Source organism: Diadema setosum, chromosome 14, assembly GCF_964275005.1.
Source record: "Diadema setosum chromosome 14, eeDiaSeto1, whole genome shotgun sequence".
Taxonomy (NCBI): domain Eukaryota; kingdom Metazoa; phylum Echinodermata; class Echinoidea; order Diadematoida; family Diadematidae; genus Diadema; species Diadema setosum.
Genome location: NC_092698.1, coordinates 9,584,052 through 9,704,251, shown reverse-complemented (window position 1 = coordinate 9,704,251; position 120,200 = coordinate 9,584,052). Strand labels below are relative to the sequence as shown.

At 37.8% G+C, this 120,200-nt stretch overlaps 4 protein-coding genes across 4 annotated transcripts; 3 read left to right on the top strand and 1 right to left on the bottom strand.

The window, feature by feature from the left end:
* Positions 1-12,755: 12,755 nt before the first annotated feature.
* On the bottom strand, positions 12,756-37,372 carry LOC140237972 (uncharacterized). Its single transcript, XM_072317902.1, has 10 exons — positions 37,229-37,372; positions 35,020-35,066; positions 33,846-33,872; positions 32,004-32,024; positions 22,522-23,013; positions 21,853-21,973; positions 20,898-20,987; positions 15,964-15,996; positions 14,347-14,493; positions 12,756-13,908 (listed from the first exon to the last, which is right to left on the bottom strand). Exons 1-10 carry the CDS (start codon positions 37,299-37,301, stop codon positions 13,619-13,621), a joined length of 1,341 nt encoding a protein of 446 aa, XP_072174003.1. The 5' UTR covers positions 37,302-37,372; the 3' UTR covers positions 12,756-13,618.
* A 6,737-nt stretch (positions 37,373-44,109) lies between these two features.
* LOC140237915 (solute carrier family 49 member 4-like) lies at positions 44,110-68,179 on the top strand. Its single transcript, XM_072317846.1, has 12 exons — positions 44,110-44,639; positions 45,783-45,893; positions 48,977-49,067; positions 54,645-54,860; positions 56,634-56,680; positions 57,522-57,584; positions 60,838-60,967; positions 61,450-61,555; positions 63,157-63,224; positions 64,011-64,129; positions 66,555-66,737; positions 67,926-68,179. The coding sequence occupies exons 1-12, from the start codon at positions 44,294-44,296 to the stop codon at positions 68,105-68,107; spliced, it is 1,662 nt and encodes a 553-aa protein (XP_072173947.1). The 5' UTR covers positions 44,110-44,293; the 3' UTR covers positions 68,108-68,179.
* An 8,956-nt stretch (positions 68,180-77,135) lies between these two features.
* On the top strand, positions 77,136-92,337 carry LOC140237912 (solute carrier family 49 member 4-like). Its single transcript, XM_072317844.1, is given in 11 exon segments — positions 77,136-77,475; positions 81,132-81,242; positions 83,481-83,571; positions 84,696-84,930; positions 86,347-86,416; positions 87,306-87,435; positions 88,595-88,703; positions 89,433-89,500; positions 90,399-90,517; positions 91,537-91,719; positions 92,183-92,337. Coding segments are annotated over 11 exon segments (1,611 nt in total).
* Positions 92,338-99,478: 7,141 nt separating this feature from the next.
* Positions 99,479-110,667, top strand: LOC140237743 (solute carrier family 49 member 4 homolog). The gene is given in 11 exon segments (XM_072317670.1): positions 99,479-99,849; positions 100,587-100,697; positions 101,054-101,144; positions 101,574-101,810; positions 103,631-103,722; positions 104,638-104,767; positions 105,407-105,515; positions 107,288-107,355; positions 108,006-108,124; positions 108,412-108,594; positions 110,246-110,667. Coding segments are annotated over 11 exon segments (1,686 nt in total). The 5' UTR covers position 99,479; the 3' UTR covers positions 110,422-110,667.
* The last annotated feature ends 9,533 nt before the right edge of the window (positions 110,668-120,200 follow it).

Genomic DNA, 120,200 nt, shown 5'->3' with positions numbered 1-120,200 from the left:
GTAAAACATGATTATGCTATAAGTTAGACTTTGATGCGATTGGTGATATGTGGCACATATTAAAATACATACATGTACAATTTTATAGTAAATCATTGTGCATTTATATAGTCATTGAGCTCCTCGTTAAAACCACATGATACAATCTACTTATCGCTAATTTTGTGTCTTTTGTGCTATGAAATCAACTCATGGGCATTGAAATAAAGTCGAGTTGCAATATTGATTGCAACTTTCTTGCAACTTCTTTCAACATCCACTCAGTATTATTCGTTACTGTCTAAAATGATCTTTAGCAAGTTTAGTGTGTTTGTGGGTGAACATGTGTGTGTGTGCGCGCGTTTGCGTTTCTGTGTGTGTTACCAACCTTTGATAGGTGTTTCATTAAAGGCCGTGTCACACCTTTCCGGGCAAGCCTTGCGTGCGACTTACGAAGAACAATTTTTACTACCCGGAGGTCCTCGCAGATGACCCGCACATGACAGTACCTAGCACGTATCTCACCCGTAGTCGCCTGGAGGCGCGCACGCAAATAAAATTGAATTGAATTGAATTGAATTGAATTGAATTGAATCTTTTTTACCCGCAGCCATGTTTAGGCCCTGTAACACCTTTCCGGGCAAGCGATGCGGGCTTGTTGCGTATAGGGACTTTCCAGCATACCGGACAATTTCTGAGGGCGGACAAGGATTTGAGCGAGGCAGTGCATGTGTCTTACTTGCTGGACGCGTTCTACTTAAATTTTTGTACTTGCGGGTATAATGTGTGACCTGTGTGCCAGGCGGGTGGGGGCTGACAACTCAGTGAAGGAATTCCTCTAAAGGAGTGACAGAAGTCCTACAGAATGTCATTATCTTGGCTGCATACGGGGACTTCGAAGTACCTGCGTTGGAGTTGCCTGCGAGGTGCTGCCGCAAAGGGCCTCCTACTGGCGTTCTACGTGGACCTCTCCGGGCACCCCCGCGACTCTCCCGGACACTATTTTGGTCATGCTCAAAACTTGGCTGCGGTTAAATCGGACTTGCGTGCACACCTCCGGGCAACTACAGGCGAGATACGCGCTATTTACTGTCAGGTGCGGACCAACTGCGGAGAGCTCTGGGTAGCAAATTTGTTTCCCCGCAAGTCAAGCCGCAAAACTTCCCCAGATACGGTATGACAAGGCCTTGAGCATGCTCAAAACTTGTTCCGAGTGAGTCGTGGCGGTTCGCTCGCAGAGGTGCAGTAGGAGACCCTTACTGGCAGCACCTTGCAGGCAGCTCCAACGCAGGTACTTCTCAGTACCCGTAAGTCGCTCGTAACAGAAAACGGATCGGTTTCAAAGCTCTCACGCAAGTCACACAGAATACACGCAAGTAGAAGGTAAGGATAAGTGCGAAACTCGCAAACATTCTTGTCCGCCCGCAAAAATTCTCCTGCGTGCTAGAAAATCTCTCCTCGCAACAAGCCCGAGTAGCTTGCCCGGAAAGGTGTGACACGGCCTTAAAGGACAAGTCCACCTTCATATTCATGTGGATTGAGTGAATGCAGCAATATTAGTAGAACACATCAGTGAAAGTTTGGGGAAAATCGGACAATCCGTTCAAAAGTGATGAATTTTTGAAATATCTGCGCAGTCACTGCTGGATGAGAAGACTGCTACAGTGTATGATATCACATGCATGCGTAGAACGATATAAGGAAATCATAAAGAAAATTTCACAAAATGTTATTTTTTTTTTTTTGGGGGGGGGGGGGGAAGTGGACATTTCCTTGACTTGTCACTGATGTTTGTTAAGGATGATAATTTATTCCCCCTGCCATACAAGGGCAAGTCAATTGTTCTTTTATTATGCAAGAAAAGTGAAAATATCCCAGGGAGAAGTAAATGTACACATATGGGATTTTCCATCAAGGAACAAGGTGATCAGTAGACTGTCGATAAGACATTATAAGACATAGTGTTGTGGTGAGCCTGGTGAGCACTTCTGAACATGCATGATCATGGCCCAGAGCTATGTAAAAGGCTATTGACAGGATATCATTGAATGAGGGCTACATACGTTGCTAAGAGGTGGAGCATGCAGATGTTATCATATTCATTATTTTGTAGCTAGATAGTGTTATACAATATTTTTCATAGAACACTGTGCTGCGCTCTCTCGTTACTATGAAATAGAAAAATTTCTTTCCTGAGATAAGTAGACACGAGCATTCATGTATTCATTGGTCACTCCTTGAGTGGGAGATACCCTGTCAATAAGAAACAAAAACCCAAAGAGAAATGTGGATTGAGTGAAACAGCAACATAAGTAGAACACATCTGATTCAGTAAAAGTTTGAGGACGATCGATGCAAAAGTCATGAATTTTTAAAGTTTTGGTGTTGAAACCGCTGGATGAGGAGACTACTAGATGTTATGGCGTCATGTGTGGACAAAAAGTACAGACAAAATATAAAGAGAATTCCACAAAAATTCATTTCTCACGGAAATTGCACAGTCCATCAACTTAATACTTCCTGCTTTCTGAAAGCGGCTAGTCAAGTGCTCTTTCATTATGCTAGAAAAGCTAATTACTACTGTTGCTGCTTTCACTAAATCCACATTCCTCTTTGGGTTTTGGTTTCAAATAACGCATAAAGACCTTCATCTTGGCGTCGAGACAATAAACGGCCATGTTTGTACATAATAACTATTGTACATCACTGAGTGCTGTGAGGTTCTTCACAAGTGTCATGTAATGTGGCAGCTGAGCGTGAAAGGTACGCCAGTGTGCTGTGAGATTGCAGCATTGCAGAAAACCATCCAGTTACATTTTCCTCTCTATATATGGCATGACGTCTCGATATTTTGAGGGAAGTTGGTACTCGTATGTGAGAAGTTATACCTAATGATGGCTTGCACGTTTTAGTTTTCTATCCCTTAGGACAGAAATAAAAGGGACCATAAGATATTTGTTATGATAACATGATACAATATATTCTGATGGATCAAAAGAATTGGTGAACACACTTGGTTTTGCGCGGGAAGGTCGATATTGAAAGCTCATAGCAAGGCCTTCATAAAATCAGGCCGATTTTCCACCTTATCTTACCTTCTCCCTCTGTCGAGGTTTTACCTGGTCGATGATCTCCATTTTGCTTCTTGTCTTAGAGGTCAGCAATGAGTTCTTCAGGGTCAGTCCTTGGTCCTCAATACAAATAGTTACAAGAATTGTAAGTCTTTTGATTCTTCCGAGATTGACTAACATTAAATAGGCAAAGATAATGTCTCCTCTGCGTACACTGGCGTATGACTTTTCATGGAAGGTGTCTATGATTTTGATGTCGGGTCTTGCGGGGTTTTTGTTTGTTTGTTTGTTTTGTTTTGTTTTGTTTCGTTTTTTTTTTTTTTTTTTTTTTTTTTTTTTTGCTCTTCAAGATATGATAACAATTATGGCGGCTGGCATTATGGATTGTTATTAGTTACAAGGTACGTATGCGTACTTTGTGGTTTGCGTCATTTTTGTGTGACTTTATTCTGTGAATTTGAGATGTGAGATTACTCTTTCTGTTTATATCGCCATGAAATACGCGCGTCCAGCACAGGCAGTGTGGAGAAGAGTCGTCCAAAGGTGTGGTAATATCGAAATTACATTGTCATGCCATTAATGTACAATGTATGTACTATTATATAGATGATGACTGACGGGGAAGGGAACATACTGAATGTTCCACCCGAAGGGTTTGAAATGCTATTGAGGGAGGTTATAAGTCCCGAGACGAAGTCGAGGGACTTATAGTCTCCCGAAATAGCATCTCAAACCCTGAGGGTCGAACATTTGGTGTGTTCCCGACAACAAAAGTCATCATCTGTTATATTATATGGGTTAGTCAAATACCATCATTATCAATTGATTTCACGCTCTGAAAGTGGCGCATCAAACCGTACACCGATCACGTGACTGTGTTTAGCCAATCACTAACCGGTATTTGACTAACCATTTAATATAACGGTATGGTGTACCATGGCGGCATGTTTTAGATTGCTGTACAAGTTGACTGCACTTTTGTGCACTTTGTCAAAGAAACTAGTATACACAGTGTGGTAGTTTAATCATCTAACTATTGTACTGACATGCCATCTGTGTGGAGCAACTTCAAGACACTTGTTTCGCCAAGAATCGTCTCTTTAGTGTGATGATCAGTGTTGTGAACTGTAAATAATTGATCTGACAAGAGGAGGTTACACTGGTTCAGGACGACTGTTTCCATAATATTGAACACAAAAAAAAGTTTGTTGGTCTTCGTGAAAGATTGCTTTTATGTCTAGACATTTGCGCTCATTTCAAGGTTCGTATGATGTCAAGGTTGTCTATGTCGATGTAAGACGAAATGGATTAATCGTCATGCTGAAATCTGGAAACCCTAAAGGAGAAATCTAGTCCTGATAAACCTAGTTTGAAAAGAAAAAGTAAAGCACAACAGTGCAACTTTGATTAAAATTGGCGTAAAAGTAAAAAAAGTTATGGAGTTTCCAAGATTCGCTAATTTTTGTACAACAGTACAGAATATTTAATATGAATATGTAAATGAGTGAGGTCATGATTTCATCATCTCTTAAATTTTCCATTGATCGTGTTCCGAAAAATTGCAAAAGCTAATTTTTTCTAGTCTAGAAGTACAAAACATAACAAAATGTTATTTCTGGTTTGATAACTTCAAAATATGGTCAGTCAGATATATCAATATTTGAGACTAAAGCATGATCGCATTTTATCAAAAAACGGAAAATTTCATTATTTTTTTTCTACATAATGTAGACCCTACTGTATGGCAAATGGAGAGCTGCGGATGACATTATCAAGTCGCATTTGTATATTCATATTGACTGTTCAAGACCCGTTTCCTGAAAATTAGCGAAACTTCATAATATAGCTTCCTTAATTTTCATCCGATTAAAGATCAAGCTTTCACTGTTGTCACCCGTAAGATTTAACTCTCTCTCTCTCTCTCTCTCTTTTCTCTCTCTCTCCCTTTCTAACTTTGATTTGTTCCTGATTTCTCCTTTAATGTCGAGACATTAGTACCACTTCAGGTTCATGCGATTGTAACGCTGGAGGTGAAATGGCTGTCTGTGTAAAAGCTGGCGAAAGGTGCCAGTAACCCTTACCTCGAGGAGCTGGGGCGACATTTTGAGGGAAGTCGCCTTCAGAGTCGGCCAAGCGAAGGTATTCCTCCGTCAAGATCTTCTCCACTCTCTCGGCATCCTTCCTATAAAGGATTGTCAGCGCCTATGGTGATGTCTGGTTCAAGAATGAGGAGTTAGCGATGGGCAGATCCATACATAATGTCAACTGCCCGTCTTAAAACATCAACAAAATGATTTGCATCCCTCAATCATCATTTGGTACAAGTATCTTTACCTCTGAAAATCCAATATCTATGCTCCATCCCATTTGTATGAATCGTTATCTAACCCGAAGGTGAATAGAGTGGTCATATGGACATGTGTTTTGCTAATGATATTCTTTGTCTGCGACTAGAGGTGAATAGAAAAAAAAAAAAACTGACATCACCCATATGTTGGTGTCTATACGAGCTCGTCTCTCCGGATAAGTGTTTATCCAAACTTTCATTATTGATGGCAATATTGTGATCTAGCAAAAATATACGGATAAAAGTATATAACTCCGTTGCCTGTGCTTGTGCATTACAGTTGCATTTTTGAGCTCCTTTGGTTAGGTTCTTATCATGGCTCCGTACGTAGTTCGTCGAGGAAGAAGCGAAGATATTGACGACATACTCCGACTCATAAACTGTCGCGCACGCTTTGTCGGGGAACTTCCACCGACCATCACGGCAGAAGGTAAACATGGGTCATTGAGCGAGGGTACGGGATAATTGATATGAACGATTTAAACTGAAATCCAGTTGGTGCCATATAGAGAGAAAGGGGTGATGAAAATGATACGCAAACGGCCAATTCTAGAATTTACTAGATTAACACCCTCCAACAATTTCCACTCGGGTGTTAATTGTCTCAGCTGGGGACTTTTGAAGTCGATCTGCCCTCTAATTCGTGTTACTTATATCATAGTGTATGTAAATGTTTTGTGTTGTTGGAAATTAAAAGAAAAAAAAACAGAGATTCAAAGCAAAAGTCGGAAAAGTCTCATTTCTCCTTCTCCTTTACGAGCTAGATCTTTTGAGAGATGCCTTCAGCGCAGAGGACGCTTCGCTGAAACTTTATGTTGGTGAATACTGGCCTCTCAGCGCTGTCAAAGAGGTTGGAGGACATGGATCGGTAGTCGGCTTCGCTGCAGTGCACGACTTCTACGACATCGTGAAGGGCCGCGTGTGGTTTGTGTGCGGCATTTGCGTTGACGAAAAGCATAGAGGTAGTGTACACAATTCATAGTGCAATTTTATATTACGTATGTGTTCAAATTGTCTCACATGAATCAAATGGAATCATGCAAACACAATTGCTGAAGATACACTTTAGTCTAGGAATTTCGGGGGGGGGGGGGTAGTATGGATAGTATTTGTAGAATTGATGAAATAAAGCGATCCGAAGCATACTTTTCGTGAAAAATTCAGAAATCATAATTCTTAAAAGTGTACTAGAATAATAGAGGGAACCGAGCGATGGGAGGGTGGGAAGATACCCCTCCCGTATTCGAGTGAGCTTTTTCATTTCAAAACTGAAATTCAACGATCTGGCGCACACTTTTGTTGGAATTTGTGGAAATTTGTCAGTCAGAGAAGACTTTAGTGTAGCAAGTCTGTGGAAGAAGACAACAGAGGATAATGTGGGTCGGGGAGGGGGGTACTTAGTTCAGTTCAGTTCAGTTTTATTCACCATCAATTTGGGAGCATAGAATAAAAAGATACACAAAGATACTTAACTATATACAAAGTAAACATAAACAAAACAAAAGCGATTAAACTTGATAGTGGGAACTCCAGGAGAAGCAGTGCTTATAGATAGGGGCCCCCAGTAATGCTTAAATATCAATATACACGTTAAACAAACAAACAAACAAAAGAATCAATATACATTTGACACATGACAGTCATGACAGTCATACACATGGATTTAGGGCTAATGTTGTGCGTACCTTTGGTTGTCGCAGTGAATTTCTCTGACTGGTATCTTACAAGTGAACAGAGCTATATATTTAATACGAATAAATCATTAAAAACATTTCGTAATAATTCAGCGTGAAGCTTATACATAAAAACTAGAGAATCAAATGGTATTGAATCAGTTATAGGTAACACAAAGCTGAGAAAACAGGTTTCTCGTGTGGGCATAAATACAAGAATTAGTTATAGCTCTGAATATCTTTTTTTTTTTTTTTTTTGGAGTATTTCTATTTTTCCAAGTTGACTTTTGTATATATGACTCCAAATGATATTAATAATTCAAATGTGGCATTATAATACTATTATACAATATTTTAAATACGGTTTGAGGTTAAATGTGCTTCAATCTTCTAAGAACACTAAGGCTTTTTGATATCTTGAGTGGAATGGCACTGATGTGAGGCCTCCAGGAAAGATATTCGTTTAATACAACACCAAGACATTTTATATTACCCACCATTGACACAGCATGGCCTCTGGTTACAGGTTACAGGGTCATGTCAATAAAATATGCAAATTCTTAATTCCCACGTAAGAAGTGGCATGAGAATTTGATATACAGATATATATGATACAGAATAGTTTATAAAACAAGTGGTGTGTTGTCTTCAATTTTTAAAAGATTGGTTCCAGCCCTCAAATGATTTCCCAAATCGTAGAATATGATTCCTTACTTTTTGCCCGATTATACGTGAATTCCTATCGATTTCTCTGTGCTTTGTGAACTTGTATTGAAAATAATTCTAACAAGATTTGGATTTACACTTTGAATAGAAAATAGAAAAAGGCAAACCTTCATTGAAATCTGACCTAAGATAAAGAAGCATAGCTTTGATTTAATCACAATGATTTTCTTCATCTTTATATTCACTGCCAATGTTACAGAGATTCGAATTCCTCTACCTCTTTCAGCAATTTCCGATTCAGGCGTTGCTAATTTGTTACATTCATGTGAATGACAAGATTAATACTTGATAGATGAATATGGTACTCAATTTTTGCACGTGAGATCTTTGCTTCGGATTTTGTTCTTCTTTTGTTTTTGTGTCAGAAAGGCTTATTATCCGAGTTCGAGACGATAAGGCATATACTTTTATTTTTCTGTCTTTTAGGACAAAATCTCGGGACGTTACTGATGAAAGCAATCGCAAAGGTAAGAACAGAGAGCCCAAAAGTCAACGAAATACTTTTATCACAGGTAAATAACGCCATCTGCAAGTTTTCAGTGTCATGGCAATTCTAAAACCAACAATCATGACAATTCACAGTGACAATTATAATTGTAACGTATAAGATTCCCTCTAATCTTGAGCGCAATGTTGGTTGTGAGGAAATGGGAACTCTTCCTCTTTCCATTGATACCTAATTATGCTGACAAACGTCACGTATGACTGAGCACATGAAGTATAAAGACAACAATGACAAATTGCATGTTTTCCAATTTTGCGTGTTATTGTGAATTAAGGAACAATGCATGTCTCAATGCATGAATAAGATCTGTCAATGGAGGTGGCTGAATCATCAAGCCAGCCTGCATGACTGCAGGTTGGTGTTTAATATAGGGGTTCTTCTAACCATTTATGGTTCATAACCGTCAACATGACCACGTTGTGGATAACTTGGTCCTTCCCATAAAGGCTAAATTATCATCCATTTTCTCTCTTCATATTCAAGACATGGTTTGTCGCTGCGAGCTACGTGTTGAATATGACCAGAGAAAAATGGACTGTGGGGGTTTGCCTCTGTGGGAATGACCAAGTTATCGGACAGGTGGCCCTGTTAAAGGTTATGAAGCATGAAATGTTAGAAGAAGCCATAAACTCAAATAACCTGCATTCCCACAGGCTGGCCTATTTGGTCACTTTCATTGACAGATCTCCTCCATGCAGTGAGACATGCATTGTTCCTTCACAATAACATGCAAACTTGAAAAAAAAAAAGCAATTTTTTATTCTTGTTTTAAAGTTCAGGTGCTCAGTCATGCATGAGATTTGTCATCATTATTAGGTACCAATGGAAAGAAGAAGAGTTCCCCTTTCCTCACAGCCGACATTGTGCTCTCCATAGCTGACAATTAGGAAATAGAATCCCTTAAAAATTTGGATTGCCTTTTTATATATATATATATATATATATACGCAATAACCCTGAAAATATTGCATTGTATCATCGTGATTTGAGCTTTTTTATGAGCATTTTTTTTCCTGACTAGAATTGAAGTTTATATCGAATCAGTGTTGAATAGTTTATAGACTCATTTTTCCTTGTTCAAATTATTATTTTTTTTTATTATGAAGTCCATGTCGTCTTTTACAGTGTGTGTGTTTTTTTTTTTTGTTGTTTTTTTGTGTGTGTGATGTGTGTTCATTACGACTGGTCAAGAAATATTTTCCGAAAAAAAAAGAAAAATGTATTCTTCTGTGATATAATCCTATCATTATGTGTGGAGATGAAGAGAAGTTTTTGGATATGATGGGTACGTGAATTCAGACATTTTATGAATGAAACGGTCGCGTTAATGGGAAAAGGTATTTCAAAATTAAAGATTCGTGCATACCAATTGGCCTCCCTATTAACTGGAAAGAACACATTAAATGTTCACAGTGTGGTCACACAATAGTCCAATATGTGAAAACGCTCGAATTTAACAGTGTGGAGATGATTTCACACTGTGGTTTGGTTTTCACAGAGCGTTCACACGGTAATGATCTGTGTCACAATGTGAAACGATAATTCACAGTGTGTTCACACTGTTAAAACGCTGGAATTTAACAGTGTCAAGAGATTTTACACTGTGTTTCTCAAACTGTGGGACACTGTGTTCTTTCCAGCAGGGCTAGAAATCTGCAAATGCTTGGCAACGCCCCTGGGGAAGAAAAAGATAGAAGAAAAAGTGGTGAAAAAAAAAAAAACCGCACAGCCAGAACAGAACAAGATAATTTTGCCACTTTTGCAGGACTCTGTCGAAGCAGGTTGCCAAGCTATAGACGGGCATGTTGACGGTTGGAACATTGGCGCCAAGAGATTCTACTCAAGAATCGGAGTTACGAACCTCACGGAGATTGCCCGGTGGGAAGCTCAAAAATTTGACCGACAGGCCATGGAAAAATTCATCACCTCGAATATCATGGATGATTAGTGACTGAACTACTCTCTTTCTCGTAACAAAAGTCATTCATCTCGCCTACAGTTAAGCTTTCCTCCTTTTTATTTCTTCTTCTTTTTCAATTTCCACAATCTCGTCGTTTACAAGCATACTTTGTAAGTTGGTGTAAAGGGAAGTGATTATAGATATTTTGGAAGAAAATGGCGGTGTTGTATGTTTAAATGATTGAATTATTCCGTTCTTCTAATAAAAATGAAATTGTCCGACATAATTATTGATCAGTTTATGTTATCTTCGTGGTCATTCTAAAGATAGCGGTGATATATCCAACATTTAGGTATTTTCGTTTCTCCTCCCCAATGTCAAACTCATTGAGAGAAGTCAAGGATGTAAGACATGAAGTCAACACAAAACAGATGGATCCTGTCAATTGATTTACATTTTAGGATTTTAATTTACGTTTCATCAAATATTGGGTAATGAGCAAATCCATGCTTATGTCAGTTTACTTTTCTATAACTTTATAGTGAAAAGCAAATATCATAGTTTTGAAACACCAGCCTTCCTATAGTAGACGTACGCGTGTATAAATCAAGTATTCTTGTGGTTGTTGTTGTTGTTGTTGTTGTTGTTTTTTTTTTTTTTGGGGGGGGGGTATAATATAGTCATTATGAAAATCACTGTTATAGTCAAACCAGAATACACTTTTCCTTTCTTCACATTGCCACGTTCATAACTAAGCAAAAAGAAATAAATGGATGAAAACAAAAATCAAATCATGATCAAATATCAATGATTGGGGAATATCTGATAAGATATAATATGTATGTATAATCATCAAGTATGTATGTAAGAGCGGAATCGCTATCCTGGCAGTTTAGTTAGTAGCTCAACTCATTATAGCGGACGATTTCATTTATAAGCATCTTGTCAAGCAGTGAAATTCAATATGAAATTGGTTGTAATATTATGATAATTACTGGAAATGTTCTTTCATTGATTTTTTAGGGGCTTACGAGAAGATTTTATGAACAAAGTAGAATTAAATGACACAGACCTTTGGGATGTCAGTTTAAATGCTTTACAGTTAGGCAACGATTCATTTTTTTTTTTTAATCAGTGGGGGGGGGGGGTGTTATATCTGTTATACATATCTAGTGGATTTATAAAAAGACACATACATTGCCAAATATGAATCATTGGGGAATATCTGATCAGATGTATGTAGTACTATATGTTTGTATGTATCTGGTTGTTTAGTTATCAGCTCAACCTATTATCAAATATCCTACAGCTGACAATTTCATCGATACACATCTTGTCAGTATAAGTGACATTCAATATGAAAATGATTGCAATATTATAATTACTTGAAATGTTCTTTTATTGATTTTCTGTTCGGGGCGTATGAGAAGATTAAGAACAAATTATAAAGAAATGCCACAAAACTTTGGGAAGTCAGTTTAATGATATACTTTGCAGTTAGACAACAATTTTTCTTTCAATGGGATGTTTTTCTGTAATGCATATGCGGTGTTTTGGTTATTTTTCATACTTCAAGGATTTCACTCTACTTTATTTGTTTACATCTTGCTTTGATTGTTCATACAATATACATTGGGGTTTCCCGTGGGTTTGTTGTAACAAACGCTAACTGCGACAACATAATTTTTGTAATTTAAAGTTGAAATGGAATGACTTGGTGGTGACTGAAGCGTAGTTACACAATGAAATATAACACGAGATCCAATCAATTTTCCCGTCGAGTCACAGACCACAGTTATCATGGTACAGTCACAGGTTATAAGTATGTTTCAGTACACAGTATTTTCCTCTATAGGGCATACAATGTTGAACTGTTTTTGTATAATTATTATTAAATTTGTTTTAATTACATTACCGTTGAAACAGAAAATAAACTAACGGGCTGAAAGATCTGTTGACGTTCAGATGGCACCATTGAGGGTTGACAAGTAGCGAATTGATTTCCCACTGTAAACATAATTATCTTCAACTTAAGTGATATGGTTGATAATGTATAACACAATTATTGTATTACATGGATACGAACAATTTGATAGTAAATCATGGTGTAATGAGCTCCTGGATATGCTGCCATAATACAATCTACTTATCGTTCATTTCGTGTCTATTGTGCCAGTCTTAGTATTTTTAGTCTTCGATAGCCTAAAATCATCTAATGCAAACTCAGTTGTGTGTGTGTGTTTGTGTGAGTGTGTGTGTGAGTGTGTGCGTATTCACGCTCTTTGGCAAAAAATGTCAGGCACTGGAGTAGTGCTGAACCAGAAAACTATGTACGACGGACGATTCATAGGGACGTGCTACAGTATATAGAATAAAATGTTAACAACCACAACGAATATGTTTTCACCGAGCATTTATATCAATCACAATATATTAAAGCACTCTTTATTCCCAGGTGATTACATCGTTTAACAGAAAGGAGAAGAACAGATAATACTGCAGACTGAAAGACGACAGTTAAGTATTAAAGAGATTTATTTAGTTTCTTCCCTTTTTCGCCATCGTTACACAATAGCACAAGTTATGAATCATTACATTCAAAACAATTAGATGCATATTGAAATTGCTTTACATCGTATAAAAAGAATAAATACAATATTGTACGAAGAGAAAATGAATCTGTACTAAATGAAATACAAGAGGAAATTGACACATTCTTTTGTACTGATTAAAATTGATTAAAAAATAAATAGAAAACTACTCACATTTTTTTTTTTAGATTTACACATTGAATGAGGGTTTTTGTTAGTGCAATATAACAATATCCATTACTGTATAAGAAAACACAGTATTATACTGATTCAGCAGAACCACGTAACTGCCTTCAAATTCAAATATGGCGTATCGGGTGGTATGCTTTGATTTTCTTTTTTTTTTTTTTACATTTCATATTTCTATAAGTCTGCTTTTACCAATCCATTACAAATATCCACAAATCTTATCAGATATTGGAAGGATGTAATGATCTATTCAACAGCAGCTGAGACCTGTTATTGTGTAGATTTAAAACTGATAGCTTAAATCTTTCGTTGAGTTACTTTAAACTGTATTTTGATGATGCGATTGTATGGATAGAGTTCTACTCTTATCCTACTAATAATGTATCAAAATGATGACTCTACTGCTGTTATGTTGTTATGCTGTTATGCCTACTCCACGAGTTGTGATCTACGACATGCTGAACTCATTTCTGATTCTCCTTTGCCGTTATGATTTTTAGCTCCATGAATCCCTATAACTGTTTAACAGCCGACAATTTACTGTAGTTAACCACGCCTCTTGTGATATCGGAAAATAAATGAGGGAACAGCTAAAGGGAATAATTATCTACAATTCAACAGTAATCTTTTGAATTCTTTACATGTGCCCAGTTGAGGATGATTTCGCGTCTGGTTTTTTCACGGAGGAGTTTAGATCCTCGACAAGTTCGTTCAAAAGCTCCTCGGCATCTTCATTCTCCCTGGCGTTGTCTGCTTCGGCTTTAGAGACGTCTTTAGATATGACTGTGTGTGGAATGGCGGGTCGCCTCGGCTGGGGAGCAGGTACATTGGCATGTGGTTTGGTCTCCCCTTGAACGGCTTCTTCAAGGTCATCTTTGTAAGCACCAAAGAGGTTGTCCTCCTCAGTATTCTCCTTCTTCGCCAGAGCTGACCAGACATTGAGCAATGAAGATTACAATCGTTAATGTAACAATGAATTCAAAACCTTGTCAATATTTTTAACCGTCCATCTACATTAGACATTATACTAACAGTTTTTTTTTGTGTGTGTGTTTTTATTTTTGTGGTTTTTTTTTTTTTTCACAGGAGAATCAGAGTTCCTCTCATATAACATCACGTCTCGATATTTTGAGGGAGATTGGTGCCGGTATGTAGGAAGTTATAACTTATGATGGATTTCCCGTTTTAATTTTCTATCCCTTAGGACAGAAATAAAAGGGACCATAAGATGCTTGTTATGATAGAATGATGTCCTCATGACTTAAAAGGATGAACACACTTAGTTTTGAGCGAGGAGGTCGACATTGAAAGCTAAAAGCAAGGCTTTCATATATAAAATCAGGTGGACTTTTCCCCCAATCATACCTTCTCCCTCTGTCGGGGTTTTCCCTGGTCGATGATCTCCGTTTTGCTGTTTGTCTTTGAGGTCAGCAATGAGTTCTTCCAGCGTCAGTCCTTGGTCTTCGAAGTCCTCCATATCGGCTATCAGTCTGTTCTCGGCCAGGTCGAGAGCTATAGGTCCAGGGCATACAAGTAGTCAAAATAATTGTTAAACCTTTGGATTTGTCCAAGAATGGCTTTACATTGTTGCAAAGATAAAGTCTCCTCTGGGTGTGACTTATTATAGAGTGTTTTCTCTGATGTTGAAGGGATTGTACAGTTTTGGTTTAGATAGGGCTGCACGTTTCCAACTTTTTTTTTTTTAAGGGGCGAATCCACGACTTCCGTGGGTGCCTGCGCCCCTTCTATTTTTTTCTTTTTATTTCTTTTATTCTAGCAAAAATCAAAGGGGGCGCGCGCCTAGTGCGTTCCCCCTGGATCCGCCACTGTTGTGTGTGTGTGTGTGTGTGTGTGTGTTTATGAGATAATGAGAAATATGAAAGAACATGTATTTCTTAGTGGAATTCACATTCTATTTGATGAAAATTTGTCTTAAATGGCTGAGATATCCAATAAAGTGAACCTTACAAATCCTGCGACAGGCCAATACTTTTATGACGATCTGTTTGTTTACGTTGTTTTTGGATATCTCAGTCATTTCAAAGTCGATTTTCATCAAATTAATTTTAAATTCCCCTGAGGATTGTACGCTCCTTAGCATTTCATCGAATGGTTTCTCACGTTAAAAAGGGATTTGTTTTTATTTTCACCAAGACAGGATAACCGTTATGGTGGCTCTTATTGTTGGTTGTCATTAGTTACCAGGTACGCTTTCATCATTTGTTTTTGACGTTTATTGTATACAAAGACAAGACATTTAAGATAACAGTTAATTCTTTCTGTTTGTATCACCATGAAATTCCCGCGTCCAGCACTGGCAAAATGCAGAAAAAGTTGTCTAAAGGTGTGTGAATATCGAAATTACACTGTCATGTCATTAATGTACAATTTATGTACAATGACGGCATGATGTACTATGACGACATGTAGTAGATTGCTGTACAAGTTGACTGCCCTTTTGTGCACTTTGTCAAAGAAACTAGTATACACAGTGTGATAGTTTAATCATCTAAACTATTGTACTGACATGCCATCTGTGTGGAGCAACTTCAAGACACTTGTTTAGTCAAGAATTGTCTGTGTAGTGTGATGATCAGTGTGACAAGATGAGGTTACACAGGTTCAGATTCAGGACGACTGTTTCATAATGTTGAACAACAAAAAAAGTTTGTTGGCCTTCGTGAAAGATAGGTATAGTTGCATGAAATGTCAAAATGAAAAGTGCATGCAACGCAGGGAAAGTGGAATGAATGGTAATACACGCAAACAACAGAAACTAATGATAGGAAAGCAATGCAGACCTATTTGAGGGCAATATTATAGCGATTGTATATGGTATATTATTTTTTATTCATGCCGAACAGTTTGAGGTGGGTTAAAGAACGTTCAAGAATTTCTTATCCCAAATGACAGGTGGAAGCTTGAGTACACCCTTTTCCTGAGAGACTCAAAACTGTACTTTGATGGAAACATTGTACTGACCTTCTTTCTTCTTTGCTTCAATTGCTTCCAGTACTAGATATTGAAAAGAAATGAAAGCGATATTTGTAGAAATTATAGTTTTAGAAATATTTTCACTGCGCCTTATACAAGGGTATGGGTATTTCATTTTTTTCCCAATTTTAACTTATTCATTTCATATGTACTTCTCATTTATGAATCAGGGGGGCATTTCATGAAGGAACTTGTCGGATAAAATATCTGACAAGTCAATTATATCCGACAAGTTTTGAGAAATTCTTTAGTTCTCTGAACTTGTCGGATATAATTGACTTGTCGGACATTTTATCCGACAAGTTCCTTCATGAAATGCCCCCCTGAAATAACAAGTTCTTTCACCTTGTAGACAATGTATCTACGACCAACGGCGTAAATCCATACTGAGGAGTGGGGGGGGGGGATGGTCACCATCACCACGATTACAAGCCCATAACCGGACCGCCGCAGCCTTTTTTTTTTTGGGGTGGGGGGGGGTGGGGGGGGGGGGGGTGGGGGGGGGTGGGGGGGGGGAGAAGCTTTGTGCCCCCCTCCCCCCCCCCCACACACACACACACACTCTTTACAGGGATCGGATGCCCCACTCTTTTGCATGAAATATAAAGTGGGAGAAAAGTGGCAGCAACAACATAAAGACTTTTTGTTCTTGTTGCTTTTTTTTTTTTTTTTTGCTTGTCAGACGACTTTCGGCGGAAAATCAGACCTTAAAAGTATGATTTTTTTTTGTTGAAATATCTGTGAGAGGGAGCGGAACGACCGAACGGGGGAAGGGTGTGTATGGGGGGAGGGGGGTATCCCTCTCCCACACGAGGAAGATTTTGCATTTTCAGACCTGAAATTCAGCGATCTGGTGCTCACTTGTGGTGAAAATTTTGTTTTCTTTTCTTTAAAAAAAGAATAAGAAAATGAAATATTCACAATATATTATTGAATGACAAAATCGTGGTATTTCAGCTCTTGCTGTGCGACATCACTGTGAAGGTCTACTAAATAATGGGGCCTATCATCGGCGTAGACAGGATTTGATCTTAGGAGGAGCGGTTATGTGAGGGAACGAATCAAGCGAGGGGGAGGGTATGGTAGGGGGGTTTCCCCCTCCTACGGTGAAATCTCTTTGCGTTGAAAATTTTGACATTTTTCAGTCCAAAAACTGCCGTTTGTAGCTATATTCTTCGCTTTGGAAATTAAGGGGGGCACACCAGGCGCAACTGCTGTCAATCACTGGCAGCAACATCAGGAGAATGGCATAGCGATTAAATGCGAGCGAGTGTAGCGAGCGAGCATGAAAATTTTAACATTTTACAGTCTAAAAACTGCCGTTTGTAGCTATACTTTTACGCTTTGGAAATTAAGGGGGGCCGCATCAGGCGCAACTGCTGGCAATTACTGGCAGCAACATCAGGAGAACGGCATAGCAGTTAAATGCGAGCGAGCGGGGCGAGCGAGCTTGAAAATTTTGACATTTTACAGTCCAAAGACTGCCGTTTGTGGCTGTATTTTTTCGCTTTGGAAATTAAGGGGGCACACCGGGCGCAACTGCCGGTAATCGGGCAGCAACATCAGAATGGCATAACGATTAAATGCGAGCGAGCGAAGCGAGTGAGCTTGAAAATTTTGATATTTTACAGTCCCACATGTCCTTTGTGGCTGTACTAGTATTTTTTCGCTTTGGAAATTAAGGGGGGGGGGGCGCACCGGGCGAAAACTGCTGGCAATTACTGGCAGCAACATCAGGAGAATGGCATAATGATTAAATGCGAGCGAGCGAAGCGAGCGAGCTTCAAAATTTTGACATTTTCCAGTCCAAAAACTACCGTTTGTAGCTATATTTTTCGCTTTGGAAATTAAGGGGGCGCACCGGGCGAAAACTGCTGGCAATTACTGGCAGCAACATCAGGAGAATGGAATAATAATTAAATGCGAGCGAGCGAAGCGAGCGAGCTTCAAAAATTTGACATTTTACAGTCCCCAAACTGCCGTTTGTAGCTATATTTTTCGCTTTGGAAATTAAGGGGGGCGCACCGGCTCACAATCACTGGCAGCAACATCAGGAGAATGGCATAGCGATTAAATGCGAGCGAGCTTGAAAATTTTGACATTTTACAGTCTAAAAACTGCCGTTTGTAGCTATACTTTTTCGCTTTGGAAATTTAGGGGGCACACCGAGTGCAACTGCCGGCAATTACTGGCAGCAACATCAGGAGAATGGCATAGCGATTAAATGCGAGCGAGTGTAGCGAGCGAGCATGAAAATTTTAACATTTTACAGTCTAAAAACTGCCGTTTGTAGCTATACTTTTACGCTTTGGAAATTAAGGGGGGCCGCATCAGGCGCAACTGCTGGCAATTACTGGCAGCAACATCAGGAGAACGGCATAGCAGTTAAATGCGAGCGAGCGGGGCGAGCGAGCTTGAAAATTTTGACATTTTACAGTCCAAAGACTGCCGTTTGTGGCTGTATTTTTTCGCTTTGGAAATTAAGGGGGCACACCGGGCGCAACTGCCGGTAATCGGGCAGCAACATCAGAATGGCATAACGATTAAATGCGAGCGAGCGAAGCGAGTGAGCTTGAAAATTTTGATATTTTACAGTCCCACATGTCCTTTGTGGCTGTACTAGTATTTTTTCGCTTTGGAAATTAAGGGGGGGGGGCGCACCGGGCGAAAACTGCTGGCAATTACTGGCAGCAACATCAGGAGAATGGCATAATGATTAAATGCGAGCGAGCGAAGCGAGCGAGCTTCAAAATTTTGACATTTTCCAGTCCAAAAACTACCGTTTGTAGCTATATTTTTCGCTTTGGAAATTAAGGGGGCGCACCGGGCGAAAACTGCTGGCAATTACTGGCAGCAACATCAGGAGAATGGAATAATAATTAAATGCGAGCGAGCGAAGCGAGCGAGCTTCAAAAATTTGACATTTTACAGTCCCCAAACTGCCGTTTGTAGCTATATTTTTCGCTTTGGAAATTAAGGGGGGCGCACCGGCTCACAATCACTGGCAGCAACATCAGGAGAATGGCATAGCGATTAAATGCGAGCGAGCTTGAAAATTTTGACATTTTACAGTCTAAAAACTGCCGTTTGTAGCTATACTTTTTCGCTTTGGAAATTAAGGGGGCACACCGGGCGCAACTGCCGGCAATTACTGGCAGCAACATCAGGAGAATGGCATACTGATTAAATGCTAGCGAGCGAAGCGAGTGAGCTTGAAAATTTTGACATTTTCCAGTCCTAAAAACTGTCGTTTGTAGCTATATTTTCGCTTTGGAAATTAAGGGGGGCGCACCGGGTGCACCTGCTGTCAATCACTGGCAGCAACATCAGGAAAATGGCATAGCGGTTAAATGCGAGCGAGCGGAGCGAGCGAGCTTTAAAATTTTAACATTTTACACTCCAAAAACTGCCGTTCGTATAGCTATATTTTTCGCTTTTGTTTGTCCCACTTTTATTTGAGAACCATCCCCCCCCCCCATCGACGCCTTAGGTTGCTTTTGTTAAGTGAAAGATCTGCTGCACACTCTTTGATAAATTAGGGAATTACGTCTATGTCAAAAGTGTACAAAGTTTATCCCTTATCCTGTATAGCGGACCTTTTGCATGTTCATGATTGCAATACAACGATCTGGTGCATAGTTCTGGCGATATTTGGACAATTTTCCATTAAGAAAGTTCGAGATTTGTCCTCATCTCGGGAATTGCTTGGGGGATAAATGATTTGTCTGTCTAAACACTTCCTTTGGGGCAAATGCCCCTTTGCCCCCCATAGATTCGACGTCCCTGGGCCCCGTCTTATAAAGCCTTCAAATCAATCACAAGTCTCCAAATCAATCGCAACTTGCATTGCAGCTCACAAGAAACTTGTGATTGATTTCTATCACAAGTCTTTATAAGACAGGCCCCAGATCTTCCCTTGGTATGCCCATAGATGTATCCTGACTGAGTCATCAGTCACTGTCGTTTCTTAGGAATGATTCAGGAAATGGAGGGGATTCAATTATGGCGATAAAGTTTTTGTTATTGTTTGTTTGTATGTTTTCGTACATATTTTACAGATGGTCCCCAGTTACTCGCGTCATTAGCATGTTTACATGTAGACCTATACTATTTGACGTTGTCAACGCCTGAGCCATACCTTACAGTGTATGTCGATGTTACTTTCTTCGCGAGCGAGCGAAGCGAGAGAGCGCTTGAGAAAATAAATACATTTCCTACAAGATAGAATACTGTTCAGCTCTGTTACCTGTCTGAAGGCCGGCGTACTTAACGTCATGCAATATGCCAAAATTGATACAATCACATTTCTGCTTCCTCCATTTTTTCCCCTCAAAATTCAGGGGGGGATGATTGTACAGGCCATCCCCCCCTCCTCCATTTCAGGGGGGATATATCCCCCCATCCCCCCCCCCCGGGATTTACGCCCATGTCTACGACATCCGTCATTAACTGGTTAACAATTGATAATATAAGGTCAATAAATCCAAACCCACATTCGTGTTGCTCTTTTATGTTGTCAGATACATTGATTTCCTGAAATCTACATTCGTGACTTTAAAGAAAACAGATACGAATTGACGGCAATCACAGCACTTCTTTCCAAGCGATTTGCACTCAAATATACTCATAGGTCATTGTTTGGGGCCATACTTCTGGAATAACGATCCTTTCACCCTTTGATTCCCTGCTATATTACATGCCATATTATTATAACGAATAAGTCATTATTTGGTACGAAGAATACATTATTTTCCTTTCATATTTACTCTTGAAAAAAAATAAAAAGGACAAAAAAGGGAAGGACTGATAACAATGATAGTTGGATAGACAGGAAGCTTACAATCCCAGAACTTTCATTTCGATTAGGGGGACTGAGAGCAAGGAGAGCTAGAGAGAGAGAGAAGGGGGTATTTCTTACTTACCATCCTTTCTGATGAGTTCGTCGTCGGTGAACGGTCGATCTTGGAAAACTCCTTCTTCAGCTGGCAACTGCGAATCTTGTTTACTCAGATCTACACGATAATTAAATTTGTATAAAGGTTCCAAACACAGATAATATCTAAACGTAGCTTCAATAACAAACAAAAAGTTAAAGAGAGGATTGAGAGAAAGAGGAAGATAAAAAACGATAGAAAGATCAAAAGATGGAAAAATAAAGAGATATAAAGATTACGATATAGTTTGGCAGCATAGTAAATAGAGATTTGGTATCCAGCTGTTTTCTTTATACTCGCTATTCTATTCTAGAGGCATTTTGCTCTTTACAGGTTGGGTTACCTATCCCTTTTCATTTCAATTACTGATGAAATCAGATTCGAGGATTTTTAATTCTGTAAATTTTTGTATACTGTAGGCATAAGTTAACTTCAGAACATCAAGGGAAAAAATGGATGAATGATTTGTTAGATCACTTTAGTTGTTTCATTAACGTTTTTTTTTCTTTTTTAGTCATGAATGGAACGTATTGAGCAGATATATCACGATTTTAGACTGGAAGCATAAATACCTTTCATCAATGAAACAAACAAACAAGTAAAAACCGGGAAATTTCATGATTTTATGTACATACTCTATGACAGATTGTGAGGGGATGACATCATAAATTCGCTATTGCATATTCAACTCATGTTGACTATTCAAGAATTATTTCGTGAAAATTAGGGAAACTCCGCAATATCTTTGTTCCCTCGGATTTTCATCAAACCTTTACTGTTGCCACTAGTTAGATTTTACTCTATTCTAAAGGTTAGCTTTTATTTGTTCCGAATTTCCCCTTTAACAAACTTAATGTCGAGACAGTAGTACCCAGTTTAGGTTCATGTGAGTGAAACGCTCGAGGGGTCATGGTGTAAAAGTGATAGGGGCCAACAAACATACCTTGAGGAGCTGGAGCGACGTTTTGAGGAAAGTCGTCTTCAGAGTCGGCCAAGCGAAGGTATTCCTCCGTCAAGATCTTCTCCACTCTCTCGGCATCCTTCCTATAAAGGATTGTCAGCGCCTATGATGATGCCAAATTCAAGAGGGGTAAGAATAAGCGGTGATTATGGACAGATATATCAGATTTCCTGTCTTAAAACATCGAGAAGAACTTGTACAATTTTCCTGAGAACCATAAACTCGTAATGCAATTCTTAATTTGATCATCATTTCAAAAGGCACGGCAATCATAAAATTGGCTATAAAACCGTTATAAGAATGACGTGGATGAAATCCTTTTCAGATGTGGGAAAAACGAAATCAATAATCTTGCTATTAATCTTCCATCTGACATTTCTTGCAATAAACATGATAAACGTCTTGCACGTCTGGAAATGTTGATTACAAGAAAATGATTATTCATATGATGTATATTCTTTCACTTGTTATTACATATTCATGAATCAACCTTCTATGAATTAGTTATCAATATTTTGTTGCTCCCCATACATGCCATATGGACAACAACAACAACAACAACAAACAAACAAACAAACAAGCAATTAGACAATCCAGCAATCAAACTGCGTGGATTTCTATCTGAACGTATTTCTTACTCATAAATCGTACCTGGACAATGAGTTCCTCAAGGTACAGGTCGTCGTTCTCGGGCCGATAAGGGACAAAGTCACTTGTCATCTCCTCCTCCTCAGCCGCCTCCTCCTCTTCCACCTCCTCCTCTTCTTCCTCATCAGTTTCGCCAGGGACTTCTTCTTCCTCTTCTCCGTTTACCTCATCATTGTTGCTCTCTGTGCCACTCTCCTCTACCTTCTCTCCCTGGTCCTGGTCTTGTTTTGTCGGTGCTACATTCTCATGACTTGGGGCAGTTTCGTCATCTGCGGGACGTTCGACATCATCTTTTGAAGCAGACTCTGGCTTCCGAGCTGTTTCGGATGGCTGTGTCTTCTCTGGCGCTACTGCCTCTGAGGGCGCTTTTATCACTGCAGGCTTAGGGTCTTTGGGCAGCTCGTCGTCCTCGTCACCAATGTCGGCTGCCTGTGGTTCGACGTCCTCGTCAACATTTGCGTCATCTGCAGGGATCTCGGGTTCAAGTAGTTCCAGCTAATAGGGAAGCCAGAATGCAGGAAAAAAAAATCAGTTGTATATACTCGTCTTGCGTTTCGATAACCAGAATCATGCTTCTTCAAGGGGTTGTGTTAAAACTTGTGAACCCTCGTATTTGTCACTATTGCGGAAACTACAAACGTATTTGATACTGAAACTGCATATCTTATAGGTGTCAATACCAGTGATAGAGAGGGGAATTAAAACACCATTCATTTTGGTAATTCATATGAGAGTCATGTGATGCAGTCACTGGTCACAGCATCGCTTTTTATGTTAAAGTATGTATGCCAACTAGGGGTTGTGCTCTTTTTCCATTACCTAGAAACTAAATGTGATATTCAAATTCGTTTACTATCGAGTAACTCCTATTTGAAAAGGCACCACTGAAGCCAGATTAAACTGTTGAACCCCAGCTCTCTGAGAAGGACATATTTAGAGTCTTGTCGCCTTGCAAATTTAGTATTCAAATAAAAATATAGTTTGTCAGACTTCAATCATGAAACAAAAAAGAAAAATGCTACAACAATGTTCAGTGATGGTCAGAAAGGAAGGCCACAAAATAAATGGACTTTTAAGAAATTATGGCAATTAAAGAGTAGTTTAGTTTGCAAAAGTTTAGCATTAAAAAAAATAATGTCAGTTTGATATCCCTGCATGTTACATAAAACAGAAACTGACTCTTTTTAAAAACTTCTCTTAGAATAAGACCGTTCAGATGTCAAGCACTCGATATGTCATCCTCCATGTATATCAACTTTTTATTTTTCACCAAATCACTTTATTTCGTAGTTAGCCATTGTTAGCAGTGTTTAATAATTTATCAGGGTTATGTGGTGACGGGTCACACACACACCATTAATCATGATATTTTACTTGATAAATTACATCATTACGGAGTGCGTGGGAAGGCCTTGGAGTGGTTCAGGAGCTACCTCATGAACAGGAAGCAATATGTCTCTTTGAATGGGTATAATTCACAAATGTTAAATATCAAATGTGGGGTCCCACAGGGAAGTTTATTAGGTCCGCTTTTGTTTCTCGTTTATATAAATGATTTTTGTAGGTCATCAGATGTTCTTTCCTTTATTCTCTTTGCGGATGACTCAAATTTATTTTTTTCGCACAATAATCCTCTTACTCTTGTAAATACAATAAACTCTGAATTAGAAAATGTCGCCCAATGGATAAAGGCAAATAAATTATCTCTCAATCTTCAAAAAACAAAATATATGTTTTTTAGCAACTCTACAGAGAAACCACCTGTTGACGTTGTTTTTGATGGGACTCCACTGGAAATTGTTTCCCATATTAAATTTCTGGGAATAACGGTTGATAATAAGCTTTCATGGAAATTCCATATTGATAGTATATGTAAAATTATTTCAAGAAATATTGGTATAATCAACAAGGTTAAATTTTGTCTTCCTTTGTCGTCCCTTATTACATTATATTCATCTCTCATATTGCCGTACTTAAATTATGGTATTCTTGCTTGGGGAAATACATATCAAACATTCTTAGATAAATTACTTTTATTACAAAAGAAGTCACTCCGTATTATTTGTCATACTGCATTTCTGTCTCATACCGACCCGTTATTTTTTGAAAACAAAATATTGAAAATCAAGGATTTGTATCTGTATAACCTAGGACAATTTATGTTTAATTATGATAAAAAAAATCTTCCAAATATATTTGAAACAATGTTTCCAAGAAATCAGTCCGTTCACAATTACCCAACAAGGCGTTCGAATGAGTTTCATTTGCCCTTTTTCAGAACTCTGCTGGCTCAGAACACCTTTATCTACGATGGGCCAAAGTTTTGGAACTCACTTCCTAATGATATTGTAACAGCACGAACTTTGAATTCTTTCAAGAATAAATTGAAATTATTTTTATTGAAATCTTATAACATATTACCGGACTAGGTTTGTTTCATTAGCTCAATTAAGTTATCACTTATCTTATATATATATATATATATATATGAAGAGTTTGTTCGCAAAAGCCGATAAGTCCATTTTTGAAGATTTTGAAGTACTTTCTCTGTCATAAAGTACAAAATAATACCTTTTAAATGATATATTGGTCACTACATACAAAGGTACATTTTTGAAGTTATGGTCAAAAGAAGCCAAATTTTTTTTACTATTCTCTTTATTTTTCTTGACCTTTAATCGCAAATATCTCCATTTGGCAAATATGGACTTATCGGTTTTTGCGAACAAACTCTTCATATATATATATATGCATTAATCATTACACATCAACTATTTTCTATCATGAGAGTAAAATAATCTGTCGAATGTAAGTTCTCCTTAAATATGACAGTCATCGAACAATGCATCATTGTGTCTATTCTTTGTTTTCTTTGTTTTAATATGTCCGCTCTTTTGTAGTTTTTCGGGTATATGTACCCAATCCGTATATTCACAATATCATTCAAGGGTGCGTCTTATTACTCCTATACATCCTGGAAATCTGTTTGCTTGTGTCCACGATGGCGTGTGTTGCAGTTTCATTTTCTTTTGTTTCCCTTTTCTCTTTTTTTTTTCGTTCTTTCCTGTTTTTTCATTTCATGTCAGTTGACATTGGTTTCTTTGATTTTGTTTCATATATTTGTTTGTAGTTTCATGAAGCCATTATTTGCTTTTTATGTATTTCTGAGGGTCCCATATCGTACAAGCTTGGCTTTTTAATGGGACCCTCCATTTCCATTCCCATCCGTGTAATATGCATATGTATATACCTTATAAATGCAATTATGTCGTTAATCATCATCACATGTATCTTGTTGATGTACGTTTATCGAAATTACTACAAATTTGTTTTGTTTATGCATTGAACATAATTTCTCCTTATTTAATGGAAATGAAAATAAAGTTGAACTTGAACTTGAACTTGAACTTGAACACACACACACACACACACACACACACACACACACACACACACACACGCATGCACGAAAAAGAATGGCAGATAAGATGTATCAAAGTAGAATTTAAAAAAAAAAACGACTTAGAAACATTATGCAAGAATGGGGTGCAAATAGGAACCATACTGGTGTAGTACTAAAGAAATTGGAACCACTGGCGTAGCCAAGGGGGGGGGGGGGGGGCGATGGGGGCGGTCGCCCCCCCCCCCCCCCCCCCCTAAGATTTGGACCGGGGATTTGGGAGGCGGAAAAAAAATGCGTGTATACTGTATACATGCACATGAAGCGGGTCTCCTTTGCAACCTTTCATCAAATAAGATATTTTTTTTGAATATTTCACTCAAAGTGTGCACCAGATCGTTGAATTTCAATTCAAAATATGCAAAATCTCTCGTGCTTGGGAGGGGGTATCCCCCTCCCAAACCCTCCCCCTCTGTGCCTCTTTCCCTAGCTTAGTACACTTTTTAGATTTACAAAAAAAAAAAAATATGAATAATTCTGAGTGCACAAGACTTATCACTTATATTCCGAAAACTCAAGGTTCCCTCATGTATAAGGGGAATTTCCCCTTTTAATCGACCCTTTCCTCCCTCAGCCCCCCCCCCCCCATCAGTTGTTTGTTTTGTTGTTTTTTTGTGATTTCCGAAATGTTGATTCCATCAAATATGCGTATACGAGGTATCTCAATTTCAACCTCAAAAAGGCAAAAGCTCCATCGGAAGGGAAGGGTGGAGATAACACTCGCCTACGCCTTCTCCCTGCTCGCCCGCCCCTCCCCCCCCCCTTCCGCCATGCATAGAAGTAGACTGTGGCTATACCCAGATCGCTTTATTTCAATTCTAAAAACGCAAAAGCTCCGCGAGCGGGAGGGGGAATCCCCCTTCCCCTAAGCTCTACCTCACTAGACTTTATACATAGACACAGATGGTGCACATTCGGAATAAGAGCTAAATTCCGTGATTTTAACACTTCGATGAAAAAGTATTGCACCAAAAATTTGCACCAGATCGCTGAATTTCAGGTCTGAAAACGCAAAATCACCTTCGTGTGGGAGGGGATATGCCCCTATCTACACCCTCGTGTGCATGCTTTTTCTGTTTGATTGCTGAACTGCAGACAGCGTTCATGATATTCAGTGTAAGAATTAATACAAGAAGATTGTTTAAATGATATACCATTTTATAGGCAAATTGTTCAATAATAATCTACACTAAAATATACTGCAACCTTAAACAAGTGGGACTGTTTCAACTCGTTAAAACACGCAAAAACATGCATCAAATTGCACCATTTGCAACATCAAAATGCAAAAAGTTTTCACCGTGGGAGGGGGGACACCCCCCTCCCACACCATCCCCTCCCCCTTCGCTCGCTCCGCTCGCTCGGGTTCAGTCGCGTTCATGATATTCAGTGAAAAGAATTAACACAAGTACCATTAATATAGGCAAATTGTTCAATGATAATCTACATCAAAATATACTGCTACCTTAAACAAGTGGGACTGTTTCTCGTCGATAAAACGGGCAAAAACATGCATCAAATTGCACCATTTACAACATCAAAATGCAAAAAGTTCTTACCGTGGGAGGGGGGACACCCCCTCCCACACCCTCCCCTCCCCCCTCGCTCGCTCCGCTCGCTCGGGTTCAGTCGCATTTATGATATTCAGTGAAAAGAATTAACACAAGAAGTGTATTTAAATTGTACCATTTTATAGGCAAATCGTTCAATAATAATCTACATCAAAATATACTGCTACCTTAAACAAGTGGGACTGTTTCTCGTCGATAAAACGCGCAAAAACATGCATCAAATTGCACCATTTACAACATCAAAATGCAAAAAGTTCTTACCGCGGGAGGGGGGCCACCCCCCTCCCACACCCTCCCCTCCCCCGTCGCTCGCTCCGCTCGCTCGGGTTCAGTCGCGTTCATGATATTCAGTGAAAAGAATCAATATAAGAAGTGTGTTTAAATTATACCATTTTATAGGCAAATTGTTCAATAATAATCTACATCAAAATATACTGCTACCTTAAACAAGGGGGACTGTTTCTCGTCGATAAAACGAGCAAAAACATGCATCAAATTGCACCATTTGCAACATCAAAATGCAAAAAGTTCTTACCGTGATAGGGGGGACACCCCCCTCCCACACCCTCCCCCACCCTCCCCTCCCCCGTCGCTCGCTCCGCTCGCTCGGGTTCAGTCGCGTTCATGATATTCAGTGAAAAGAATTAATACAAGAAGTGTATATAAATTATACCATTTTATAGGCAAATTGTTCAATAATAACCTACACTAAAATATACTGCTACCTTAAACAAGTGGGACTGTTTCACGTCGATAAAACGCGCAAAAACATGCATCGAATTGCACCATTTACAACATCAAAATGCAAAAAGTTCTTACCGTGGGAGGGGGACACCCCCCTCCCACACCATCCCCCCCCCCCCCTCGCTCGCTCCGCTCGCTCGGGCTCGGTCGCTTCGCTCCCTCGCAGACTAACCGCCCGCCCCCCCCCCCCCCCAAGATCAAATCCTGGCTACGCCGTTGATTGGAACATGTTTATAAAATCTTTGGTGTTTAACAAGATAGCCCGAGTGAGTTCTAAGATTGTTCGTAACTCGCAAATTTCCCACTTCCGCTGTGAGAAAAAAAGGGAACAATCTATCAACAGAACGTAATTCTTCTACAATTATATCTAAAACATTCCAAGATTGAAAATCACTACGGACATGATGATGAAACACACACCTGCAAATAAGGCTACGTTTTAGAATATTAGGTTGATAGAGAAATAGGTATTTGATCTGAGTGCTTCGTTAAGACAAATAATTATTTTGAACCTCAAAACAAGAGATGATATGCAGTCACACTCTCCCGTCGAATGTCTGATTTCCGATGTGTTACTACATGGCTTGTAAAAATGCACTTTATTTTTGTACAAAACCTTGAAGAATGTTTTAACGTCGTTTTCATACACGACACACAAAAGAGTGTACTTGCTCACTCCTTCATCACATGGATTCAGCGATAATATTTACATCATACTGATTTTATTGCTTTAACATGAGGGAAATTTCCCACCTTGATGAAACCATGCTCGATGTGAGAAAAAAAAGTTTATAGTTTGATTTACATGTATCTCTGTAACTACCTTTAAATTTTGTTTCGAATCGGAAATTTCGTCCAAAGTAGCAGACTTGATTGCTGCTAAAAATGATCAAATATACGTTCTTTGTTGAAAAGTCTCTCGAAAAGACATCTGTATTCTGTAATCAAGTACCATAATTGGGGCATCTAAGTGACAGAAACTAGTACCTTTAGTTTATGTAAACATTCTGTCTACTTCCTCTCTGCTAATAAACCTGCCTCATCTTGTATGTTTAGGGATGTTTTTGACTGACCAACCATCCAGTGTCTGGTGTGTCTGGATCTGGGCCTTCACGACAAGTGTTTGCCATCAAACACTGACGCAGGCTTTTCGTGTATAGACTGAGCATGCATGCTCTAATCGCATTCTGTTTCGTTAATCAGTTACATATTACTTTTTACTTTAAAACCATTCGGACAGGACAATCATTCGGGTTCCCGAACGTGCTTATTTCCCTTTTGTCACATAATATTTCGTATTCTGTCTATATCTATAATTACTGTTATCATTGCTTTTTAGTGGACCTCTCAGTTCTCTTTTCCCCCTCTAAACATAACTTAGTATTTTGCCGGTATGTATGTAGATCTTACTTTGTTAAGTATCGTTTATCTTTCGCACATTCTAATGTATGTGATTATGCGTATGATATAATTCCTGATTCATTCTGTGTTATGTTTTGTTGGAAGAGAATGGGAAAGAAAAATAAATAAATTGAATTGAATTGCTATAGTCATTGTTGTTATGTGAGATGAAAGGAATTACTATGGTGAATCATGGTAATAATGTCAACTTGAAGTAACGTGTATTCTACTTTATGTAAAGGCCTTGCGATTAGACCGTTTATATCGGCCATTTTAGTACGGACACTTCGGCTTCCCTAGAAGCCCCTCATCCTCAAGTTTAATGATGACGAAAATATGGCAGTGATGATGTGAGAAATCAAAATGAGAAATGACGGCATTTCTGATTTAGAAATGATATAGAATTTACACAAAAATGAAAGCAGCAGCAGCAACCATAGAATAATAAAATCGTCCTCACATCATGTTGTCCAGTTTGATTTTATATTAAATGTGAGGTCATAAAATGGTAGTTTGAAGCATAGTTTCAGGGGCATATCCAGGAATTCCGTAAAGGAGAGGCGCCTTTGCAAAATTAAGGGGAGGCGCACCCCCCCCCCCCATTTTTCTTTTTATTTCTTTTGTTTTAACCAAAATTAAAGAGGGGCGCGCGCCCGGTGCGCCCCCCTCTGGGTCCGCCACTGAGTTTAATCTCCACTCAAGATCTCCGATTCAAAACGCCTTGTAAACCAAATTAGCTTATCAGACCATGCTCTCTAAGGGCTCACAGGCGACAGATGCAACAAAGTTCTTTTTTTTTTTCACTTGTCAATGAACAATAACTTATCGAAATGAGCACTTCATTCCCTCCGATCTAATTAAGGTTTTTTTCGTCATAACATTGTAGTATTTGGAGCTATTGACGTGTTCCTTATAAAGCCAGCCAATGGGCTCTTGTATTTCAGTTTCGTATTTTATTATCTTCGCCAGACTTCCAGCAAATAAACAGGCTGAAGGGTAACTTACTGTTTAAAAACTGAGTGTTCTTATTTGATTAAGATCTATAGCGTCCAGACGCCCACGTTTTGCATTTAGTCTGCCATTATGATGCATTTTGGAAAGATACGCACTGATTAATCACTTGATGACGTTTGAATTGATTGCGGTAAATATCTCCAAAAATACGCACCCAACTCCCTAACATTTAGAGACGATAATACGCATTGGTTTAAAGTATCAGATTTTCGACCTTCATTGACGAGAGGCCGTTATCTCGTCTCAGGTTAATTTCTAACACAGTGACGAAATAGTGTTTGCTGGACGTGTTAAATAGCACTCTTTGTTGACGGAGACGGCCTATCCAGTTGGTGAGGGAACATGAGTTGGTGTGTTTAAACTTTGTGTCGAGTCCCTGTTCATTTATCCCAATGACCTAAAGAGGCTTACATTATATAGATGATGACTGGCGGGGGAGGGAACATACCGAATGTTCCACCCGAAGGGTTTGAAATGCTATTGAGGGAGGTTATAAGTCCCGAAACGAAGTCGAGAGACTTATAGCCTCCCGAAATAGCATTTCAAACCCTGAGGGTTGAACGTTTTGTACGTGTTCCCGACAACAAAAGTCATCATCTGTTATAGTATGGGTTAGTCAAATACCATCATCTATTATGGGTTGAATTTTCAGTGGAAGCCATGTTCGCAACGTCAACCACCAGCACAACGCACTCGATCGCTCGCGCAGAGCCAAATTCACTGTGCGCAGGTCCTTCAAATCACACTTTCGTGTCATATTGTACGCATTACGATAATCGGTCATCTGCTTTTTCACATTGTATGGAATAGGCAAATTTATCCTATCGATTGCGTAAAAAATATGATCGTTCAGTCGTTTGGTATCGTTTGTCATTTGTTACGTGAAAATGTTTTCCCATGGGAGAACATTACAAAAATGTTCTGCCCATGGGCGAACATAACCAATGTGCCTCCATCACGTGACTGTGTTTAGCCAATCACTAACCGGTATATGACTAACCCATTTAATAATGATGCATGATGTACGACAAAGAGGTACATGTTGACATTAGACGCAGACAAATTTCTCGAGCTATTATATGATAGAGACGAGGATGAATCACTTCGTGTCATCAAAACAATATTTATCAACTGAGTATCAAACAGACTTGTTTACTCTTATATCGTCGATGAGGAGATATTTCTGAAACGGTGGAATAGTTAAACACACACATGTAATTTGGAATTTTTAACCATAATCTTAGATAAAAAGATAAAAGAGTTAAACAAAACAGCCAAGAAAATCCTGAACTTACGTCCGCTTCTAAATCCTCAAGCTGTAGAGGGAGATAAAGAAGAGAGAAATACAGAGAAATAAAATTTCTTTCAGAAACAAACAACCCAACAATATATCTTGTAGTGGCATCGTTTATAATGCGGATTCAACAGAGGGAGAGAATGAAACAAAAGAACCATTTCGGGATTCATGATTTTCAACGATTATTTATCTAATATACGGCATTTATTCAGACGAGTAATAACAATATAGAATGATTATTTTGATAACGAGTCGCCACCGCCAAATCTCTAAAATAATAAAACGGCTCCGTCAGGTCGGTTATGAATGACCTCATAGTGTCTTGACTGCTAATGATTTGGCTCAGGCAATCATTAAAAAAAAAAAAAAAAAAAAAAAAAAAAAAAAAAAAAACGAAGGTAACTTTTACTTTAGTTATCCGTCCTCCTATTGCCTATTTTATTTTGTTTTTTTTTTGTCCCATGAAAACTGCAGGGATCTGGTACAGAATAGTCGATACTATGCAGGCTGGAAACTTCGATTTCGAAAAGGAAAATGGAACTCGCCTCTTCATAATCTTACTATATATCGTGAATTTATTATATTGGGGAAACTCCGCTCCGTGATCATGTTAACTTCAGAAAGTGGAGTAGAGTGAAACAATTTGCCAAAAAAAAAAGAAGAAATAAGAGCGTTTACAAATTTTTCAGTGTGATACTTAGCGAAACAGTGAGAATGGTAACAACTACACTGTGTGCAACTTAGAACTCTTCCATATACTTAAAGACAGGACGAAAATCATTCCTTTTGTGAAAAGAAAACAGTGACGTGTAAACCACTCCTTTACAAAGTTATCTTTGCTGAACATAACGCTCTAAAACAATTTGCTGCGCTGGGACATAACATCTTCTTGAAATCATGACAAAAAAAAGAGAGAAAATGATAATGATAATTCAATGCTAACGCTCTGTCACAGTTTGTCCTCTGGAGAATAACGAGACATTGAAATGATCATCTCATCTACTTCGGTAAAAACTTGGTGAAATGTGAAATTTCGTCATTCTCTTAACTCCTCGTGTCTACCTGTAACGAGCCTTCAACTGTTCTGATTGTTTTTGATTGATCATTTTTTGATCTGGTATAATATTGTATAAACTGATTGCTAGTTGTCGCTATAAGAGAGTTTTAAGAACAGTTTATATTATCGTGTAAAGTTAATAGTGATTATTCATCGCGGCATCGGAAAAAAAAACAACCCACCGGTTGATTTTTAAGAAGGACAGCAAGTCATGTGCTCGAAGCAAGAATGTCCATTTTCATTATATTTTTCTTACAGCGTAAGATAGTCCACCATCTCCTGGCTACATCTAATGCTTGGGATTGTGAATTTAATCATAAGTTATGTTTTCCTATGTTGTAGAATTATCTTTTTCGTTAAACTTTCTCCAGTTTTTCCCCATTTTCGTGCATGAAATTGTGCTTGAAAGTAGCAGCTTTAATACTTCAAAACAATCATGAATAGAATCTGCCAAATGAATATGAAATGTTCCAGGGTTATTTGATCAATTTCTCCACAGCAGTTGCTTATAAAGCTTTCTGTCAATCTTTCGTCCCGCCCACAATGAGGATTGTGTCAATGTTTTCGTGATAGTAACCACATTTCTCAGAGGTCGAACTGATCTTGTTCTCATCATAAAAGGTAAGGAGCAAATCATCTCAAAGCTCAAAATCCCGTCTTTAAACACGTAACTAAATAAAATTATCAATTATTGTGATGAAAGGGCATAATGGAAAGGAAATAGACGTAATAGATTTTTTTTTTGAATAGTAAAAATCCAAGAGTGCGTGTATTTGTTCTTACCTTCTCTTTAAGGATATCCAAATCTCCCTTTAAGGGTACAAAGAAGAATGGGAAAGAAGAGTCACACACACGCACAAAGTTAATTTTAGCCATAAAAAAAAGTCACTGCTTTCTACCATATGCATACGCATACTTAATCATACTACGTTTGTTATATGCATTCCCCGTTCCCTCTACCGGTATTATCAAATTACCTGCATCTGCATGGTCTGAACTTTTATCCTTTCCGTTTGTCTTTCACAAACACTGATTATTCTGAGCTTATAGCCAAACAAGCTTGCTTTTATGTAGGTCACGTCATATACTTCTCATTATACAAACTGATTTCGATTTTAACCAGTTATCCTTATAATTATTGTATATATGAGGTATGCATTTTTCAAGGTACAAGAACTTGTGTTATTACTACTCTTGATGCAATAACGAGAAGTATGAAATAGATTTAAATTTGAAACTTGAGAAACTTGCTTCTCCAGCAAGGGTAAAACCAATCATATTATAGTTAATGCAAAATGAATAGTCGCTTGCGTTTGTAGGCTCAAGTGTTAAAAATTTATCGCTGCATTTATTGCAAGAATATTATACATTATGTTGTTGGGATGCTATATGAGTTGCACTTTCAAATGAGCTGTTCATCGAATTGACATTGGAATATGCATAAACACATAAAGGCAAGAAATAAGGATATTATAGTCATGAATAGATTAAACAAAAGATTTCAAACTTACATTGATATAGATAACTTTATAAATGGATCTTTGAACCTCATGGCATAAACGGCTCCATCCGTGCTTAATTGATTGTGATTATTACGTTTGTTATGTAAGCTCGACTAAAATGCCACTGAGAAACTGTTTTGATCACAATTCGTTCAACTCACTGTATGTTTGCCTTTTCCTCCAGTAATATTATGGTTTCCAGAACCTGATAAAATGTCTGAATCATAAATCCGATATCATAATATATGTTTTTGTTTTGTTAGGATGTAAAGGTAATTACATTTGATGCTTTATTTCTTTTTTTAGTATCATTCTTCATGTTGTTGATGTGTATGAAAATGTGCGTTACCAGGACATTTATTGTTTTAATGGAAGAAACACAAGGTATCCGTTACCTTTGTCAAAAATATCCTGCGTACGATAATATAAAACAAAACAAAAATAAGTATACATACCCTGGTAATGTGTGATGTCTTTTCTTTCGCACCATTGGGATGAACACCTGTCGTAATTATACACGCAACAATAACAACAGCAAAGTATTCATCAGCTCATGTACATATTCTGATTTAACGACTAATTTTTCAACACACACACACAAAAAAAAAAAGAAGAAGATGTATTTCAACAGAATATTGAATTCTTGATGTCAAGATTAAAAGGTGTAATACGTATGACCCCCTACTTAGGGATAAACACCCACTTGGTTTAACAGAAACGGAATCATTGCTGGAAAAAATGTCCTTGATTATAATTATAGTTGAACTTACTGAACTTACTGAAGCGCCGCATCCGTCTTGGTAGTGTACCAATGTAGTGCGGTTAGGGTAAGGGGGCTATTCGCCCTTAATAACCCATTGATAATCTTAATTCTGTTTTGAAGCCATTTATTGACGTTGCATGAAATGCTGCTGGGGGGAGATTGTTCCAGTCTTGAATTACCCTTTGACTGAACGAATACTTCCTCGCATCTACTCTCATGTGTTGCTTCTGGATTTTGAGTTGGTGTCCTCTTGTGCTCTGATGTGTTGCAAGTTGGAAGATTTCTGTTGGGTTGATTCTATCTATCTCATTGAATATTCTGTAGGTTTGGATTAAGTCTGCTCTCCTGTGTCTATCTTCTAGTGTAGTAAGGTGGAGTTTCTGGAGTCTTTCTTCATACGGAAGGTGTCTTATGCTTGGAATGAGTTTGGTGGTTCTTCTCTGCACTCCTTCCAACAGTTATAGTTAGTTATAGTTAACTATGCCAGCATCCATATAAAATTATTCCTTTATCATATTGAATCCATGATATGTCAACCATCGAAAATATGTCATGACAACAAATTCCAGGCTGCATACTGGTATAATTCAGGGATAACATTGTAATGCAGGCATTATGTGTAAAATAATCACAACACATGATAACGAGAATCAAACACATTTTTTTTTTCATTTCATTTATCATTACGCGAGTGAGTGAACATTGAGTCTTTTAAATAAACATGAATTTGGCGTCAGTTTCACACTATATAAATTAAACATATTATTCAATCTGTACAAAGCGATGAAATGCAAAATAAGGATAGCCTGATACGCCTTATTACAATATCATTAGAATTAAACAAAATGAAGATGATGATACACAATTAAAAAAAAAAAAATTTGAACATGACATGAATTTGCCAATTCTATTCTTTAGATAAAACAATTAAGTCAGCATCACCTACAGGAGTATATTCGTACAACAAAAATTATGTAAGTTATATATATAAGTCAGCTGTAAAGTCGTTTGTTTCTTACTCAGTCTCACAGTGTGTGTGATATTCAGTCTACGATGATGTGTTAATCACTGTTGATTGTAAGGTTCAGGTATAGCTTTGAAAATTTTCCAAGCATTTTTCTTACCGTTTTCTAAACAGCTTCATTGTTTTGAAAGGAAAGTGGTTGTAATCACAATTCTATTCTATCAAGAATGTAGCTTTTTTTTGTTCCTTTTTGTAGAAGTCATCCGTTTTAAATATAGGCCTATTATACATGAACCCGATTCAATCGATTACCTTTGCTTTCTTAAGATTACTTGTAGATTAATTTTGAAATAGTACTGCTGCCTTGATTTCATTCTTGGTTCCAGGGCACCTCCCTCATCGGATAATCATTTATTATCTTATTTCTATCCAATCAGTTAATTGGGGAAAATGACTTTCCGTTAAAGACATAAAAACTAAAAACTTGAGAAGAGTATAATCTAAAGTAGGGGTCTGTCCGAGGGAAGGAATAACTGCTTCTTTATTCACTTGATTGCTCATTTCGAGCCGGGCCCTAATGTCTTCTGTGGAGTGAAGTGAAATATTTCCTTCAAGCGTGCTAAAAGGTTATACCGCATTCAACCAATCAGAATCTTTATACACGACATTGTCTTACTCTTACTCATAGGGAGGTATGTATATTAGAAGTTGGCTAAAAGAATCCTCTTCCTTAAATATTGATAAAATCCAACTCCAATGCAGATGGACACGGAACCGTTCTTCAAAATAACACAAGTGGACTATCTTTAGGGACCTATGATCTTGTGCGTTCACGTATACACAATTGCCCATAGACATCAGTCACCTGATTAATATTTCAGTAATTTCATAAATTATAAACATGATTAATAAACAGGACGTATATAGGCCCACTTACCTTCGACTGGGGCGCCAAGAACCCCGTCAACAATCGTCAAGACGATAACGGTAGCCAACAGTTTTCTCAACATCTTGAAATCGAAACTACGAAAGATCGAGCGTCGACTGAAGAAAGAATTAGGACCACAACACCCGGCAGTGACTATTGTGACGGGTGGATATGAAATGGCAACCCCACGTTTTCTCTGTGTCTTAAATAGTTTGTAATGTTTGGTTCTCGAGAACAGTCCAAAGTCTTTCACGTTATGTTGACTTAGACTAATCGTATAACAGGGAAGTATTGAAGAACGCAAAGGCATTTGGGCAAGTTCTTGTTGTTTCAGAGTGACACTCTATTGGTTTATTCGCTCCTCATAACCCCTCCCACCCCTCTTTCGTTCTGCTCCATCTACCCCCCCCCCCCCCATCTCTCCCTTTCTTTGTGTGTTTGTGGCTGTATTCCGGCCCACCACTATCATGACGTAAAGTTTGTCACGGCTGTTTGCTGACACCAAACAATGAAGTACAGTGGTGAGTACACGCAGCTTGCTTGCTTGCAACGCATACCATCATCGTTTAGTCATGAAGAGCTAGCAAAAACTTCTATATTAGCTTTTGGTTTCAAAAATTGAAGTCAGTCCTTTTTACCCTTTTTAAAATTTAATTTGACAGTTATTTATCAATATCTATCGTGATGAACAAAGAATTATCCGAAACCATGAAAGCAATGTTTGGTTGCAATTACTTGTGCAGTCTTCGTTCACCCTGTAGCCATTACATTGATAGTTTAATGTTGCTTATTTTATCATAACATTCACAATAATGATTATGATAATATACAGGCAAAAAATACATTATTTTCGCCAGCCCTATATTCCTCAGGATGTTCATAGAAGTGGCTACAAGGGTATACCTGGTGACGCTTTCTTTGTAAATGCACTAAAAAGAAATAGACTTTTATTTACCCGTTATCGCTTTCGTTTTGTCGTTGTTTGTGTTGTTCTTTGTATTATATCAGCGAGGTTAGCAGGTGCATGCTTGAGTGGAGTGAACAAAGACCGCGATAAATTACGATATCGCATGTATATTAATCAAGTTATAATGTTATGTGCCAAAATATTCATCATGAGACAAACATGATAATGAAAAGATGACATGAAAGTGAAATTTGGTTACTGCGCCATCGAATTTGCCAGCTCAACCAGAATCCACCTGCAACTCTCCTTCTAAAAAAACAGCAATAATAATAATAATAATAATAATAATAATAATAATTATTATCCTCCAGAGCAGAGTATACTGTATGTTAGATTTTAGCTTGACTCAGACATGTCAGAAGGGAATTCCGAACCAGATGTGTAACAGTTAGTTTGAAGAAAAAGAGTAAAATTTCACAAGTACAACAATGAAAATTTGATGAAAATATTATAAAAGTAAATTATTGTAGTTTGTGTGTATTGCAAAGATTTGCTAATTTCTCCAGTACAGATCTGGAAATTGAATATGCAAATGAATGATCAAATTATGTCCTCACCTCACAATTTTCCACTGATTGTGTAAAAGAAAAGAATAGCAAGAATTAAATTCATTTGCTCTAAAAGTGTAGAAGAATGAAATTGTTACTGTCTGAAAAAAAAAATTGTGACGATCAGTGGAAAAAAAATGATCAAAATGATCAGTTAGATGATCATATACAGGGATTTGAGACTGGAGCATACTTGGAAACATAAAGACTTTATGTGTACAAACTATATTATACAAGTTATGAGGCAATGACATCAGGGTTAACTTGCTATTTGAATAGTCATATTACCTTTCTTCACTGCTGTGCTTCTTATTTTTATAACTCTTTCTTTCCAGACTAACTACTTTTAACTGGTCTGAAATTCCCCATCAAAGATTTCGTTCATCATTATCAGCACACACACGCCCACGCACATAAGGACATACACACACACACACACGCACACACACACACACACACATACACACACTTGCCTACACCAACCACATACAGACATACATACATACATACATACATACATACATACATACATACATACATACATACATACATATACGTACATACATACATACAACACCCACGTACAAATCAACAAAAATGTGACCCATAAAAGTTTTGCGTGAACCATGCAGGAAGAACACGGGCAAGTCTCAATCTTGTCTGCTGCCACCTAGAGTGATCCACGGTACAGCCGTCACCACAACTTCTGTGATGACGATCAACCCTGATGGACTCATTTTGTGCTATTGATATTCTCTTGTGGAAAAAAAAAATGAAAAGAAAGTCGACGATATAAGCCTACATAGACCGACATCTTCTATTGCTGCTACATGGCCGGCGCCACATGTATCAATTTTCGTGACTATAGGGTAAAAGGTTGGCCTATTACTGCTGTCACAAGCGTTTTGGGATGCTGCGTTCATGCACATTGCCCCCCTCCCCCCCCCCCCCCAAAAAAAAGGGGTCAGATTTCGGTCATTTATCGACCGATTGTGATTGAACTTGTTGTGTTGGTGTCTCATCACATATTTCATAAGAATGTAAAGTCAAATAAAATAAACCTATTGTTGTTTTATCTTATTTATTTATTTGATTATGCAAAGATGTTAATTTTCCTCGAAATTCTGAATGTTTCAATTTTTGTTACGGCGTCAGGTCAGAATCTTTTTTGTTTGTTTTGATCTTTTTTTTTTGCTTGTAAATTAAAGAGGTAATGTTTAGTGTACGTTATCACAGTACATAGGCCTAATTGAAAAGTGGAACGGTCCTTGTGCCAATTAGCATGAAATGAATAATCATTTGCAACACGAAAGTTCAATGTTATAGTTTCTTCTTTTCTTTCCTGAAACAACTCAACGCGAGTAAGCATCTTTCAGTACATGTATAACCAATGCACTGCCATGAGGGCATGGGATCAACTATACCATCATTGCGGAGCTCATTATATTGATAATAATGACGTACTCTCTAGCAATCAACAGTTCGTGTAGCGGATTCGAATCCCACCCGAGTATAGTAGGCCTATTCCCATGAATTGTATCCTTCCTATTTTTTATCATAACTATAAATAATACTCAAAACATTTGGTGGGTATATGTAAGTTGATGAAAAACAAATTGCCATCAGGGTTATATGTTCATACTTTTTTTAAATTATAGAAAAGTAGAATAATCAAAATGATTTCCCTTCGACGTTATACCAGTTTGACATTTTGATCATGGATGATGGAGCGAAGATTATAGGCCTATAAGAAGACGCCCATTAGTTCACCCTCCCTCCCTGCCTGCCCCCTTCCTTTGCTGTTCGCGGGGCAGTCTCGGAAAATAAGCCATTTCGTAGTTCGACTTTGCGCATAATGAGAAGGATAGAAAAAAGAAAGAAAGAAAATTTGCCATAACAGGCATTTTGGTTTAGATGTAAATTTAGATTGAGATAAACAATTGTGATGTGATGATTATGCCTATTCATGTTTGATCCTTATTACAATGCTTGCCAGTACATCAACCTGATATTACCAAGTGTTCATTAATTACTGCTTATTTGACAGTAAAAATAGAAATAGTTTGTTATCACATTATACAATGCCTATATGAAATGATGCTTCCCCGATTGTTGATTATTGATGTCTTTGGTTACCGCAGATCCATTCTTTGTTTGAACATGAATATCATTATATTTGTACTTCGGGCAACATACATGATGTCTCTTGATTGCAGTAAACGGAATTTATATAGGTACCTAATACGAGCCTACCAGCCTACAGCCTAAAGGAGAAGAAAAAGAAGAAGTTCCGAAGAAGAAGAAGACGACGACGAAAGAAATGTCATTTTCCGAAATGTGCACTATGAGATAATTACAAATGGCTTAAGGTATGCAACATCCTTCTGAATTTTAAGGCCCTAATTCATTGGAAATGGACCTTCCCGGATGGCATTCTCGTTATATCTATCTACCAGTTACCCGTCCGTTATTCTATTACCATCCACATCAGCACTCAATTACAAACGTTTTCTTTATTGTTCTCTATGAGGATTACCATCATCTAAAAAGTCTTCATAATTGTGTTATCTCACTCTCGGGCCTATGCAGAACACTGTAAATCTGTGATAGGCCTACCAAAATCCAATTGACCGTAAACCTGAAACGACTGGTAAATAGACTACTTAGTATGCGCGATCCCATAAAGAGAAGAAAAGGTACGGTAAACGATCAACACTGACGATCAGCTGACTAGTAGGGCCTATTACTCGTAATATAATAGCGACTGAGGTTGTAATAGCGTGCGTGGTAGTGGAGTGAAGCTGTCTGCTGGGCATTTATCTCAAGCTGTGGGCTGTGCTAGCTACCGATGGCCGATCTTGTGCTGCCAAAGAAAAGCCTGACTTTGTGTGTTACTCATGACTTCAAGCACACGCTACTGGTCATACATGTTTGGTAAGTGGCGAATCTGTCTGTAAATAAAGTGGCCTACATTGTAACTGCGACCAGCCCCCGGCACAACGCCCCGCGCTCCATTTCCGACAGTAGACTTAATACTGTGTACAAGGAGCGCCCCGGGGTTAAAAGTGGCCATGCCTGGCTTGGAGGTGCCGGGTGTTTCGTATTACTCTTTATGTGCCATGGTGGAAACACCCTGTGACACCAAAGTTGGTACAAAGTTGTCATGCTTTGGAAAAACATTCTGTTTTTCAAATCCATGTAACTTTTATAGACAAGTTGTAGAGAAAATACCAAGCTTTGTTTTGATGTAAATTGTATGACAAATCTGTTAAATTGCTTTTCTTTCAACTAACCAGGAACTACATTTGTCATTTGTAAAAAGGCATGACTTTTGCACCCAAAATAGTGACAGAAACTTAGAATTTACATGTACACTCAAATTCAGACCACACCGCTTGCTAGTCAATCACCACATAAAATAGCAAGCTACAATTGACAATGTCTATATAACGTAAGAGGAACGAAATCGCAAGAAACGCTTTCATTTACATTGTACTGTGGCATTTGGCAAGTTGATCGATCGGTTTGGGCGGGTTTGTACGTTTGAGTAGAATATGCGAAGTTGGCACACCGTCGACTGAGTCAGCCGTACGAACGTGGCACATAAAGAGATAAAGCTGTTCATAAGTGCCCATGCCATGTTGTTTGTAAAGTCCTTCGTAGAGTTCATATTAAAGTTATGAACAACTAGGGCTGTTGTTAGTTAAAGTTGAACAAGTTGTTCGATCGTAACTTTGTGAGAGGTTTGGGTTGCTTTTAAAAATTGAAGGTTGTTCATGAAGTCGTTCGTATTATATATCATAGTGCTCAACAAAATGGCAGCATGTATACATGTACATTGTAGATTCTACGTAGGCTAGAGTGAGGAGAGTCTTCCTCCCCAGAGAGGACCCATTGCAGGCTGAAGACGAAAAAAAAAAAAAAAATCAGGAAAGCGTAACGATTTACAAGTGGGAGAGGTCAACACCTAGTGGACATGCCGAGAGGAGATCTCCAGCCAAAGGGCCCAAGGACACAGCAGAGAATCAAATCTTTGCCTGTCCTTCACCAAGTATTGCTTTGATGTTCTATAGATGCTGGTGGCACATTACTCCGTCAAACTGCACGAGCTCACAGAGTGAGCATGTGTCTAGCAACAGTTTCCCGCTGCTTACCCAGAGTGACACTGGCCCTTTTTCGTCAACAAAGTGCTCAGCGGTGACCGTTTGATGTTGAACTGTAATTCTAATGATGAAATAAATGAAATTGTAGTTAACTTTTGTAGGATTTTCTACAGTCATCCACTGAAGTGACAAAATGCACAAAAACTTCATCGCCCCAAACTCATTACAAAGCTTCAGATTTCAGGATAGCTACTAGGTAGTTTATCTCACTACACGTTAAAGATGATTTAAACAAGGAAATTAACACAAAGAGCTCTATCTTACCTTTCAAGGAAATGGAAAGTAAATATCTCAGTGACTGGGAGCAACTAGCACTGTAGCAAACATTGACAGCAGGAAAAACAAGCTCAACAAATTTGTTGATTTATACACTTAATTTGCTTAAGAGCAGACTATTTGTTTACAATGTATGAACAGCATGCAATACTTGTTTGTTAAATCAAGTTGCACCATAGCTTACGGGCAGCTATTAAGAAACACGATTTTCATCTTGCACATAGCTTAGGAGCAACAACTGCACCAACTTGTGACTGCATGAATGTAAGAGTGACTCTGTTCGAACCCCCCCCCCCATTGCCATGTACCATGTATTCTGTTACTCTAAATAGTATTGTTTGAGATGAGGATAGGAGTGCTACGTATAAGAAACTACGAAATGAGATATTACAGAGCATGCCATTGTAAGAGGAATCCAAAGGTATATGATGAAAGTCGGTTTTGAAATGGCTGAGATATCCAAAAGTGAAAGTAAAACAAAGCAATCCTAAGAAAAGGTGGGTCCCACCTTTTATTTACATAATTTGTACATGTAAATTGCTTTGTTTTGGATATCTCGGCCATTTCAAAACGAATCTTTATTAAATAAACTTTACATCCTCTTGGGATTTACATACTCTCTCATATTTCGTAAGAAATTTCGTATTATCTCACCAAAAAATGTTAGGAGCCTGAAGCCAGGTCTCATCAAAAACTATACCATCCCTTTAACCTTTCAAACTTCTCTCTCTCTCTGGTCATTGATGTCTCTCTGTAGACTCTTAATGTGTTATATTGTTTAGTAGGCATGCCTGCCGCACAAGCTATTCTTTTGGTGCCACGCCTCCTTCAATGTACATATTGTAAATGTCATTGTCATTTAATAATAGTTCTATGTAATGATTTGGTATTGAAGGAAATAAATGTTACTTTGACCTTTGAACTTTAGAATAGAGTGGACTTTGTCTTCAACTGGATTGAAGTGCAGCTCCGATCCCACGATACAAATCAGAACTCTCTCCGGCATGTGCCAGTCTTCTATTTTGTCTGTGACCACTGCTTCTGCTCAGTCTCTAGTGTTGGATTGAAGTCAAATGTTTGACATTTGCCAACTGACTGAGCACTGAAGGTTGCAGTCCCAATGGTCGGAAAGCACAATGGGGGCCCAAACGAGGAAGAGAATGAACCCTTGTTGTCAGGCCAACCTGACGTGCTTATGGCAGATGCCTCCATGGAAATCGCATCCCATGCCCAGTTAGACTCAATTAGGAGCACTCAGTGCCTCTCCGTTAATGGGAATGCGAGATTGAGTGAAGATGGTGCACAAAGGGAGGATGACGAGCGGACACAGATCCTCACAACCAGTACCGGCAGCCACAAGGAGTATGTGGTATACCCAGACCGGTGGTACATTCTGGCACTCTTCTCCATGATGGCACTGGCCAACTCAAGTGGCTGGAACACGTGGGGCCCCATACAAGACACTGGTAAGACTTGATGCCCTAAACTGAACAATTTGTGTATGATCATATTGGCATATTACATCGACTTCAACACATGAATTTAATTTGTGTGATTTTTTTTTTTCCGTGAAGAATTCAACTTGAGAGGTACTTGTATCTGCCAAGATCTGTGAGTTCAGATACTGAATTGCATATTATGTGTTACATTGTTACACTCAGAATTCATTTCATGTACAACTAGAGAAGCACTCTGAGGTCCGAATTCTCAAAGGTGGAATAACTGTATTACACCGCTTATTCCACCGATTTATTACGCCTCTTATGCAAATCAGGCCCTCGTGACGTAAAATGATGCGATTTATTCCCTGGAATCTATTCTCAAAGGTGGAATAACTTATTCCCCGGAATAACTATTCCGTGGAATAGTTATTCCAGCTTTGAGAATTCGGGCCTGAGAGCGCAGCCCTCTGCCAAGCAGCTCATTTCCACCACTGATCTTGTTCTTCCATAGATCAGTGATTTCCATCTACACATGTACAGTATTGCATGCTGGAAATTGCCCACTTTCCCAATATAGAAGCCGTTTGTTACGTCGTCAACTTCCAGCTGTGCGGCGTGCCTCGCCCTAGCAGAAACAAGAGCACACACTTTAGTGCACGTATGCAAACCTTGAAAAAAATATATGCAGCTTGAACTCCCAAGTTCATTGACCCTACCTGCCAAAATATTGAAAATCATTCATAAAATCTGTCAAAATTCCCTTGTGTCATTCTTAAATTTTCCTGTAAGTTTCATTTAAATCCGTTACAAAACTTTTTGAGTTATTTTGCACACAGCCTAACCAGCAAATAAATGCCGATGAAAACATGACCTCCTCCCTTGGTGGAGGTTAATATCAAGGCTTGTATAGAGTGATGTGAAAATCGTTAATATTTCTAATTATGAATAAAGAAGCATTTTGATGCCAGCCCAAGGGGCTCTTTAAAAGTCAATCAATCCATACATGTCCAGAGTAAATAGCTACAAAGAATTGATGACACTTCTTCAGTATCTATCTTTGTACTTCATGTCAGGGAATATAAATGATATCAGAATTACAGCTGTATGTAGTCAGATTTTGCAGCATGGCAACTTATTCATTTTCATCACTGTGTCAATTATCTGCAGCAAAAGCAGTGTTTTCCTGGAGTGATAGTAACTTTGCCCTCCTTGCCAACTGGGGAGCCATTACATTCCTTTCCTCTGCTCCTATGTTCTCTTGGCTCCTTCATACCAAAGGTAAGTAGAATAAGTGCATTTCTGTAATTTCATGTTTTTTTTTCTGTTATTGTTTGGTATTGGAACTTTGGTTGATTTAATTTCATGAAGCAGCTTCTTCTCTATCATAATTGGTTTGCAATCAATACACCATTACGATAGCACCAAATTCTTCCATTGTGGGAGTGCGGTGGTAGGCCTATAGGGGATAAGAACAAGGATTTTTCGATGTGAATCATGCAGCCTTGTTAGTCCAGTAGGAAACCTTCACTAATGATTGCACACTGAGGACACATGATCAATCGGATATCCTGCTATTATTAGAATTTGACAAATTGCAGAGCTCATTTATAGTGGCAGTAAATCGTAACCTGTGTAGTGATAAGAATTTCTTATCAGGAAGACCTCTTTTATGGTACATGTATGTTTTAAGATGCAGTTTACCTTTGGAAGCAGTGATTTAAAAATGTTTGAGAATGAGATACACGTATCACATTTGATGCATATACACTGTATGTGTAGGTCAGTTGTATCACAAAACATCCTACCATGTAAAAATTGCACATTAAAGCCTATTAAGGAGATATTATTTTTCTCAATAGACCATAACTGTAGACGGTTTAGTCTACACAATTTTTATTATAACTATCATTTACATTTTGTATATTTGACAATACTTAAGTTACACTGATTCAAAGTTTTACATGGTTGTTTCTATCCCTAACACACATTTTAGAACTATCGTACTTTGAGGCACTAAAGTTGGGTTTTTGGTTCATCTGCAAATAGTAAGAATATTCTCAGGTATATACAATGTAGTGTCATTCTAAAGTTTGTGAGAGATTTTCCCTCAAGAGTCACGTCCATGATAACCAGGGAGACTTTGGGGGGGTTGCAGCCATTTTTGGGTAGACCTGTGAAAAGCATTGAAAAGAAGAATTGAGAAAAAAAAAAAAAACATGTTAACAAAGTGACTGATGGTGCAATATTTGCCCTACAGGTACAAGTGTAATTTATATTTATGCCTCCGCCACGAAGTGGTGCCGGAGGCATTATGTTTTCGGGTTGTCCGTCCGTCCGTACGTACGTCCGTACGTACGTCTGTACGTCCGTACGTCCGTACGTCCGTACGTCCGTCCGCTTTCGTTTACGCGATAACTTGAGTAATATTTACTGGAATTTTACCAAACTTGGTCCAAGTATGAAGTATGATGGGGCAACGATTTGATAAGATTTTGGGTGAAATCGGCTAAAGGTCAAAGGTCAAAGGTCAAGGTCAAATCATGAAATTGTATCCGTTTACGCGATAACTCAAGACTGTATGGAGCAAATTTCACCAAACTTTGTTGGAGGATGATGTATGATGGGACAATTACTTGATTAGTTTTTCAGTGAAATCGGACAGAGGTCAAAGGTCAAAGATCAAGGTCAAATCCTAAAATTTATCTGTTTATGTGATAACTCAAAACTGGATGAAGCAGCTTTCACCAAACTTGGTCCAAGGATGATGTATGATGGGAAAATTAGTTGAGTAGATTCTAGTGACATTGACAAGAGGTCAAAGGTCAAAAGGTCAAGGTCAAATGCTAAAAATGTTGCTATTTCCCCCATATCTATGCAATGCCCGCAGTTATTTTCTTGAAACTTAGTGTAGACATGTACTACTGCGTAAGGATTCTCCAGAGAGAGTTTCCTGTCATAAGGTCAAAGGTCAAAAGGTCAAAGGTTAGGTGAAAATGTTGCAATATCACTTTTCTCGCAAATCGTTCAATGTATCTTCATGGAACATGGTACATATGCAGGTACTGACTGGCAGGGATTATCTAGGGAATTTAGGGGTCATGGGTCAATAGTCAGGGGTTCAAAGGTCAAGGTCAACTCCTCAAAATGTTACTACTGTATTTCCCTCATACATGTATACTAGTATATGCAATGATTGCATTATTAGTTTTAAAAGTGTTTAATATATGTACATGTATTACTTGATGGAGATTCTCTTGGAAATTTCCAGCCAGAAGGTCAAAGGTCAAAGGTTAAGGGTCAAAGGTCAGGTTTAAATGAAAAAAAAAAAATATTTTGTACTGTAATTACACTCTTTCTTCATACCTTGAAAATTATACTCAATGCATAAACTTATAATAAGGTCGGTCAGAAGTCAAGTAAAAATTTTCAATTCCCCAAATATGTGTACCTGCACTCTTTAATAGAAAATTATAGCAAACCCAGTTCGTGGAAAGTGAACATTCAAGATATTTCTGACAAACCTGTTATTTCGATATTATGCCAGTTATGTGAAACTGTCATCACACATTGTCAAGACATTGTACTATACACCTATTGGGAGAATCATGCATTATGGCGGAGGCATCAGTCGCCGTAGCGACATTTCTAGTTTCACCATCTATTGTATTTTTTTTCTTCATTTTTTTTCCTCTAAACAATCTTTCTTTTTCTTCATCACTGACCTTGCATGGTATCTGCATTTATACAATATTGTGTTTGTGTTACATTCAGTTGTTTGCGAGTGAACTTTGTGTGAAATGTTTTCAGCAAGCCAAATTGTAGATTAGAAAAGAGTTATCCTATACAGTGGCTTTGTGAGTGGTGTGCAAATTATATCAAACATGATAACTGGTAAAAGACCCATTCTGTGTGTGTGATGATTATGGATGTTCACTTTGTCTCCTCCATGCAATGTCAAAGTTAAGTTTTAAATCATGTCAATGCTATTGCATGGCTCGACATTGGCGATGGCTCGGTGACCCGGGGCCACCAAAAATTGGTGTCTGGCCACCAAATTCATATTTTGGTGGCCTGATTTGGCAACTAAGAGTCAAAATGGATTGTTATTTTACTTTTATTTTGGGTCACAACATAATTATCTTTTTGAGAACACCACATACATGTATCTTTTTCAGACTAACAAAATTTCAGATTTTAAGATTTTGGTGGCCTGAACAGGCCACCTGACAAAAAAAACCCCCAAAACAGTTAGTATTGAGTCATGTATTAGACATATAATTAAAAGGTTTAATAGGTATATATTTCATCCAAAAAATGAATCCACACATTTTGTAGACAATCTACATTGTATACATTGACAGGTCTTCGACTATCTGTGCTGGTAGCAGGAGGGTGTCTGGTCATTGGAATGGGAATCAGATGTCTTCCAGTCGGCAAGGAGCATATGATATGGTGGGTGACATGTCAGTGACTTGCCGAGAGTGCCATATTATCATGATGGATACAAATTTGTCCAGATCAAGGTCAAGCTTTTTTTGTCCAGAGCCTGATATTTCAAGAAACTTATTGTTCAAGGCTGACCTCTGAAGAGATGGCATCTTATTCCATTACAGAGTTGTGGTTGAGTGTGTAAATTTGTTCAGCACACATTTAGCCATTAAGATATACTTGCTGTCTATATTGCAGAAAATTTCAGTCTGTAATGATGTGGGGTCAGATTTTCCTCACTAGGCGTTTTCACATCAGCCCGATGTTTCGAAATAGCGCGCTATTTTCTGACTTGGGAAATTAACCCGATCACGAAATAGCGCGCTATTTGATCAAGAAAATTTCTTGAGTCCAACTCGGGAAATTTCCGAAATAGCAGGATAATTAATGCGAACTAGCACGCTATTTGATAATGTTCGGGCTGATGTGAATAGGAAATGAAATAGCGTGCTAATTTGCGATCGCGAAAAATATCTCGAGCTTGGATTTTTATTTGTGAGCTGACTCCAAAATACAATTAATTTCATAGGCCACATCTTCCACAGGCTATTGACATTTCCAGTGCCAATCTTGGCTGTGGTATTAAGACAAATAACATATTAGAAGTGCAGGGTGAATTGTGTTTGCAAAATGGTTTTGCATTCATGTAGCAAAAATTGATTTTCTAAAATCATTTATTTCAGGCCTGTGTGAATACAGCTACATGTGTAGTACATGTATGGCTGTACATTTCATCCTGTACCTTAGACACCACAAGATTACGATTATCGCCCCCTCCCCCCCCCCCCCCCAAAAAAAAAAAAAAAAAAAAAAAATGTATATTTGAGTCATAACTCAAAGTCAATTTCATTTCATCAAATTCATTTCATTCCTTGCTTAAATTAATCTCTGGTGGCTGTAAAGTCAAGTTCGAAGATATTGGTGTATGGATTTAGAAATGTTATGAAGAAGGTATTTGACTTATTCCATATTTAAACCTAGGTTTCCTATGTACATGTATTATTGAAGTCTATGGACATTTCAGAATTCAGTATGAAACTAGTCAAAGGACCTTGTCACAGACATGATCAGGCTTCATACGAGGATGAGTAATGAGTGACAGTCACTGCTGTGTCATACACAACATTGAGCATTGTTAGTACATGGCAACCAACACCATGCTTATTTCATGCGTGTGTGTGTGTGGCTGGAGGGGGGGGGGGGGGGGGGGTTACTTCAGCTTACAATTGTACCTGTTTTATCCATTGACATGCAATCCAGTCTGTCTTCCCAGCCTAAAATATACATGTGCTGCCCTTGCCGACTTCCTGCTGATTGTGTGGCACATCGTAATCACATGCTCGTTACTGGATAAACTGCAATAAGTTGTACAACCACTATTTACAAAGTAGGCCTGTTAACATCATCTAGGGCTAGTCAAAACCTTTAAGCCATGACCGCATTTCTTTTGTTTGATCCATTATAGTTTTAAATCCTTTTTTTTTCCCTGTTCATTGTTAAGTGTTTCATGAGATTGAACTTTAAAACAAAACAGAACAAAATCTCTTACATATTCTCCTTTGTTCATTTACTGCCTTTATAGAAGAACCTTATAATTGCTGATTTTTGCAAACTAGAAGCTGTGCAAGTTGTAAACTAGAAGGGAAGTTCTGAGATTTAAATCATTGCTATATTCATTGTTATCATTTTTATGTCTATTATAATCATAAATATCATTTCATCTTCTTCCTCTTTAGCATTGTGATATTTCTGTGACAGTCCTCCACTTCAATCGCCATCATCTTTAATGTTATCAGTGCAGTGAAACCATGGCTATACCTTATAGGCAATTCAAGTTCTTGTTTCTTTCACACACGCAAACTGTTGTCACTTTTTTCTCTCTCTGTTTGTGCATATTCAATGAGTTTGACCAGTCCCTACTAATCTTTCATCAATGTATTTATCGAAGATATGCAGTGATATTGAGATGTGTCATTTTAATGATGACAGAACGATAATTTCTGCTGCAGAATTCTTCAAGACTTGATGTCAAATTCCTTCAGCAGATAAGCCACTCCTATAATTTGGTTCTGTTCTGGTTGGTTGGTTGGCTTTCTGTGTCTTCCTGTTGGACAAATTACATTGTTTTCTCATCAAATTCAGGTTGGGTTAAACCCAAGATGAAGCATCAAATTTCATGAGAATCTTATTAAAGATTAAAATTTTCCTTTTGTTACACCAGCTTTCCCTAGTTGTTGTTGTTGTTGTTTTTTTCCTGAGAAATAGGTACAGCCATATTGTCAAATTTATGATTGCTGTGACCTTCCAAACCAGAGTGATGACCGTAACCCTTATCAGGACAATTACCCCCCCCCCGTAGTAGTACCCTGGTTAGTGGTAAGGTTTAACCATTAGAGTAAAGATTAGGGTTAGAGTTACAGAACCGCGTATGGGTTAGGGTAGAATAGGATTAGGTTCAGGATTAGGGTTAGGGTCAGGGAAAGGGTCGGGAGCAATTGCCCAGGATGTGATTGCCCTAGACCCCTGTAACCAATATTACCGGTAAGCATTGTGTGTAAAATGATGGTTCCCAGGACATATAGAATTTTAAAATTTCTTACCATGTAAGCTTACATATGTGTGTACAATGTATTATGCAGGTTTGGTTATGCAGCAACAAGACAAGATTTCTGATCAGAAAGGTCTCTACATGTATATAAGACTTATTTTTTCATTTCACAAAGAAACAGTCGTGTAGTGATAAACAGAACTTTTAAGTGGAACACCAATTAACAGTATTCAAAAGTAAGGAATTTTACTTCCACATCTTTGATTTTGCCCAGACTTGTGTCCTTTCTTTTACAAGCATCATCGAACATTTGTCATTTCCCTGAGAAGTATGATCTAAATTTTTCAGAGAACAAGAGCGGAACTGCAAATCAAGGTATTACCCATTACACTGAAACCCCATTGTAGCAAGGTCAGATATAGGGAGATGCATGATGTAAATTAACTCTTTATGTGCCATGGTGGAAACCCCCTGTGTGCCACGTTATTCTGAGACACGAAGGTAGTCATGCTTCGAGAAAGAATTCTGTTTTTCCAATTTGTATAACTTGTACAAATTTCTGTTAGGATGAGCATAATATTAGGCGAAGTTAAAGAGAAATGCCAAGCTTTGTTACGATATAAATTGTATGACGACTCTATTTTCAAATTTTCTTTTGAATGACCAGTTGCTACATTACTGTAAAGGCATGACTTTTGCACATAAAACCGTGACAGACACTTACAATATACGAGCAAATCTAGTTAGGAACATCGCTTGATAGTCGATCACCACATAGAATGCAAGCCGTATATGAGAGGAACAAAGCGCGAGAAACGCTTTCATTGTGCCGCGGGATTAGCAGTAATTAGCGGTTTATCGATCGGTCTTGGCAGCTTTGTTTGTTGAGCAGAATATGCGAAGTAGGCACGCCGTCGACTGAGTCGGACGTGCGAACGTGGCACATAAAGAGTTAAGTAATTTTGCAGGTCAGATTCCTTGTGCCTCTTTTTTCTTTTTCTTTTTAAATTCATGATATCATCAGATACCAACATTGTAGGAGGAAATTTCAGTGACCCCAAGCAGCTTGTTATAACAAGTTTCCTTTGCATGTTTTGCTTTTGTGTTTTTGTTGGTTGCTATGCTTTCAGCTAATGTTATGGTTCAGTGTTTGATAAAGAGGTCTCACGATGTGAGTAGTCACGTGTACGGAGGAAGTGATTCTCCATGCTTTATCACAGTGAGACACTCTTCAAAGCTGTACATGTGCAAGATGAGGTGTTTATGTGACAGGCGATTAGACTAGTACATTACTGTAAGCTGATAAGTACCTACTAGTAAATGCATTTTGCAGTCCTGGTAGTGAGTTTGCTATACACATGTGAAGGCATCAGCTCTTTTCAAATTGAAGATGCTGAACTCAAACTCTTACATGGTTGTGGTTCTCTACAATGAAATGAACAAACAAACAGCACACATGAAATGAAATAATGGAGACAGAATTTCTCATCAATTTACCTACCTTTAAAGTTCCTCTCTGAGAGATTCTGAAGGATTCAAACAAAAGTCATTTGTGTTTTATAGAGAATCATCTGTCTGGTGTTGATAATGCTATTTAACCCATTGAAGACAAGCTTATCATGCTATAACACACGTTTCTCACGGACACCTGCTGGAATATATACTCAGGCTAGTCTTCAGTGGGTTAAAAACCTCCTGACATGTCTAGATCTGTATTCAGTGCCCCACAACATGCTCTCCCCTCATATTTATACGACATGTAGATTACATGTGGAGAAGCTTTCAATGTACAGAAGCGTCTACATTGTATAGGCAGTTCATCTGTCATCAACTTTAACCCACATACACTGTATCCACAACAAGTATGAGAAGTCCAATATTGTAACTGAACAAAAGGGGTAATTGTGATTCATTTCACATAGTATACCTTTGCAATTTATTAATTGTCATGCTATCCTTGGGGACTGTTTGCTTGTAGACAGTTAGTTCTTCTAATATCATTAAAACACAATTGTAATTCTCAGTGAGGTGTATGTTTGGCGCATAGTTTTTTTTTTATTTGTTTGTTTGTTTTTTTGTTTTTTTTTTTGCTGATTACTTTATAAAATCAATAGACAGCCACTGGAGGAACTCGCTCTAGTTTACAGATGTGTACACCACAATGTACTGGTTATTCATGTTTATAGGCTGTATTTGATTGAATGAGATTTTTTTTTTTTTCCTGGAATTGTCAAGGAGCAGAGCTGAGTAAAGTAGGGGCAGAGCTGGGGAAAATTCACCTTGGAGACAGCATACACATTGTACATTGAACATTGCATAAGTGTTTCAGCAGGCAATATTGTGGCATGGTTTTAATTTAGTTACTGTCACTCAACTTACAAACTTTTTAATGATTAAACCATCATAAAATACATGTAAATGGTGTCTACATAACTTCTTTAACCCGTTGAGGACGGACTGATTTTGCTACAACACGCATTTCCCATAGACACCTGCCCGAGTATACTCGGGACTCGTCCTAAACGGGTTAAACATGGAAACTTTTCATTGAGCTGCCCTGGTATATTTACCTGTAAATACATGTAAATCCAAGGTGATTACAAAATTGTGCATGCATCAACCAGGGGTATAAATTATGGCTCAACATTATTGATGGCCTGGTGGCCAAGGGCCACTAAAAAATGATGCCTGGCCACTGAATTTCCAAAGAGGGTATCTTTTGGTGGCCCAATCACGAGCTCAAGATTCAAAATGGATTGTTAGACGTATGTTTCCTTTTATAAATTTCAGGCCACCAGTAATAGTGTATAAATTTCAGGCCAGATTGAAGTATTTCAATGACCCCAACAGGCTACCAAAGAAAACAGTTGGCAATGAGCGTTGTGTATTAAAATGCATGCATTATCTGACAGTGATGACAAAATTCCATCTTCCTCTCCCCATCTGTCCCTGTACTTTTCACTCTTTCATCCTTCCGTTCACTCAAACTCAAGGTCGGCAAACATGGGCCAGATTTTCATCGGTCTCTCGGCCCCGATTCTCATGTCCGGGGTGACCAGTCTGTCTGCCCAGTGGTTCGCCTCCAACGAGCGCACCACGGCGACGGCCATCTCCTCCACCACAGCATATCTGGGTGTGGCTGCCTCTTTCCTGATCGGTCCCCAGATCGTGCAGGACATCTATCCCACGCACACCAACGAGAGCACAATGTAAGGCGGTATCACCATCTCATACACCTTGCAAGTGGCTCTCAGTCTCATCAGTTTTGCCACATACAAACAATTCTTACCTGTAACATTGTTGTGATAAAATGCAATTGATGGAGACAAAGTCATTACAGATTTTGTACTTCGCACTATATTTCATCTATCCCTTTGTAAATACCCGGTACTATGTTTGCAGCATCTCCTTAATCTGACCAGTTTAATACAAAAATGATAATGATGAATAGATTTATAGATATTTTATACTCATGACACCTATATTAACATCTGAAGTTTTCATTATTATGACATTCAGGGTTTAATGATTGTTATTGCAGGGGTGAGCAAAGGTACCACATAGAGTGCAGTGTCCAGGAGCTTAATGGGAGCTGCACAGTGACCTGCCTTTCTAAGCCTCAATTAATAAAGATATGATATGATTATATGCCACCTGACATGCTCGAGAATAGGACCTTTCACACTTTCTACCATTCAGAATGTAGACTTATTTTTCATGGGCACAAACTTTGTTCTTAATATAAGCTGCATCTCCCTTTTTTGTGGTAAGTAGGTGGTAGGTTTCTGTTTTACCAGCGAAACAAGTGTGGTGTAATGCCAATGAATACAGTAATCCATGTGGAGATAGCAAATTATGCCAAGTATTCCTTGAAGAGATAGTATTAAATCTCACCAAAATGTAGTGATAATTAGTATAAAGTCTTTTGAATAAGAGAAAGTCATGATAATTTAGATATAAACTTGATTTTTCATGTGTCATGGAAGCTATACAGTAATTGCTGTGTAATCTGTAATATGTAATAGTTTATTGATGTATTCAATAGTGCATACTTTCAAATACATCCAGATGATTGGTTCTTCATTCACATTGTTTACCATCAAATTATCCTTTGTGAATGTAACTGTCATATAGACAGCTGTTGGTGTTATATGAAGGGTTATACTCGTGTATAAAGCCCCGAGTTAGAACACATTATCGTGATTGCAGATGACAGGTTTGAGTGTTTGGTGTATGATTTACACCACCACTTAATGACACTTTTGATACATAGGTATGTCATGAGATAGGTGCGTGCAGAATGATGAATTACCTGAAAGATGAATGGGAATGGGTGTGTTTCTGTATTGTAGTATTGAGAAAGAAATTAACTCCCTTTAAAGGTAGGGAATCCCATTTGCATGCCTTAAATGAAGAGTTGTATAAACACAGTGGTATGTTGAAGAGAGTATCATTTTAGAAACTCCCATAAAGTATTGAAAGTGGAAGGTAACATTTAGTACATTTTTACTGACTGTTAGATTTTGAATTGAATTCTTTTCGGGGCTCACCGTAAATTCCAGTACATTACTAGGCTACCTTTGCAGACCCATGCACTGCATGTGTGTCCATCATGTATATTTTGTGAATAAAGTTCATCAAAACTTACAAACATTTCTATATACATTCTTGCCACACACTCTATATGTTATTACATCAGCTCTTATACTTTTAAATTTGTGTTTATAGATAAAAAAAATACAGAAGACTGCAACAAAAAGGCTTCAGTGTGGCTGACACACAGAACTACTGAGTAGTTGAGTTTTGTGCATTATTCAAATTGTAGATTAGATTCCAAATTTCTCAGCAGTGGCCTAAACAAGTCCCCTGAGGTTCATATCTAATGTTTTGCTGCATTTTTGGAGTTCTGTAAAAGGTATCCCCTACCTTTAATGTAACTTTCCAAGTTTCCAGTGATACTCTTCATGTTACTTCTTTTGCAGATCACCTTTAGAGCTACCTGATGTGACTGAAGCAGAAGAAACAAAGGGTATGTATCAAAAGTCATGGTGCTTTAGTACAGTGCTCTGTATCATAGACATTTCTTTTACTGCATTTGTAAGCATTCTGCTGAATAATCTGTGTGAGCCAATGTCATCTTGTCTGCACTGGTGTCATTGACAGTCCCAATCTATTTGAATCTAACCACTAGCAACAAAATGTAAATCAACTACGCCTATCAGTAGGGCCTATGCTGGCAAAGCCAAAAATGTTCATGTAGTTTGTCTGTGTTTTCTTTGATATACTTTTTGTTTTATGGTATCCGCACAACTGACAGTGTCTGTATGCACCCTCTGGAAGAGTGTATATAGCTATAGTTAACTCATTTTAGTTTTGTTTTAGCAGCAGTGTTTCAAAAGTAAGTGGAGTAAATATAAAATCTGTTTCATTTAGCAATAATTCACCAATAATTACTGCCCTCCAGCCATTCATTTTTTGTGTGTTTCTGGAGTATAGACAGGGCTGCACAGTTACCCACTCTTTCTACCAGTCCAATTTGTCCCTGTTGGACCAGATGGCAGTGTTTCCATTTGTTCCTGATCCAAACCTAATATTTCCTTGTGCTGTTCTTTTTCTGGACTGACCCTGATAATTTTTTTTTCTTTTTTTTTCCGGTCATGTCGTACCAGTAAATTTGGCACTTTATAAAAAGTTACTGGCCCGACAGTGATTTTTCCTATTCTGGGACCATGGAACCAGTGCCAGTTTTAAGCAGTGATATAGTGTACATCACTCCAGAGTAATTTATGTAATTTTTCTTTCTCATGGCAGCCATTCTACACTCTTTTTCTTCTCCAACATTGAAGTTTTGATGATGGTTTTCATTTCAGAAGAGTATGATCCAGTGGAGCTGGAGATACGCTTGACACAAATCAAAACCTTGCTATTAGTCGGTGAGTTCAAAAAACAAGCAGAAGGGTTTGAAAGTATCATTGTAATATTACCATGTTATCAGTGTTTACCTGATAATTGCTTGTAGGTCTTTAAATGTTGTTTAATAGTCAATTGAATTTACTATCCTAATGGACTTTCCATTTGTTAAAGGTGCATAGTCCTGGTAGTGTAGAGGGCGCTGTTGATGATACTGCCAAGTAATGCAAGGGTGCGTGCAGAGGCGCGCCGGAACACTTCTGGTTTTGGTTTTGGGGTGGCAAAATCTCAACGGGGGCACATTATGTGAGATCCTCGGCGCGGGAGCGAAGCGAGTGAGCGGGGGGTGGGGGGGGGGGGGGGAGGGATTACCCCCCCCCCCCCCCCCCCCACTGTAGGGAGCTTTTGTAAAACAGGGTACAAAAGTCACGTTTATGGACCGTTTAAGAGCAAAATTCTAAGGAATTAAACATAGTGAAAAATAATCAGTGTGAAGGACTATGATTATTACATACGGGAGTACATAATGTGATTGTGTGAGATCCTCGGCGAGGGAGCGAAGCGACCGAGCGGGGTGAGGGTGTGGGAGGGGGGATACCCCTTCCACGGTAGGGACTTTTTGTAAAAACAGAGTATAAAAGTCGCCTTTATAGAACATTTAAAAGCAAATTTCTAGGGAATTAACATATTTAAAAAAATCAGTTGGAAGGACTATGATCTTAATATACGGGGGTATATTATATGATCGTGTGAGATCCTCGTCGAGGGAGCGGAGCGACCGAGCAGGGGAGGGTGTGGGAGGGGGATACCCCCTCCCACGGTAGGGACTTTTTGTAAAAACAGAGTATAAAATTTGCTTTTATAGAGCATTTAAATTAAATTTCAGAGGAATTAAACATAGAAAAAGAAATCACTGCGAAGGACTATGATAATAACTTATGAAAACTTTTCATTTTACTATAAGTACGGGCAGAACGAGCGAGCCACTTTTAATGTACTCATTAAAAGCTTAAACGTGATCGCATCGTTCGAACAATAAAAAATATTTTTATACTGCTAGAAAGCAAAGAAGAAAATGAAATGTGTAAAGTTTACTACAGGTATGTTTCAGCGGGCACACTCGAGGACACGAGGCTACCATCTATACACTAAATTTACTAATAAGTTACTATTAGTGTATAGATACAATAATGTAATCTATGTTGTTAGTGTATTATAATCTGAACGGGGCGAAAATTTTTGCATTTTCAGTTATGAAATTACAACATTTAGACAAGAAATATGGCTTTATTGTTCATTTTGGTCTTTAAATCAGTGATTAATTATTTGTTACAGGTTTGTTACACCCCTGTTACACCCCTGCCCCCCAACACCTGTCCATAGGTAGAATGCCAAAATCATGTCTCTTTCATTCTTGTGTTATGCTGCGTTTACACCATGTTCCCGTGGCCACGGCAGTCACGTTTTCAGGCTATCATGGACAAAACGGGATAGACGTGAGACAACGCAGTTGAGAGGGGGTAATTAAACTTGACAGGCCATGATTGCCTTGGATGCTGCATCATGTTTTTGTCGAGCCCAGTGGAGGTGCGGGGAGACGAAGGGATCACCTGCGGCATCTGTCCGTCCGTCCGTCGTCCGTCAGCCCGTAACTCTACAAAAACTTAAATAACTCCCTACCAAGGACTTCAATTTTAATCAAACTTGGAGGGAAGAGTGATTATGCAAAGTTACACATTTTACCAAACATGAAGTACACCTCAAGGTCAAAGGTCACAAGCAGGGGTCAATGAACTTTAGGACCCAATGTTAAGTTTTTACGGCGCATTTCGATTATGGCTCATAACTTTCGATGTATATGTCTGTTTGTGACCAAACTTGGATGGTAGATGTCCCATGTGGAGTTGAAGATCACCATAAGGTCAAAAGTCACTGGCAGTGGTCAACAAACTTTTAGGGCCCAATGTTAAGTTTTTACGCCGTGTTTTGATTATGGCTCATAACTTCTGTTCCCTATATCCGTTTGTGACCAAACTTGGATGGTAGATGTTCCTTGGGGAGTTGAAGTTCATCACAAGGTCGAAGGTCACAGACAACCGTCAACAAACTTTAGGACCCAATGTTAAGTTTTTATGGCGCGTTTCGATTATGGCTCATAACTTTTGATGTATATGTCTGTTTGTGACCAAACTTGGATGGTAGATGTCCCATGTGGAGTTGAAGATCACCATAAGGTCAAAAGTCACTGGCAGTGGTCAACAAACTTTTAGGGCCCAATGTTAAGTTTTTACGGCGTGTTTCGATTATGGCTCATAACTTCTGTTCCCTATATCCGTTTGTGACCAAACTTGGATGGTAGATGTTCCTTGGGGAGTTGAAGTTCATCACACGGTCGAAGGTCACAGACAAGCGTCAACAAACTTTTAGGGTCCAGTGTTAAGTTTTTACGGGGCGTTTCGATTATGGCTCATAACTTTTGATCCCTATGTCTGTTTGTGACCAAACTTGGCTGGTAAATGTCCCTTGGGGAGTTGAAGGTCACCACAAGGTCAAAGGTCATAGGCAGGGTCAATGAACTTCCGGGGGTTAGAAAATATTAATGGGCGAGACACATTTTGGCACTTGCCTTGTTAAACTTACCAAAAATTTGCCACTGCAGTCCTGGTGCTAATGGGAAACATTGTATGCCATAATAAAGTGGGGTGAACACAACAAAACACGACGGCATGTAATAGGCCGTAGCAAAACTTGGAGGTGGTCTGTAGTGGGACGTGACAGATGAATTATAGTCTAGTCTGACTAGACTCCATGAGAACAGTGTCTGATAATGTGTTCACTGAGGCGAGAACTGGAGCGAACAAGACTAGAATGCAGAGGGGGAAAAACAGGAGAATGTCTCTTCTACCCATGGTGCACTGCATTTCGGACAGACGGGGCTGCCGTGGCCGCCAGGAACGTGGTGTAGATGCAGCATTAGATAAACCTCTAAGGTTTCTTAAGGTAACAGGAGATCCAGTGAGTCACATTCACATTCCATGCATTCTTGCAGACTGTACCTGAGAAGAACATTGCAAACTGGGGGGGGGGGGGGGCAGGCTCTGTGGGTGTCATGAGGAGCATGGTGTCCACGTAATTCTATCACATAGGCAATAATACCTGCCATGTTTGTAGAAAATAATGTTGTATGATGTCATAGCACGTGTACCATTTCAAATGTGTATGATATAACAACCACAATAACCATTAACTACAATTTGTGCTCTCAAATCTGCCCAGAGTTTGCTTGGACTGTTTGCCTTTTTGTGGCAGCCTTGATATACTTCCCTGCCACACCCATAACTCCGCCCACCGCATCAGCTATTGCCGAAAGAGAAGACATGAAGTCTGGACTCCTTGCCATCGTCAAGTAAGTCTGAGACTGGTCTCTGTTATCATGGTTACTACTTTTAGAATGGTATACGTACTGGAATGAAATGGACATCTTTCAGAAATATGTCTACCAGTGTATTCCATTGCTGTGAATTCAGCACCTGCAACTCGATGTTTGTTGTTGTTTACTTTCTCAGTAATCAGCATGAGATGAATTCAGATATGCCCAATTCTTAAATACACATTTTGACCCACACAGCAGATGATGTCTTTAAAGCTCTACGAACACAAGTATGTGCATATATAGTGGGCACCTGTGGAACAAGGGCAGTTGCAGTAAAGCTGCTAGGAATCTATATCTGTCCAGTCATTAATAATAATAATATGCAAGTTTTAGAAACAGTTGTGAGCTTGTTCTTGTGTGTGTACATCCTCTTCTTTCCCAGAGTTATTTATCACGGCAAGGATATTCTTTGCTCTCTTTCTTTTCCCACCATATTCTTCTCCAACATCCTACAGAAAGAGACAGTTCTGGATTCCCGCCCTGGCATTTAGCGTCAGTACAGGGAGTTACAACAGCTGGAGTACACAACTTGTAGCAATATTTAACAACAAGGTAGATCAGGTGAGTTGATTCTCTGTACTAATTTCTCACATACATGAGATAACGTCATAAGAGTATCTTCAAAATGTGTACCTATGAAGTTGAAAATTTTCAGCAAATCACTCAATGTTAAAGTACCTGAACTTTGACCTGTGATGTCAGTTTCCTTCCATAATGAGGAATGTCCAGTAGTAGTGTAATATGAAGGAAAGGATAGACATGGGTAGACATTTCTTTTTTTTTAATGTTTGCATGAAAGATCAAGGGCAGCAGTCCATTTCACTTTGAGGAAATTGCAATTTTCTCGCCATTACTTCTAAACTTTGTCTGATTGAAGAATACAGAACTATTAATCATACATGACCAAAGGGATAAAAGATCAATGGCAAAGGTCACAATCTCTCCTTTAAGTGTCATCTTCCAGCTTTAGATTCCAGCTTGGAAAGTCCAGTGGGTACATATGAAGAGACATATCCTTTTTGTTTCGTTAAGGGGTGAAAGGTCAATCCTCATGGTCAAAGGCTAAGATTGAAAAAAAAAAAAAAAAATTCAGCTTCCATTTTTTTTCCCTCCCGCATATCCAAAGAGTATAAAAAGGCATATAGGAATTGTGTGTGGTTGGTCGGGCGGTTTGTTGCAAAGTTTGCGCCGCGAACTTTTTCTACAGTTCTTAATTAATTTTGATGAAATCTGGGGTATATGGTGATATTGAGTGATTATTTTTATAAGTTGAAGTAATTGAATATAGATTTGGTGTATATGACGAAAGGGAGGTGTAGATTTGTAGGATATATTTTTAGTGTGTGTTTGATAGAGAAAGCACTGTTATGGTGTTCTGAGTTATGTTATTTTAAATTTGGAATAGGTAATGATTTATAGGTATATTTATGTAAGACACATTTTGTGTTATTTTGATAAGGCGTTACGGATATGGTATATATATATATTTTTTTTTTTTTTTTCGGGGAGAATATTTTGGAGTGAATTGTAAAAATATGTATTAGGATATGTAGGTGATATATTGTTTGGTGTATAATTATGATGTATGAAAGGATATTAATAAAATAATTCATGAGTGGAATAATTATATGAAAGTGATATACAGTTGCATATCAATAGTTTTTGTATAGTTGTAAATGTTGGGTAATGTATTATGTTATTATGGTGCATACGACACCGTATGTTAACAAGAGTGAGTTTTATTTGTATTCTGTGATATGTATGTGGTGTATCTGTGATGTATTGAATGTTTATTTTGTTGCGATATCCAATGTATAAAGAATTTCCAGAGTGGACAATAAAGTAATCAATCATCTACTTGAAGTGTGGAAGCACCACTTGTGGTAGAACATGCTTAACCCACTGAAGATGAGTCCCGAGTATACTAGGGCAGGTGTCTATGGGAAATGCATGTTGTAGTAAAATCCGTCCGTCCTCTACGTGTTAATATGCTATTAGGCAGAGGTATGCCAGTATGTGGCAGTCTTAAGTTTTGCTGTAGGTTTTAGTATATTCCTGTGTTGTGTTGTATTTCTTAACAATAGTGTTATTTCTTACCCCTACAACGTTCCAGATTCAGCATACAGATAAATCATGACTGTGTTCTCTTCATTTCTTCACAGCCGACTGCAGCATGGATGGGATTTTTTTGTAATCTTGTTGGTGTCATTGGAGGCATTGTCTTTGGAAAGTAAGTCATAGTTTTTTTCTTACCATCTGCAATGTAAACCTTGTAAATGTATATTTATGTTTTTTTTTTTCCTCCCAATGGACTAAGCAAAAAACAACAACAAACAAAACTAAACAAAAGTACACACAAAAAAATTCTAATCTTGATTTATATGTACAGTCAACCTTGCTTAAGTCGAAAAATTGCCTAAGACAGGTTTTTTCAAGTCCTCTTCTCTTTATATTCTATTTATTTTAACCCCTCATAAATCAGATGTTCTGTCAGTCAAAGCTATTTCTTCAGTTCAAACAGATTTGATGTAAGCAAGGTTGACTGTAGTAGTATTAGTATCCTGGACATTTGCTGCTTCCATAGTTAATATACTCATGCTGATTACACTATAGGGTGTAGTTATACATACAATGTGCACATGTAGATGCAGTGCAAATGCTTGTCAACTTTTTAGACCAAACGCATAGGATGAAAAGCTAGGCTAGAGAAAGTGTGTTGTCTGGCACAGTCTTCTCTTCAAAATTCTTTGTATTCTGAAATTAAATGGCTCTTGATTTTGTCTGCATAGTATGACATGCAAATGTTCAAAGTATAACCTCAGTTAACTTTCTGTTGTTGTTTTTTTTTTGGGTGCCTGTAAATCCACAGAGTCCATTCATACAGCTTGACAAGTCAGCTGACATAAATGCAGTCATGGAAATTTTTAAAAAGAAATGCATTTATGCAATGGGCATGGAGGCATTTTGTTTCCTTGTTTGTAGTTTATTCTTACTCTTCCCTGATTGGCTGTTGCAGATTTGTGGACTCCATAGGGGGTAAAATGAAGATTGTTTTGCTGACACTTGTGTGTGGGTGTTGTGGATCCTTCTTGTGGGCTTCTCTGCTAGCCAACAGCTACATTCCTTTCAGTACAGGTAAGTCTGTGCATTGGGAGTATGACTCTTTTTGTGCTGCGTTCACACGCCTGACTCAGTCGATGGCGCTCCAAGTTTGCTCAAACGCACAGACCTGCCCAAACGGATCAATAAGTCGCCAAATGCCACAGTACATTGAAAGCTTCACTCACAATTATATTCCTCTCACAGTTTCGCTCGCATTATGTTGTGTTTGAATAGCGGTACATTGCAGGGGTTTTCCAAGTAGATTCTAGTTTTCTGCAGCCAGCAAAATTCATGCCCCTCAGACCTGCACAATAATGTAGCTACTGGCCATTTGCAATAAATGATGATAATAATAATCATAGCATATTGTGAGACATACATCACAGCAAAGCGTAGAATTTTCTCGACATCTTCGCTCACTGCATGTCTAGCATAAATGTGCCTAATGAAAAGCTGCATGGTTTTGAAAACAGAATGTTTTCCCAAAGTGTTCGTGCATTGCCAGGGGCGGATTCAGGAATTCTGTAAGGGGGGTGGGGGGAGCACAAAGCAGTTTATATTTCTGGTGCCACTTCCAGGTTTAATCAGCTGACAAGCAAAAAAAAAAGAAAGAAAGAAGGTCTTAACAAGAAGAAGAAAAAAAGAAAGGATCCCCCACTGATTACAGTCTGAGAATGATGTGGCAGACGGGGAGGTTTTACAGCGTGGCACATTAAGAGTTAAAGACCTGCTGACTGTTGCTGCCATCTTGGGAGAACCAGAAAGGGTTGGCATCATTTCATCTGCATTCAGTCATCCAGCCAAATTTGACCATGTTGTAGTCTTGTAGATTGGCGAGCCCACAGAGATGCAGTAATGTGCCCCAGACTAACTAGAACCGAAGTCCATGGTGACGCAACAAGGATTAGAGTGATTACTGGGCAATCTCTATTAACCCGTTCCTTAGGGGAACCTGGTATACCAGGTTCCCGTGGGAACAACTGATATACGGGAACCTGGTATACCATGTTCCCAAAGTGAAGACAAGAGTACCTGCTTTCATGGCCTAAATTCATGCTTCTTTGTCTTATAAGTCCCCAAAAATGGGTTTGATAAAAAGGTTAGAGTTTATTCTATCAGCACTTGTTCTCTTTCTGTTGGAAGAATTCGTATATATAACAGTATTTTTTACCTTTGTTCTGATTCAGTTTGCCCTTGCTCAGCTACAAAACTCGTAGGAACATACATATTAGCGTTCAAAGCTGGTCACCGTAGATATCTGGGTTCGCTGATCCCAGTCATCGCATTCTGATGCCTGATTTGTGTAAAACAAAAGAGTCTGTGAGCCCATCAGCGCACGCTCTATTCATACATCACACCCGATCGATATTTCTATTGTTCAAGGGCACATGTAGTTGAACATGGGGAGGGGATGCATGTACCGCTTGACTGCTTTCGCACAGGTGGATTACCAACCTGTCCATTCCCTGTCAACGGGCAAAAAGAATCTCGTTTGGGGACATTGAAGGTATTTAGAGAATTGCGGAAGGAACGGGTTAACAGTTACTTTCCACATAATGTGCCAATAAGCAAAGAAAGTGCTCCAGCATACATGCTTATCAGTGAACAAAGCACAGTAAGGGTTTTGTGTATGGATAGCTGCAGTCAGCCATAGAAAGCATTTCAATGGGTCTAGCATTTAACTCTGTGTACCACTTTAGATACACGTCACTCATATTTCCCCGTCTCTCTGGAATAAACTTCCTCTCTATATTCGTAATGCTGAAAATGTTGATAAGTTCAAGTCATTGTTGAAAACTTATCTGTTTACTCAACTTTAATTCTGTTGTTTTGTTGCTGTTGTCATATTGTAATATGTTCATGTATGTAATGCTGTATTTTATTTCAATGTCATACTTCTTTTTTTTCCAGATCGATGCGCTTAGAAACATCAGTATTAAGCGCTATATAAATGTTATTCATTATCATTATCATTATATATTCACATCAAAGCAATGCTTGGAATTTTCTCTTCAACTTTGCTTATTGCATGTCCTGCATAACAAAAATCTATAAAAGGTAACATAGAGATGAAAAAAAAAAATGCTTTCCCCAAGTATGCCTGCGTTGTTGTCTCGGAATGATGGGGCACATGGGGTTTTATGCCGTGGTGCATAAAGAGTTAAAGTTTGAATGTAGGATGAGTTCCCTTTTGTGTTTTGATGAAGGGATTTAAAGCATTTGATCTTGAAAATGTATTTGTGCATTATTAAAGGGGTGAGGTAATTTTGTAGACAGATATGTATCATTTGATGCACACACACAAAAAAAAAAAATGAATTTGATCAAGTTCTGTACACTATCAGAAAATAATGTGGTATTTGATGTAAAATCACATGCAACAATAAACAATACTAGCTGATTATATTCATATCCAATTCATCAATATTTTTGCGTCTTTATTTTTGTTTTCTTTCAGTGCAACTGTATATCTCCGTCATTCTGTTTGGATTTTTCATCAACTCGACGGTTCCAATCTACTTTGAGATCACCGTAGAGGGCGCCTTTCCCGTTGGAGAAGAAACAACGACTGTCTTCATGCTGTGGCTTACCAACATCTTTTCACTGCTCTTCCTGCTGTTCCCAATGATTCCATCTTTGTGTGAGTAGAGATACTCTAGGTTGTAATCATCAAATACTGTAAAAGTGGATATTTTCGCACAACTAATTTTTCACGCTCGGCCGTGTAAGAAGAGTTTCACATGTCTTTCTTTCTGCAGAATCAAGATATAAACTACTAAAACATATGTCAAGAAAAAATATTCGCTTGCTTTTATTTTCACACTTGTTTGTGGTTGCACGAAAATCATGAAAATGACACCGCGAACATTTCCACTTTTACAGTATGTCACCATCTTACACTGATGATGTCACAGAGAAAAAAAAAGAAGAAGAAAATAGTTTACATTGTGATGGCTGAATTTCATAGATTGTCACACTGCAGACGGAGCTCTGTTATGATCTTCAAATGCACGAAAATGCAGCACCCCCCCCCCCCCCACACACACACACACACTGTTGGCTCTCTCTCAAAAAAAATCCAAAACAAAACAAGCAATCAAAAACCGGGAGAAAAATTTAAATGATATTGATAAAACCCAAGACTTCTGAGGGTTCCACTCTGAGATTCTTCCCATTAAAGGGAGTTGGGGAGCTTTGACTTTTGACTGAAACAACCATGAAGATCTCTGCAAAATAACTTCCCCAATTTCAAGAAAAATAAGACAGCTGGAAGCAGCAGTAGATCTAGCTAATAATCTGGGCAGAGGATGCAGCTATTGTCTTTGCTGTTAGACTAAACATCTGAGAATGTGGTGAGACTACGCATAATGGAAGCATCCACTGTCCATATCTGCTTTAGTCATTGTTTTCTTATTGTCGACTATGAATCTGGCAGTTTTTAGTATGAAAACCTGCCACTCGATTCATAATCGATAAAAAAAAAAAAAACTAAAGCAAGACGAATGGATATAGGAGGTGGATGGTTCGCGCACATCCACTGTTGGTAGTCTCGACACATCAGACATATCACTTTACAATAGCAAAGACAATAGCTGCGTCCTCCGCCTAGATTATAGGCAACAGTAGATAATCAGCTGTCGGATCAGATCGTCAGTTAATGATCAGTCGGCTTTTCTGTGGTCAGATTTAAATTCTTTTAGATATCTGTGGTCATCCATACCAAGTTATGAGTGCACCAAACTACCATTCATTCATCTATCCTGTTTTAACATTTACTTTCTTTCATCTCTGGGTTCATCTATCTTGTGTTGTTCTTCCTGTCCGGCAGCCAATGACTTTGCCTGGCTGAACTGGATAATGCTGGCATCAGTAGTTGTCTGCGTACCCCTCATCTTGTTCTACAAAGAGCAATACAACAGACTGAACTTTGATGTTGATCACCATGACGACGTGGATGAGGAAGACCTGATGCCTTCCACTGAATTTGAAAATGGCCCTCAGCGGATCTAGGCGGAGATAGTGACAAGTCGAAAGTGATAAGGGCCAAGATATTTTTATACTTGTTCTGATACCTGAAATTTATTCTCAACTGCTCTATTTTTTTTTTTCATTAAAAAAAGCATTGATAGATACTAATTCATTTTAAAATGTCTATGAGGTATTTATATAACATTCGTCTTTCATTGTCAGAGTGACAAATACGTTTTGGGTAATCAAGATGCAATGGATGTTATTAATGTCATTGTTTGTGTGTGGGATAAATTTATGTCACTTCCGTGTGTACTGTCTGCTCTATTGGCGTTACTGCATGCCCTGGTTTTGTGTCATATTGAAATGTGTGCATTGAAGGAATTGTGTGCTCTATGCAACTTTTTTTATGTGGCTACACTGAATTTCAGCATGTTATTTTTACTCTTGGTCAGAAAAGATTTTAAGTACTGTAGGAGAGTCACTCTTTGTTTCTTTGTTCTCTCTCTCTCTCTCTCCCCCTCTCTCTGGCTCTCTCTCTGGCTCTATCACTCCAGAATGTGGTTTGTGTGTTTGTGTGTGTTGTTATAGTCTTTGGTGCTGTTTGCTAGCTATACTTGTTATTTTCTGCTCTCTCTTTCTCTCTCTCCCTCTCTCTCCTGATTCATTAAGTCTGGTGGTGTTGGTTATATACAAAAACATTCAAGTCACACAGTGTAATAATTTGTGATTGACCATGTGTTTATTCATTAACCCGTTGAGGACAGGCTGATTTTGCTACAACACGCATTTCCCATAGACAACTGCCCGAGTATACTCGGGCAAGTGTCTGTGGGAAATGCGTGTTGTAGCAAAATCAGTCTGTCCTCAACGGGCTAACAATGTAGTATAAATTCTAGATAGGTCATTCCACCCATGATCTGCCCAGGTGGGACTTGAATGCTGAAAGTTTAATATTTACTACCCAGGTATTCGAGGAAAGACGAGAGCTCTGTCAAGAGAAAGACCTTAATTTCTCCTCAGAGAGCTGCAGAATACAAAAATTGGTGTCATAAATGAATTCATAAGGTATTGTACTTTCTTATGGAAAATACCCAAGTAGCATGCATTTCTCATGTATGAATTCTGCTGCAAAATCCAAGCGCAGAAAGAAACTCAAATCTCTTGGTATTGCTTGGTATGTGTAAAATATTGGAACTTAACATAAACTCAAACTAAAAAAGTCCACTTTTTCTAATTCTGACCCCCCCCCCCCCCCTAAACAAATCCTAGGTACGGGCCTAAATCCTCCTTATTTGGCACTGGCTGGTTTGTTCTTGCCTCCAGATTGCAGTGCAATACAGTTCCAACTCATTCAAGCTTTTATATTTGTGTGTTTTTGTCCTTTTTAATAGTGTGTCAATTTCCACTTGGGTGCTTGTTTGTGTTGGCACTTGCTGCATTCTATTTGCTTACTGTTTGCTTTTAGGGTACAGCAATGAATTTGCCCAAATGCACAAATTCTATCGTGTGTGGCGTGTTTCAGTGGAGGATCCAGGGGAGAGCACACCGGGCATGCCCCCGTTATTTTTTGGCTAAAACAAAAGAAATAAAAAGAAAAAAAATGGGGAGGGGTGGGTGCACCCCCCCCCCCTTTAATTTTGTGAATGCGCCCCCTCTTTACGGAATTCCTGGAACTGCCCCTGTGTTTCATGTATACATATAAAAATCAATACTTTAAGCAATGATGGAGATATAACTCATCTGGCAGAATCGCCCAGGCATGAAATTTTGATTCAAAATAAAATTTTGCTTTCAGTGACATAATTCAATAGATTTTGAAAGCCCTTTCACATGGTGTAATCATCATTCTTTTTTCTTTTTTGATTTTTCGAATGTGCAAACCTTATAGACCCTTCTGCCAGGCAGGCAATGATCCATACCTCAACTTCTGTTTTGTTGAAAAGTGCAGCTTGTGTGGACAGCCTTGTTCCGATTTTGTTTTTCAGTTTTGTGGAATACTACAGTGAAGGTTGTGTAGGGCAAAATCATTGCAGTGTAAGGAATGAGCAAGCTACAATGACTGCATAAATGCTATGCATGTTTAAGGTTTTAATCTTGTAGGTCACTTTTGGTTGATTTAAGGGAGATCTCTCCATCTGTCCTTAAAGGGAAAGTGTTTTTCATATCAGGTACATTGTTATATCAAGTCTCTTTATGCCAGGTTTCAACTATATGTGTGTGGTATTGTTCTGAAAGGGAACTGTGGATCAGTACTGTGACTGTTGGTGGCAAGCCAGTCACTGCTGTGGTGTCACATGTCAGTTCAGTATTACTTCAAGGAAAAAAATTAAAAAAAAGTAAATACACACACACACACACACATATATATATATATAGTATATATATAGTATATATATTTTTGTTCCTCTCTTTCTTTTGAGTGCTTCATAATTTCTGTGTATTTGTAAAGTATTGTATCGACCTTAACTGGGTGCTGAAAATATTGTGCTATATATTGCACATTCAAAGTTACAAGAAAATGAGTCATGTCAAGCAAGTCATTAATTATATTAAGCCTGGTCACTATTTTTGTAAAGTTCTACTGCCATCATTAATGGCCAGTGTAGTGCATAGAGTCATTTGGTCGCCAGCCTAGAAAACATCTATAGTTTACCAGTGTGAGTTGTAAGGCATGTATACAAATGTAAGATAGTCTGCAGTTCATGCTGTGAGACAATTTTTTGATGCATAGGAAGAGAATATTTGGTCCAAGATACCAGTATGACGACACTTAACTGACCTGATGCAGTATATTCCTTTTCTTGTTCTTAGACTAGGATGTTCATGTTATGCAATGTATTATTGTCACTTGTTGAGATCGGGTTTAGTTGAATCTTGTGCTTCTTGAAGTGTTATTATTCAATTCATATTGCATTTGTTTATATGTCGTATCTGTATAGTATAACTCATGTTCCAGTACTTTGTAAGTGTGTCATTTATATTGATGCCAACTGCTTTGAGATGCTGGACATTTCTGTTAAATTCGTTTTATCTTGAAATAAGCTATCATTTAACACTGTTTCAATTATATCATATGTAGGTTTTCTTGCCCAACTTCATCAGTGTTGAATTCGAATCCATGACTAGGCATTCAAGTACGAACAACTTTCTGCTGTCAGGGTTCATTTTCAGACTTTGAGCATTCAATTTCTTTTGAAATTATTTCATTCAATTTAGAGAGAAATTTATTCAATTTAATGACACAAAGTTGTCATTCAGTTTCATGCCACTGGGTACATGTTCAGTAATGTCCCAAATATTACATCCAGTTTTGTTTCTAGACACACTTTTGCACTTAAAATGTTTGAATTCAACTAGCATGGTACATGTAGTTACATATATTCTTACCTTACATTTTTTCATTTGGTATTCACCTTTTTTACGTTCTGTTTTTAATTATGTAATATAATTTCATTTTCCATTGAACAGTTATCTTCATTACATTTTAATGTATTTGTAGTTTTTCTAATCTTTTCTCCAGTTTCACTTATTTCCTAGCAGTATGGATTCAACACTTACAGAATGATTACATCTCTCTCTTTTTTTCTCTTTTCTCTTTTGCATATAAGTATATTATTAATCTTTTTTTAACAAATTGTGCTTAATGTCGTGTTATATAGTTTTGTTGATTTATATTGCATATGGATATTTGTTCTTTCTGCTACTTTTCATAGCAGTGATGTACAGTCTCTCAGTCACTTCAGCCATTGCTATATTGATGCACAAGGCACCTTGACATGTGACTGTATGTCTGAGAGTGGTTGCACCATTGTGTATGGAAAACAGTGCCCAAATTCTATGAATTATTGCCTAGATTCGTGAATTTGATGGTGCTGGTGCAAATGTGAATGCATTTTACTTGCATTTATGATTTGAATGTGCTTTTGTGCACGATTATGTCAGAAAAACATGTAATCTCATGCTAGTAATATTAAACTGAATTAAGTACATTGCAGTTATTTTTTTAATGTTGATCTCGACAATCATTCAAATTTGCTTGAAATTGAAAGATCACATCAATAGTTCAGATGCAGTTTCGATGAAATTGGGTAGGAGAAGCATAGATATTAGATCAATATCCATATTCATTTTAATGATATTTCAGTAACAGTCAAGACTGCTCATATGAAGATCGACATTTGTATGAATCCATGTAGTATTTGTCCAAGTTCAGAAAAGTCTAGTTTGTATATTAAAGCTCTCTTATGTGTGCATGTTATTCACAGTGTATGCAATATTAACAATATCTATGCTTGTAATGAATTGTATAAAGATGGGTATATTTTATGGCTTCAATACTTTCATTGATGCAAAAATGAAAAAAAAAAATGGTTTTGACCAGGATATAGTTCTTTTTAACACTTGATCTCCTTGTGAAATCATTTTGTGTCTGGTGTTTGAGTGTAGATCTGGTTGTATTTGCGTGATTGTGTGTGTGTGCACGTGTAAATGTGTTTAGTCAAATAGATATTGTATGTATGAGTCAACAATGATTTCCTGCCTGTCATAATGAACAAAACTTTGACTTTTGACAATTTTATTTACCTGTGTGTTTCAGAAGAAACAGGGGGTAATAATAGCCACAACAACATAATAATGATGATGGTAATAATAATAGTAATAGTAATAATAATAATAATAAAATAATAAAAATAAAAATGATAATGATAATGATAATAATAATAATAATAATAGTAATAAATGGTAATCATTGTTATTTTATTATTATTATTATTATTATTATTATTATTATTATTATTATTATTATTATTATTATTATTATTATTATTAATGTTATTATTATTTATGTGCCGAATCCACTCTGTAGAGTGCTCAAGGTGCATGAATACAGAGCAAAGTTAAAACCAAATCAAAAAGCTTTCTAAATGTTTTTGAAGGGGTCATATGTCATAATGGTGTTTGTTTGTTTGTTTGTTTGTTTGTTTTTTGTAAAATTGTTCAACTAGTATCAATTCATAAGCAGCTACTGCAATAAGGCTGATTAGTATGTTCATGTCAGAGCACATTACAATCTAATCTGCTCATGTAGCAGATTATCCTATTTGATCTACACACACACACACGCACACACACATACAGTAATACAACATTTACAAAAACCACTGATATGATATATATCCTACTGCAGTGTATTTATGCTATGTGGTAAGCAATCTTTTCAAGTTACCCTTACTTGTTACATGCATGCTGTATTAGTGTTTAATTCACAGTAATTGAAATACATGTATATATATATATTCAAATATTATTTCAACATAGTAATGCATTCATATAGAATGTAAAGAGTGCCTCTCTTGATGTGCACAATGTGTTATGGAATAAATGATTAATTATACCAACATGATTTTGGTAAGATCACATAATCATTTCATCTAAGAAACTTCACACTATAGAACTTAGAATATGATTAAAAATCATCTAATGCAGGGCAAAATGATGAGTATACTATGTACGTGTGTGTGAGAGAGAGAAGCAAGCAGAGGGGATGTATACGAAAAGGTTTTGAAAGTTATTCGACACTTAAAAAAAACACAGTGACCGTGGGCATATCCGGTTAACCATTACAAAAGTAGAAACATGCACAGAAAGTGAGAGAGAGAGAAAGAAAGAAGAGGGATGGGAGGAGAGAGAGGGAGATATATGACTCTCAACCGTACATTAGAGATCCAACTGTCATTGGATACTTTTGTGATATGGTTTGTGTAGAATGTTTATCAATTCATTACTATCACAATGCTTGAACACTACATTTTCAGAATATCTTCATAGCACCAGCATTTCCCTGAGGCATGCCACACATGACGGAAAAAAAAAAGAGAGACAGAATGAGGAGAAATTCAGATTTGACAACAGCAATATAATTCTATTCAATATAGATTGTTACCAGTCTATCTTTCTCGTTTATTTATATCTGTTTATGTCAGTCATCTTTCAATCTGTCTGACTACTAATATCTGTCTATCTGTTTATCTATTGATCTACCTATCTATCTATCCTCTATCTCTATCTATCTATCTATCTATCTATCTCTCTATCGCTCTAGTATGTATGTATGTATGTATGTATGTATGTATGTATGTATCTATCTATCTTTCTATATATATATATATGAAGGGTTTGTTTGCAAAAACCGATAAGTCCATTTTTGAAGATTTTGAAGTACGATCACTGTCATAAAGGACAAAATAATACCTTTTAAATGATGTATTGGTCACTACATATAAAGGTATATTTTTGAAGTTATGGTCAAAAGAAGCAAAAATTTTCTTATTATTCTCTTTATTTTTCTTGACCTTTAATCGCAAATATCTCCATTTGGCAAATATGGACTTATCGGTTTTTGCAAACAAACTCTTCATATATATATATATATATATATATATATATATATATATATATATATATATTTATCTGTTTCCCTCTACATTACTCTCTGTATGTATGCATGTATGATGTGCGTATGTCTGTATGTATGTACAATGTCTACGTAATTGGGACACGATATCGGGATGACTACATTGTCTATACTTGATCCTTTCAGCGTCCGTCCCTATAATCATTCCAAGCAGTCTTTCCTGAAACGCAGTCAACCCGCATGCGAGGCTGACCAAGTTGCCCCGCTCTCTATTTGTCAAGTTGATCTTGGCAGCTGATTATCAGCAGGGTACACGCCACGCCCCCTTTCAACCAAAACAACAGCAGAGGCAGTCACGTGTAGGCATATGCCGTGGCATGTTGGATCCACTGATCTCTGTATAACTATCGGGTTGGATTAAAAATCTTGAAAAATAATCGTTCAGATATCTGGCTAGCTACGGTACCTTTCCAAGATTTCTCACCTGAGCTGAGGTATGTTGATTTATCTTCATTTATAGGCCTGCTTTTGTCCATGACCTCTCTAAATGTTTCTTCAGTCAAGGGACCAAGGGTATTCACAGCGGCATTGTGATTTATCAATTTGCCGCACTCGTATTGTACGTCAATAATGTAGTTCCTGCATGCTTATCTACGCATAAATGAAATGATATTATCTCATACATGTAGGCCTCCTATTGCCTAATGTGCGAAAATGAAAGAACTTACCAATCTTTTTTGTTGTGTGTTGTCAAGTTGTTGTTGTTGTTGTTGTTAATGATATCCTCATTATAGACCTAACAATGAAACCCATCTAATATTTAAAATATACGTCCATTCGCAGCAGACGTCATTTATTTAAGTGGAGGCAAATACACCCATTAAGGGGTCTTTGGTGGAGGTCTCAATTATAGTTTGATGGAGATGATTATATTAAAGTCTCACTGGAACAGTATTCAACTTGCATCTCTGGTAAAAACAATGTTAAAATATAAAATTAACCCTTAATATTCCCACAAAGTGAAAATTATAGGGGAGATTTCAGAATCTCTTAGGGAGCAGGTGAGTGGATGTATACCTCCATGTAGCCCAATACTTTAAGAGCTATATTTTATTATATACACTTGAAAATTTTTAATCACAGAATGGGTTGAGTGTCGTTCTTAAATGTAAAAAGTAATTCCATCTTTGGATAGCACAAAATAAAACCTTCCCAATGATATTTTATTTGATGGATAAGAAGGAATGTCCTTGTATAGTTATGATTAGAAATACCCCATATTTTCTTATTATTATTTTCTAAATTCTAGCAGGCTTAATTGCAAAAATCTCATAGTCACAAGAATGAAGTTGAGTCGTTTTGTGATCAAACTTTTCACTTGGTGCCTGGAGAGCAATGCCCTTTAAACACAGTTTCAATTTTGACTCACACAATTATGCTTTAAATCATCAATAATGATATTGTTCTCCACTTCGTGCAGGGTCATAAATAAACCCAAGCCATTATGCATAGTTGCAATATATAGGCCTACTTTTGTTTGGTACATGGTGTGTTGATGCTATTGCTGTTGAAACAATTGTGCCTTTTTCTCTCCTTTATTCCTGAAATGACAGACTTCAGGAACAGATGGTCATTAAATAATAATATGAGTGTAGTGATAATTCTGTAGTTTCATTATTAAATTGATCGATAAAATAGTCATTGTGTAGGCTTAATGATGAGACTATTCATTTATGAGTAACACCATTGTTACTCTACACAGGAGATCTGTAAAAAACACTGATTCTAAATGTCTTTGCATAGGCCTATTATGCTGGTTGCACGATGCATGCAGCAAACTGTATTTTACAACCTTGGTGTTGCACCATATTGGAAAAAAAAGTCAGAATGCAAATGTCTATTTGTTCCTCGTGTGATATGAATAAATTGTAAATTTACTCATTCTTATCTTTATGATGAAGTTGGATGATGCGATTCATCAGTGTCATTACAGCTGTATAATTGAATTAAAATACAGTATTTCTAAACCATACTTTTTTCATTCTTGATACACAGATCGCAGCCACTACTAAAAAGAAGGGAGCATCACACATTTACATTCTCTTGTGAAGAGGGAGCTCAACAGGGATCATCATCATAAAGACATAAAAACAAATAAATAAACAAACAAACAAACAAACCAACAATGATTCATGGATAGCATAATCAATATGACATACGTGTATTTTTAAATCCACGCTCTCCAGAAGACCGATATTCTGATAATGTACTTTTCTGATAGGTTCTTCTTTCCAGCAATAAATAATAATTATTTTTGACTGTTTATCATGAAGCTGAATATTATTCTATACATTGCACATTGCCCGGACATCGTACCATTATCTCAGCTATTTTTACCTTTAATGTGCCATTATTAATTGCTATACTACATTATGAAAAAGGAAATATAAACAATTCAAGGGAAACTGAAACCAAGGCCTATAAGAACTAATCCTATCGGCAAGTGTAAAGGAGTTGTGTACAATTGGGCATACTGTGCAATAGTATGCAGGTCTTGAGTACATGCATGAGAGTTAGAGTTATCTACGTGAAAATATTAGTAATGAGGAGTTCCTCTGGCAGTACACTAGGGCTTAATTGGCACTAAAGTATATGGATACAGAACATCTCCTACCAGGCCCTCAGCATCAAGCAGGACTGTGGGATGATGCTGGTGATGATGATGACGATGTCTCCGACAGTATGTCTGCTCCCATTCTGCCGGTAGAGCCCCCAGCCCAGCCAGTTGGAGCCAGTAACCATGGCAACCAGGTGAATTCACGGGGAGATCTAGGCATCCCAGTGAGAAACTTGTCTCAGGGTGGGAGAGACAGGAAGACGAACAGAGGTTACCATCTCTACCCAGACAGGTGGTATGTGCTCCTCGTATTCTCACTCATTGCCCTCCTGCAGAACTGCACGTGGAACACATGGGGACCCATCCAAGACACAGGTAGAGGACTTGAACTGCTTTGTCTAGTGTCATAGGAATGTCAAAAGTCATGCAAAACTCTATAAAGTAATGAGGAAAAGAGGAATGTATAATGTTGACCTTTTTTCACAATTGTATTGCAGGAAGGTATTGCATTTTTTCTTGTGTAAATTAAATACACCATTAGCAGTGCTCACCTGATAAGGTTCAGGTAACTGAAGTTATGATTTTTATCAGCAGAAAGAAAACTGTGCTAAGTATCGAATATCTGTCATACGAAATGATATTCCTGTTAATGCCACCATTGCTAGTTCAAAGGATCTACAGCTTAACCCATTTTAGAAAATTAACTATTTGATTTGTTATTAAAAGCCATGCTGAGAAAAATGAATTGGGTATGGCTTTTTATGATATACCAGTTTTGTGTGCAATTCTGTTAGGCTTGTTGGCAATTGTTGGTTTGTTATTACAAGATCAGAGCTTCCTTTGGTGACTTTGAAATTGACTACTTGTTCTGTCTGATTTACATATTTCCTTGGGAGTATATATATATTCTGGCCCTCAGTGCTCTTCTTGCTTTCCGGTTTATGTCAGTTTAGATGTCAATACTTGTTGGGTTCCATCCCTAGGTCTCTGCTGGTTTTCTTTTCTAGTGTTGGCTTTGGTGTTTAATGCTTAAGGCCCCCTCACACCTGAGCGAATTGCTTGAAATATGACTTGCGATGGCTGGCGAAAGGCATTTTTGGAAAAATCGTTTTCAATGGTAATTGATAGTAAGTCATATTTACCCTTCGTGTTTGGGTTCGTACACCTTCTGAACTAACAGTTGCGATCATTCAAATTCGCACAGGATTTTTGAACATGTTTAAAATTTCCCGACGAATTGAAAAATCGTCTGTCATTTGCATCTCTTATTTAGTCTGCGGTAATCGTTCGTTTATCGTTCGTGTGCTATCGTCACGCATAGTCCCTCATCGCGCTTTTGCCAAGGTGGACCGATCTCGAAAGAACCCTAAACGAAGCAACACGAGGACTAAATATGACTTGCGCATAGAAACGAAGATACTATGACAAACGTATTTTCGCTTGCCATCTTATATGCGAAGGGAAACTAAGATTGACTTTTACTAAATTTGAAAGGCGATGCATACACGAAGGCAAGTCTAAGAGATACTATGACAAACTATGGATTGCGAAGTGATACGAATACGAGCGAATGACCTGAAGAAAAAATTGGCGAATGCTGAGCTGCTCTCTGTGACCAGCCACTCGCCACGCTTCTCATATATAAACATTCCACCTGAAAGTTTCAAAGTTTCTTCAGAAAAATGGAAGATGCAGCCCGCCTCAGAGTCCAGTGTTTACTGGCAATGGCTCAGAATGATATTATACATCAGCAGCTGAACCTACACCAGTTCATCAGAGGCCGATTCAGATGGAGACGAGGCTTCAGACGACGTCTTATCTGGAGAAGGACGTGGCTGAACCCTGCCAGAAGAAGGGCTTTTGGAATCTACGACCAGCTGTTGGTTGAGCTCCGAAGAGAAGACCCTTCGACTTTCAAGAAATTTCTCTGCATGCCCCCTGAACTCTACGATGAAATCCTGGAGAGGGTCAGAGGAAGAATCAGGAGGCAGTACACCTGGTACAGGGAGCCGCTGGAAGAAGGTCTCAAGTTGGCAGCTACTCTCTGTCATCTTGTGTCTGGCACCAAGTACTCCGACATGCAGTATGGGTGGACGGTGCCTGAAAACACCCTATCTGTAGTGGCCAGGGAAGTGTGTCAGGCCATGTGACGAGTATGCAGATGAAGTCATGACAGCCCCTTCAACCCCTGATGGATGGAAACAACTTGCTGGTGGATTCTTCAAGCGGTGGAATTTTCCCCCACTGTGTGGCAGCTATTGATGGCAAGCATGTGGTCATCAGAAAGCCTCCTCTGTCCGGCTCGCTATGCTGCAACTACAAGGGCTTTTTTAGTATAATCCTGTTGGCTATCATAGTGGACAGTGACTACAAATTTATCTGGTGCGATGTTGGTGGTAGGTACGATACAATAGGGGAAAGGGGGTAGGTCGAGTCAATTTAGGGGTACGTCAAATTTGTTATCATCTCACCTCCATTGTTACTGTTTCAATATTTATTTTTGTTTGCTAAAATGATAGCAATTGGGCTAATTCATCTCAGTTTTTGCTTGATACCCTTCTTCTTCTTCAAAAACGTGCTTTAAGAATAATTAATAATATTGGATATTTATTTCACACAAATGATCTTTTGTGTAGAAGCAAAAATCTGAAATTGATTGATTTGTTTCATTATAATGTTGGTATTTTATGTATAAATTTTCAATTGATGAGCTTCCTGACATTTTTGCACATGTTCATAAGAAAAAACTCTCTTCATATCTACCCAACTCGTCATCGTGATGACTATCACCTTCCACGTACTCGCACAATTTTTGCGAAAAAAACATTAATGTTTACAGTGCCAAAAATACTGGAATCTTCCGGCTGATTTTGCTGTTTATCTTTTTCGTCCTTTAAATGTAAATGTTGCATAGATGATTTTTCTGGCCGCACTGAAATCTGGACGGACCTGGTCGCTTTTATACTCCCCAAGGAGCGCACACACACGTACGAGAACGCCTGATCTATTCTTTCGTCTTCGTTTCCAATCGCACGCCATATCAAACCATTGCTCATTGTTCGTTCGTCTTATCGGGTCATATCAACCCTTCGCTCGCCTTCGGCCGCAATTTACTCAAAGAAGTGAACCGAAAAATCGTTATCCTTCGCATGTCATATTTATCCTTCGCTTACCGTTCGTTGATCATATTTGACTTTAGTTTATAATCGGATGATTTGAAGGCAACTTTATTTGAAATCGTTGAATTCGCGCGCATTTCGTACGTTTTTCTCATTCGTCCCCCTTCGTCCCCCTACATTCGCTCAGGTGTGAGGGGGCTTTTAAATCCCTATAGCTGCTTGTTCATCAGCGATTTCATAGTGAATCTCGCCATTTAAAAGTTCAGTGTAGGTGATGTGAAGGGGTTTGGTCACACTACATAGCGTAGAGATATCATCCATCAATGAACGCTGGGAGAACAATAACAAGCTGGTGTCTCTCTTATCATCAGGTCTCTTTGTTCTGCTCTTACGAGATTCCTTCTGAGAGTTGTCATACAGATGAATCAAACTTTGCCTTGTTATGTAACAATGCTAAGAATAGACAAGGTCTGAGAGAAAGAAAAGAGAGGCCGGGTAAAAAGGGTAATTTAAATTGTGACTTGTTTGCAAACAGTCTTACACTGGAGTGTTTTCTTTGTTTTGAAATTGTTAAAATATCTATATTCTATGTAGATATGTTTCGAGTGAATCGACCATTTCATGCATTATGTCTTCTGTCCCTAACATCGTACATACAAATATGTATGATGTTAAGGACAGAAGGTAGATAGATAGATCTAGATTCAATTCAATTCAACATAAATCAAATGTTCTGTTCAATATCACTTTTTTTGTGATATAAGATTTATTGAAAGTGCTTCACTTACAGTTGATTAGATGTGACTGTTTTATTTGAAACTATTCTTGACTGGATCTGAATTATGTATCACGCAAGAGGTTGATGTTTCATCACTGTTTTTCCTATTTGTTTGTTTCTTTCTTTCTTTGCAGCTGCTATAGTGCTTGGTTGGAATCCTGGCCAGTTTGCTCTCCTTGCTAACTGGGGTCCAATAACTTTTATCATCTCAGCTTTCTTCTTTTCTTGGCTTCTACATGCTAAAGGTAGGGGTTTTAACATTAATTGCTTTGAATTGCCATTTTTGGTTATCTGCTCTCCTTTATTTCTATTTTATTTTTTTTACAGTCTGGGTTGCAAATATAATTTCAAGAACATGATAAGCATCCTGTTTTTCTATGTACAAAAATTACCTGTTGCAGTCCATGGAATCTCTCTCTATTTAGCTGGTTATGAATGTGGAGCTTTGCCACTGTTTGGCTTTACCTATTTATGACAATACCAACTGTTAAAAAAAATCATCAAGGATGCTATCATATCGTATTCAGGTGTTCACAATCAAGAATGATTTCTGATTGATGGAAAGGAGTCTCAGTGTTTACTACCTCATATATATACTGTATATATATATATATATATATATATATATATATGTTGATTAGGTAGTCCACGTGTTGGCAAGACAAAAAGATAAGTAACAAAACTGGAACAAAGTTCATGCTGTATCACCAACGGTAATACTTGAGAAAGGGCGGCGAGACGCTCGAAAATTTGTGTGCAGAAGTAAACCGTTGGTGATACAGATATATATATATATATATATATATATATATATCTTTTTTTTTCACCGCAAGTGTATGTGATATTACTACCTTTCCGTTGGAGCGAATGTAATATTGCTGCCCATGTTTCTTTTGCTTTGTTTTCTGTTTTTTGTGTTTGTTTTGTTTTTGTTCTGTTGTCTGCCTTATTCTGTTGAAATGTATGCGAATTGGTGCCACTGCCTATATTCCGTTTGATTGGCTTCCTGTTATTACTATTTCTATTTCTATTTCTGTTCAAATGCATGCAAATTGGTTGCTATTTTGCTTTTATGTTATGTCTCATCAAGCCCTTGAAAAAGGCTAGAGAAATAGCCGAAAGCTCGGGGAATAAAGGCAAGACTGAACACCACTGCAACGTCTATACTGCAAGTTTTCCTTCCGTCTCACATATACCAATGATGCAGTACCCACCAAGTACGAGGCTAAGCCCACTTCACATTATATATATATATATATAAGGACGTAGTTATCACTGTTACCCTGAGGAAGATCCGTGCAAGGGCCGAAAATTTGGTTTACAAATAAATGAAGTTGGAATCTAATGCATTATGTCGACTTGTTTGTCTTCATCGTCTTCATGCTCTTATTCCAACACGCGGATAATAATACCATTATATATATATATATATATATATATTGTTGCCTTTCTTGAGTGTCCCCAATATCATACATCATATTTGTTCTGAAGTATGGACAGAGAATTATTAAAGCTTAGTTGTGTATATGCATTATGAAAGCTTGATATCAATGAAACTCATGAGTCATTAAAGGGAAGATAAACCCCAAGAGCAATGTGGATTGAGTGAAAGCAGCAACATTTGTAGAACACACCAGTGAAAGTTTGAAGAAAATCGGACTATCGATGCAAAAGTTATGAATTTTTAAAGCTTTGGTGTTGGAACCGCTGGATGAGGAGACTACTACAGGTTATGACGTATGAGTGGACAACAATACCAAGAAAATATAAAGAAAATACTACAAAAATCCATTTTTCATGAAAATTACAAATTCTATCAACTTGATATTGACATATGTTAAGGGTAGCAATTATTCCCCCTGCTTTCTGAAAGCGGTTGGTCCATTGCTCTTTCATAATTCTAGAAAAGTGAATTTTTGTTGAATTTCCTTTATATTTTCTTTATATTGTTGTCCACTCATACGTCATATCCTCTAGTAGTCTCCTCATCCAGCGGTTCCAACACCAAAACTTTAAAAATTCATAACTTTTGCATCGATTGTCCGATTTTCCTCAAACTTTCACTGATGTGTTCTACTAATGTTGCTTTCACTCAATCCACATTGCTCTTGGGGTTTACCTTCCCTTTAATTGCATGTTTTGTCCTTTAAGTAGATTGATGTTTGTTTATTTTTCATTCTTTACTATATGGAGCAAAATTTCAATGTCTTTGGATATGCTACACAGACATGAAATTGTGATCTTACATCTTCCAGTAAATGAACTGCAGAACACAATGACATTTTTCCAGAATTAAGTTTTTTTTTTTTCATTGAAACATTTCTTCTGAAAATAGATCACCATGTCAGTGTAATTTCTTATAAATATAGTTGTAATTATTAATTTCAACATCTGTTCCTACAAGGAGGATTGTTACCATAGTGATATGTTGCAATGTTTTATCAGTGATTATGATTGATGCCTTCTTCTTTCCTTTTTGACAGGTTTGCGAGTCTCTGTTCTCCTCACGGGAGGTCTGTTGGTGGTGGGTCTGGCCATTCGATGTATCCCAGTACCGGTATCTAAGATGAAGTGGTAGGACCAAATATGGATTCTCTGTAGCATTTCATGATCACACTCTCATCACCAGTCAACATTCGGGCTTTTACGTTTTCTTCTAGTGTTGCATGTGCTAACATAACTCGAGGAGTCCCAACCATCAAGAATTTTGCAGATAAATTGATCGCGCAGAATGAGTTTAGACTTCACGAAGCGATCATGTTTTTCAACATTCAAAACAATATTGGCAAATTAGTGACACAAATGATACTCTAGCTCTTGCCAATAATGAAACTAACAGAATGGAGAATAGCCTTCTTTAAAGCCCATCATAAGGTAGATGTATTGGTTTCTAATCATCCAATTGAAGGTCATGAGAACATTTTTTTTTTTTAATCTCCAAGGTACTCATGCAGCTAACCTTTTCTTCAGGAGTTATAATAGCATGATGACAATACCATTTTGCTTGGCAGATTTCAGCCATATAAAGGGAAAGAGAATGGTAAAGTGGATTTTGTAATGGCATGGTTGTGCTATGATGTCAAATGATAGCCATATTCTGATACTAGTTAACACTCAAGTGAAAGTGGGAAGGAAGACAAAGTCTTAAAGTCATAATATACAGTAGAATATACTTTGAGGGGGAATTCTATCGCATGCCCAGGTAATTTAAAGAAATCATTTAAATTCAAATAAGCATTCTGATTGACATTTTCATAAAATCAGAGAGTGAAAAGGTTGTAGAATAATTGTAAGTTTCATAGGTTTTTAAGGAAAAGGACATCTGACACATTTTCATAATTGCCATACTGCCAAATATGTATTTGCACATAGATGAAAATGGTCTTTGTGTGTGTGTGTGTGTGTGTGTGTGTGTGTGTGTAAAATTTATCAGCTGATGTGCACCTTTAGAAAAGCCATCATTGCCAAAGCATTCCAAACCTAATAACTGTCAAATTTTGTAGGTTTCTTATTTTTGTCCAACTTCATGGAACTTTCCTTGCATTCTTTGACTGTCCATTAAATGCAAATAGACATTTACTAATAATTGTGTCCTGTAATGGCACTTGATTATGTAGGTATGCCTGCGTTTTATCAATGTCAAGGATCACCAGTTTTATTAACATTGGGACTAACTTTTCTCAAACTCTGTATCTCAGGACCATGAACGTGGGCCACGTTTTCATTGGTCTTGCTGGACCTATAGCAATGGCTGCACCAACCACCATCTCGGCAGCTTGGTTTCCCGTCAATGAGCGCACCACGGCAACCGCCATAGCTGCAACATTCCAAACTCTTGGAGTGGCATCGTCTTTTGTCATAGGACCTCAGATTGTGGGAGATTTTCCCCCAGAAAATTCAACAACCACTCCGTAAGCTGTTAGAAATCTTATGGTGTAGAAGAATACTTATTTCATTTTTTTTTAAAGCAGTTTTATTAATGAAATCTAACACACCCCAAAAAGTAAGAAATGTGAGATAAAAATTGAAAAATAGATTTAATTCACACTGTTTGACGTTTGTATCAAGTTAACTCCAGTAGTGCATGCTCTTCAATGTATTTGTAAATATTTTGAAAGTAGAAATGAAATGCAGTATCCTTGTCATCAATGTTAATTTGTGTAAACACATCTGTGGTTATATACCGTGATGTATGTTTGGACATGAATTTTGCCACACAAAAACAAAAGACCATAATATTTTTTTTCAATATCTTATTTTATAACCTTTTACGTATTATTCATGTAGTTATTCTACATTCTAGAGTTAATAGTATGACACTGTACCCAAACCTATAGTTATGATATCTAGGACATGTTCCCTTTCATTACAAAGGTCACCTGGGTCATTCAGTTCACCGTCAACAGCATCTGGAGAAAATGCTTCTTTTGGAAGATTTTCATCAGGTAAAGTGCCTTGAAGCACCCAGAACTACCAAGAATGATTTCTTAGTAGATTTTTCTACTTTTAGTAAAGTTTGATTATTTGATTTGATTTGATTTGTTTTATTTCTGCATTCAGTCAAATACAATTCATATACAAATTTCAAAAAGTACAAAGACAAAGAATAGCAAGTGCAGTGAAATAAATCGATAACAGTACACAAATAGATACACATAGGTGATTGCATAGAGCAGTGTACATACACAAACAGTATTTTTCAATAAATAACAGAGATCATTGAATGAAGTTTAATTATCCTTGTCAATGCTGGCAGTTTGCACCAGGAAAGAAAAAGAATGTGTGCAAATTTGAAATGCTCTTCCTTAAATCCACACCACAGCATTTTGAATGTACTTCCTTTTCTTCATTTTTGAGTGGCAGTATAGTTACTTCATTGTGAAAACATTATTTTCATTGGAATCATAATGATTTCGTCAACCAATATGTGTCCATATAACCATATATAATAGTGCTGAATAGCAGCTGTGTCTATGAAGATTGTGCTGTATCACTTGTCAGGTCCGTGTTGTAAAATAAAATGAAGGTAACGAGGTTCCAATATAGCTATCATTCAGTCATGTATTAATTGAGGTTTTGTTCTCTACCTCTATAAAAAAAAAAAAAAAAAAAAAAAAAAAAACTTTACACTTAGGAAGCAATCATTCAATGTATCTACTGTGCCTAGAAGCTTCAAGCAGTACATATAAAACATTATATTTCAGATGTCAAAATGTATCCCACATTTTATCACATTTCTATAATTGATATATCATTTTGTGTAGGTATTCTATTATGTCTCATCACAAGCATTTGAATTTTGACCATGTACAACACAGACATTGAATATATGACACAGACTAACAATAGTTTTCATATTCTTCAGATCAAGATGAATATGACAAACATCTAAAGGAGATCAGATTGCTCATGTACATAGGTAAGAAAACTTCATTTGAGAAGCAATGCCTTGTTTTGACAGTGATCCATGTTTTATTTTGATAACAATATTGATCTGTTAATGTATGCACGCAATTATTTATATTTCCGTTTCTGTACCTTCTGCCTTCTAAATGATGGATTCCAGCTCTATACATGTGTTGAATGTGCATAGCATACAGTCTAACAAACAACACCTACGCTTTATCATCTATAGCATTAACTAGATTGTTTCTTAGTATATTAGTGCTTTTTAAGGCAATCTTTCTAAAACAAGGGGGCATTTAAAGGGATTGTATAGTTTTGGTTGAGTTTTTTGGTGAGATAATGAAAAACCTCTTATGAAATATGAAAGAGCATGTAATTCTATGAGGAATTCAACATTCATTTGATGAAAATTGGTTTTAAAATGACTGAGATATCCAAAAAAGAGCAATTCTAATAAAGTGTGGGACCCACACTTTATTACGATCGCTTTGTTTTACTTTGTTTTTGGATGTTTCAGTCATTCCAAACCCCGATTTTCATCAAATAAATTTTGAATTCTTCTTAAAATGGTATGCTCTGTACTATATCATAAGTGTTTTCTTGGTATCTCGCAAAAAGTTAAAAGCCCAATCCTCATCTCCACCAATACTGTACCATCCCTTTAACTCTTTATGTGCCAGTGAGTCAAATATGAACAAATTTCACACACAGACCTATGGACAGAAAATAAATGTGGCATACATAGGGTTATACCCAAATGCTCTATGAAACAAATCCATGCTGTATCTTTGGAGCAAAGAGTTGCCAGTTATAATGCAAATAACATCAATTCTTTGCATCATGGGAGAATCACTCAGCAGTATAGCTTCACAATTCCATTACATCTATTCTTGCCTGAACAGAGTTTAGTTTGACTGCACTGGTGTTCCTATCAGCTGTGATCTACTTTCCAGCCACACCCCCGACTCCACCCACTGCATCGGCTGTTGTAAAGCGAGAAAATATGAAGGCTGGTCTTGTTGGCATTGTCAAGTGAGTATTTGATTTTCAAATAAACTGCATACTCCAGGGATGTATAGTCATGCCAATAAATCACTGTATATATTTATGCAAGATCTTGGGTGGTTTGTTTTAAATGTTTTTGTTTTGTTTGACTTGCTTAAAAACAATATGAGATTTTTTTTTTCACTCTAAATAACACTCTGATACTTCAGTGCATACTGTCATTTGTCTTTTTTTTTCGACCTCTATTGGCTCACACTCATTATTGTGACTTCTCAAGCTGTATATCTTCCTTGAATTCAATTAATCAGCCATGTTACAGTCCCTCCCACACGAAGGGTATTGTTAGACAAAAGGGATTAGTTAGATTATATTATAATCCTTATTTGATAGCAGTAAGTTTTAGGGCAACTTTGCTGATCAGCTGATGAAGTAGGTCAGTGAATACACAAAAGGAAAATATAGCAAAGAAGAAGATCAAAGATTTCGAATTCCGCTGTGTGTGTTTTTTTTCTAATCCTTTGATGAAAAGCGTGACACTGAACATCAAAATCTTTCACTGATTGCCCTTTCAGAGTCAAAATGGAAGTATCTGGAGTTTGTCCTCGTTTTTCTATCTATATGACTGCCATTCTAAAAAAAAAGAAGAATATGATTAGGTCATATAAAAGAACAGTAGGATTACAAGGAGCTATGTTCCTTTACTGTTACATTTTTTTTAAGCCTCCATTTCCTTTATATTTTTCCTTGCTTCTTTATGAGAAATAAAAACAACAAATAATGTTCTAATAGGTAATCAAACTTGGGGAAGATTTTAGACAAAGGTCAGAAAAGCCTTCTCCCTTGATCTATTATCCCCTACTTTCCACCTATGCTTCCTCAGCAACCTAAAATAATATAATAATAATAATGATAATAATAATAATAATAATAATAATAATAATAATAATAATAATAATAATAATAATAATAATAATAATAATAATAATAATAATAATAATAATAATAATAATAATAATAATAATAATAATAATAATGATAATAATAATAATAATAAATAAATAAATAAAAATCTGATTTTTGAGAACTGATGTCTGGATGTGATTGCCTGACAATTTGTGCATGAATATAGCCAGTGAAGATACATCCTATTTGCATCTTATCTGCATCTTCTTTGAATCTGTGATAGGAAGTTGTCCTTCTGGATCCCAGCCCTGGCCTATGCTATCAATACTGGTGTGTTTGGAGGCTGGTCTACACAGATGGTGGGTCTCTTCAGCAATGTTGAGTTAGACCAGGTAACAAAATAATGAATTCGATTCAATTCATTCATTTTTCATTCTTTTTCCCAGCAAATAATAACATAGAATAAATCAGGAATTATAACATGGGCATGTATTCATCTTTACATGGTAGATAATGGTAGGCAAATAAATGAATGAACATCAGACTGATGAAAGGCCCACTTATAGATTCAGTTACACATAGATCTGTTCCAATTCCATTTTCAGGTGTTACTATAGCTACCCGTGAGTGGAAAAGAGCAATTCATTTTATGAATTTATGACAAAATAAATCAAACACTTTGAAATACATGGAATTGTATAATGAGAATACTGATTCAATTATTTAAGTAGTAACTTGTTTTGACAAATGTATACTGTATATTCATATCTATATTAGATAATTTGCATGTCATTCGAACAAAATACATGTAGATGTATAAGAAGAGAGAGACAATGAGGACAACAGACAGATAAGAATTCCTCTTTTTTTTCCATGAAATACTCATTTAGGTCAAGTAACATGATTAATTATGGTCACAATAGTGATAAATACAATGCATCAGTCATGCAGTGTATGGAGCTTTTGACAGTTATTCAAGATAATGATTAGCATCACGCACAGTGTAGTTGATTCACGCAGGGCTCACCTCTCTGACTCAAACAAAACACAAATCTCCAAGATAATTGTATTTGAAAGATTTGGCCTACACTGTAACTAGGTCAGCTTTTGCTCCACTCTAGACCTCCATTGGGTGGATTGGCTTCTTCACAAACATTGCTGCAGTGATGGGCGGCATGGCAACGGGACGGTGAGTGCTGGCATGGGGGAATGGATTGAGAATGACCTAAGTTGTGAGCTTAGCCCTTGTAATGTGAGGGAGAAGGGATTTGTTGTCTGGCACTAGGGTTGGGAATCTGACCACTCTTTCTTGGAATATTATGAAGAGATATATAAGAAGAGTGAATCTTGAGATTGGAGTCACAAGCCATCCATGAGGCGTTCCTTTTGAAGATTACTATTTAGTCTTTATTTTTATGTCTTTTTTAGTTGTGCTTTTTGATATGTTTTGTTCACGTTGTTGTCTTTTCCTAAAAAAAAAAAAAAAAAAAAATGGCCGAATTGCAGAGTATCAAGACAATTGATACTGCTAGAAACTTCCACCATACTAGAGTACTGCTAGAAACTTCTGTCATTGGGGTGCTCTGTGATGTGTGTCATTATGTTACCCTGGTTCCCTGTGTGATACTAATATCCCCCAAATAATTGTCCAGCACTCATCAGGGTGCTGCAGGCAATGGATTATAGACAAGTAGAGCTGTTTGGAAGTCCATCAAGATTTCTATAAATTCTCACCAAGTTACGTGAGAAAGAAAAAAACGACAACAGCTAAACACATTCAGCCTCTCCTGTAGTGCTACCGTGCTAACATGATATCCCTCATTAAAAATTAATGTCATGGTTGGATTGGGGGAATTCGTCCTAATTATATGAAATGATCAGTTATAGCAGCAAGCATGTTTTTGCTGAAACCTGCATATTTTCTTCTCCATTTCTGTCTGTCTCTGTCTGTCTGTCTGTCTGTCTGTCTGTCTGTCTCTCCCTCTCTCTACTTTACCCTTTCTTCTCTTTCTCTCACATTCTCTCTGTCTTTCTATCTTTTGCACTTTCTCCCTTTTCTATCTCTTCTGTCTCTCTTCTTCCCTCAGGTGTGCTGACTACCTTGGGGGTAAAATGAAGGCCATTCTGCTCTTCCTCATTGCTGGTTCATCCGCCTTCCTCGTTTGGACAATCCTCATACTGAACAATTTCATTCCATACAACAAAGGTACAGTCAACTTTGACCGAAATCATCCCAACTTTGTAGGTGACCAAACATCACAAAACCAACTGAGTCACACATCATTTTAAAGCTTAAAGTCTGCTCTTTCAGAATCTGCCCTTAATCAAAAATTCATGTCTGGCAACTTTTTGTTGGTTTTGTGATAGAGGATCACATTTGCAAGTGTAGGGCCATCATACTCATAGTGAAGTGCATTGGGGACTTTCTATATCAGCCTTTAATTTAGGAATTCGTCATTTGCACTGATTTTATCTTGTTGTGTTTTGCATGTATGTGTGTGTTGGTGTGTGTTTTATTATTTTTATGAGCATGACATCAATTGTCACATGATCGGTGGGCTGCTAAATATATCTTTGAATGAAACAGGAGGCCTTGAAAGTTGGCACACATTGAAAATAAAAAGAATTAGAGATATCCTCCATAACCAGATCATTAACTCTTGTCTAAGATCTAATCAAGAATTATCCGTGTCACTTTTGCATATTTTGATATTCTTCTTGTACATACCATAGTAATCAAAGATATCATCAAAACTTAGATCCCTGTACCTACGTATAAGTATAGCTTTTGTGACTGATAGTTTAAGACTAGCATTATTTTTGCTTTAGCTAACCTGTACTCACACTCTTCACTATTATCTTCTACAATTTTAATCAAGACTTTCCATTATTAGTTATTTCAGCAAATGTTTTCAAAGTCGCTGTGTACAAAGTTTGCTTGTAATTTTGCTAACACTGTATGGTATCTTCTTAAATGTGATAAAGACAAATCTCCAGTCTCATCAACTCAAGATTTTATCTTCTATTTGCAACCTGCTTGCCCATGGACACATACATAATACCTTGTAAGATCTCTACAAGACTCTACTTTGTTAGTTTTTACAATAGTCAAGATTTGATATTCTTCTTTCAGTTTGCCTGTATATCATCACGATGATAACATAACCTTCAAAATTTCAATCAGGAGTTTACTTTCCCAACCCAACACATCTTGTTCTCTTCCAGTTTGCCTGTACGTCTCAGTCATCATGTTTGGATTTCTCCTCTCCTCCACTGTCCCACTCTTCTACGAGATCACCGTAGAGGGCGCTTTTCCCATCGGCGAGGAGACCACCACAATGTGTATGACTCTGCTGAACAATTTTGGTGCTTTGATCTTCCTCGTCTTGGTGATGATACCTTCAATAGGTATGAAGAACTACCCAAATTTACATATAATTATGTCAAGATTTGCCTTCGCGATTTGCAAACTCAAAAGATTAATTGCTTGTCAAAGAAACAAACAAACCTAACAATCGACCTTGTTGTGGTGATAATTATAATGTGCAACCTAACACAATATTAACTTTGATTCCAGGTCAGAAACCAGAATGTATTCAATATCTCCCTATTCATTTCCTGGTCTTCAGCTTTGTGTGTTTAACTGTTGTTTGTTTGTTTGTTTACTTGCTTGCTATGGCATATTTTTGTCTACAGATGTTATATCATAATATGTTAACATGCTTATGTCAAACCCAGATGTCAAGATGATCTATTCTAGGTATAATAGACCTACAGTTAAAAGTAGAATCAAACAATCTCACTAAATGAGGATAAAGTGGCAACCAATGGAAAATTTGACCAGAAGGAACATTCTTGTGTACGCATGCAGACACTGATTATGGCTGGCTGAACTGGTTCATGCTGGGGTCATCACTGGTCACAATTCCACTTCTGCTGATGTACAAGGAGCACTACAGCAGAATGGACTATGACGCCTCACACAGCAGAGAAACTGCAACGAATGGAGCGGGGATCATACAGTGACGGCTGAAACCAGTCTATCAGTCCTGATGATGTCATTGCTGCACACTACTTTAAACTTTAGCCAGTCTATGTTTGTTTGTTTTGTTTGTTTGTTTGTTTGCTTGTTTGTTTGGGTTTTTGTGTGTGTGTGTGTTTTGTTTGTTTGCTTGCCTGTTTGACTCAGGGGAGGATAACATAATTATTTGACTTCATTCAATCATTAGATGATTTGTGGCACATTTTTTTAACCCTTGAGTACTCTTTGGTAAAAATTTTATACATTTTTCCCCTTTATTCATGTAAATTTTGTGTCTTATAATTTGTTTTCATTTTGTTACTTTACTTATTATTTGAATAATACTCATCATTCATAACTATATAGGGTGAGTTTGCATTTTGACTACAATGATTGGCCCATTATGAGGAAATATTGCTTTGGATGGCAGGAGAGTATTTCAAAAAGGCTGGATCTTGTTAGCTCACCTGAGCCAAAGGCTCAAGTGAGCTATTGCGATCGCCCTTCGTCCGGCGTCCGTCGTCCGTCGTCCGTCGTGCGTAAACTTTTTACATTTTCATCTTCTTCTTGAAAACCCCAAGACCGATTTTCATCAAACTTGGCAGGTAGCATCCCTAGGGGGTTAGGAACTGAATTTGTTAAAATGGGCACCATGCCCCACCCAGGGGGCCCCCAGGGGGGCCCAAACCCCCCCCCCCAAAAAAAAAAAAAAAAATTAAGGAATCTGTAAAAATCTTCTTCTCTAGAACCAGAAGTGGTAGAGCTAAATTAATACTATGAGTTAGTACATTGATGACTGTAGTTTCAAGTTTGTTCATGGCAGAATCAGGGGTGCCCCCCTTGGGACCCAGGGGAGGGGGTGGGGAGGGGTCCTAATGGGGCCTAAATTGTACATTTTCATCTTCTTCTTGAGAACCACATGACCAATTTTCACCAAACTTGGCAGGTAGCATCCCTAGGGGGTTAGGATCTCAATTTGTTAAAATGGGCATCATGCCCCACCCAGGGGCCCCAGGGGGGCCCAAACCCCCCAAAATGAAGGAATCTTTAAAAATCTTCTCTAGAATCAGAAGTTATAGCGCTAAGATAATACTATGAGTGAGTACATTAATGACTGTAGTTTCAAGTCTGTTCATAGCAGATTCAGGGGTGCCCCTCTTGGGGGTGGGGGGGGGGGGGTTGGGAAGGTCCAAATGGGGGCCTGAATTGTACATTCATCTTCTTCCTGAAAACCTCATGATGGATTTTCATCAAACTTGGCAGGTAGCATCCCTAGGGGGTCAGGATCTCAATTTATCAAAATGGGCACCATGCCCCACCCAGAGGGCCCCAGGGGGCCCCAATCCCCCCCCCCCCCCAATTAAGGAATCTTAAAAAATTTGGGCCCTTATTGTACATTTTCATCTTCTACTTGAGAATGCCTGGTCAAATTTTAGTAGAGCTGTGAATAATTTAGATTAGTGACTGCATGAAAGGTGAACTTGCGATACTCAGGTGAGCGCTAGACCCGCGGGTCTCTTGTTAATTAATGACATGTAAATGAAATGGACAGATTACACTGCATTGATTTTAGGGTGATGTTTGGACAATGAAATTACAGGTGGATTTCTTACCAAATCTGTGGCAAAATGCATATTGAAAATGGTTCCCGCAACTGACTTGGCAAAAACTGAAACAAAAAAACAAAACAAAACAAAATTTCAAACTTGTACATTTGCATGTGTTCACTAAACTAAAGTCTACTTTTGGTACAAAATGATATGATATCATGCTGTATGAGATGTATTTCTTTTAGAGTTACTCAACTGCTTACAATATGAACATGCAATGTGATAAATCATCAGCATTTTGAGAACTAAGTAGTTCTAAGGTCAGTATTTACACTCTGATCATGAAGTCAAAGATATTGAACTATAAAATTTCACAAGAAAGGAATCCGGTTGAAAAAAAAAAAGAGGATGAGAATAAATCCTATGCCAGCAAAGTTTGATATTATTTTATCATCCTTCTGTTTGAATTCTATACAGTGTCATTTTTTTTTTTTTTTTCAGATCTGAAACTTCTGGCTTTTATGTAGCATGTTGCAAAGGTGTCTAAATTACACTTATAATAAGGTGCCTCATCTCCTGTGTAGGCCTACTGGACTATAATATTATGTTGATTTAAAATCCAGTTTTCTCTAAACTTTGTTTTAATGACCAGGTTTATAAACCATTTCTTGCAATTAGTTTATATGAAAAATTTGACAAACTATGTATCATTTTTTTTTTTTAGAATCTTAGGGTGTGGGAAATCAAAATCACAAAAATCCAAATATTGATGTCACATTTCCATGTATTGATTCACATACATCTGATACCTCTTCAAGCCAAATTTGAATGATTGATGTATTATCATATATGAAAACAATATTTGTCTAGTAAACTGGAACTTGCATCACCTTGCATAATTCGAAAGAATCAGGGCGCGCAGCACAAAACAACCTTTAGTTATAAAGTATACATGTAACATACTATGTTTGCGTAAATTAGATATGTCTGCTATGGTGATTGGAAAGTAACGTGCACTGATTGGATGCCAATCTCAACAGTTACATTTACCTATGTGGATGTAGTGAGCTTTCAAAGTGGAAGAAGGCACTGAGGTTCCACCATTGGTTATCATGTTGTGTGCTTGTAATGTTGATGAATTATGTTGAGTTACGTAGTATGCGACAAAGTTTATGAGTACTCCAGGATGGACAGGGTATTTGTATTTAGAAACATTATGCAAACAGAACTGTTGTCAAATTTGAATTTAAGATCCAGTTTTATTTATTCTTTGTTAAGATATATGGAATTACAGAATGTAATGGTTTATCTAAGGTAGATATGTATTTCCTTCAGAATAACAGCACTCTTAGCATAACAGATAATTGTTTGTATGATATCTGCAGATTAGTGTAATTGTTATTATTATCATTTTTTTTTTTGGTGGGAGGAATTTCATGATATTGATGATGAAGTTTATCAGAGATAATGTTTTTAAGTAATCCTTGCTATATTATGTTTGTGACTGGTGGTATTTGAATTGATAAGGCTATAATCGATTTTGATAGGGGGCAGTTTCTTTTGGTATTCTTATCAATGTTGTGTCAATAAAATCAATTACTTTTTCCATTAGTATGCATGTTTGATTTGATTTCATGAAATGAAAGAGCTAGCAAATATCACATTCACATATGGGGGCCTTTATAGGTATTGGAAGTATAAACGAGTCATATTCATCCATAGATATATCTTTCTATCCCTCTTTCTCTCTCTCTCTCTCTATCTCATACACACGCACAAACACACACACACACACACACACACACACACACACACACACACACACACACGGAGGCCTGTCTATCTATCTATCTATCTATCTATCTATCTATATATCTATATAATTTTTATATATCAGTGCGAGAAGATAGGGCATCCACGGATGTATAGATAGCTAGTTCAACGCACATTGTTGTAGTTTATTTCCAAGTTTTCGGTCTGGCCGGGACCCCTTCTCGCACTATATATATATGTGTGTGTGTGTGTGTGTGTGTGTGTGTGTGTGTGTGTGTGTGTGTGTGTGTGTGTGTGTGTGTGTGTGTGTGTGTATGTGTGTGTGTGCGTGTTTATATATATATATATATATATATATATATATATATATATATATATATATATATATATATATATATATATAAAGAGAGAGAGAGAGAGAGAGGGAGAGAGAGAGATGGAGAGAGAGCCTGAGAAATAGTTGAATTTCATAAGCACAACAGTAAAAATAATGATCAAAATGGGATTAAAAAAATTAGGAATTTATGAAATTGTGAAGTTTCACCAGTGTCATAAAACGCTTCTTGAGCAATCAAATTTATGGAATTATGAGTGAGTTGATGACAATCGCCTCATAACTTTCCATATTGTTTGTACACAAAATCTTAACATTTCATGTGTTTTTCCTTTTGTTTTAAAAATGCAGTTAAGAGTGAGCCCCATTCTCAAAGCCGTGATGATGGAGGGGACTGGCCTGGTCATTACCAGATGAGATATATTCAGCTTGCAGAGCCAGGAGTAAACATTATATGTTTTATAATTCTATAGCAGAAAAAAACTTCTTCCAAAATTGTTGTCCATTCAATTTTTATACATCATCAATGGAAAATATTGAAGTGATGACATCATTAACTAATTCACTTGCAAAGTCTATTGTTTGAGAAGTTGTTTGCAAAGATTAGCAAAACTTCATAAATTTACAACTTCATTAAATATTCCCGATTTTGATCAAATTTCACCACATTCTTACAATACTCTTTCTTTTTTAGTCTAACTTATAATTGGTCCAAAATTTCCCTTTGTATAATTATTCTTCATGCTGAAACAATCTGTGTGCCACAGCTTAGCAGCAATCAATGACATGACAACCTTATGAAACATGTAGACACCTATGTCTTTGTTTATATTCCTACAGAAGTTCTTCGGGACTTGCACGTTTTGCTTCTTTTTTTCTCTCTCTCTCTTTCTTTCTTTTTTCTTTTTTGTCTGCTTGTCAGGCTGTCCCTTTATAATCATTTTTTTTTCTTCATTGCTGGCTTTCTCATGTGTTTGTTGGCTACTAAACATGTAAAAAAAAGGGGGCCTTGCTGTTGTTGTTGTTGTTGTTGTACTAGTGTGTCACGTGATCGATAGTCAGCTGATCCGACGAGACCGACCGACCGACCCTCGTAAAAGGTAAACAGGAGAAACGAAACGTCCGCTCAGCTCCGAGCTCCATAAACAGCGAAGAGGTAGGGTTCTCTTTTTAAATAAACTACTTATTATGATTTTTCACTGCAAATATTTAGGCGTATTGCTAATATCTCCAAATTCCATGCTGTTGTGTGGGGGATCTGTAACATTCTCTTCTTAACTCGCAAGAAAAATGAAATGAAGACCACATTATTGCGCTACTCAGCTATTCCGCTAGTCCCATGCTTTGTAAAATTTGTGTCCTGCAGACTAATCATGCTGTAAATGTGTGTGGTCTGCATGACGAGCATGATCGGATGTGGTGTGAGACTAGACACATCAATGATGTCATCATGACATGCACAAGAGATGTAGATTCAACTCTTTATGTGCCATGGTGTTATCCCCCTGTGTGCCACATTATTCTGAGACAACAACGTGTAGGCAACCTAGACTAGGTCTAGACGTCTAGTCTAGTCATGCTTTGTTTGGGGAAACATTCTCAGATTCTGCTTTTCATCCTGTGTATTTTCTAAGTTCAGTAGGCCTACTACAGTAGATTTTCGTATACCCTGGACATGTATTTAGAAAAATTTTAACGAAAATTCCAAGCTTTGTTTTGATGTAAATTGTAAGACAAATCTATGATCGTTTTTTTTTTTAAATGACAGTTCCTACATTATTGTAGAGGCATGACTTTTGTACGCAAAACAGTGCCTGAAACTTAGAATTTACCCACAAATCCAGTAGGCAGTAGGAGAACACCGCTTGATAGGGATAGCCACTAACCACATAAAATTCAAGCTACAGCCACAGGTACATGTGACAGCAATTGAATCGCGAGAAACGCTTTCAATGTACTGTGGCATTTGGCTATTTATTGATCGGTTTGGGCGGCTTTGTGCGTTTGAGCAGAATATGCGAAGTTGGCACGCCGTCGACCAGTGTGGACTGAGTCGGGCGTGCGAATGTGGCACATAAAGAGTTATTAAGTTTACCCACTGTTTGATTTATCGGCAATTGTGCACTTTAAAAATCTCGCACCGATGATATAGGGCCGTAAAGTGCACAATTGCCGATTTATCAACCCAACCAGCCGTCTTGCATTGCATAGAGGTGTGTTTAGTTAGTTTTAGTACTTTTACTTTATAGGCCCTAGGGGTCTATTAAATTTAATTACTATGACTAGAATCTAGAGCTAGACCAGGTCAATTAATGTAGATCTACAGATACAGTCTGATCAATTCAGTGCTTATTTACGTCGATGTTGGGCAATTTGTCAATCAGTTGCATTGAAAACACCTCGACGGAAGAATTTCACCAATTTGAATAATAAAAAAAAGCAGTACCCGCTGCATGCTATTACTATAAGGATTAGAACCAACACTTGCTGTCGGGCGAAGGCTCGGTGGTCTAGTGGAGATGATGCCTGTCCGATGATCAGGAGGTCGTAGGTTCGAATCCTGCTCGAGTATGTATGGCCATGATTTTTTTTTCATCATGGCTACTACTAAAACGCTGATCAATTCAGTGCTTATTTACGTCGATGTTGGGCAATTTGTCAATCATAGTCTATTTATATTACTAGACAAAATCATCAATACGTAAAATATGCAGACACAGCAGAGCTCTTATGGCTATTATATAGTCAAATAGGCAACCAGCTATGACCTACGGATATGTATTTAGACATTACATAAATTCAAGCTAAAATCTAAGTTTAAATTTACTTCCAGACAATCTTACAATTATATTGGAATAATATCTGAAAGGTAAAAAGCTGCATTGGTGGTATAAGTGTCTCATTTTGAGAAGTAATTTAAGGTTCTACTCTTTGGAAAGGTCAAAAGAGTGATACACATATTTGTTTCAAAGTCCTGCAGCTGAACAATCCATGTGAGTGAATTAAAATTATGAATATAAATCCACCGACGAGCTGTGGTGAGCATGATGGGCACGTAAGTCTAGTGGCAAGGAGATGAGACTGATTGCTAATAAAAGTAAAAGGCTATCCTGGGTATCTAAATTAAATATTTTACACATAAAAAAACCCGCACCAAGGTTTGATGGTTAGACCTCCACCTCCCATACCAAAATTTGATTGTGCCTGCATTCAAAAGCATAGGTTTCTACATGTAAGGAGCAGGCGGTCAAATTTCGGATGCTGTTATGGTCAAATTGCTGGTGATATACACTGTACTGACTGTACTTTCTCCAGCCAATGAAAGTGTTCTGTTTAATTTCTTCCACTTTGTTCAGGGCCGACCACTCCCCCGTTCCAAGGCAATGGGTTAAAATATAAGTCGCATTTAACAGGACTCTGTCCAAAGACTCAATAATGCAAGCATTTGTATGCCTACCTATTTTCTCATGTCATGTGACACAAGTAGACTATGGCTGGATATGACAGACTGTACAATGAACAGCCCGATAGAGAGAGCCTTCTACCAGCCTCCCAGAGTTCCCTTGGAGTTCAAATAGACAACACATCAATCAACTCTCTTCTGGACCACACCCAAGGAACCACCCACGAGGAGGCTTATCACAACTTAGGTGAAAATGTGCTCCATGGCAACCAGGAGATATCTGGGAGAGATGCCGACCAGTTGAGGAGGAACCAGACCCAATCAGACAGTGCAGAGACAAAGACTGTCAGTGATTACGTGGTGTACTCAGAGAGATGGTACATCCTCGCCATCTTTTCCTTCATAGCCTTTCTTCAGGCTTGCACTTGGAACACATGGGGACCAATTGAGGATACAGGTAAAAAGTCTGCTAGCACTCAAGACACTTCACCATTCTCTTCAGTTTTCACCGATAATGTTTGGTTCTCTTAGAATATACACATCATGAAAATAAGTACCAGTTATGTTTTCAGGATTGCACCTAAAATTTGTAACAAGACCAACCGTGAAATCTGAAATAGAAATGTGCAAGACTTTCTGATGCCTCCCCCTCCCTCTCCCCCCCCCCCCCATACCCCACCACTTGCCAAATGTGTGTGAGTTTGTGCATCCGTGCAAACAAGGGTGGGGTTATGTAGAGTGTTATGGCAAAATACACAAGTTGGGGGGGGGGGCAGGGAGGGACATAGGGAAGTCTTTCCAGAAAGTTTTCTGGTGAATATTTTCGTAGTATGAAAGCAATGTCTCATAAACTTTTAGCTTTAAATTAATGGTACATTGTACAAAAGTTCTTTTTGTCTTTAGTTCTTGTCATGAGCTATGGATTAAGCAATTCAATGTTGTATATTAGCTTAAAGTAATGAAGATGAAGTATTTTCACTTATACTTGAAATTCAAACATAATATAGTGTGAAAGATACAGTTCTCTTATTTTCCTTTACCATATTTTTGTGTTGTGGTTATTTTGTCCATGTTCCAGAAGCAAAGAAACCAACCAAAATAATTATGTTATTCTTTAGATTAGACTTGTGTTCAACTTAGCAATGGACTTGTCATGGTATAATCATTGTGAAGCATCCATTTCTTTCTTTGCAGCTGCCATAGTGCTTGGTTGGAGTCCAGGCCAGTTTGCTCTCCTTGCTAACTGGGGTCCCATAACTTTTATCATCTCAGCTTTCTTCTTTTCCTGGCTTCTACATGCTAAAGGTCAGCATCTGTTTGTATGCATTTACACAATCAAACTGTACATACCTGTACTAATCCATGACTTAGATGTAAGCCACATAATACACCTTTGTGTATACCTTCCTGAAATTTATCAGTGCTCACGTACTTCTCTAGGGCATATCAACAAGAAATGGCTGACACAGACATTTGACTGTAGGTTTTTGAAGACACTACGTAAGCCAATGCATCTCGGATATCGTCATTCTAAATATCTTCAAATACAATGTATCTTCGTTGGTGTCTCCTGTAAGTGCATATTCTAAAGTGTAGATATTCAATTATCCAATTTATTCCTTGACATTTTAATCTTTCATATTTCTATTTACCATACACAGGTCTGCGAGCATCAGTCCTACTTACAGGTGGTTTGCTGACATTGGGTTTAGCCATCAGATGTATTCCTGTACCTGTATCAATGATGAAATGGTAAGGACCAATCAATGTTTCTAGTTAGGAGTATCACATGTAGTAAAATTAGTTTTTTCTTCTGATATTCATACTTTTTAATATGTTGTGTCAAGGACAGGAAGATGCCATGTAATTGTTAATGATTAGAAAGTAACAGAATTAAACATGGCCCTGTTTCATAAAATGTGTTTCCTTCAGTATTGTAAAATAGACACTTTCACACATTTTATTTGTAGCACTTGGATGATGTCATTCATCTCCACTTGTTGATAACTTTACTAATTTTGTACCAGTCACTTTCTGTTCATTTAAATGGCATTTACATCTCATATGCTGTATTTACATACAGTTTCAATCATTGATTTATGCTTTCTGACCAAGAAAGTACTACATTGTACACATCAGTAATAAATATTACTGATGACAAATGTCATCTCTAAATTGCAGGACCATGAACTTGGGCCATGTTTTTATTGGTCTTGCTGGACCAGTATCCATGGCAGCCCCAACCACCATCTCAGCAGCCTGGTTCCCAGTCAGGGAACGCACTACAGCAACTGCCATCTCGGCAACGTTCCAGATCGTTGGCATAGCAGCGTCTTTCCTCATCGGACCTCAGATTGTTGGTGATTTCACCAGTGAAAATGCAACCTCCACCACCACCCTGTAAGCAAGTCAAATTATGTGTTATCTTATATTATAAATGCATTCAAGATTACAGCCAATTTGGAGTGCCGAAATTAGTCACATGTTCACTCTTTTATAATATTTTTTCGCAAATTGCCAGAAGATGTGCAGCAAAAAGAAAAAAAGCATAATATACAGCACGTTATCCTAATGGCAGATTACTGATCACAGAGCGTACAGCACAAACCCAGTCTACTGCTTTTATTCACATGGTGTCTGCACAGCCATTTAAAGAGTGGCCCCATTTTGTAAAAGAAATAGTTCATTGACCCTTTTATATAGCAAGTAATGCCCACTTAAGTTTGTGATGTTAGTGGAGACGCCCCTCACTTTCAAGTATTCACAATGTCATGTATCCTACACTCGGCTGCACCCTGTGCGTGTTGCACGTACCCTCTTGTGCTGCATCTCCACTGTTAAATACTGTTTCACCTGTGCATTACTTGCATACCAGTGCATTGAGTGCTTTTATCTGTAACACTGTTTTCCAACTCTCAGCATTCTAGGCTTTGATAGGGGGCCAAGTTGGCATCATTTGCTCACAACTCATCCACATACAGTATACAATGATTTACAGTCTTTCAGGTGAAAAATAGTGCATCACTATGAGTTTCAAATATAATTCAATATTCCATATTACATGCAGTTCAAAGACAGTTTCAAGGTATATAAGATTAATAACCTATTCAATCTTCTTGAATTTTGTTATAATTGGCCTTCATTGATGTTATTTATTGGTTATTCATTCAGGGATGTTCAAGTCATGTAGGCTGCAGAAGGATATTCAAGTGAACATTCTTCATAAACTTTGTAAACTCTGTTATTGTACTGGTCATAGAGACAGTGGCATAAGGATGAAAATTGATAATGTTATCAGTGATTGTCAACTCACAGAATCATTAATCGTCAGATAATTCATGATTTTGTTCATTCTTTGTCAAACTTAGTGGTTTTAAATTTGAATATCTACTGTGAAAGGTCTGTTTAGGAAATAATGAATAAATCTAATGAATGAGCCTTAAGCATTTATATATTAAATGGATTTGGTGCCTTATTAGTCCCATTATTATTATCCATATTAAAACTTATCATTCCTAGAGTTGAGGACAAAGTGTTAATTAAATATGTTTACAGGGATGAAAATCTTTGATCTGAAGGCGTAGCAGTGGCGGATGGGGGGGGGGGGTACACCGGGCGCGCACCCCCATTTTATTTTTTGCTAAAATAAGGGAAATAAAAAGAAAAAATGGGGGGCATGCCCCCCCCCCCTTTTATTTTGTAAAGGCGCCTCCCTTTACGGAATTCCTGGATCTACTCCTGGGTAGCGCAGATTTCTCTTCTTCTTTTATTTTTCTCACTTTTCATCTTATCTTGTTCTTCACAGTGTTCCAACGTTCACATCAGGAGGGAACTTCTCAATACTCATGAAGGATTTTGAATCAGGTACAGACTTTGTTGTTTTAATGAACTTACAGTGCATATAAAAGAACTAGCAATCTATGTTTCTCTCTCTTTCCTTCTCTATCCCTCAACACTATCTAAATATATCCATGTAAATGTTTAGGTATGGTTGCAAGCATGTGTTTATACATGTCCGTATGTTTGTATGTAGGCCCTACTGCATGTATGTATGCATGTATTTATCAACCCAGCTGTCTCTCTATCTATCTATCTATCCATCCATCCATCTGTTCGTCTATCTTTTTATCTTTTGATCCATTTATTTCTCTACCTGTTGATCTTTCTGTCTACCAGTACATGTATGTATCCCAGTGAAATGTAATGTTTCTAGTAGTTAAAGTAAATGATGAAATCAGGGATACATTGTACGTATGTTACATCCTTTTCATTTCAGATGAAGATGAAATCAACCAACATCTAACTGAGATCAAAGAGCTCATGTTCATTGGTAAGCGGATCATTTCATGAATGTGGTTTTTATCATACCTATTACTGGTATGCAGTTCAAAAGTTAATTGTCAAAATGCTGTCGGCAGTGACATTTAATGTTGGGCATTTGTGGGTGCAGAAAGCAGGATTGGGCAAGTTGAACTGATGTTGACTCACTGCACAGACCACTGGAAAAAAAAAATAGCTCCAGGAATATGAATGGCTCTTAAAGTAAGAAAAATACTGCTTCATTGAATGTACCTTTACATTGTCAAGGCAATGCTATTATGCAATTCATACTTTCACCCTTTTAGTACTCATTGGACTGGCTGTACTAACTATGCCAACTAAGGCTAGTTTTGCCACTGTTTGGTTCATTCTTACCCTATCTTGGATGTAAATTGAATGTGAGAAACCCATAGAGATGTAACAATGAGGCAGTCCCAGACAAAGGTGGCTGTAATGCAATGAGGATCAGAAAGATTTTGTGCTCCGTATGCTAGACAATTCTGTGCTGACTGTCAAAGAAATAGAATGGCTGCTGATGTGTCAAACAGCAATCAAACCAGAGCAATGGTTAAGTTTTTCGATGGTTGCATTATATTTCTAAGCAAATACATGTAAACATATAAATCCAAATTACGAGTGATACACCGATGATGACATGATGTAAAAACCAATTTACATTTGTAACCATAACCACAAGCTCCTGGTAGATCTGGACAGTATTAGGGCACTTATAAGGATTTTAGAATTGCATGATATATAATTGGTTAATTTGCTCATTGTCAGCTTGCCTGGATTTCCAATATTCAATTTTCTATTCCGCACATATCTCAGTCTTCAATACTCTATAATGAGTCTGTAGACTGCTAAGCAATCGATTGATAGATGTGTGAAGGACGTGTTATTGTTTCTTCTTCATTCTGCATAGAATTCGGTTTGACTGCCCTGGTGTTTGTGTCAGCTGTGATCTACTTTCCTTCAAAACCTCCAACTCCGCCCACCGCATCAGCTGTTGTCATGCGAGAGGACATGATGGCTGGTCTCATTGCCATAGTAAAGTGAGCAACATCACTAGAATCTTAGAACACTGTCGTTAGAAATATGATTTTTTTTCTAAAGGGTTTACAATCTTGCTTGCCTTAAATATGCAGTTTAACATTTCTGTGTGACAGGATTATATTTGCCTCATGTCAACCTTTCAAGAATCCTATTTGATAATGATAGCAATAATATTGTGGTCTTGTGAGACAGTGGAACACTTTAAACTGTGATCCCTCTCCTGTCAAAGTTATCTGCCACAATCATTATCCCAGCATTACCAGGAGCTCATTTATACACCTTTGGCCAGAGGGACAAAATTGGGTTTGATCACCTGCTGTGGGCGTATGATATGCAAGTCAGGAATTGAACCTATGATCTCCTATTGATGGGGTCCCAAGCCTCATCAATTCTAACATACTTGGAATGACTATTCCACAAACAAGTTGTTCTGTTGTTGTTGTTGTTGTTGTTGTTGTTGTTGTTTTGTCTCTCTCTTTCTTTATCTATCTACATGTACCTACAGTGTACAAACATCTATCTATCTATATATCTATTTCTCCATTCATCTATCCATCTATCTGTCTATCTAACTACCTTTCTTTCTGTCTTTCTGTCTTTCATTAGTCTTACTCTCTTTCAATTTCTCAAACTGACAGGAAAATGTCCTTCTGGGTCCCTGCCCTGGCCTATGCCATCACCACAGGTGTGTTTGCTGGCTGGTCTGCCCAACTGGTGGCGCTGTTCACTACCAACAAATTAGATCAGGTAAAGACAAGACAATCAGTTCAAGTGAATATCGTTGCATGTTATGATTCAATGTGCATAGTTCTGTAAAAAAAAAAAAAAAAATCAAAAATCAATCAATCCCATCCCTTGATCAAGCTGATGAGGGCTATGGCCTTTTCAATGAATTCTAATATGATGATGACAGGATAATCATTTTAGATGATCCTTTAATATGTATTCATTTCCTTTTGTAAGAATTCTGTACAATATTTTTTGTATCTTTGTCTACTTGGTATATGTCTTTAATCACAACAAAAACATGATTATGTAAACATGAGAAAAACCACCCTTGATAAGAAACACAACACTGCATCTGTCCTTTCGGCATTCTTTCTGAAACAATATCTTTTTGCATAATAGTTCTACTTCTGGTGGTGCAAGGTGTGACATAACTTTTTTTGTTTTTTTTTACCGTTTGCCCAGTTGGGCAAGCAGATTTTCAGATTGTTGCAGAACACTTGCCCAAACATGAATTTTACTTGCCCTTAAAGAAAGTCCAAAAATATTTTTTTTTTACAGAAATGAATGTAGAAAATCACTTGTGAGTCAAGGGCTTTATAAAACACAATCATTCTCTAAACAGCACACATTGATTCACATGCTTATACACATTGGGGTGTTAAACAAACTTGGTTGGATCAAGTGTTGGTATTGCATTGCATTGGGGCTTCTTCACAGAAGTGTTGGAAAGTTACTGAAATTAGATTAAAATGCTTTGCATTGATCACTAAACAGTCATCTTTGGTTTCTATGTGGTTGACTTCATGGGTTTGAAGGGGGGAAAGGTAAAAAGGAAAAAAAAAGTGGCTTCAAAACTTTTGCTTGCCCAGTTCAGGCAAGCATCTTTTTTCAATTAACTAAAGCACTTGCCCAACTTTTATTTTCACTTGCCCCAGATGATCGGGCAAGGCATTATATAGCACCCTGTGTGTAGGGAATTTGCAATGATTTCTTCATTATGAGAACAGGGCTCCAGCATTGTTGTACATTTTGACCTCGATTATCCGGCCTCCTTTTATCCGGAAATCTCTATTATCCGGACGCATTCACGCAGTAAAGGACTTTTTTTTCCATCCAAAGATTGAGAAAAAACAGTGACTTTCATGGATCTATTTCACTATTTCATAAGATGTGCATGATAGGTTTCTCAATATCTAAGGTAAAACATGTATGATTTTCACATAAAGATATACTTTATTTTTGTGAAGAAGGGACTACAATTTTGCGCAGGCTAGCATAGATTACACCACCGTTGCGGGGTACGCTACCTGCCTAGCTGCCAGTGCACTGGGATGGCAGCTTGGACGGCAGCTATATACATTAACATTGTGTCTCCCATATCAGGCCAATTCGCTTATCCGGATGAGCGCCGGTCCCAACATGGCCAGATAATCGAGGTCGAACTGTAGTTAATTTGCAATGTGATAGTCATGATCACACTGTTATCATTATTATGTTTTCACTGTTAAGATTGTCATTAGCATTTTGATATAATTTTTGTCATTATTATCATTCTTATTATTATTATTATAAATATTATTATTACCATTTACAGCTGTATGTTTTACCTAGTATTAATAGTACTGTCATTTTCATCAGTATCATATTAGTATTTTTCTTCAATTTCATTTTGTTGCCATCATCTTTATTGTCAAATGTAAATATGTTTACACTATTTCCACTGATACTAGAGCATCATATCTCCTTGGGAGGTTGCAGTTACATAAAATTCTTTTGTGCTGTTGCTGTAGACTTCCGTAGCATGGATAGGCTTCTATACCAACTTGGCAGCAGTGGTGGGTGGTATAACAGCTGGAAGGTGAGATGTTTGGCTGTCATTTGTAGAAGACAAGAAAATAGAAATGTAAAAATTTAGCCAATCCTTCTGCAGTTCACTTGCAAAAAGCAGGTCTTTTGCAAATAGCAGAGATTTCAGTTAATAAACTAGTAACATTTTGATATATCTCACAGGTGTACTCAACCATGGTGCACCATGTATGTTGCTTTCTTATCACAAGTTTCTTGGTTTTTTAGAGAAAAATTTTGGAGTGATCATAGTGCATTTAAACAGAGTAACCGATGTGCTAAAATGTCAGTGTCAAATCAAAGTCTCCAACAGTAGCAATAATTATTCAATAATGGGCTTATGTATCCATTCTCTGTTTATTAACAGTATTGAACAAAGGCTACTTGAGGTAACCATTTCAGCTGTTTAGATTCATGTGAATGATATGCATGCAATACCATTAATTAGACATAATAAAAAGTAACTTTCTAATCCTCTTGATTTTTCATTTGTAACAACACATAAATTATGTCGAGTCTGGTAGTTGTACTGCGTTTCATCCTAATACAGTCATTGCATACTACCACAATTAGATAACAGCAGTAAAGTAGACTTCATTAGTTGAAGTTAATTTGGTAGATTTTTGATAAAACAGCAATACATTAATTGCATATAATCATCAGGTGTGCTGACTACCTCGGGGGAAAGATGAAGGTCATTCTTCTCTTCCTCATCACAACATCATGTGCTTTCCTCCTTTGGACCATTCTGCTGGTAAATGGCTACATCCCGTACAGCAAGAGTAAGTCATATTGATAGAGATTCACAACTGTCATGAACCGTGAAAATATCAATGATCTTTTTCACATAGCTTCTCTTCAAAATATCTCTTTCGTTGAACATACAATTTTGTTCATACTTTAACTTCCCCTGAAGGATACGTAAGACAAGCCAAAGGGGCTATTGACCACTTGCAACTTTACGCACAACCTGGTTCCCACAAAGTTCAGACTATTAAATACACGTAGACTCTCTGTTTTAATTGCCATTATGCAGTCTTATATCATCCTTGTCTCTCTCTCTCTCCAGCCTGTGTGTACGTTTCCATCATCATGTTTGGGCTCTTTCTCAACTCCTGCGTGCCGCTCTTCTACGAGATTACTGTAGAGGGCGCCTTCCCCGTTGGTGAAGAGACCGCCACCATCTTCATGACATGGCTCAACAACGTGTGGGCTCTGATCTTCCTCATCATGCCGATGATACCTGCTCTGGGTGAGAACAGATCCAGTTCTCGGTATCGCCAATACTTAGGTGCCGTGCACAGAGCAGCGTTTTAGATGCATTTATGGGATAGCTCAGGGGACAAACTTGCCCTGGTTTTGGCTGCGCATGCACTCAGATCACGCTCTGTCTTTTATCTAGGGATATTTTTTGTTGAAGATTTCTTCGCTTTCCATCATGTGATCAGCACATTGAAGCCTTGCAGTAGTGAACCATGACTCTAGTGACCACAAATCAGTAAAATTTAGAAACTTTCAGCTCTTGTCAGCTGAATTATAGCCAAGAAAAAAAAAGGGTAACAACGGAAAAGCAGACAAAGAACTCCATTGAATCATACAGAACTGCGAGACAACCGGAAGCAAACAATGGCACCAAGGAATCCCACAGTGCATCTGTGATAATAATAATAATAAAGGACATTTATATTGTGCAGCTACTATAATAATATACTCTACTGCGCATTACAAAATGACATGCATACAAGAAATTCAAACAGAAAATACATTACTTCAAGAGATGACTTTTTGATGGGGCTCTTCAGCATGCGCAGAAGTTTTCTGCACATTGGTGATACTGAGACTTAGCCCCCAATCTGTCTCTGAGAGTGAATGAAGAGGTCAAGTAATAATTGGCCTACAGTTCAATTTCTCATATTGCTTTCTGGTGTCACTGAGCCAACAGTTATTACTCATGCTTTTACTTTATTTTTATTTCATTCAAGGGGGCATAAAAAGGTATTCTGTATTTTGGGGTGAAAAATATGCATGTTAACTCTAATAAGAAACTATGATTGAGCATATCATAATCTGTCAAGACATAAAATAGTTACAAAGTGTTACCATCAACAGTGCTTGGGCATAATGTTATACAAGTTGAAACGTTTTCAGTGTGGTGTTTAAATGTTAACCTGTTGAGGAAGAGTCCTGAGCGTATACTCGGGCACGTGTCTGTGGGAAATGCATGTTGTAGCAAAATCAGCCCATCCTCAACAGGTTAAGCTGTTCTTTTTCCACTAAAGATGTGACCTGTCCTCTCTGTCTCTTCACTCGTAATCTTCTCTTCTTCTTTTTATCTTACTGGCATGTAGCCAATGTGTCTGATTTTAAAAGTGCACTTGTACTAGCCTGCTGATTATGTGTAAATCCAGCTTCTGCCACTCTGAAAAAAAAAAAAAAGAATCCTAACAGTGTCGTTGGGTTATCCACTCTTGACTTGTACAACTGACTCCAGTTATAACATAGTTCTCGGGAATGGCAGTTTTCTTTCTTCATATTGAAATTTCATTACAGCTGAACAAAAAAGTATATGAAGATACAGTGGACTCCTGTTATAACGAAGTCCTCGGCACCAGCAGTTTTCTTTCATTATGATCCAAATTTTGTTATAACTGAATAAAGAAACGATAAAAAACATAGAGAGGATAATGTTACGGGGTGAATTTTTATTTCGTTGTAACCAGAATTTTGCTATAACCATGTTCATTATAATGGGAGAGCACTGTGATATATAGACAATGACATAGGGACCTATCAATCTTTTCTTTTTTGTAAGAAGAGTTTTGTTTTAACATGATCTTTATAATGGATTGCACTGTACCATGATGTTTAGGAAATTATTTTTGCAATGTCTATTACTACTGTAGACAAAAATTTTGGTTGGCTGAACTGGTTCATGCTGGCATCCGTTGTGATCACGGTTCCACTCCTGCTGTTCTACAAAGAGCATTATAACCGACTGGACTTTGATGTCACTCACGGCACAGACAGGACCGGTCCTATTCGTGATGCTTCAGAGAGCAGAGATCAACCTCCGCCATAAGTTGTCGCGATCATCATCCTGAGGTGGACCTTGTGTGACAATGCAAACCTACTTAAATAAAGGATATACAGTATTACTCCTTTTTGTAAAAGCCTATAATAATGATACCAAACTACGTTTCCTTTACCAAACTTGGTAGGCATAAGAAAATCTTGGAGACCAAGAAAGACGCACATGCACATGAGTGTGTGGTAACAACAAAACCCTAAAACTAATCGTACTTTATTCTTGATTCTAATCTACAAAATATGTGACCCGCTACAACAAAATGATCCTAAAGTCGGGCGAGGTCGATTATTTGAAAATTGCATGACACAATTCCCTGATCTTTCTGCTTTAAATTGATATATAACACATCTTATAAAGATAATCGGCTGCGGAGATATCGATGTTTAAAAGAGAGCATGTCAAGACGTCTGGGAAATCACAGTTTCGAGAAAAGCGCCCTAAAAGTTCTCCTTGTGACGCAATCACGATCACGGGACACACAGTCAGTATTCACCTCCGGACAATAGAAGGTAAGCCCTAGCAACCCCCGAAAATGCTCATTCAAACACAGCGTCGGCGGTCTCCTCACCGACCAATCAGTGACCAGGATGCCAAGAGAAGCGGCTGGGCCGGCTAGGCATAGCGCACCCCGCCAGCACCAGTCGACTGGGCACTGTGCGAGCTTCACGCTTCGGTTAGCAGCAAGTGGCAAACTGACCACTGAGAACACGCTGGTCGTTGTTAGGGGCGGAGCCTTTGTGTGGCGCTCAATCCAAATGTTCGAACCAGTTTCTGCTTCGTTGAAACGCCAAAAAACATGGCCCAGAAAAACGCTATTTTTTTGGTCTTTCCTTTCATTATTTTGCTTCAAAATTTCGACATATGATAGAAGACATTTCAGACTCTAATGATATGTCAAATTCAGAAAATCGTAAGTTTTGACCAATTTTGATGCTCTGACTTCAAACTCGATTTTCACGGCTTCGACCGTGCGCGACTTTAGGACCATTTTGTTGTAGCGGGTCACATATGTACACAGTTTACTGAGGATGCCACAACCATGTTCTCTACACAATACACTGACTTTGTGTGACCTGTCACTCTGCATTCCTCCCCAAATCCTAGCTTCCAGCACCTTCCAAGTTACACAGCATTCATTTCACCCTGTCTTCCTCTACCGAGCTCCAGTCCAATCTGAGAGTCTGCACACTCGACCCCAGTAGTCCCCAGCCCCAGAACTTGTGCTGACCCAGCATTTAGTAGTCTGAACACACAGACCCCCCTTTTTTTGTTAATTCAATAACAATAATAAATAATAAATACATCATTAATTTGTGATGGGCTGTCGATTAATTGACATATTAAAATCTTTAGGCGCAGGGGGATATAATCAGAAAAAACTTACATGCATATTAAAGTGAAAACAAGAAGGGAGAGATAGAAATATATTTATGTGATATACAGTAGCCTGACTAGTAACCGCTCACCCCTTAGCGCACGACTGTTGTTGATGATGACTGAGAATATCTGCCCTACATTCAATAATACGCACTGCACGCACTGCAGTGAGCGTATGCGCAATGCTTAGAATTCGAAGGTCAAACAAAACGCAACATTCAAAATATTCATCAAATCTTGTGATGTTTATTAAAATGCAGTAAGTCACATCTGGAGATTCCTGATGGCCGGAAAGGTGTCGTCTATTGAAGTTGGTGAGTGGGCCTGATTTTTTTAGCTAAAATCCCTCAAAGTTAAGATAAGTCGTACGAAAAGGCGTCCGTCGTCGACTTGACGACTGTCGGCAAATGATATGAACGATGGTAGTGTACAGTACGTACATGGAATTGCATACGCAAACAAAAATGTTCGTAACTCGTAGAGAGATGGCGCTTGACTAGTTACCGCTCACTAGCACTACTTTACGTGCGCGCTTTCAGATCACATTGATTGAAGTGGTGATAATACTGAAGACATAGATAATAGTGATGAATCACTTTGACATGATGAAGATGATCGGATGAGGATGATGATGATGGTGATGATGATGATGATGATGATGAAGATGATAATGGTTGTGGTGGTGTATATTAAGGGTATAGGTTAAGGTTATAGGGTATATAAATGGTGATGATGCCCAATAAATCAATTAATATAATGATTAAGATTGTAATGACGTTGACGAAAATGGGATGATAATGGTGGTGATGATGCTCATACATTCATGAATTTATGACGATGATGATAATCATAACAGTGGTGATGATGGTAGTAAAGATGATCGGATGCTGATGATGATGATGATGATGATGATGATGTTAATTGTGGTAAAGTGTGGTAATGTCATGATATATGCTAGAAACATCAATGAATTAAAAGAAAAAAAGATTTTAATAACAATGATCATAACCTGATGTTGATGATGATCGAATGATGATGTAGATACATTAAATTGTAGAGGTTAACCCGTTGAGGACGGTTTGATTTTGCTACGACACGCAATTCCCATAGACACCTGCCCGAGTATACTCGGGACTCGTCCTCAACGGGTTAATACTTTTAAAGTTAATACTGATTAAGCATAATTGGCATATACGATAAGCCCTATATTTATACATTTTCTTGTGGGTCGGAGAAAATATAAATCATTCTCATTTCACCCTTTTGATATTCAACAGATCATTTTCCATCTCTGCCGATTTCCTCTTCCCATCACCCATCTCTGTGAGCGGGATCCTTGGCACACCTGAGGGTATGAACTTCCAGAAACTCAAATTATATATTCGTGTACAGAAGATTGTAGCGGTATTTAAGAGTATGCAATCAATGTTTGTAAAATTAATATTGGTAAAAAAGATTTGGCATATATGATATATTTGTACATTTTCTTGTGGTTTGGAAAAAATATACATGTAACATTCTAACTTACTCTACATATTTCTCTTTTTCATTTCACCCTTTTGACATTCAACAGATCATTTCCCAGCTCTGCCGATTTCCTCTTCCCATCACCCATCTCTCTGAGCGGGATCCTTAGCACACTCAAGGGTATGAACTTCCAGAAACTCAAATTATATATACGTGTACAGAAGATTGTAGCGGTGATTTAGAGTATGCAATAGATGTTTGTAAAGTTAATATTAGTTTAAAATATTTGGCATATATGATATATTTGTACATTTCTTTTTGTTTCGGAAAAAATATACACATAACATTCTAACTTACTCTATATATTTCTCTTTCTCATTTCACCCTTTTGACATTCAACAATTCATTTCCCAGCTCTGCCGATTTCCCCTTCCCATCACTCATCTCTCTCAGCGGGATCCTTAGCACACCTGAGGGTATGAACCCCCATAAACCCAACCCCAACTCACGTTCCCCCCCCCCCCATCCCATCGATGTCCTCCAGCGTGACATATCTGCCAGATTCCCAAATTCGCCCACAAGGAGTAAACTGCTTGATGCAGTTAGATCAATTAAACATGCAACTAATCATGAGCTGGAAATGATGATTATTTTTCAGAGGGCATTAGAGAATGCGTTAATTACATATTCCTTCAACAAACACACCAGTATTGAGTATTTCTTGTATTTCAGCAACATCTACATTCAAATTTTATTGGAACTGTCAGACAATACGGGGACGAAAGAATGCACAATATTAGAGGAGGAAGTGCTGAAGAAAGTGGAGTTTGATCACGATCATTTAATTCCGTAATCACTCACATTCTCATCTCAGCCCACTGTGATGGAAAAGTGTAAGATATTGTATAGTTATAAGATTCAACTACATAAGATATTAGGATACAGTGACGATGAATGCATACAGAATATTATGTAACATAACAAATTACAAGTTTGAAAAAATATTTTACAATGTAAAACATTTTTTTTTTTGTAAATTTATTTTGCAGCCTTCGTTTCACACAAAAAAAGACCAACATCTGACAATATGTTAAATATTTCATACAGCACTTGCAATGTATGAAATGCAGTACTCTATCTAATGTAATATATACTTTTGGATTACTGTCTGTAAAATTATTTATTTGTACTTTAATTCATGTCATATTTCTGTCAAAATAACATTGTGCATGTATGTATACATAATCATACATATAACTGTATAAATATTTATTTATTCATGTGACTGTGTTTACAAGAATATTGAATATTCTAAAAGAATGAAGTGTATTCAAATAAAGATTGTGTTTTCCGTCATTATTTTGTTGTCTGTCATCCAGTCATCAACGCTCCTTTACTTTCATCATCAGCATCTTCTAGTACCAACTAGTACCAACTCAACAAGATTTAAAAGTATTTACCAGAAATTAGTAATTAACCTTCCTTTAAAAAAAAAAAATATATATATATATAACAATCAATTTGAGTGAAGGAAGGCACGAAAATGCCATTATGAAAACGAATTTATCAATTATTTTTCTACATCTTAACAGAACATAATGCCTTGGACCAAGGAAAACCTACAGGCCGCCCTGCGTAGAGTAAGACTGGGAGAGATGTCATTTAGGGCGGCGTCACAGGTGTACGGTATACCGAACACAACACTACGAGATAAATTCCACGGTCGATACGAGCTGGACGCCAGGCACGGTCCGAAGCCATTTCTTACAGAAGCTGAAGAAGCTGAAATTGTTAACTATGCGAAAGATATGGCTAGGATCGGCTTCGGAAAGACGAAACAAGAGCTGCAAGATGTAGGTAAAAAAAAAAATGAAATTCTTAGTATTCCATATCTATAATAGTATCATAATAAAGCATGATATAATTTCCGTTCAAACGAAGAAAATAATCAAACGTACATCGTGTAAACATTATTATGTACTCGACGAGGTGATAGTTATTATTGTATGTGTAGATAATAATATGGACACAAAGGGCACGTGTAAGAAGTCTTACTGGCAGTCCCCCCCCCCCCCCCCCCGCCAACTACCACCCGGATAACCATCCTCTAGGACTTCCAAACCCCTCTCCCCCCCCCCCCCCCCCTGCTAAATACACTCTTGGATGATCACTCCAGTCAACTACCCCAACCAACAAATATATATATATGAGATTAAAACCTAAAATGGCATTAAAACGCTTTATCCTGGCGAGGAAAGTGCATGTTTTAGAAACAAGACACCAAACAGGTTAGTCATCGCATTCTTCATCAGCGACCAGGATGCGATGTGATGTTAGATTAAAAATCCGTTTCTGAAGCAGAACATACACACAAGGGTATACGTCTGCTCCTGGTCGGACGGATTTCAAAACTAACCTGCTTGTGATGGAATGCGTCTAGACTGGTAGTTGCTGCCACAGTGCATGGTAACCGCGCAGTGTGTCTGTGCGCGTTTGGCGAATATATATATATATATATATATATATATATATATATATATATATATATATATTACTTACAACTCGTTATTCATAATCTTGGTTAAAACGAAAATGAAATAATAAGGTTTATTATTGTCCGGCGAACTGTTGTCTATGGGGTAGATGACTCGGAGGGGGGGCTAGTTGGTTGGAGGGTAATTAACTGGGGGTAGTTGATTAAGTGTACTTCGTTGGGGGTAGTTGGATGGGGGGTAGTTGACTGGCGGGTAGGTAGCTGGGGGTAATCATCATAGAAGGTAGTTAGCTGGATGATAGTTTCCCTAGAGGGTAGTAGTCGCTCATTTGAATATTCATAAGAACTGGTCAAGAATTTTTTGTCAGAAAATATGTGAAAAATAGATATGACATAAATTCCTCATTTCTTATCCAATTTTAATCACTTTTGCACTGTTTTGTAGGGATTTTTTCCTCTTTTATTTAAAATTAAGCAAATTCTTTACCGAAATTAAACTACATTTTTAAAAAATACATTATTTTTTTTTCTGTTTGTACTCCTTTGTTTCCACATTCTCAGGTGATCAAGCATTGGCTAGACGAGGACGGTAGGGCAAATCTGTTCGTTGACAACAGACCTGGAGATCAGTGGTGGAGAAGTTTCAAAACTCACCACCCAGATCTCGTCTACCTCACACCACAAAGTCTAGGAAAAGAACGGGCTATAGTCAGTCAACAACGCGTTGACAAGTGGTTTGACGGCTTAGAGAGTTACTTGAGCGAAAACAACGCACTCAGTGTGCTAAATGAACCAAACAGGATCTTTAATGCCAATGAGAGTGGGTTTTCTCTTGAAGGGATATACGGAGACCGTGTGTTGGCTGAGAAAGGCAAAAAATACGTACAAGTGTTATAAGAACTCAGAGAAATCCCAAGTATCTGTGTTGGTAACTACATCAGCGGCTGGAAACTATCTTCCTCCAGTCATTCTTCTGTCTGGTCGTCCTGACGCTGCCGCCCTAGAAGGAAGACCAAAAGGATCTTTCTTCAGCTGGACGAAGAAGGGGTGGATGGATAAGAAAGTCTTCTTTAGCTTCGTTGCCAACTTGTTCCACCCCTACTTGGTTCAGAAGAAGATACCACTTCCAGTCCTTCTTCTGGTAGATGGTCTCAGGGCACACCAGAGCCTTCAGGTGTCCAAATTCTGTAGGGACAATGGCATCATTTTGTACCGCTTCCCTGCTAATGCCACTCGTGTGCTGATTTGAGTGTCTTTTGGTCACTGGTGCACTGCTGAGCGAAACTTCCAGTTTCGGAATCCTGGAGACTACGTCACGAAAGCTACTTTCGCGCAGGTCTTCGCAGACGCCTGGAATGAGCTAGTTCGTAAACAGTCTGTCGCCGTGAATGGCTTCCGAGCAGCGGGAATTTTCCCGTATACGCGGCAGTTCAATACATGTGTGCTCAGACCATCTGCTGTATACACATTCGGTGACGAAGACGCACCACAACCAGACGTTGGCGGAGGTGGCGACAATGCCATGGTAAGACCTCCAGCACCCATTCCACCTCCAGCACCCATGCCACATCCAGCATCCAGCACCCATGCCACATCCAGCATCCGCATCAGACAAGGGAAGAGGTGACGATGAGGCAGGACCTTCGAACTCGACATCCATCACCCCTACATGTACAATCACGCCACCCAAGCCGCAGATTCGGAGCGCTCACTACATCTCCCCTTCTCTTGAACACTATATTGAGTTTCCTGCGGTACATGTCTCTGGAAGTCGGAAGCGGAAGTTGCAGCTTCCAGAAGCGATTTCTGGAGATGATTTCATTTCTCACATGGAAGAAAGACAGAAAAGAAAGGAAGAAGAAGAAGAGTCGAAGAAAAGAAGAAAGGAAGAGAGAGAGAAACAAAGGAAAGAAAGACGAAGGCAAAAAGACATTGAGAAAGAAGAAAGAATAGAGAAGACCTAAAGAAGAAGAAAGAAGAGATGAAGTTGTGTACAGGAAATAGAAAGAAAGAACACAGAGATCAGAGCGTGAGTAGGAAAGAAGAAATGAGCCGTCAAGAAGGAATGAAACAGAAGGAAGAAATGAAGTTGGAAGAAAGAATGCAAAAGAAGAAAGATGTGAGTTTGGAAGAATTAATGCAAAAGAAGAGAGAAGAAAACAAGGAAGATGACTCGACAATGGAGAATAGCGTTGGAGAAAAAGAAAAAAGAAGAACAAAAAGGAAAGAATCGAATCAGATGATGTTGGATATGTATGTCCTGCATGCAGGAAAGAAGAAGCCGTCGAAGATCAATGGATTTCCTGCGATTTTTGTGACACATGGTTGCATTTGGAATGCAGTGAACTGAAAGATAAGGTTGAAGAAGACATATCAAAATACATGTATCGATGTCCTTTCTGCTGAACTGAAAGCGGTACATGATCGCAGTTGTTCTCATGTCCCTTCTTCCTTTTGGATAACAGTACATACCAGTGAAAAATGATCTTGTTAATGTGTGAATTTAAATGAAATTTTAAACATTATATTTTGAATAACTGAATATTCAAAACCGTGTTGAGTTTTGCGTGGATTACATAGACTGTTTCTATTCTCAGAAGGAATACTTCTGTCACCTGTTTACTGCCTTTTTTTTTTCAGCTGTTTTACAACTAAGAAAACTGCACATGATATGTGCGTTGACATTATGAAACAAATAATACGCATGAGCGAGCATAACATTGATATTGATGACTTTCGTGACGGTTTAGGTCAGTCTCAAATCTGTGTGAGTCCATCTTCCAGCATGAATGATCGTATTGACCAGTTCGAGACTGTCTTATCTTCGCTTCTGTACAAACATGCTCCCTCTATATCCAGAACAGTACAATGTCGACCAAATTCACCATGGTTCAACGATGAATTTCGTGAAGCTAAACGACAACTCAGACGATTTTAACTTAAAGCATTTTCATCACATGCAAAGGTGATAGATAGAATTTCAGAAGGGCTTGTCCTTGGTACAACAAATTGACCTCTGAAAAAAGAAAAAAAAAAAGATCATATGGGGCAGTTAAGGGGGTGTAATACCCGGGATTTGTTAAAAAAAACAAAAAATAGAGAAAATGTTGCAGCCAGCTGCTCTTCAAAACCTTCCTTCTGATAAAGAACAAGACAATTTGCTTCTGCAACATTTTCTGAACTACTTCTGTGATGAAGTAGATAATATCACTGCAGAACTTCAGTCGTTACAAAATAATTCAAACACCTGGCTGTATGAAGAGTCCACCCACTGTTCTTCTTCATTTGAATCCTTCAAGGCTCTTTCTGAAAGCGAAGTTGCGAAAGTTATCACTGCATCATCATCAACAACATACAGTCTTGATCCAGTCCCAACATCGTTTTTGAAGAAATGTCTTCCTGAATTGGCTCCTGTCATGACGTATCATTTATAAACGAATCATTTGATATTGGTTGTTTTCATTTGCTGTTTAAATGTGCCAATATTTTGCCTGAACTCAAAGGCGCATCCAATGATCCAGATGATTTGACAAATTGTAAGACCAATTGCCAACCTCTGTTTTTTTTTTTCAAAATTATTGGAGAAAATAGCAATATCCAAAATCAAGAAACATGAACAAATTTCACCAGTTTTAGGAAGCTTACACTAGCTTCCAGTGAAAAATTGGATTCAGTTTAAGATGCTGTTATAAGCATTTGAATGTTTCTTTATGTTTGCTCCACATTATCTGAGGGGGCTACTTCAAATCTAAACACCATAGAGGAACTTTCGTTCAAATAGTGAGGATTTATTTGTCATTCCAAACAGAAGAACCAAATTTTACAGAGAGCGAACATTTGCTTTTATTGCCCCTACCTTATGGAATAATTTACCTCAGAAATTAAGACAAATCACTGATATAAGTAAATAGATTCAAGTCTGTCTTGAAAACGCATTTGTTTACAGTGTAAGCAAATATGAAGCTCGATACCATCACAGTAATTGGAATTGTATGTTTTTGTGTATCTTTACATTTTTGGGGGGCGCATAGGGACATTAACATTTTGTGTTATGCGCTATACAAGCACTGTCAGTTATTATAACTATTATTATTATGTCTGAAGGTATACATCTTTAAAAAAGTCGCCAGCATTGGTGTAGTATTGCCTGTTTATAAAATGGCATTTTGTAGATATACTATTTTTATAATAACATTTGTCGGAGTGTTCATATCTGATATGTTTTCATTCTTTTTCAACATTCCCTGAATTCACTAGAACGTCTGTAGTATTAAGCTTTTGTGGTGAACTATTTATTATGTAGTTCTTTTTCCTACTTGATTCTATGGGAATTAGGGTGAATGATCTACAAGAGATATATCAATGTGTGGCAACCCTCCCTCTCCTCCTCCTCCTCCTCTTCCCGCTTAGCGAGATTGTCGGCGCTAACGAA

Bases quoted from the DNA above. Each gene is read 5' to 3' on its own strand.
- LOC140237915 (XM_072317846.1), top strand. From the start codon at position 44,294: ATGGTCGGAAAGCACAATGGGGGCCCAAACGAGGAAGAGAATGAACCC. The intron at 49,068-54,644 runs GTGGGTGACATG...CTCAAACTCAAG, and splicing joins GGCAAGGAGCATATGATATG to GTCGGCAAACATGGGCCAGA. The intron at 60,968-61,449 runs GTAAGTCTGAGA...AACATCCTACAG, and splicing joins GGACTCCTTGCCATCGTCAA to AAAGAGACAGTTCTGGATTC.
- LOC140237972 (XM_072317902.1), bottom strand. From the start codon at position 37,301: ATGTTGAGAAAACTGTTGGCTACCGTTATCGTCTTGACGATTGTTGAC. The intron at 32,025-33,845 runs GTAAGAACAAAT...CTCCCTCTACAG, and splicing joins TGGATATCCTTAAAGAGAAG to CTTGAGGATTTAGAAGCGGA. The intron at 20,988-21,852 runs GTATGTTTGTTG...ATTATCGTGTAG, and splicing joins CGTCGCTCCAGCTCCTCAAG to ATCTGAGTAAACAAGATTCG.